Below are 144,179 nucleotides of genomic sequence, written 5' to 3'. Positions count from 1 at the left end.
GAACAGGCCCATCTGACCATAAAGGCAAACAAATGTCAAATTGGCCAGAGTTCATTGGTCTGCCTTGGGCATGAGGTAGGAGAAGGTGAAATAAGGCCATTGGCTAGTAAAGTACATGTTGTACAAAACTGGGCCACCCCTACTACTCAGACCCAAGTAAGAGCCTTCCTAGATCTTACTGGGTACTATAAGAACTTCATAGAGAACTATGGGACCATAGCTTCTCCCTTGAATGTCATCTCCTCTCCCAAATTTCCTAAAAAGTTCAGGTGGAATGAGGAGTGCAATCAAGCATTTGAGGATCTGAAGAAAGCCTGTTGTCAAGCTCCAGTCCTAAGAGCTCCTGACTATCACCAACCCTTCATTGTACAAACTGACACTTCTAATGTAGTTATAGGTGCAATCCTTAGTCAACTGGACGAGAAAGGTAGGGAACACCCCTTTTGTTTCATCAGCAGGAAGTTAAAGGATCCTGAGACAAGGTGGGCAACAATAGAAAGAGAATGCATTGCTATTGTGTGGTCACTGAAGAGGTTTAGACCATACTTGTATGGATCTAGCTTCATCATTCAGACTGACCACCAACCCTTGAGATGGCTGATGCAAATGAAAGTGCAAAACCCAAAGTTACTCAGATGGTCAATCTGCCTGCAAGGATTTGATTTTTCCAATGAGCACAGAGCAGGAAGTCACCACCAAAATGCTGATGGTCTCTCTAGGATGTTTGTAACCGACTAGAGGTATGAGATCCATCCAGGAGTGGATTTAATCCTCCTGTCCCTTAGTCTGGGGGGGCAAGTATTAGGGAGAATTCTCCTTCTAGGGCTAATTTCCCTCACATAGTGAGTCCCCCTGCAGCTTTGCTGGATTTCTGGAGTTTATTTTTTCCACCTGGTAAGAGTGTACATCTTTTTCCATTCTTACATGTGTTTTGTCCTATGTGTTTTTACTCATTGTGTGATCTTGGGCACTGGACCACACCACTCCAGGTGCCCCTGTTCTTTTATGGGTTACACCGCACTTTTAGTGTAGTAACCCAGGGTTGTCTTTCTGACTCCATTTCACTGAGGCTGACTACTGTCCCCCAGAGAAAGGTAAAGTTGCCATTTACTTTACTTTGTCATTTTTACCATAGACCCAATACACCCCATCTTACATGGAGTACTGGAAAGGGCTAATCTGTACCCCTTTTCTGTCTGTATCTCCCTGAGCATTGTTTTGCTCTTTTACATTTAGACTTGGCTAGTGGCAGTGGCATCTACCCTAACTTTTCTACAGAAATTATATCAGATAAACGTGGTACTGTTCTTGGCTATTATGTTCGCCTCGAACATAAACCCGCTTGACCAAATCGTCTTTCTTTTGGCTCCGGTTGGGTTTATTCACCATTTCTTTGTGTTAAAGTCCTTCTTGTGTTTTACTTTGCGCTGCAAACTAGGTTCGCCTTCTTTGTTCACCGTCTTTTTGGCGGGCTTCTGCAGAGAAGCCCTCCTCAAGGCACCTGGATGTCTAGGTGGGCTGAATGTGAGGGAGGGGTGTAGTCACCCCCTGCACAGGGTATCCTAGGAAACCCAAGTCGCACTTTGCCATGATTGGCTGCGGTGGTTGTCCCGGCCGGACAACCCCCCTCCTGCATGATTGACAGCCAGGATGTGTGAATGGGGGTTTTGTGCATAAAAGGCAGGTCTCTTGGGCTAGAAGTCAGAGTCGCCTCTGGAACTACAAGGAACCAAAGAGAAGCGGAGAGAACGATGGCTGCCGCAACTACCCCATCCCGGTGAAGTCCTGCTGCTGTCCTGAGCTATCTACCCTTCGACGACTAAGAGAAGATCCAGTCCGGAGTCTTCTTCCCTTGAGCCTGGTGGGGATAACCAGTTCATCTTCTTCAGCCAGAGATCTCCGCCGTGGTCAAAATCGCTGCACACTGCTGTTGTGGTCCGGATAGCCAACTGCTGAGCCTCTCCTGTTTTTAAGGAGCACACCTTTTCGTTGTCGCTGCTGCCGGCTTCATCTCTGTGTGGTGCAGACCCCCTTCAGATATCCTCCTTCACAACGAAGCTCCAGGAATCGTGGGTCTGCGGGAAACCAACAGGAACAACTGCCAGGGCACCAGCTGCAATGTGGAAATAAGGTACTGTGTTCTACTCGAGGAAACTGGGTGAACCCCTTTTCTCCATCCTCAAGGCTTGTCCATGTCTTCCCTCCTACTTATAACTTTTGCTTCTGAACATTGACAATATTCAAGTACTCTTGGGCTATACAGAAACATGAACTGTCTAACGGTGTGATCTTCGGCACCGGCCTCCGGTGTCACCTAAACCTGGCTCCGACCCTTTGACTTTTGAACTCCTGTTTCTGAGTGTTTCTCGATACTGTCTGCATATTGCCTGTGATTTATGCCCCCACTCCCTCTGGGTATCTCAGGTGCTAAGTGTGTTTTTGCCCCGGTAGCATTTCATGTCACGAATACGCGTTTATTTAGTAGACCGATCTGTCAAAAAGTGATCGCAACCGTATCCGCGGTATCGTGTTTTGTTCATAACACCGGTTCATTCAAACACAGGGTACTTACCTTCAGACTTACTGTACAAAGTGAATTGGTTAGTTGTAGTATATTTAACGTGTGGTTTTGTTTAAAGTTTAATAGAGGTGTTGTGTTTATAACTGATGGTTTAAAAATAAATGTACTTATATTTTTTACCTGAAACCTTGAGTCAGTGTTTGCTTGAATCACAGTAATTGTGGTACCTTTGTGTAAACTCTGCTACTGCTCATATACTCTTGAGATAATAGCAAAACAAAAGAGGTGATGGCTGGAAGGTTTAGAATGAATCTTAACCTCTGGCATCGCTCTGGGCAACCCTCCAGACCATCGTTCTTCGCCTGCCAAGCCATTACAAAAGGGGAAAGACCATATGCAATTCAGGCTTGGTCCCACCCGCAAAGGGGTAGTCCGGCCTGAACTGCTAGGTCACATCCCTTCTGCACGAGACCACAAGCATCCCCAGACATGTTTCAGCCTTGTTGGGCGTCATCAGTGAGGAGTAGCTTGGGTCTCTAGGCCCAGCAGGCACGGGACCCACGTCTGGGCATACCCGTCCCACTCGGGGTGACAATAGCAAAACAAAAGAGGTGATGGCTGGAAGGTTTAGAATTAATCTTAACCTCTGGCATCGCTCTGGGCAACCCTCCAGACCATCGTTCTTCGCCTGCCAAGCCATTACAAAAGGGGAAAGACCATATGCAATTCAGGCTTGGTCCCACCCCCAAAGGGGTAGTCCGGCCCGAACTGCTAGGTCACATCCCTTCTGCACGAGACCACAAGCATCCCCAGACATGTTTCAGCCTTGTTGGGCGTCATCAGTGAGGAGTAGCTTGGGTCTCTAGGCCCAGCAGGCACGGGACCCACGTCTGGGTATACCCGTCCCACTCGGGGTGACAATAGCAAAACAAAAGAGGTGATGGCTGGAAGGTTTAGAATGAATCCTAACCTCTGGCATCGCTCTGGGCAACCCTCCAGACCATCGTTCTTCGCCTGCCAAGCTATTACAAAAGGGGAAAGACCATATGCAATTCAGGCTTGGTCCCACCCCCAAAGGGGTAGTCCGGCCCGAACTGCTAGGTCACATCCCTTCTGCACGAGACCGCAAGCATCCCCAGACATGTTTCAGCCTTGTTGGGCGTCATCAGTGAGGAGTAGCTTGGGTCTCTAGGCCCAGTAGGCACTGGACCCACGTCTGGGCATACCCGTCCCACTCGGGGTGACAATAGCAAAACAAAAGAGGTGATGGCTGGAAGGTTTAGAATGAATCTTAACCTCTGGCATCGCTCTGGGCAACCCTCCAGACCATCGTTCTTCGCCTGCCAAGCCATTACAAAAGGGGAAAGACCATATGCAATTCAGGCTTGGTCCCACCCCCAAAGGGGTAGTCCGGCCTGAACTGCTAGGTCACATCCCTTCTGCACGAGACCACAAGCATCCCCAGACATGTTTCAGCCTTGTTGGGCGTCATCAGTGAGGAGTAGCTTGGGTCTCTAGGCCCAGCAGGCACGGGACCCACGTCTGGGCATACCCGTCCCACTCGGGGTGACAATAGCAAAACAAAAGAGGTGATGGCTGGAAGGTTTAGAATGAATCTTAACCTCTGGCATCGCTCTGGGCAACCCTCCAGACCATTGTTCTTCGCCTGCCAAGCCATTACAAAAGGGGAAAGACCATATGCAATTCAGGCTTGGTCCCACCCCCAAAGGGGTAGTCCGGCCCGAACTGCTAGGTCACATCCCTTCTGCACGAGACCACAAGCATCCCCAGGCATGTGAAGAGTAGCTTGGGTCTCTAGGCCCAGCAGGCACGGGACCCACGTCTGGGCATACCCGTCCCACTCGGGGTGACAATAGCAAAACAAAAGAGGTGATGGCTGGAAGGTTTAGAATGAATCTTAACCTCTGGCATCGCTCTGGGCAACCCTCCAGACCATCGTTCTTCGCCTGCCAAGCCATTACAAAAGGGGAAAGACCATATGCAATTCAGGCTTGGTCCCACCCCCAAAGGGGTAGTCCGGCCCGAACTGCTAAGTCACATCCCTTCTGCACGAGACCACAAGCATCCCCAGACATGTTTCAGCCTTGTTGGGCGTCATCAGTGAGGAGTAGCTTGGGTCTCTAGGACCAGCAGGCACGGGACCCACGTCTGGGCATACCCGTCCCACTCGAGGTGACAATAGCAAAACAAAAGAGGTGATGGCTGGAAGGTTTAGAATGAATCTTAACCTCTGGCATCGCTCTGGGCAACCCTCCAGACCATCGTTCCTCGCCTGCCAAGCCATTACAAAAGGGGAAAGACCATATGCAATTCAGGCTTGGTCCCACCCCCAAAGGGGTAGTCCGGCCCGAACTGCTAGGTCACATCCCTTCTGCACGAGACCACAAGCATCCCCAGACATGTTTCAGCCTTGTTGGGCGTCATCAGTGAGGAGTAGCTTGGGTCTCTAGGCCCAGCAGGCACGGGACCCACGTCTGGGCATACCCGTCCCACTCGGGGTGACAATAGCAAAACAAAAGAGGTGATGGCTGGAAGGTTTAGAATGAATCTTAACCTCTGGCATCGCTCTGGGCAACCCTCCAGACCATCGTTCTTCGCCTGCCAAGCCATTACAAAAGGGGAAAGACCATATGCAATTCAGGCTTGGTCCCACCCCCAAAGGGGTAGTCCGGCCCGAACTGCTAGGTCACATCCCTTCTGCACGAGACCACAAGCATCCCCAGACATGTTTCAGCCTTGTTGGGCGTCATCAGTGAGGAGTAGCTTGGGTCTCTAGGCCCAGCAGGCAAGGGACCCATGTCTGGGCATACCCTTCCCACGCGGGGTGACAATAGCAAAACAAAAGAGTTGATGGCTGGAAGGTTTAGAATGAATCTTAACCTCTGGCATCGCTCTGGGCAACCCTCCAGACCATCGTTCTTCGCCTGCCAAGCCATTACAAAAGGGGAAAGACCATATGCAATTCAGAGCAATGCCAGAGGTCAAGATTTATTCTAAACCTTCCAGCCATCAACTCTTTTGTTTTGCTATTGTCACCCCGAGTGGGAAGGGTATGCCCAGACGTGGGTCCCTTGCCTGCTGGGCCTAGAGACCCAAGCTACTCCTCACTGATGACGCCCAACAAGGCTGAAACATGTCTGGGGATGCTTGTGGTCTCGTGCAAAAGGGATGTGACCTAGCAGTTCGGGCTGGACTACCCCTTTGGGGGTGGGACCAAGCCTGATTTGCATATGGTTTTTCCCCTTTTGTAATGGCTTGGCAGGCGAAGAACGATGGTCTGGAGGGTTGCCCAGAGCAATGCCAGAGGTCAAGATTTATTCTAAACCTTCCAGCCATCAACTCTTTTGTTTTGCTATTGTCACCCCGAGTGGGAAGGGTATGCCCAGACGTGGGTCCCTTGCCTGCTGGGCCTAGAGACCCAAGCTACTCCTCACTGATGACGCCCAACAAGGCTGAAACATGTCTGGGGATGCTTGTGGTCTCGTGCAAAAGGGATGTGACCTAGCAGTTCGGGCTGGACTACCCCTTTGGGGGTGGGACCAAGCCTGATTTGCATATGGTTTTTCCCCCTTTGTAATGGCTTGGCAGGCGAAGAACGATGGTCTGGAGGGTTGCCCAGAGCAATGCCAGAGGTCAAGATTTATTCTAAACCTTCCAGCCATCAACTCTTTTGTTTTGCTATTGTCACCCCGAGTGGGAAGGGTATGCCCAGACGTGGGTCCCTTGCCTGCTGGGCCTAGAGACCCAAGCTACTCCTCACTGATGACGCCCAACAAGGCTGAAACATGTCTGGGGATGCTTGTGGTCTCGTGCAAAAGGGATGTGACCTAGCAGTTCGGGCTGGACTACCCCTTTGGGGGTGGGACCAAGCCTGATTTGCATATGGTTTTTCCCCTTTTGTAATGGCTTGGCAGGCTAAGAACGATGGTCTGGAGGGTTGCCCAGAGCAATGCCAGAGGTCAAGATTTATTCTAAACCTTCCAGCCATCAACTCTTTTGTTTTGCTATTGTCACCCCGAGTGGGAAGGGTATGCCCAGACGTGGGTCCCTTGCCTGCTGGGCCTAGAGACCCAAGCTACTCCTCATTGATGATGCCCAACAAGGCTGAAACATGTCTGGGGATGCTTGTGGTCTCGTGCAAAAGGGATGTAACATAGCAGTTCGGGCTGGACTACCCCTTTGGGGGTGGGACCAAGCCTGATTTGCATATGGTTTTTCCCCTTTTGTAATGGCTTGGCAGGCGAAGAACGATGGTCTGGAGGGTTGCCCAGAGCAATGCCAGAGGTCAAGATTTATTCTAAACCTTCCAGCCATCAACTCTTTTGTTTTGCTATTGTCACCCCGAGTGGGAAGGGTATGCCCAGACGTGGGTCCCTTGCCTGCTGGGCCTAGAGACCCAAGCTACTCCTCACTGATGACGCCCAACAAGGCTGAAACATGTCTGGGGATGCTTGTGGTCTCGTGCAAAAGGGATGTGACCTAGCAGTTCGGGCTGGACTACCCCTTTGGGGGTGGGACCAAGCCTGATTTGCATATGGTTTTTCCCCTTTTGTAATGGCTTGGCAGGCTAAGAACGATGGGCTGGAGGGTTGCCCAGAGCAATGCCAGAGGTCAAGATTTATTCTAAACCTTCCAGCCATCAACTCTTTTGTTTTGCTATTGTCACCCCGAGTGGGAAGGGTATGCCCAGACGTGGGTCCCTTGCCTGCTGGGCCTAGAGACCCAAGCTACTCCTCACTGATGACGCCCAACAAGGCTGAAACATGTCTGGGGATGCTTGTGGTCTCGTGCAAAAGGGATGTGACCTAGCAGTTCGGGCTGGACTACCCCTTTGGGGGTGGGACCAAGCCTGATTTGCATATGGTTTTTCCCCTTTTGTAATGGCTTGGCAGGCGAAGAACGATGGTCTGGAGGGTTGCCCAGAGCAATGCCAGAGGTCAAGATTTATTCTAAACCTTCCAGCCATCAACTCTTTTGTTTTGCTACTCTTGAGATAAGACTGGCTGCTCTGCTACTTCTACCACTATAACTTAGTAGTACAGGCTTGCACCAAAGGTAAAACTTGTATTGCCACCTGTAGTCTTAATTGTGTGTAGTGGTCCCTAAGGGCACTTCACAGGATTCTGCCTAACACCCCCCATCACGAGTCTGTTGTCCTACTGCGATTACTGTCACATCTGGAATGTGGTTGTCCTGGAAGTGAAATTCTACTTGGCCAGATTTTTGTTCCACCATGTGGCATGTGCCGTTTAAACTAACATGGTTGACACTCTGTTTCAATTTTATGGGTCAGCTAGTCTGGGTCCAGAGGACCTTGTTTACACAGTCTATTAGGGGTGACAACCTTCTCAGGAGGTCATTCCCTAGTAAACAAGGGGTGCCCACTGAAGTCACTACTATGACCGGGTGTTTCACCTTATGTCGCCCAATTTTAATGTCCAAATCTGCAGTCCCCTCGACAGGAATTTCCTTCACGTTGTCCAGGAAGGGAGGTGAGAGGAATTTGGTATTTATCCCCCCTAGCTGAATTTAGTTCATCAAAGGCCTTTTTGGACAGAAGGGTAGCTTGGGATCCAGTGTACACCAGTGCCAAAATTGTACCCTGCCCCTGTACTTGAACGGGGGCATAGTATCTTCCCTCCTTCTCTGCAAGGGGGCACAGATAATGCACATTTTTGGACATTGGTGTACTAATTTTCTGGTTTTGGACATTGAGAGAGAAGAGATTTGGGCAAATTTCTGTGGGGAATATTGGGAATCTGGAAGAAAAGTTGGAAACTGGGGATAGGAGAAGTTTTGAGTTCCACTGGTTCTGGTTCTGGGCCGCTCCCCCTTTTTGGAGGCAGTCACCACAATGGGTTTGAACCAGGGGATTTTGATGCGGTTGGTTCTGGGATGGGATGATGGGCGGCGCTAGCTCAGTCCCCACATCTACCCAGTCTGGATCTGAATCCCTTGGGACCCATTTTTCTTTGGGAGGAGTTCCCCCATCTCTGAAGGAGAAGATCCTTTTCCCAGGATCCTCTGAGGATCCCTCTCCTTCAAATTGGAAGATCTGTACCTCCTCCTCAAAATGGGTCTGTTTGGGTCCTTTGTTTCTCCTACCCCCACTCTGCTCCTTGGTTGCAGGCTTTCAGGGGCAGGAGATTTTGTTTCCGGTTCCTGGGTTTTCAGGGGCTGTTTACAAGTGGGGAATGGAGCTTCCTCCAAGGCTTTACACCCCCCTTCCCCTTGTGCCTCCTCCCTGGGAACCGGTGAGTTATTGGGGTGCAGCCCCGGTCATTGTTCTGGAGCACCAGGTCCAGAGTTTGGGACATTCTGGGCCGGCATGCTCATCTGAGGGTTCTGCTGAGCCCTCAGCATGCGACCCAGATTGTGTGCCATATTTTGGACCTTGCGCTCAAGCTGTGGAACCCGCTCAGGCTGATACGGGGTTCTGTTTTCTCCCCTGGGCTGATCCCGGGAAGGGTAGCTATCCCTTCTCTGGTAGTACCCCGGGTTGGGAACATTTGGGTACCCCTCCACCTTTGGCCTCCCCTCTCCCGGATTAGGTGGTCTGGGCTCAGGGAAGTGGGGAAAGAAGGATGGATGATTTTGGGGTTGGAAATGTTGTGGATACCTGGGGAAAAAGTTCTGCCCAGGATTTGGTGAATTTCTGCTCTCCTGGGGGGAGTTAGGAGGGAAGTTCCCTGGGTTGGGTGCTTGGGTGGATCTCCCCCCTTGGGCTGGAGGAGTCCACACATAACCCAGGATGGGTCAGTTTCCCTTGTAGCGGGGACTTACATTGTCAGGGGAGTGGAGTGAAGGACCCCATTTGTGGGACTACCTCCTTAACTCCCTGTCTGTGACTGGCCCGAGGGCCTTTTGGGCTTGGAATTATTCTGTGCAGGCAGGTTTTTAGGCCCCCCCATCTCCAAATCTAAAATGGGGGCAACCTTTACCTCTGCCACCTTAGCAGCGGCAGCGGTGCTGGTCGGTTTGGGGCTTTTCTGAACATTATTTTTATTTTCTATGGGCTTCTGCACCTCATAGATTCGGGTGGCCTGTTCAATGACCCAGTCTAGTGACCTTTTCACATGAAAGCCTCTAGCTAGCTGGGTCATTATGTATTAAGGTAAGGCATGGAAAAATGTATTAACAAATTCTTTACTGTCCGTGCGCACCCTTTTGGTAGTCTGTGCAAAGGCACGCTTCAACTCCTGAACAAATTCTTGTGGGGCCTGATCCTCCCCACATTGCAAATTGTAGGCTGCCTTGTGAACCTCTTGGGGATTTCTATGAACAGAAAAGTGCTTTAAGATGGCCACCCTATATGTGGACCATCTTGAATGATTTTGATCCTCCAGCCCCGCAAAGAAACTTGAGTATTCCAGGGGAGAATGTCCATTGTATGTACTGAATGCAGCTACTGCTGTCTTTCAAATAGAAAGTCTCCATCATTTGCTCAAAGAGCTCTAAGTGTTCCCACACAGAATACTTGGCATTCTTGTGATAAGGGGTGATGACACTCCTTATTGCCTTAATATGTTTTAAGGGGTCCTTAAGCAAAGCCCTTTTTGCCTTACTGGCCTTCTTGGTTCGGGTCACCCTGGTCCATTCATCCTCTGACTCAGAGGCACTGCTCCCAGAGGTGCCCGTCTGATCTTCCAGGTTTTCCCGGATTATACGAGCCTGGGAATGGCTGGCAGAATGTGGGGACCTACTCTCTTGTGTCCTGGGACACTCAGAGGAGTCTTCTGATTCCTCCTTGCTCCCAGGATTTGATGGGTACCCCCCCACTGTCCAAACTGGGCAGAGGTTTTCAGGATGCCATTAGTGGGCCTACTCTCCTGGGGTTCCCCACTAAATTGCACTGTACTTGTGTGCCCATACCCAGATGCCCGCCCATCCTTTCCTGGGAGGTACTGGCCTATGAGCCCCATACTTCTGACTGGATAGTAATCTGCCATCCCCGTGGCCCTGGGCTCATGTGCACCAGGGGACATGGGGGTGGCAGAGTCCAGGGACTGAGAGAGATGCAGGCCCCTGGTACTAGGGCTCCTGAGGTTATGCTCAGGTGTTTCCCTTTCCCAGCGGACCTCATCTCTATCAGCCCCTGCTCCCTGTTGCCATGCAAGAGCCTGTGCTTTCAGTTCCTCAATCAAGGCCTTACTAGATTCTATCAGTCTCTCTTGCATGGCTACCGGTCGCTGGAGCCTATCATTGTGCTGACACAGAGCCTCATTCTCTCTCTGTGCATCCTGGTTTGTCCTGGAGTACTGGGACAGTCTTCACTGCAGGAGGGTTAACTCTTGAGTCCCGTCCTTACTGGCCTGTTCCTTTCTTGCCAGAGCATCTTCCACCCTCCTGGTGTGCTCTAACAAGTTTTGATGCTCTATTTGGAGGTCACCCAGTCCCTGGAGGGCCAGGTGATTTTCTTTCAGCCACCCGTTTAAGTTACAGACTTCCTGGTCTAAGGTATCCCTTTTCTGAGCAAGAGCCTGCCTCTGTGCCGCCAGGTCATAACTCTGCCTTTGAAGGGCACCAGCTTTCTGGCGCTCTTCCTCAAATTCTGCCTGGGTGTCCAGGTCTTTCAGAAATAATTTGTTGCACTCTGCCTTCTCTCTACCCAGGTGGCTTTGCAGGGTGACTACCTGCTCTGCGCATGCCCTATTGAAATCCAGTTGTTTCTCCAGCTTTTTCTGGCTCTGCAGTAGGGAGTCCAAACCTTCTTGATACTCCTTCTGCAAGGCCAGAATTCTGGTATCCTGGTCTGCCTTTTCCTGTTGCAGGATACCCATGTCCTCTTTTATTTTAATTATATACTGCCTACTTTCGTTTTCTGACTCCTGGCTCCTCTGCAGCCTCTGCTCAGAATAGTCCAGAAAAGATTAGGCCTTCTCTAATGCCATCAGTTGCCTACTTTCCAGATCTTGGCCTTCAGCACATTTGTCCTGTATGGCTCCCATAGATAAATATAAATATGCCGCTACCCTGGCAATCTTGTTGTGCTCATCCTTGGCCTTAGGGGCCATATATAGTTCACTCAGGGCCACATGTAAGGGACCCTGATCTCTCCAGATATCTAACCCAGTTACAGTGACCTGTTGTGTGATTGCCTGCAATCACGTATTCTGGTCCTGATCAGTCCACTTACTTTTCACAAATAGCTAATGTACAAAGTGCTCTTCAGCTATCTTAATGATTACCAATGTCGCCATTCTAGAAATTGATTTCCTTCCTGATTTACAGAAGTTTATTATTTTATTTTACAAAACAGACCGTTTCCTGAGAGCCTTCCCTTTTGAGGGGTGTTTTTACAGTGTAACACAGCGTGGTAGCCCAACAGGATTTATGTATCCTGTCAGTTAGCACACTAAATTAAGCTGCACAAGTGATAGATCTAATCCATAAGTCCCGGCTACCGAGCCCCAGTCTGTAAGTGACTTCAATCAGCACTCCAACTAAGTCAATGCTTATTATGGGATGCCCAATTGAAGCCCTTATTTATATATTTTTATGTCAAAGTTCTTTAAATCTGGATGATGAACCCTTATATAACCCCCTCTCTTTGAATCTCCCCAACCTCACTGAGCCAAGAAGTAGGTTTGTTTTGCAAATTAAAAGGTTTATTTGAAGAATTGAACAATATATATATATCACACTTTTATTAATAGAAACAATATCTGAATAGCACACTTATGAATATGAACAGTAATCAGTAATGGGTAATATCACAATATCAACAATCTCTTTAATAACTTAGGAGTAGGAATAGAAAGGATAAGGTAGCAGAGAATACTTTTATGGTTCAAGGAAATGCAAGATGGGAAAGAATGCAGCATAGAAATAAACTAGATATGGTTTCAATCAAAAGACAATATGATCACTTTTTCCCCTGTGACTACTCACTCCCCGCACTATGCAATATGAAGAGATGGGAATGAGGGCACACATTGGGCTACCCACAATGCAGTTCAATTCCAGTTCCCCCAGCAAGCTTAGAGCAGACAGGTATGATTTTAAAACAGGCAAAAATAATTTTGAATGTGATAGCAATGAATGGGAAAAAATGCTAAAATGATTTTTTTATGCACTAAAGGAGATTCAGGATAAGTGGGAGTTCTTTGAATTGGTTCCGTCAACACTAGCAATGATTCATAAAGGATAATCATATTGAAAACGTATTTCAGCAGTTGCAAACAAGAAACAGCTATTCTGACATGTGGTGAAATGGAGCTAAATTGCAATTTGCGGCAATTTTTCTGCATGCGTGAAACGCGATTACGGAACAACTATAATGAATTGGAATGTCGTTTAGGTTCTTTCGAAAGCTTAGGATCTTAGCTTCAAAATGACAGTTAAATTTCAGTTCTAGTACGGTTCTAAAGTTACAGAGGTTTTTGTGAAGGTAGATTTTCAGAAATAAAGTCAAGATTTCAAAATGACAGATTGCGCTTTACAGGTTCGGAATCAACAGGATGGACACAATATTCTATAATGCAGTTCTGGACAGGTTGAAATGGATGGAATAAGATTACTTTAAACTAAGAGATTGGTTATGGACAGTTCTAGACTAAATACTCACTCCTAGGCTTTGGACTGGAATGGGCATTGTCAAAGATCTGGTCAAGGGTTTGGCTACACTCTCGCCAACAGACAGGTCTCAGGCACTCTGGGTTCTGCTCTCAGCACTGGACTGTGGTCTAGATGGCCTCTTGGACTGGATCTGACGGGTTCTGGTTACAGTGCTGCTTTCTGGGTCTGGACCTTGGTTCTAGCACAGGGTTCTTAGCTAGAAGCAAAACAGCTTGGCCAGGCTGTTGAATGGTTTAGTTAGGACCAGTGGAAGTTTAGGGGTTTGAATCAGGTTGCTAGGTTCTGAAGGCCTGCTTCAAAGAGTTCAGTTTTGAATTAGGCCTCTGCTTCAGGGTTCTAGAGTTTGGTTCTAGAGTTTCTGTCTAGATCTGGAGTCTGGAGTCTGGAGTCTGGAGTCTTCCTGCAGGTTGCTACGCCAAGAAGTCAGTTGAGTAGTGGAAAAATGTGTGTCCTATCTGTCCCCACGGTCCCTATTTATGCATTTCCAAAGTGGGTGGGGAGGCTGAATCTCTATGCCCAACCCTCTAAGGATTTGATAGGTTAGAGGATTCCCTGTCCCCTGATTTGAGAAGGGAGTAGTGTGTCATCCTGTGTCATCAGGTGTCATGTTTATGGTTTAGGGAAAGAACACTCCCCTTTGTGTCTGTACAGCATATCCTATTTTCCATAAAACACATATTTCCAATATACACAACTTGTTAATACTACATAAATCACATGACAGATTAACTAAGGTATATTTCTGTTCAAATCTTCTCTTCCTAAGAGCTTTGGTTCAGAAATGACAACATTTTGCACTTTTCGAGGGTTTCTCAATATTCATTCTGCACCAAATTAGATACATGCATGCATATCCTCTCTGGGCATATTACTGTAATTTCTTATGTTCATAGCAAAAACACTGCAGCTACAATATGCATAAATTCCAGGGTTTAGTCTCAGAACATCGCAGAGAGTCCAGCTTAGTCTTGAACAGTGAGTGAATTTTTCTTTTTCACACTCTCAAAATTTTACAGTTTGTCAGCTCGGTACAATTTGTTTAAGCATTTTTATAAAACATACATTTGCTTTCAATTCAATTCACATCTCGGTCTGGTCCGCCTCCTAGAGCTGGGCTGACACAGAGGGTCACATGTCTTGTTTCCTTCCAGCAGTTTGTTTTCAGTTACACCCGAATTTAGCATATTCCTATTCATCCCAAATAATCCATTGTCTTGACTGAGAGCAACAGGCCAGGGTGCCTCTGCTAGTTCCTTTTCACACCAGCCTGCCAATCTCTTGGCCAAGGGCAGTGGAAGCTTCCTTTGTCCTGGGAAAAGGTGTGAAATTCGTTTGAAGCACAGTGTGGGAAACTTACTTCTTAAACGCAATGTCTACAAATTGTCCTTTCTTATAATATAACCCACATTTTTAACACATACATTAAACAATTTCTTCCTGCAAGCCTTTTCAGAATATAGTTTTAAATTGTATCCACCTCTTAGGCTTCTGATAGCAAGTCTTTCTTGGGCATAGTTTGGGTTTCAATTGGTCAACTTTACAAAAAATGGTTTTAAAATGCCGGCTTTGTGGTAGAGGTGAGCAACGGTATTACACCCATTTTGGACAGCTGTCTTTCCATCAAGGATCTTTAAAAGAGGATTTTGTTCTGAGAACATATGATTTTTGCTGACATTGTATCGATGTGGATTCTTGCAATAATGATGTGGATCACCCAACAAAGAGGTTGGATCTTTTAGGTGCTTTGTGGGCCATGATTTTATCATTTTTTGACAATCAAGAAAACGGATTTTCAAACAGCTCTGTGTTTCCTTTTCAATCAGCATTGCTATTTCCAAGTGGTTTCAGGCTACTTTGTTGGTAGCCCAATTGTGGTTGTTGGTTGTGGTTGTTGGCAGTGATCTCCTGTGCTCACTAAGATAGGCAAAAGTGGATGGTGGCCTATTTTTCAGGTTTTCACTGCGCAATTTCTGGTGATTTCTAGCGAGCACCATGCTTTCCGGCGGCCATTATGATGTTTCTGCTGCCAGCAATGCACAGCAATGCAATGCCCCCATAGGGCTCAATGGAAAAGGGGAAGACGGTAGTTACGGTACCGCAAATTATATATACACATATCTATTCAGAGAATGATATCTGTACGTTTGAACAGATTTTAGAATGTGCATGAATACCTCCAAGGTCCCTTTGCGGGTCCAATCCTTAATCGCTGGTAAAACCAGCCATTAAGGTCGGGACCCGCAAAGTGACCTTGTAATTAGGTGGTAAGGGATAATTGGCGCCACCACCTTTTACTGCGCTGTTAACCCAATACCGCCTGGGTCATAATGAGGCCCATTGAGTTAAGAATTAAAGGTTCCCACACTGTGCTTCAAATGAATTTCACACCTTTTCCCTGGACAAAGGAAGCTTACCCTGCCCTTGGCCAAGAGATTGACAGGCTGGTGTAAACAGGAACTAGCAGAGGCACTGTGGCTCTCAGTCAAGACAATAGATTCCTTGGACTGAATAGGAATATGCTAAATTTGGGTGTAACTGACAACAAACTGCTGGAAGGAAACAAGACAGGTGACCCTCTGAGTTAGCCCAGCTCAGACTTAGATGTGAATTGAATTGAAAGCAAATGTATGTTTTATAAAAATGCTTGTAACAAATTGTACCGAGTTGACAAAAATGGAAAATCTTGAGAGTGTGAAAAAGAAAAATTCACTCACAGTTCAAGACTAAGCTGGACACCGTGCAATGTTCTGAGACTAAACCCTGGAATTTATTCATATTGTAGCTGCAGTGTTCTTACTATGAACATAAGAAATTACAGTAATATGCTCAGAGAGGATATGCATGCATGTATCCAATTTGGTGCAGAATGAATATTGAGAAACCCTCCAAAAGCGCAGAAATGTTGTCATTTCTGAACCAAAGCTCTTAGGAAGAGAAGAGTTGAACAGAAATATACCTTAGTTAATCTGTCATGTGATTTATGTAGTATTAACAAGTTGTGTATATTGTAAATATGTGTTTTATAGAAAATAAGATATGCTGTACAGACACAAAGGGGAGTGTTCTTTCCCTAAACCATAAACATGACACCTGATGACACAGGATGACACACTACTCCCTTCTCAAATCAGGGGACAGGGAATCCTCTAACCTATCAAATCCTTAGAGGGTTGGGCATAGAGATTCAGCCTCCCCACCCACTTTGGAAATGCATAAATAGGGACCGTGGGGACAGATAGGACACACACCTTTTTCCACTACCCAACTGATTTCTTGGCGTAGCACCCTGCAGGAAGACTCCAGACTCCAGACTCCAGATCTAGAACCAACTCTAGAAGCAAACTCTAGAACCCTGATGCAGAGGCCTAATCCAAAACTGAACTCTTTGCAGCAACCCTTCAGAATCTTTTGCAACCTGATTCTAACCCCTAAACTTCCACAGGGCCTAACTAAACCATTCAACAGCCTGGCTGAGCTGTTTTGCTGTTCTAGTCAATAACCCTGTGCTAGAACCCAGATCCAGAAACAGAGAGCAGAGCTGTATCCAGAACCCGTCAGATCCATTCAAGAGGCCACCCCGACCATAGTGCCGTGCGGAGAGCAGAACCCAGTGCCTGATCCTGTCCGGTGGTGAGAGTGAAGGCAGACCCTTGACCAGATCTTTGACGAGGCCCATTCCAGTCCAAAGCCTAGGAGTGAGTATTTAGTCTAGAACTGTGCATAGTCATTTCTAAGTTTAAAGTAATCCTCTTCCATCCATTTCAACCGGTCCAGAACTGCATTATAGAATCTTGTGTCCATCCTGTTGATTCCAAATCTGTAAAGCGCAATCTGTCATTTTTGAAATCTTGACTTTATTTCTGAAAAATCTACCTTCACAAAAACCTCTGTAACTTTTGAACCGCACGTCCTAGAACCGAAATTCAACTGTCATTTTGAAACTAAGATCCTATAGTTTTTCCGTAATCACGTTTCATGCACGCAGAAAAATTGCCACAAATTGCAATTTAGCTCCATTTCACTGCAGGTCAAAATAGCTGTTTCTTGTTTTCAACTGCTGAAAATTTGTTTTCAATCTGATAATTCTTCATGAATCATTGCTAGTGTTGACCTGTACCAATCCAAAGTAATTCTCACTAGTGCTGAATCTCCTTTAGTGAATTAACATCATTCTAGCATATTTTCCCATTCCTTTCAATCACTTTCAAAAGTATTTTTGACCTTTTTTAAAATCATACCTGTTTTCTCCATGCTTGCTAGGGGAACTGGGATTGAACTGCAGTATTTATTATATTCCTGAAACCTGTGTGCCCTCATTTCCGTCTCTTCATATTGCATAGTGGGGGGAGTGAGTAGTCACAGGGGAAAGAGTGATCATATTGTCTTTTGATTGAAACAATATCAAGTTTATTTCTGCGTTGCATGTTCCCATCATTGCTTTCCTGGAACCCATACCAAGTATTCTTTGCTACCTTATCCTTTCTATTCCTACTGATTAAAGAGATTGTTGATAATGTGATATTACCGATTAGTGATTACTGTTCATATTCATAAGTGTGCTATTCAGATATTATTTTATTCATAAAAGTGTGAGATATATATTGTTCAATTCTTCAAATAAACCTTTTAATTTGCCAAACAAACCTACTTCTTGGCTCAGTAAGGTCGAGAAGATTCAAAGAGAGGGGCGTTATATAAGGGTTCATCATCCAGATTTAAAGAACTTTGACATAAAAATATATAAATAAGGGCTTCCATTGGGCATCCCAGACTAGGCATTGACTTAGTTGAGTGCTGGATTGAAGTCACTTACAGTACACTATATTCAAACATGCATGCATAATTTAATTAAGGTTCTTCATGTGTTATCTGACTTTGTGATTCTCAATTTAAACTATGAAAACGTGGTTGTTCAAGCTACACAACCCAGTGGTCTTTATACACATACACACCTTCACTTTTGCTTTGTGCCCCACTCAGTTGCATGGATTCACATTGCAAATAAGTTACATGTGTATAGAGCTGCATCAATCAAACATAAAGAAGGACTGTACACTGAGAGTCTTCAATCAAATGTAAAGACAGACTGTACACTGGACTGTGTATTAGCTAGCACTGTATTGGGCATTCATGGGGGCATACACATATCTATTCAGAGAATGATATCTGTACGTTTGAACAGATTTTAGAATGTGAATTGACAATGAGCCATCCTGCAGCTATTTTAGCTTGTTTTCTGTAATAGGATACTTCCTGCATGTATATAGCTCCTTGTGTTCACCTGCACAGTATGTGACATTGACAGGAATTGAGTGCTTTCATAAATAGCTCTAGATGCCTTCAACCATTTGCAGTTATTGGCATACATTTCTATACATATGTGGACATATCCCATTATTAGGATGCTGGGGTCAGTTCTGTAAAGATACCCCCTTTCTGTAAGGACAATGGGCCTCATTAGGAGTTTGGAGGTAGCCATGCTGTTTTTTGCGGGCCCAGTAATTCCCATTCTCGGCACCCGGACCTGGTATATCCCCTTTCCCATTTGAGCCCCCATAGGGCTCAATGGGAATGGGGAGGATGCTAACAACGGGCCCGTTAATGACAGGCAGTTGTTAGCATCCTGGACTGCTAGCGGGTCCCTCGCTGCACGTCTGGTCTGGCCAGGCGTCCAGCGCGGGACCCGCTGCAGACCTCGTAATGTGGCGGCCCAAAATGAACGGTGCGGGTCCTATGCTGGCACCGTTCAATCCGCTACCGCCCTCGTTGTAATGAGGCCGAATGACTGAAGGGCATAGTAAATAATGCACAAAATGCTCTCAGCTCCCCACTCCTTTTTTCTCTGCTTCCCTCACTGTGTTCTTCCCCCATCGTTGTAAAGTGCTCTGTTGCTTCCCGAATCTATGTCTGCACTTAATGAATACCATAACATTTATCTACCCTATATATGTAAAATCATAAGTGACGGTTTTGTGTAATTATTTCATGTAACACATTTTGTAACACTTCAAATTGGGGTAATTGTATATTCCTAAAGATATGGGTTTGGTGTCCTTCCTTTCTTCATTTATCCAACTTTAATGGAATACTGTTCGAATTTCATATTCTTACTGTGTTTTGAAATGATCAACTAATGAAGTTGTGTTCCTTCCACATATTAAACTGGATACAGGGGATACTAATGCAAGCATGTTATCATTTGTGTTACACAAACGACAATTTCCTATAGTTTTAGTATTTGCTATAACTATTAAAAAGTGTCAAGGGCAGAGTTTTCAGTGTGTTGGAATACACGTCGATAGACCCTTATTCAGCCATGGACAATTATATGTTGCATTGGCAAGATGTCTCTCAAAAACAAGTATAAAAATTGAAAGTTCTGAAACAATTAAAGACATTGTTTGGAAATAAGTGCTGTAAATAAAGATGTCCCCTAGTAGATTCTGTGTTTTCTATTTTTCAAGTTCTGTTAGTTAACAAATAAACCCTGTAAACAAGTAAATAAAGGGGAGGGGGTGTGAACAGAGTGGGTGCCGAGGGGCAAGCAAAGAAAGCCCTGGGTGGAGTAGCTGTACGAGTCAAACAAGCTGCTGACTTCAACGTGCAGTAGTTGCGGGGGGCACCGAAGACGCCAGGGGGGATGGAGAACCACTAGTAATAATAAAAATAATAATATAATAATAAAAATAAAAACAATAAGCAGATGTATGTGCCTTTCATCTTTCTCTTTTGTTACAAATAATGACACTATTTGACAGACAACTGTCCCTGTCGCATATTGCAAATATAATCCTGGAATTCAACATTTTACAAGCTAAGGTAAGCTATATACACAAGTAAACCTATGTACAACTATGCCCATTGATTTTGACAAGCTTTGGCAAACACAAAGAGAGACGCATAACCAAATATGTGCATTGAAACCTATAGGCTTTGACATATATTACTTGCAAACACAAGTGACATATAAAACAACATGATTTAACCTCTTTTCAACTTCATTTGATCCTTTTTGAAGAAAAATAGCATCTTCTGCAAGTGACATTGGAAGTGCTGATAAAGCCAGGACACTGTGTTCACATTGAATATGATCCAGGTAAGCATGAATTTGGGAATCCTGCCATCTTGAAAAAGCTAACAGCATGCAAGGTAAGAATGCATAGTCATGAATGTCAGTTATGCAAAGTAGATGCTAATTATCTGCAATTTTAATGAGCAGGGTGCATACATTCTAATCTGGTTGTCTGTTTGCATCTGTTTGATGTGATATTTGCGGCCTTTGGGCATGTTGTACTATATAAATATTAAATAATACATAATAATACATTTGAAAAATAAATATTTTGCACATCTTTATGTTGTGCCACAAGCCTCATGTTTAGGTTCAACTGATCAAGGACCTTTGATTGCAGCTGGAAAAGGGATGGCACTGTTCTTGAGAGGCCTTTCCGAGATGGAAAATATTTGAAATGTAAACATATTGTAATCTAATATTATTCCAAAAGGACATAGACCACATAATGAATTCCAGCTGATTGAAACTATTGATACATTAATGACACTCGACTAGTTGGAATAGCTAGCAAGGAAACAGATGAGTCTGAGGGGTACAGCATTCAGCCTATAAAACTAGCTGCTCAGAACAGCAGTTGTGGACAGACTATTGAAGCATCTGGATGCCAGATCCCCAGGGAAGCCAGATGGGGGCAGAGTTTAGAGATCCACTATTTTCAGAGCCTGCTGTTGGGTACAGAATGATTCTCCATTGCAAAACCGGTCAGTGCCCTAGGTGAATATTTAGAGCACCTTTGCGGCGGAGGGTAGGCTTTTGCAAGCAGGGTATGATAAATGTCATCACAGTCGCAATTGCAAGAAAACATTTTACCACTGTTTAAATAATATTAGTACCCGGCAAGGGCGCAATTAGAATGAAAGAACCATTCTGATTGGTCCTCGCCGAGGAATTACCCGGCCGGGAATCCCTCGGTCGGGATTCCACTGCCATTGTCCCTGGCGAGGGAGTGGCAGCCCCTCAGCCAATGAGGAGGCACGAAGCGGGGCCATCCCTGTTCCGAGCCTCCGCACGGCTGAGAGGCTGCCTTCGCTCCCCGCCGGGGACTCAGATGAGGCTTTTTATTTTCCTTCCCCTTTCCTCACTCCTCCCTGACCTCCCCACCCCAATTACCTTCTTGCTGTTTTGTCCCCGGTGGGGGATGATGGCAGCCTACAGCCGTGTGGAGATTCAGAGCGGGGCCATCCCCGCTTCGCGCCTCCACATGGCTGGAGGCTTCAATCGTCCCCCGCCGGGGACCCAGGTATGTTTTTTTCTTTTCCTTTATTTTTTCCCCTCTCTTCCTCCCAACCCCACTTACCTTCTTCCCTGTCTTCTTTCAGGAAGGGATGCGCTGGGAACACTTCTGTTCCCAGCGCGTCCGCTCCTGATGACCGCCATGGAAAGGGATCCATTTTCCCTTTCCCAGCGGCCATTTTCTAGGTTGTTTTTTATTATTAATGCTTTTAATGCTTTTAGTGCCCTGGTATTGCGGCCTGGGGTACTAATATCTATATGCCCCTCGCGGCGGGAGCATTACCGATGCTGGTAATTCGTTAAGGCCGGCGTTTCACTTGGGCCTATAACTATGGGCCCGGGGCATTACCTGAGTCGGTAATGCCCCCGCTGCTCGGGGCATATTGCTTAAATAACACATGTAAGGCATAAAATGGTAGTTAACAGAAAAAAGATGTCAGACAGAAATACATCAAAGATTGCAATATCTTACAATAATATTGTTTATTTTTGAGAATCAATTTTGCAGTACATTGACAATGCATCAACATGTCTATCATTCTCGTCAATGTAAGGAATGTAAAATCATTTGTGTACTTGAAACAGGCTCTCAATTAAAACAGTGAACATGAACAGAAAAAACAAACTCAATGTGATAGCATCTATACATAAACATTGTATGTTAAATTTGGAGTTGCTGTTGAAAGCTTTCCTTGAGTAAACACTCTAAATATATAGGTATGTTACCTCGGTGGGCATCGTACAGTAATACATGTCAATATCATCATAAATTTCTTTTTAATTCTTACTTCAACAGAACTCATTTGGTTCCATCTTCCATGCTCACTTTACTCAGGAGAGTACATACTACTGAAGTATAAGACCATGGGCCTCATTACGAGTTTGCCAGTGTGATAAACACATTATGGTAATGCAGTGGTAACAATGTTACCACTGCATTACCACACCGCCGAACTACAGGTTTGGAGGTAAGGCAGAGGAAACTGGTGGTAATACTGCTGGTCCATGTGGTGGTAATGGTATCTCGGTGGTATTAACGCAGAGATACCACCAAACTCGTAATGAGTGTTTGTTATTTTGTGGCAGATTAGGACCGATATTGATTTGTAGCTTCTGCAAATTTGTGTAGTCGTTGTATCCTTTTAAAACTCACAGTTAAATATGTCTACCTCTATTATAATATTATTATTTTCTAATAAATACAAGTTTGGAAATATTTGGTTTATAATGCTCTTTCAGACAAAAAGAGAAAAACACATTAGTGTGCCTTGTAAATTCATGCATTACGACGTATGTGCTTGTTTGCGAAATAAATATACATACATGAAAAGATTCTAAAATATCATCTTCAAATGCATGGGAAACTAAACATTCAACTCAGACTGAAAGTGTTAAGACAGAGGACTCTACACAAAAGTATACATTATCTTAATCAGGCTGGATAACAGTACAATTTAACTGAACAATTTCTTTGGATCCTGTCTGTAAAACCCTGCATAGATTACTCTGGGGTGCGTCCTCAGTTAGGTGATGCTAAGGGCTGTTGCTTTTCAAAATTATGCATTTGATGAGCTAGAGACAGGTGGGTTGATAGTACCATGAAAACATGTGTAGGGATATAACGTTGTGTTTATATCTGCTGACCTAGTTTTGGCCAATCAACACAACCAAACAGTGATGAGACATAGAATAAAATACTGAAAAGGATGAAATAAGCAAATAAACAATGTATGTATATCTGAATAGAAATATGGCCTAAACCTATGCAGTATATTAATTTCATAGGGGATTTATTGAGGGTTGTTCAGGTGCATTTTTGAGTAGTCATTTTAATATAAATTAACCAACTCTCTGCCTATTTCCAGGAACTCCCAATTTTGAGGAAAAGTGAGACAGCTTAATATGCCCAGAATCATACGATACGGAAACCAGTGAAGTTGCCTTTAGTTTTCACAGTAATTAAATACATATAATATACCACATATCTCCATACAATCTGCGCCGATAACGCATCAACGTCCAAAGGAGTTTACCAAATCAGCTGCGCAGTTAGGCGCTACTTGTTGTAGACATCCAAACAAGCTAATCCTGAGGAAAAGAAATACGAATGGTACATGTAAAGATGCACACCATGCGGAAAAGAAATGTGAATGGGACTTCAATACATGCACATCCTGGGGAAAAGAAATCAGCACCCGGGGTGGGGGAACAGCCAATCAGGTTCCATGAAACACGAGCTCAAACCGCTGCGGTATGCCATCTTCCCCGACCCTCCTTTTAAAAAGAACTTTTCTCAACCTCCCTCCCCAGTCCCACTTATCTGATTGTTGCGGCGGTGGCAGCCACTTCCCTCCTCACTTCTCTGGCCGCCATGGTAATAGAAGCGGGTCTCTGTTTGGAGCCCAGCCTCCTACATCCATGTTGGCCACTTTGGATAAATATTTTCATACATTGAACGGGACCCTAGGTTACCGCTTTGGTAACCCGGGATGCCTCGGTAACCGTCCTTGCTTTGCTTGGGCAGTTCACTCGGGCTGCTAGGTCATTACCTCTGTTCCAGCCCTTGGAACAGGGTGCCAACGCCAAATTGGGATATGAAGGACTATACAAACACATCAACTTGTTACCAATGCACATGAAATAAGAAATATGTCCATTCACACACAGTTTTAGAGGGAGGGTAATCAGAATTGCAAGAATGCAACAGATAGAGACTTAAGGAAACACGCATAATCAATCTCTACTTAGAGCCCGGAAAAAGAAGTGGAGCAATAGTGAGGCTCAATTGTACCATCTATATCTTATTCTACAACATGGATTTAATAATATTTGAAAAAAATGATATTTCTGCCAAAATAGTACAGTACTTTTCACTGACAAGGAGGTAACAAGGCTAAATAGAGTAGCTCATGTTATCCAGGCCACAACATTAAAAGCAAAGACATCCTATATGCAACTATTTGCAGGTTTAGTTGCAAAGCAAAATACATCATATGTTACGATAAAGGCCTGACATTGAAAGATAATGTATCATTGCAGCAAGGTATACTACCATTTAATATGTAATGTGCTTGATGAACATGGACATACATGATTGTATCCAGTAGCAAAGAATAGGAAAGATTGTCAAAGAAGGAAGACCAACTCACTTACCTAAGGATATTACTTACAAATAAAATCATTTTGAGATTATTCGGATTTGTGAAATGTATTACAGATGTACAAGAAATCATACCGGTATTAATTCAAACCACTTTCTTTATGCCCTACCGAGCAGTTATGCAAGTCTTATATATCTTATTTACTTGAGGCTATATTGTAAATATTGTGCTGTACACTGAACCGTAAATTAAAAACTACTGTAATTCACGTGCCCCAACCAGAAAGGTAATGAGTAGCATTGGGAAATGCTGTGCAACAACAGAATGCAACAATGGTGACTTCGGAGTTTAGTCATAACCTCAATTAAAATTCACAATAGTTTTCATGACATCAAATGACAAAGAAATTAAAACTGCAGCACACTCTCAGAGCAACAGGTTTAAACTGAGTGAAAAGACACGATTTGTTCTTCAGATAGGGAATGCAATTGCATTTCTGAAGCATATGAAGGAAGAAATAAGGGCAATGTTCTTCATGAAAGAGAATTTGCTTATTTGAAAGTTTTCCTTCTGATATTCAAAAAGAAAAAAAAAAATATATCAAATTATTGGCAGTCAGTAAATGCCCATTTTGTCTCCTCCAAGATTTCAAGTTGTGTAGTTTCTCGATGGACATTTTCAATGCACGGTTACATTTTCAATACACGGTTGTCCGTCTCATCTTCTTTCACTCAAATCATTACTTTATCTGGAACATGGAACACCCAGGGAGCTTCTTCAAATTCCTGCTTTGTGAGCATGTCATTCCCTTAAAAAAACAGATAAAGCTTCATTAGCTGGCCAGTGCATTACCCAGAGTCTGAGATGTTTTCATGTGTTTACCAAGCACAAATAATATAAAGGATTAAAGTGTTGTGCACTTAGATTCTACTAGCAAATGATTCCACATGTAGCATAACTTTCATTCATGCTCACTAGTGTGCACTATATTACAGTGACAACAAATGTGTCAATATCTGTAAAATACATTCTGGGGCAAGTTTACAGAAACATCGCACTGGTGCAAGTGCAGCAATTGCACGATATAAGCACTAGGGCAACGTCTACCCTATTTCTTCAAACACTGGAACATATTAGAAAACTATTACAGCATGAGGAGTGCAGCTTGGGATGGTATAAGCATTAGGGCAAAAATGGCCATAGTGCAATAAAGATACATTGTCAAAGAGTTTTTTCACCAAGGCAGAGTTTGCCCTAGTGCTAACACCATTCCGTATTAGCACTAGGGCAAACATTGCCCTGTTGCAGTAATGCAGTGAAAATGTACATTTTGTGCCGAAGGGCAATGTGTGCCCTTGTGCTTATACCATGCCAAAATTCACTTTTCATGGTGCAATAGTTTTCTAATATGTCCTATTGTTTTCAAACATAGGGCAATCTTTGACCTAGTGCTAATACCGAGAACCTTTGCACTTGCACTGGTGCAAGGTTTCTGTAATCTGGCCCTTGAAAGTAATCCTTCATTGTTTTACTAATGTCCATAGCCAATTGCCAGTGTCAACACTACATACCTGGTGGCAGCAACTTCAATTTCCATTTAATTTTCATACCTTGAGGGAACCCTGGTTCCCCTAAAGAAAGATTGAAATCACTTTTAGTGCACTCCCTGGAATTCATTAACAGATTGATGATATCAGCTGTTGCAAAGTAAGTAAATGGGTGCCATCTAGAGTGATTCAACTCTAGTGGGGAAAAGAAATAGGCACATTTAAGCCCTTATAAGCAGGTGTACTAGAGAGGCAGAAGTGGATGGTGAACACTCTCTTTTTGGGCTTGGACCTCACTAAATAGAATCCCCAGTCAGGAATACCTATTTAACACCAGGAATAATACAAAGTAGCAGGTGGTGCCGCCATGCCCAAGACATACCCATATTGCTTCTTTGATTCATGAACTCCACTTAAACTAGACCAGTGTGGCAGATTGACATGGTTTCAAGAAAAGAGCTATGAGTGGGTACATCCCTATCAGTAAGAACAGGTTATATAAAAATAATGCAAGATAATCGAAGTACGAGGAGCACTGCAGTACCAAAATAGGCACAATTGGGTATGTACAAAGACATAAAATAATACAGTCTGGGATCCTCTAATAATATAACCAGTATACACCTTTAAATGTAACATATAGTATACAACATAAAACGCTACCTGCCTCTCATGAAACGTTAAATCCGCTACTAAGATTTTTTTTTATAGACAAACAAAATAATTCCCCAATACTGTCCCATGTATGGCGACAATGTTAATAACAAAAAACAAAAAAAAAATATGAATGGCAGTAGAATAAAGGTAAAAGGAAATACCTGTTACAGGCGTGATCAGAGTTGTGAAATGATGTAGAAACAGAACAAATCAAAAGTTAAATACCTGTATAAACAAGATAAGAAGCTATGAAAAGATGGCTAGAAATAGAAAAAGGGGCATAGGGCAGAAAGTAAGCCTCTACATGGACAAGAATGATATACAGTGGAGGAGAGTTGAGAAAAATACCTTCCTGTTGCAGCACCGAATTGCGCTATAAGCCTCCTGCATATTAGCACCATCAATTTTAGCCTGCCCTCCCATCCTACTACATCATTGCCCTGTGCACCTAAAGGCTCAGCCAGCCATAAGACCACTAGCACGACCAACATCACCCTGCCTTTCATACCTGCCACATCAATCAATTGCACCCTGCTCAATTCCATATTCATCCAGCTAACCACTTGGACATCCAAGACCTCATTGTTGCCAACAATCTGGACCTCCTAGCCATTTCAGAAACATGGCTACATGATGCCTCTGGCCCCGCCCTCTCTATTGCAATCCCACTGGGATTCACTTCCCTTCACAGTGATATACTCAACTCCAGAGGAGGGGGAGTAGCACTGATTGTGCGAGATAACCTACCTGTCAAACTGTTCAGCACGGTCCATATACCCAACTGCAACATAGTCTAAATCAAACTGCCCCCCTCCCACACTTCCACCACCATGCATATCATTTATCACCCCCCAGGCCCACTTCTATCCTTCGACAAGGACTTCCAACACATTATCTGCTCTAACATAACAGCCACCTCGAAAAGTATCCTCCTGGGCGACCTCAACCCAGGTCTCAATGATAAGGAATGCTGCATCCATAGCCAACTCCCTAAACACCTTATAATGTATACAACGTATAATGGCACCCACTCAGGCCAAAGGCCCTATCCTACTGTTAGGCCTTGACTCTCTCCATCTGGCCCTGTCCATGGACTGACCACCATGTCATATCTTTCATTGTCCCTACCGGTAGCCTGCCCACATGCACCACAGTACCATTACCGTCCACCATTTCCCAGAGCTCCCGAAACCTAACCAAAGCCGTAATTCTGCCCCTGCTAGGTAATCTACAATCAGCACATCCAACCAACATCAACCAAGTCATTCTAGCCAATCTATACTTTGAAGCAATCACTAATACAGTTGACAACATCACCCCCCTCGAACCACAGAAAACCAAACCCACCACTGACCGAAAAGTGTGGTTCAACACAGACCTCCAAGCACTCTGCTGTAAAAAATGACAGGTTGAGGCCAAATGGTGGAGAACATCATCTGACACTCTCAAATCCCATTTCTCCACAGCTACCAAACAGTACAAACAGGCTATCCTACTTTGACCTACAACACTAGAATCACGAATGCCAAGTCTAAAACTCATGAGCTCTTCACCATTCTCAGAGAGCTGGAACCCCACTCCTCCCACCCACTTAACCTCACTAAAGATTACACTTGGTGTACTAATATCCAGAATGCCCCCCTAGACAAAATGTCTACTTTACATTACAAAAAACCAACTAAATCAAGTCACCATCAGCACTAAAACACAACTCCCCCTCAACGACCTGACGCCCACTGCCCTACAAGACTTACCGGCATTTAGATTTGACCCTCTCTCGAAGCCAACGTCACTTCCATCCTGAAAAGCCTGAAACCGCCTAGATGAAAAGGAGACGCCTTCCCAGCAGTAATCATCAAGGACTGATTCCATTCATCGCAATGTTCATCAATGCCTCCTTCTTCTTATGCCTGGTCCCCACTAGCCTCAAGGAAGCTTAGGTTCTTCCGCTACTCAATAAACCTTCCCTGGAACCCACTGTTTCCACCAACTACTGGCCCATAACAAGCCCCTTTCTCCTAAAGATTCTGAATTGAGCAGTCTACCTCCAAATCCAACAATAACTGGAGTCCAACTGCATCCTAGGAATCCATCAGTCAGGCTTCCGCCCTGCTGATTGCACTGATTGGGCTCTGCTGCACCTAAAGAACCAGCTTGATGAGCTCAAAGACGCCGGAAAGCCTGCACTCATACTACTCCTAGATCTCTCGGCAGTCTAAAATCTGGTGGACCCCAAGATCCTCTGCCAGCACCTCACCTCTGCAGCTAATTTCTCACCTGAAGCAGTCAGCTGGATCACTTCCTTCCTGGCCGACAAAACCATCAGATTCTTCGCTGAAAATGCAAGTGCCCCACCAAGGTCAATTTCCTGCAGCATCCTCAAGGCTCTTGCAACTCCCCAACCCTTGGTAACATTTTCACGAAACCGTTATTCGATCTCCTAGAAACTCGTGGCATCTCCAATACGAACTATGCTGCTGACACTCAAATCCTCCTTCCCCTCTCAGATGACCATGCAGATGACTCCTCTACTTTACTCGTTGTCTTCCAGATATTCCAGGCTTGGGTGGCATCCCACTTGCTTTGCCTTAATGATGAAAAAAACTGAAATTCTCTTTGTGGGATCTCCAGCTGTGCTCAAAAACCTTAACCAACTATATTGCTCTTTCACCATTGACGGAATCTCAATCCCTGTATCCCTGACAGTGAAAACATTGTGAGTTCATCTTGATGACTCCCTCTCCCTAAATCATCATTTCAATACTACTGCATTCTCCCAAGCCCTCAGCACCAAACTTATGAATGCCTCCATAGCCATTCTTATCTGTTGACAGCTGCCTCACCATCACCGAGCTGTGATCAGCTCCGGACTAGACTATTGCAATGCACTTTTTGGAGGCACCTCAATGCAGAATATCCATAAACTGCAAGTCATCCAGAACAATGCACTCCGAGCTGCCCCCAACATTCCCTGGTGAGAACACATCTCAGCCGCAAGAAGGGCTGCTCCCTGGCTCCCATACAAGAATGTATCACCTTTAAAATGCTGTCAATCACCCTCAGTTGCCTCTCAAATTCAAACCACCCCATTTCTCACAGAAATGTACAAAAGCCCAGTCAATGAGACCACCCAGATCTGCATACGCTCACTAACACATCTCACTGAGATTTAGACAGACCAGAGGTTCTAGCTTCCCGTTCATTACAGCAAAACTTTAGAACACACTCAGTCCTGAGATATGAGCAGTTTTACTGATAATTCTGCAAACATCTGAAAACCTGACTCTTCACCTAGGGAACTCTACTACCTCCTACTTTCTCTTTCGACATTTTTACTGGAGTTTATTATGGCATTAATTGTAACTTGTTCTGCAACCAGTGCCTTGATGCCCATGGGTTTAGAGTGCTTTATAAATGTAAAAATGAATAAATAAATACATTAATAATTTCTGTATGTACTTACAATTGTATATGACGTGTTACATTTAAAGAATACATTGTAGTGTGTAAGGAGGAAATATGTAGATATATGCCATATTTGTCATATTTTGTCATATTTCAAAATGTAATTCATAAAACCGGTGACATCAGTGATGTCAAGTATGATGTAATTAGTGATGTCAACAGCAATGTCATCAGTGATGTGATCTGTGATGTCATCATTGTGGTCATACACTGCGCAACAGGGGTGGCATAGTTAATTTGATTGTTGAATGTAATGGGTTTTGATTTCTTACATCTGATCACTTAATTCTCCCTTAACCAATTTATTTTCACTGAATTTCAACGGTTTTGTTGCTATTATTTTTTTTTTAAATTAAATCTGTTATACTTAACTATCCCCAACTAAAAAATGTTCACTAAATTTCAAGAGTTTTATTGTACTACATTGGAGCACATGTTGCACCAGTAGGTTTCTTTGGGGCCCACTAGCCATTCCCTTTGGCTGCGGACACTGTACATATCACACCAACAGGTTTCTTCTGAGCCCACTAGCCATGGTCTTTGGCTATGACTCCTGTACATGTTACACCAATAGGTTTCATTGGGGCCCACTAGCCAAGACCTTTGGCATAGAGACCCATTACCCCTTGCCTAGAAGATGTGATCACTGCAGCTGTAAAACTTATTTTTTTCACTCTCTCCCTCTTCCCGTGGGATTCCCCTAATAATGGCAATAAAGTACATATACAGCAGCATTAACGGGATTCCAATGATATGCGCCCGATAACGCGCGAAAAAACTCACAGTCACTCACCAAGTGCCCACCTCATCTTTCCATGGTGTCCCCATTCTACTCAATTGCATATTTCCTCCATGCCCCTCTCCTCGTCATTACCCTCTATCACAGTTTTGTCCATGTGATGCATTTTCTTCTATGAGGTTGACTTGATTGAAATGTGAGTGCTGAATTTAAGGAGTTTTGGTGCATTAAATCTGTTCACCATATCTATCTCTTCATGAATGGCTTTCACTGAGCTTCAAGGGTTTAGCTATAACTTAGTTTCCTCAAGGGCTACTAGCCATGGCATTCTGCCGTGGCCACTGAACATGGTGTACCAATAGTTTGCCAGCAGCCACGGCTGAACATGTTGCATAGTTTCTTGAGGTCTCCCCAGCTATGGCCTTCGGTCATGGGCCCTTTATGTGTTTGACCAATATCTTTCTTTTGGGCCTGATAGTCATGCCCACTGGCCATGTGTGGGATGTATTTACCCATGCATCCGGGCCCTACCTCAAAACTGTGCAGTACTGGCATTGAAAACATCATAATGGCCAGAGCTCCCCAGAAAATGCACAGGAAAATCCCATTTCGCCTATATGGTGAGTTCAGAGAGGCCATGCTGATTGCCAAATGCAACCTAGAATTGTGGGGAATTCATTTGTTAAATCCCAAGGATGGGTGCAGTACCAGTACTCACCACTATCCAAAAGCCGGCGCTTTAAAACCACTCTGTGTTTCCCTGAAGGCAAGTCAAAATGCCTATTTTCAAACATTGCAATATGTGCAAAATATTTACTGAACACCAGCAGACATTTGGCAGAATGGAGTTTTGTGTGCCTACAAAATCTGGGAAATGAAGATCATAAGACAAGGTTTATAACAAGACTGGCTGAGCTGTGGATTGCAGCAGTTTAAGTTGCACTGGATTTAAAGACACTTAAATCGAAAATGTTTAGATTAAATGAGTGACCTATGTTTGGTGTCACATGCCTTTGTAACTGTTGAAATGTCATAGTTTTGCACTTAGAATCAGCATTCTAGCTGCATGTGTAAAATTGCAAGTTAAGTTAAAAAGCAACAAAAAACCTGCCAGTTAGCTGAAGGTCTGGCTTAAGGAACTGAATTCTGCCTGGCAACTACCCCCATCAGGAGTGAAACTTGAGTCACAGCTGTGTTCCCAGGCCTAGCTGCCCTTTTGCTGCTCACACTAAGGATATGCCATCTATCTGATAATTGAATTACCTGTGCTCTGCAGGAAAGTGAACAAAGCCCTGTCCTGGCTCAGGCAAAGGTTTTATTGGCAGGAGTCGTAAATGGTCTTAAAAAGTGGCTTCCTCCTGAGGAAAGGGGAGGGGCACTGCCTGTGAGAGCAAGCTGGCTTGGCAGAACTGGATTAACCAGTATTTCTACCTTGTGCTGAGAGAAAACCACACCCCTTTGTAGCCAGAATATTGTTTAGAAAAAGATTAATAACTCATGGTGCGGACATGTGAAAATTTTATAAATGATACCATAATTCTTGTGATTTTTCTGCCCACAGTTTAAGAGGTTTTTAGAACCGGTGGTATGTACAGGGGGGTGTCAGCGGAAAAGTGGATATTACTCTAAATGTGTGCATGTTAAAAATCTGAAACTTCATCAGTTAATGTCCCTACTCCCTGCGCACATGTATGTAAAGTTGGGTCCATGTCAGAAATTGAAAAATCAGTTAAAAAGTCCATTATGTGCCATCTCTGAATGCAAGCTCCTAGAAAGAGCAGATTTGGACAGAGACATGGCTAAATTCAGCCACACCATGTATATGTAATTTCAAGCAACTGTGTAACTGTGAAATATGTCTTTTATTATCAAATATAGAATGTGTGCAATCTGACAAGGGAGTGCCCTCTTGGCAAGCCATAAAATGACATCACTCTGACTCACAGTTCATTCCCCAATCAAGGGGAGGAATGAAAGCTGGACCAATGACAAGTGAGAGGGGCAAGTCTAGTGATGCAACACACACACCCACTCTCAAAAACACATAAAAGCAGAGAGTCAGGACAGATAGGGACCTTCAATTCCATTTGCTGCAACGCGCTCTGCCGGACCATACAACATCCAGAGATCCAGACTTTACCTCCATCAAACCTCCAGAGAGCCAAACTAGAGTCTTCAATCTATCCAGAACTAGAGACCAGACCAGAGGGAGAAAGCAGTGCTGTACCCAGAGAGAAAGCAGTGCTGTGCCCAGAGAGAGACCCGAGCCCAGTCCAAAACCCTGACCAGATCCATGGCGAGGCCCATTTCACTCAAGAATATAGTGTGAGTACCTAGAAAACTGTGCAGAACCAATCTCTTAGTTAAAATAATATAATTCAATCTATTTTAATCTAAGTAGAACTGTCTCCTAACTGTCACCTGTCATTTGTAAAGCTGTCACTTGTTCTTTCCTAGTTGCAAGCTGCACTTGTCTTTTCGAATTTTAAAATTTCAAATCTGAAAAACGACCTTTATTCAATCGCTCATATCTCCGCAACCGTTTGTGCTAGAGACGTGCAGTAACTTTCATTTTGAAGCTGAGATCCTAGGCTTTCCTAGGACCCCAAAAAGATAGAGATAGTCCTTGTGGTTCCTCTGTAATAGCGCTCGGCGCATCCGCGAATTTTGCCGCGATTTGCAAATTTCTTCACGTGTAAAAAGACAGCAGTTTTGCCTTCCATTTGCCAGAAATTCGTTTAACCTGCTAACTATCCCTGCCCCATTGCTAGTGTGAGCCTGGACTAATATTAACTAGATACCACTCACCCTGAACCTCTGAAAGGGAATTAAAAAGCATTTCCAGCATATTTCTCATCCATTGCTAGCACATATCAAAGCATTTGGGCCTGTGTTTTCAAAACTCCTATCTGTGTTTTAAACTTCTGTTGTCTAAGCTTGGGGGGGATTGAACTGATTACATTGATTGCATTTCTGAGAACTGCGTGCTTTCCTCCCATTCCCTTGCATTGCATAAAGAGGGGGGGAGTGAATAGCCAGAGAAAAGTGATTACATTGTTTTGTTGAAATCATATTGAGTATTTTCTATACTGCATTTCATTCATTCAACCTTGCATTTCCTTGAACCCTATAAAGCATTTTCTACCACATTATACTTCTGTACCTATTTACCAGTGTGCTACCTTATCCATTTCATCTCAACTCCTTAGTAATTATAAAGAAGTGTGCTAGTGCCAGATTCTCCGTTGTTGATCTTTATCATATCAGATTAAGTGTGCTATTCAATTATTAACTTATTATAAAGTGTGATATATATATATTTTAAATTATCAAATAAACCTTTTAAACTTGCAAAACAGAACTACTTCTTGGCTCAGTGGGGTCAGGGGGGATTCCAAGAGAGGGGTGTTATATAGGGGTAGTCATCCAGAACGCATGAACTGGACCTAAAGATATATCAATAAGGGTTTTCATTCAGTATTCTAGACTAGGCGTTAACTTAGCTGTAGTGCTGAATTGAATCCTCTTACAAATTGGGGGCTCGAGCCGAGACGTTGGGTTAGATTTACCGCTTGTGCAGCTTAATACAGTGTGCTAACTGACGGGATACATACATCCGGTCGGATCACCACACTGCATTACGCTGTGAAGCATTCCTCAAAAGGGACACTCCAAGAAAAGTTCTGTTCTGCAAAAATAAAATACAAACTTCTGTAAGTCAGGACAGAGACCAATCTCTAGAATGACAACCTTAGTAGACATGAAAATAGCCAGAGAGCACCTCTTGCATAAGCTATTTGTGAGAGGTGAATGGACCGAACAGGGCCAGGATGCCTGGTTGCAGGCCATCACGCGACAGGTCACTGAAACAGGGTCAGACTTATGGAGAGATCAGGGTCCATTACATGTGGCCCTGAGTGAACTATATATGGCTCCTAAGGCCAAAGATGAACACAACAAGATTGTTAGGATAGCGGCATACCTGTAGCTATATATGGGAGACATGCAGGATAGATGTGCTGAAAGCCAAAATCTGGCAAATAGGCAACAGATGGCGTTAGAGAAGGTCCAATCTGACCTGGTCTCTTCTGAGCAGAGGCTGCAGAGGAGCCAGGAGTCAGAAGATGATAGTAGGCAGCACATCATTAAAATAAAGAAGGATATGGATGTGCTGCAACAGGAAAAGGTAGAACAGGATACCAGATTTCTGGCCTTGCAGAAGGAATACCAAGAAGGTTTGGACTCCCTACTGCAAAACCAGAAAAAGCTGGAGCAACAACTGGACTTCAACAGGGTATGTGCTGAGCAGGTAGTCACCCTGCAAAGCCACCTAGATAGAGAGAAGGCAGAGAGCAACAAACTAATTCTGAAAGACCTGCATACCCAGGCAGAGTTTGATGAGGAGCGCCAAAAAGCTGGTGCCCTTCAACGGCAAAGGGACGACCTGGCAGCACAGATGCAGGCTCTCAGTCAGGAAAGGGATACCTCAGGCCAGGAAGTCTGCCATTTAAAAAGAAAAATGGAAGAAAATCACCTGACCCACCAGGGACTGGGTGACCTCCAAAAAGAACACCAGAACTTGCTAGAGCACACCAGGAGGGTGGAGGATGCTCTAGCAAGAAAGGAGCAGGCCAATAGGGACACAGCTCAGGAGGTAACCCTCCTGCAGCAAAGACTGGCCCAGTTCTCCAGGACCAACCAGGAAGTACAGAGGGAAAATGAGGCTCTCTGCCAGCACAATGAGAGGCTCCAGCAACAGGTAGCGATGCAGGAGAAACTGATAGAGTCGAGTAAGGCCTTAACAGAGGAACTGAAAGCACAAATGCAGGCTCTTGCATTGCAACAGGGAGCAGGGGCGGATAGAGATGAGGTCCGCTGGGAAAGAGAGACTCCTGACCATAACCGCAGGAGCCCTAACACCAGGGGCCTTCATCTCCCCCAGTCCCTGGACTCTACCACCCCCATGTCCCCTGGCGCACATGAGCACAGGGCCGCAGGGATGGCAGATCATTATCCAGCTAAGAGTATGGGGCTCATAGGCCAGTACCACTCAGGAATGGAGGGCTGGGCATCCGGGTATGGGCACCCAAGCACAGTACAGTTCAATGGGGAACCCCAGGAGAGTAGGCCCATTAAGGGCATCCTGAAAACCTCTGCCCAGTTAGGTCAGTGGAGGGGGTACCCATCAAATCCTGGCAGCAAGGAGGAATCTGAAGACTCCTCTGAACTGCGCAGGACACAGGAGACCAGGTCCCCACATTCTGCCAGCCATTCCCAGGCTCGCAGAATCCGGGAAAACCTGGAAGGACAGACGGGAACCTCTGGGAGCAGTGCCTCTGAGTCCGAGGACGATTGGACCAGGGTTACCCGGACCAAAAGGGCCAATAAGACAAAAAGGGCCTTGCTTAAGGAGCCTTTAAAGCAGATTAAGGCGATCAGGAGCGTCATCACGCCTTACCATAAGAACGCTAAGTATTCTGTTTGGGAGCACTTAGAGTTGTTTGAGCAAATGATGGAGACTTTCCATATGAAGGACAGCCAAAGCTGTATTCAATATGTAAAGTGGACCTTCTCCCCGGAATACTCCAGTTTCTTTGCGGGGCTGGAGGACCAAAATCATTTAAGATGGTCCACCTATAAGGCGGCCATCTTGAAACATTTTTCTGTTCACAGAAATCCTCAAGAGGCTCGCAAGGTGGCCTACAATTTGCAATGTGGGGAGGATCAGGCCCCACAAGAATTTGTGCAGGAGTTAAAGCGTGCTTTTGCGCAAACCACCAGAAGGGTGCGCACGGATAGCAGGGAATTTATTAATACGTTTTTCCATGCCTTGCCCAAATATATCATGACCCAGCTCGTGAGGGATTTTCACGAGAAAAGATCTTTAGACTGGGTCATTGAACAGGCTACCCGGATCTATGAGGTGCAGAAACCGGTAGATAGCAAAAGTAATGCCCAGAAAAACCCCAAAGCCAACAGCACCCCTGCTGCTGCCAAGGTGGCAGAGGTAAAGGTCACCCCCGTTTTGGATTTGGAGATGGGGGGGCCTAAAAACCTACCTACACCTAATAATGCTAGGCCCAGAAGGTCCTCGGGCCAGTCACAGACAGGGAGCCAGGGAGGCAGCCCCACAAATGGGGTCCCTCGCTCTCCTGATTATGTAAGTCCCCGTTACAAGGGAAATCGACCCATCCTGGGTTATGTGTGGACTCCTCCAGCCCAAGGGGGGGGATCCAGCCAAGCACCTAACCCAGGGAACTTCCCTCCAAACTTCCCACAGGAGGGCAGAAATTCTCTAAACCCTGGGCAGAACTTTTTCCCCAGATATCCACCCGACTTTCAGCCCCAAAACCATCCATCCTTCTTTCCCCAATTCCCTGAGCCCAGACCACTGAATCCGGGAGAGGGGAGGCCAAGGGTGGAGGGGTACCCAAATCTTCCCAACCCGGGGTATTACCAGAGGAGGGACAGCTACCCTTCCCGGGATCAGCCCAGGGGAGAAAACAGGGCCCCGTATCAGCCTGAGCGGGTTTCCCAGTTAGAGCGCCAGGTTCAAAACATGGCGCGGGATCTGGGTCACATACTAAGGGCTCAGCAGAACCCTCAGATGGGCGTGCCGGCGCAGAACGCACCCAACTCTGGACCTGGTGCTCCAGAACAATGACGGGGGCAGCACCCCGATAACTCACCGGTTCGCAGGGAGGAGGCACAAAGGGAAGGGGGGTGTAAAGCCTTGGAGGAAGCTTCCTTCCTCACTTGTAAACAGCCCCTGGAAACCCAGGAACCGGAAACGAAATCTCTTGCCCCTGAAAGTCTGCCTCCTAAGGAGCAGAGGGGGGGTAGGAGAAACAAAAGACCCAAACAGACTCAGTTTGAGGAGGAGGTACAGATCTTCCAATTTGAGGGAGAGGGATCCTCAGAGGATCCTGGGAAAAGGATCTTCTCCTTCAGAGAGGGGGGAACTCCTCCCAAAGAAAAATGGGTTCCTAGGGATGCAAATCCAGACTGGGGAGATGTGGAGACTGAGCTACCGCCACCCACCCTCTCATCCCAGAACCAACAGCAAGAAAACCCCCTGGTTCAAACCCATCCTGGTGACTGCCTCCAAAAAGGGGGGGGCGGCCCAGAACCGGAGCCAGGGGAACCCACAATGGCTCTGATCTCCAGTTGCCAACTTTTTCTTTCAGATTCCCAAGGCTCTCCACAGAATTCTGCCCAAAATTCTTCTCTCGCGATGTCCAAAACCAGAAAGTTAGCCCACCAGTTGTCCAAAAATGTACATTATCTGTGCCCCCTTGAGGAGAAGGAGGGAAGATATTATGCCCCGGTACAAGTACAGGGGCAGGGTACAATCTCGGCACTGGTGGACACTGGATCTCAAGCTACCCTTCTGTCCAGAAGGGCCTTTGATGAACTGAATGCAGGAAGGGGAGAGGATTACCAAATTCCTCTCACCTCTCTTCCTGGACAACTGCAGAACTTTGACGGGAAGGAAATTCCCGTTGAGGGGACTGCAGACTTGGACATTAAGATCGGGCGACACAAGTTGAAACACCCGGTCATAGTTGTGACCCCAGAGGGCACCCCTTGTTTACTAGGGAATGACCTCCTGAGAAGGTTGTCACCCCTAATAGATTGTGTAAACGAGGTCCTCTGGACCCAGACTAGCCGACCAATAAAATTAAAACAGAGTGTCAACCATGTTAGTTTAAACGGCACCTGCCACATGGTTGAACAAAAATCTGACCAAGTAGAATTTCACTTCCAGAATAGCCAAATTCCAGACATGACAGTAATAGCAGTAGGACAACAGACTGGTGATGGGGGGTCCTCTCTATTTCTGAAAATCAACCTTCCTTCCAGTCTAAAGTGGTACTCCACGCTGGAAGGAAACACTCTGAGATTCTATACTAATCCACAATCAGAAACTCCCACTCCTATAGTCCAGAAAGATGTGAAATCAGCTCAAAGCCTGGCTGATATTCAGCAAATTGGAGAGCAGTTGTTCATCCCTGTTCAGTTAAATGATGGGAAGGACTCTGTTCTCGCTCGAGTGTGTGTGAACAACGGTAAGAGCTTCATCAGCGAAGCCATGTTTCGCCAACTCCCAAAAGATCCAGCCATTCCCACCTTCAAACTGATAGACAAGTGGGAAATGGACCTGGAAGCACCTAATTCCAAACATCTCCTGCCAAGCAGGTGTATGCTCAAAATCTCCATTGGCAACAAGAGCATAGTCCACAATTGTTGGGTCGTGCGAGACGTCCCTGCCGCCTTTTACTTAGGCAGTGACATTCTCAATCGCTTTGCCATTAGTTTGGACCTAATAAACTTCAAAGCTTGGTCCCGATTAGCGGATAATCCCATGGGCTTTGATGATCCAGAAAAAGCATTTAGGTCAGCTCAATTGCTACCTTATGCAGTTGAAATTCAGGTTAAAGAGGAAGTCACCATCCCAGAAAGGACCCGACAATTCTCCCTGGAAGTGAAAGTTAAAAGGGGACAAGAGTTGAAAAACCCTGATGCTTACATACATCTAAATGCTTCCCTCCAACAGCAAGGGTTGGGGGTAAACCCAACTCCATTAGTCAACATAGAACATGACACCATTCTAATAGAGGTGGATAACAGCGACTTAAAGAGTATTACTCTAGCCGCAGGCACCATTATTGGAATGGCGGTTGATGACCGACATTTCTCCATTGATCTTGTAAATGAACTGTTAGGGCCAATCCCCAAGGACTGCGTTGACAGTGACAGTGATGACAATACAACACCAGACAGGATTTTTACCCGGCATGGGGGGAACTTCCTGGTGTACACTTCCTGCCCCTATGGTAAGGAAGATGTGACGTGTGACTTCAGGAGGGATGAGGTGATTTTCCAGGTACATGAGGGCTGCCTTTCCCACCTGAAGCCTCCGGTCCAAATCAGCACTCTGACCAGGGACTTCTCCACCCAGCTGGAGGAGGCCGCGGAGATAGCCAAACCAGAAGTCTTTCCAGGCTTCAGGCAGATGGTGGAAGAGAGAGTCAATCTAGCTGATGCCTGTGTGACTCTGGAACAAAAGCAAAAGTTGAAACAAGTTTTCTTGGATTTCCAAGATCTCTTTGCGGTAGACTCATATGACTGTGGTCGCACTGACATCCACACAACAACAATCCCCACGGACCCTGGCATGACTCCTGTGTTTGTGAAGCAATATCGCTTGCCTCTCGCATCAATGGAGTCCCTTACTGAAATAATTAAGAACCTTGAGTCCCGGGGAATAATCCGTCCAGTCCACAGCACCTTCAATAATCCGGTGCTGGGGATATTGAAGCCAAACGGCCAGTGGAGACTCTGCGCCGACCTTAGGGAGCTCAACAAACGGGTCCATACTTCCCGATGGCCTCTGCCCTACATTGACCAAGGGCTGGCCCAGATCCAGGGGTCACAGGTATTCACTGCAATAGACCTGACCAATGGATACTGGACTGTGCCTGTCAGTAGGGAGGACCAATATAAGCTGGCTTTTACCTTTGGGGGCCAGCAGTACACCTGGACCCGGACTCCCTTCGGATACCTCAACTCCGGCAATGAATTCAACATTTTTCTACACAAGGCCATGCCTGACTTGGGTGCAAGGGGTAACCTGGCTTATGTAGATGATGTCCTCATCAAAAGTTCATCTGTGGAGGAACACATAGCGGAGATCCGTTATGTTCTGACACAGTTGAGGGCCGCCGGAGCAAAACTTTCCTTTCAGAAAGCACAGTGGTGTAGAACCCGTGTTAATTTCTTGGGGCATGAGATTACTCCTCAGGGTCTCTGTCCCCAGGAAAAGAAAGTGGAAGCACTTCAGAAACTGAAAGACCCCACAACTCTGCGGGAACTAAGGAGCCTCCTTGGACTGACTAATTACAGCAGAAAGTTCATTGAGGGCTACGCAGAGATCACCAGACCCCTGATTCATCTCCTAAAGGGGGGGGTCAAGTGGGAATGGGGTCCAGAACAATCCGAGGCAGTAAGACAACTCAAAAGAAGCCTCTCACAAGCGCCTTGCCTAGCTTACCCTGTCAGAAACAAGGAGTTCTTCCTGGAGACGGGGTTCTCTGATACGTGCTTGACGGCAGTATTATACCAAAAGCATGACAAGGTCAATAAAGTAATCTCCTATGCGAGCAAAACTTTATCCTCTGTGGAGGAAAAATTCAACGATTGTGAGAAGGCACTCCTGGCAACGGTGTGGGCATTGAAGAATTACCGCCCGTTTATCCAGGGGGAACACATCATAGTGGAGACTCCACACCAGCCTCTGCAATATCTCCAAAGTGACAGAATCCGGGCCGGAAATGTGAGTAATTCCCGAATTACTTCCTGGATTCTGTCAATGCAAGGTTTTCCAGTGGAGGTCCGATATGGCCAAAACAAGAAGAGTCCCCTCGCGCAAGGTCTGGCTGACTTGCATGATTGTGCCAGAGAAAACTGTCTCGAGGACGAAAGTCTAAAAATAAAGGACAACACGGAGGCATACCTTAATTCCCCACACAAAGTCTTTGAAGAGGACAAGTGTGAGGGAATGCCCACTGTCTATGTGGATGGATGCTCTTACCATGTTGACAACAACGGGGAGAAAGAACTGGTGGCCGGCGTAGGGAATGCATGGGTGAATGAGTCCCCAGAACCTTCCGCTGGATACAAAATTGGTCCCCGAAGTAGTCAGGTGGCAGAATTGATGGCTGTGCATCAGGCCATCCTCACTGCTGTCCAGCATCAACTCCACGAACTGGTCATAATCACAGATTCGGATTATGTACGGAACGGGTTCGTGGAGCACCTGGTTAATTGGAAAACCAGAGGCATGTTATGTGCTAACAACAAACCCTTGAAACATGGGAAGTTGATCCAAAACATTGATGATCTGGTCACCTCGAATGAGATGACCATCTATTGGAAAAAGATCAAGGGTCATTCCAAAGTAGAGGGACCAGACAAAACTGGAAATGACTTAGCTGATCAGCTGGCCAAAACCGGGGCCATCCAAGGGGATCTAATTGAGATTGAGTCCCTGTTGGGGGAAATCCAGGTCACTGCCATCACTAGGTCCCAAACAAATGCTCACAACGACCTTTCAATTGCACAATGGAGTAAGGAGACCCCTGATGCTGATTTGATTACTGCTCAGAAGGGGGATCCAATAATTGGTAAATTTTACCAGCACCTTGAGGACCCTGAGAACTTTCCCCTGACGGATACCGATTACATTGGGAAAGAGGACCTAAGAGTGTTGATGAAATGTCCAAAAATGTTCCGAATCCAAGACGGTTTGCTGGTAAGGAAATCCAAAGCTGGCCACGATCAGTGGGTGGTTCCTACCTCATTCCGAAGCCTGATGTTAAGTCACGCCCATGATGCGCCCACTGCCGGTCACAGGGGGTTTCACACAACATTGGAAATCTTAAGAGAGGTTGCATACTGGCCACACATGGGGCAGGACCTCGACCAATACTTGAAGGGGTGTCTTGTGTGTGCAGAATTTCAGCCATCATCCCTCACGCACCGTGCGCCTCTCCAAAAGAGGGGGATGACACTGCCATGGTCAGATTTACAAATCGACTTTGTAGGCCCTGTGATTCGCTCGGCTAGGGGGAATAAGTACATGTTGACTGTGACATGCTTGTTTACCAAGTGGGTGGAATGTCTCCCAGCCCCAAATTGCAAGGCAGAAACTGCAGCTGCCTTGATGATTAACCACATCTTTTCCCGTTTTGGTCTACCTCAAAGGATTGAGTCAGACAGAGGTAGCCACTTCACCAGTGAAGTAATGACAAAGATGTGGGAGATACTGGGGGTCAAGAGAAAGCTGCATATTGCTTATAGACCAGCTTCTTCTGGGGCAGTAGAGAGATATAACCGGACAATTGTGAGCATATTAAAGAAGTTTGTGGCAGATTCTGGGCCAAGTTGGGATATCCGATTACCTCTGGTCCTAATGGCCATCAGATCTACCCCTTCATCTGCAACCAAAATGTCACCATTTGAGTTGATGACTGGACGCAAGATGGTGCTTCCTCAGCATTTGCTCTACAGGACCCAAGAGCAGACACTGATAAATGCCTCCACTACTCATGAGTATGTAGAGAATTTAAGGAAACACCTCCAACATGCTTTTGCTTATGCTCAGCGGAATCTAGAAAGATCGGCTGATAGCATGAAGACCCATTATGACCTGAAAACTTCCAGGAAGGAATATCAGGTGGGAGACCGGGTCTATCTATACAACTTCCAAAGGAACCAGGCCAAGCAGCACAAATTTTTGCCTACATGGAAGGGACCCTTTGAGATCGTCGATAAGATCTCCCCTGTGGCCTACAAGATCCGCATCCCCAAAGGCGGTTCGGCAGAGGGGGAAGACAAGTGGGTACACATAAACCAGTTGAAATGTTGCCATCCCAGGCACACTCTGCAACAACTGGAGGAATCCTCTGGAATCCTAGCGGGTACGATATCAGACTAATTCAGTTCCAATCATAAAACATACCACATCTAGTCTCTAACATACTGTGATTTGTATGAAACTGTCTCTTAGTTATACTGTTTTTTTTTCTTCTCTTTTCAAAATAAGAATGTAATGTTTCGTTATGATAAAATGCATATGCTGCCCCACTATCTCAACAGTGGTGGAAAAACGTCTATGAGTAGGTATTGCCGCTCTTCCTTTGTCGTTCTAGGAGAAAGAAAACCTGAAGACGGGCCAAGAAGGACGATCCGGAGACCGGGAACGAAGATCCAATGGGCCCAGTGGACCGCCCAATACTCCCATCAGGACCGGCGAGGAGAACCGATCGATCCGACCGGATGGAGGAAAAGATGCTGAACTGTGCCATTTATCGGAAGAAGAGGAGAACTACATCCCAGATCTTGCGGGTCCCATTAGTGAAGGATCAGATGGCCACCGCAAGAAGGGGGGCTTGTGGGATGTATTTACCCATGCATCCGGGCCCTACCTCAAAACTGTGCAGTACTGGCATTGAAAACATCATAATGGCCAGAGCTCCCCAGAAAATGCACAGGAAAATCCCATTTCGCCTATATGGTGAGTTCAGAGAGGCCATGCTGATTGCCAAATGCAACCTAGAATTGTGGGGAATTCATTTGTTAAATCCCAAGGATGGGTGCAGTACCAGTACTCACCACTATCCAAAAGCCGGCGCTTTAAAACCACTCTGTGTTTCCCTGAAGGCAAGTCAAAATGCCTATTTTCAAACATTGCAATATGTGCAAAATATTTACTGAACACCAGCAGACATTTGGCAGAATGGAGTTTTGTGTGCCTACAAAATCTGGGAAATGAAGATCATAAGACAAGGTTTATAACAAGACTGGCTGAGCTGTGGATTGCAGCAGTTTAAGTTGCACTGGATTTAAAGACACTAAAATCGAAAATGTTTAGATTAAATGAGTGACCTATGTTTGGTGTCACATGCCTTTGTAACTGTTGAAATGTCATAGTTTTGCACTTAGAATCAGCATTCTAGCTGCATGTGTAAAATTGCAAGTTAAGTTAAAAAGCAACAAAAAACCTGCCAGTTAGCTGAAGGTCTGGCTTAAGGAACTGAATTCTGCCTGGCAACTACCCCCATCAGGAGTGAAACTTGAGTCACAGCTGTGTTCCCAGGCCTAGCTGCCCTTTTGCGGCTCACACTAAGGATATGCCATCTATCTGATAATTGAATTACCTGTGCTCTGCAGGAAAGTGAACAAAGCCCTGTCCTGGCTCAGGCAAAGGTTTTATAGGCAGGAGTCGTAAATGGTCGTAAAAAGTGGCTTCCTCCTGAGGAAAGGGGAGGGGCACTGCCTGTGAGAGCAAGCTGGCTTGGCAGAACTGGATTAACCAGTATTTCTACCTTGTGCTGAGAGAAAACCACACCCCTTTGTAGCCAGAATATTGTTTAGAAAAAGATTAATAACTCATGGTGCGGACATGTGAAAATTTTATAAATGATACCATAATTCTTGTGATTTTTCTGCCCACAGTTTAAGAGGTTTTTAGAACCGGTGGTATGTACAGGGGGGTGTCAGCGGAAAAGTGGATATTACTCTAAATGTGTGCATGTTAAAAATCTGAAACTTCATCAGTTAATGTCCCTACTCCCTGCGCACATGTATGTAAAGTTGGGTCCATGTCAGAAATTGAAAAATCAGTTAAAAAGTCCATTATGTGCCATCTCTGAATGCAAGCTCCTAGAAAGAGCAGATTTGGACAGAGACATGGCTAAATTCAGCCACACCATGTATATGTAATTTCAAGCAACTGTGTAACTGTGAAATATGTCTTTTATTATCAAATATAGAATGTGTGCAATCTGACAAGGGAGTGCCCTCTTGGCAAGCCATAAAATGACATCACTCTGACTCACAGTTCATTCCCCAATCAAGGGGAGGAATGAAAGCTGGACCAATGACAAGTGAGAGGGGCAAGTCTAGTGATGCAACACACACACCCACTCTCAAAAACACATAAAAGCAGAGAGTCAGGACAGATAGGGACCTTCAATTCCATTTGCTGCAAGGCGCTCTGCCGGACCATACAACATCCAGAGATCCAGACTTTACCTCCATCAAACCTCCAGAGAGCCAAACTAGAGACTTCAATCTATCCAGAACTAGAGACCAGACCAGAGGGAGAAAGCAGTGCTGTACCCAGAGAGAAAGCAGTGCTGTGCCCAGAGAGAGACCCGAGCCCAGTCCAAAACCCTGACCAGATCCATGGCGAGGCCCATTTCACTCAAGAATATAGTGTGAGTACCTAGAAAACTGTGCAGAACCAATCTCTTAGTTAAAATAATATAATTCAATCTATTTTAATCTAAGTAGAACTGTCTCCTAACTGTCACCTGTCATTTGTAAAGCTGTCACTTGTTCTTTCCTAGTTGCAAGCTGCACTTGTCTTTTCGAATTTTAAAATTTCAAATCTGAAAAACGACCTTTATTCAATCGCTCATATCTCCGCAACCGTTTGTGCTAGAGACTTGCAGTAACTTTCATTTTGAAGCTGAGATCCTAGGCGTTCCTAGGACCCCAAAACGATAGAGATAGTCCTTGTGGTTCCTCTGTAATAGCGCTCGGCGCATCCGCAAATTTTGCCGCGATTTGCAAATTTCTTCACGTGTAAAAAGACAGCAGTTTTGCCTTCCATTTGCCAGAAATTCGTTTAACCTGCTAACTATCCCTGCCCCATTGCTAGTGTGACCCTGGACTAATATTAACTAGATACCACTCACCCTGAACCTCTGAAAGGGAATTAAAAAGCATTTCCAGCATATTTCTCATCCATTGCTAGCACATATCAAAGCATTTGGGCCTGTGTTTTCAAAACTCCTATCTGTGTTTTAAACTTCTGTTGTCTAAGCTTGGGGGGGATTGAACTGATTACATTGATTGCATTTCTGAGAACTGCGTGCTTTCCTCCCATTCCCTTGCATTGCATAAAGAGGGGGGGAGTGAATAGCCAGAGAAAAGTGATTACATTGTTTTGTTGAAATCATATTGAGTATTTTCTATACTGCATTTCATTCATTCAACCTTGCATTTCCTTGAACCCTATAAAGCATTTTCTACCACATTATACTTCTGTACCTATTTACCAGTGTGCTACCTTATCCATTTCATCTCAACTCCTTAGTAATTATAAAGAAGTGTGCTAGTGCCAGATTCTCCGTTGTTGATCTTTATCATATCAGATTAAGTGTGCTATTCAATTATTAACTTATTATAAAGTGTGATATATATATATTTTAAATTATCAAATAAACCTTTTAAACTTGCAAAACAGAACTACTTCTTGGCTCAGTGGGGTCAGGGGGATTCCAAGAGAGGGGTGTTATATAGGGGTAGTCATCCAGAACGCATGAACTGGACCTAAAGATATATCAATAAGGGTTTTCATTCAGTATTCTAGACTAGGCGTTAACTTAGCTGTAGTGCTGAATTGAATCCTCTTACACATGTCACATCAGTCATGTATTACCAAGCATTCATTGCTCCCTGCCCAGTAGATGTAGGTACTGCAGATGCTACATCTTCACCACAGTAATAATTTCCAATTACAGAAATTCATGCAGTAGAGTTGCGGTTTGCCAACTCACGCGATAACAGGAAAAACTGCTCATATTTAAAAAATCATTCACTTCCTCACAGGCACTCAACATGTGTCCCCCTTTGTTTTTCTAGGTCCCCTAACTGCACTCAATTGCTTTTCCCCTACCTAACTCTCTCCCATTACCGCCTATCACTCATTGCTTCTTGGGACACACATTTTCTTCTGAGCGTGTCTTGCAGTGTTACTGCTGTAATCATGTGAGATTTACGCATTCTTCCACTGATAAACCGAAATTGTTCTACCGTAACTGGCTCTCCAACCCACCCCAAATCCCCAACTTCACATGTATAGGTCATCCACTGTGTGCTGGTATTATAATCCCTGTCGCCAGCCCGAAGGATTCATAAGGTAGGCTACCGCATTTCAAGTACTCCTGAAGACTACGTGGGTGGCCCTGCAAACCTACCAATGTGTGGCTAATACACGCCTGAGTGTATGATGCCCACTGGTAAACAAGTAACAGCAACCTGCAGTGTAACATGGGCGTGGTAAATGTTGCATTAATTTGATTGATGTCCTGCTTGCCTTTCCATGACCCGTGAAACAGACTCATCGTGTCTCCACTGAGCAGTGTCACTGAAAGTGTCAAGAGGTCACCTACGGGTCTTACAGTTGAAGAAAACATGTAACTGCAGGTGGGACAGTTTTTTAGTGAGTCTGAAAAATGGCAAAGCTGGTGTGGCTTTGTCACACACATACTAGTGCATGTAAAGGCAAGTAAGCAAATAGCAGAATGTGCAGAGCGCAAACAATGGTAGTGGTGGTTAGAAAGGTACTGTAGCTGCATGGTTCACACAAAATAAATGGCTTCCTGCTCCACGTAATGACGCTGTGTTTCGCGTTGTTGTAAACATTCTTGTATTCCAGAATGTATGCATCTCTGTAAATGCTACTCCTAAGACTAATGGCATAGCATGAAGTGTTTGTACTGCATGTGACGACAACTGAAATGAAAGCACTAGGGACCAGTGGGCAGTCTACCGCCTTTCCAACAATTACGTAATTTGTTGGAAATCAGACATGCGCATTACATCTCAGGAATCTGAGGTTAGGTCCCAGATTTCCCCACATAACTAGGCTCTCTCACACCCTCTCTACCACAGCTAAATTTATAAATACCCTTGACTATAGCTCACTAAGCCTTAAGTCGATAACCACTAAAAACACCCATCCTAAAGTCGCTTTGAACAACAGTAACCCCACAAAGCACAATATCCCTTCAATTAAGGGTGCCCGTAACAATGCCAGGTCCTACCTTGCCCACGTGTTGGACAATGCTGATTTCATTAGAGTCTGAGACTTAGGGCCTCATTACAAGTGAGGCAGAATGGGTTAACGGGACCCGCTAAAGGAGGCGGACCCGTTAAACCCGTTCCGCCTCATTACAAGCTCCTCTAGTGGGACCTTGTAAGTAACGCCTGGTCAAACCAGGCGTGCTTACCGGGTCCCGTGAGGGGAAGCGGGAGAAAACAATGGGCCGCTCGTAATCGGCCCGTTGTTTGCTCCCTCCCCCATTCCCATTCAGCCCTCTGGGGGCTCTGGGGGCTGAAATGGGACTGGGGAAGGCCTGGGCCCGGGTTCCTGGAGGGAGGAATTACCGGGCCCTCCAAACTCGGAATGGCCACGTAATTCCCCCTTCTGGGAACCCGGACCCAGACCCGATTTTGGCGACAACCATGCCGCCAATAGCGGCATGGCTACCGCCAAGATCGTAATGAGGCCCTTAGACTTTTTAGCCATTGCCGAGACTTGGCTACACGCAGCAGCTGGTCCCTTACTTTCTCTGGTTATCCCTGATGGCTACTCCTTCCTGAGATGCGACTGCAATACCAACCAATCTAAAGGCAGAGGCATCACCTTCATATTCAGAAGTTCCATTGCCATGAGACCCATACCTAATCAACATGTCCCCTCAGCAGAGCTACTCTCTGTCAAAATGCCCATATCTCTCTACCGAACCGCCACAATACACCTTATCTACAGGCCCCCAGGTCTGGTCATCTCCTTCATTGACAACATTACAACCTTAGTAGCAGTTAACACTAAGCCAAACTCGCACATTCTCCTACTGGGTGATCTCAATCTGGGTTTCCAAGACCTCAATGACCTTAATGCCTTGGACTTAGCCAGCACTTTCACAGATCAAGGATTCTCACACCACATTCATGAACCTACTCACAAGAAAGGGAGAACTCTTGACTCGTTGGTGAACCTGAACTGCAGCATTAACTTAGTGCCCAACACACCCTGCACATGGTCTGACCACCATATTATAACATTCAAAATCAAGGCTAACAACAAATGACCCAAACAGAATATAGCACCTGCATTTTAGCACCAGGAATAAAAGAGATATAACTAGGGAGAAACTACTCCAAATAATCCTTCATATACTTAACAATGCCTTCGAGGACTTGTGCCAACCCTACAGTATTAATTGATACCTACAATCAGGTTATCCTGAAAGCCCTCAATACTATAGCTCCACTCAAACAGTGGAAACCTAAACCCTGTGCCCATTTCAATTCCTGGTTCAAGCCTCACTTAAGAGCACTGCGCAAGGAAAAGAGAAACACTGAGGCCCGCTGGAAAAGCCTTCGTTCAGATGCCAATAAGAACAGCCTCTTTCTAGCATCACTCAACTACAAAGTGGCAATCTTCGATGCCAAAAAAGACACTTACAACAAATGCATATTGCTAGCAGAATCAAACACCAAAGAAAGAACTTGAATCTCCTGCAGTCATACCTGACACCTGTAGGAATGACAGTACATGGTGCTCAAACATTCAAAAATCTCTTCTCAACAAAATATCATCTCTTCAAATCAAAATCAATGCAAAAAAATGTAGTCTACAGTCTGACTCACATTTAGGTAACCCTTACATTAGCACCTTCCCACCTCCACACACATTGAAACGGTTTAGCTTCTCTCCCCTCTCCATCAAAGAAGTCGAAAACATTATCTGTAAACTAAAACTTTCCAACTGCCAGGGTGACACATGCCCAGCCCTTATCATTAAGCAGGCTACTCACAAATTGGCATCATTCATCACCGCCCTCATTAATTCCTTTTTCAGCTCAGGGATAGTACTAGACAACCTTAAAGATGAATGGGTTATCCCACTACTCAAAAAACCATCATTAGATCCTAGCAATCCGGCAAACTACAGACCTATCATGACTGTCCCAGTCTTACTTAAAATACTCGACAGAGCTGCCTATTTGCAGATCCAGTAATATCTTGGATCCAATAAACTCCTTGGTCTCTGACAATCAGGCTTCAGTCCCAGGCACAGAACTGAAACTGCCCTGATCGATTAAAAAACCCAAATTGAAGGCCTCAAAGACAATGGCAAATTGGCACTCCTACTACTGCTTGATTTACCAGCAGGATTTGACCTTGTCAATCACCAAATTCTCTGTCAGCATCTTAAATCTGCAGCTCATTTTTCTGACAAAGCCACATCCTGGATCAGATCCTTCCTGGCCAACAGATCCATGAGGGTCTTCATCCCGCCAGCGGCTGCGGATCCCTCAACTGTCCTGTGTGGGGTCATGCAGGGATCTTGTTTTTCCCCCACACTCTACAACATGTTTACGACGCCACTCTTTGATATTCTTGACTGTCTGAGTGTCACCTATACTAATTATGCCAATGACACCCAGATACTCATACCTATCACAGGCAATCACACAGTGGAAACCAAAGCGCTAAATGATGTCTATCAGGTCATTTAGACTTGGATGACACAACATGGGTTGTGCCTGAAAGACGAGAAGACCGAGCTTCTCATCCTCGGCTCCCACTTCAGACTCAATAGACTTGACCCTGCATTTAAATCCTTCATTATTGATGGCAAAACCATCAAGGTATCTAATGACACAAAAACCTTAGGGATTTATCTTGACTCGACCTTGTCTCTCACCCGAAAAATCCAACGCTGTTATCTCTGTGTCTGCCTACACTTGAAAACTTATCACAGCATGTTGACCATTCCTTACCACCTCCAACTGCACCATCCTTGCTAGAACCCTGATTATGTCTAAACTGGATTACAGTAATGCACTTTACTTAGGAACCAGTCAAAGGTACATTAGCAAGCTTCAGGTAACCTAGAACAATGCCATCAGGGCAGCTCTAATATTCCAAGGAACCAGCACATCTCGGACACTAGACGGAGCCTCCACTGGCTCTTGGTCTCACAAAGAGTTTCCCTCAAAACTTTCGCACTCACACATAAATGCTGAGCTAATCAGGCCCCAGAATATCTGGCTACCTGCTTCTCCCCCCCTCACTTCCACCCGTCCACAGCGATCAGCACGGGCTCATTGCCTATCCTTGCCTAGATACAAGCTCAGGAAAGGTGGCGGATCCAGTTTCCCAATCCTTGCTACCAAATTGTGGAACTCACTGCCTAACCCACTCCGATCTGAACCTTCTTTCCACTTGTTCAAGTGCAAAGTCAAACTGTGGCTCCAGTCACAAGAATCGTAAATTTCCTGTGTTGCTTCAATGCCAATCCTTTTTGCTTTGGGTCGTTTAACTTGATGTTGGCCCACATGCCTGTATGTTGTAATTTATCATGTCATTTCTTTGTAAATCTCTGTACTTATACCCTCATGTAATCTGTTTTATATACATTTTTTTTGGCCTGTATATTATGTCTCTGTAACCACATAAAATGCACCCAGATGCCCTCGGGCCAGGTGCGCTTTATAAATAAATAAAATACAAAAAATAAAATACAAATACTTAGGGTTATTTCATGTACAGCATTTGCCACATCTGCTGCGGGCACAAGAGGGGCACTCCTATAGGGCAGTGGAGCTCTAAAACACCCTTGCAGACCATAAGCCGCGCTACAGACCCTTACCCGGCAAAGGGCATTGTATTGTGCACCTTCTGTAGCGCGCTACTCTACAGAGGGAAGGTACTTGGAAGTGTGTGGGAAGGATCTATGTAGGTGAGGGCCACCTAATAATTCTGTCTCTCGGCACGTCTCCTATGGTATCCATATAGGTGCTGCCCCTTCTGTACCGGGCCTTTCCTGCCGTTACTTCTGTGGCGTGTGACAGAAGACCGTAATAAATGGAAATGAACTGGAAAGGGAAAAAAGGGAAATAAAAAAAGCACCTTTTAGAGATGAACAATGGAATTACCAATGAACAGATGTAGGGCAGGCGGCGTGGCACTGTGCAAAACACTGTAGTTGAATCAGTTGGAAAGGGGGTCGCTGTAGAAAGAGGTTTCTTTACGTGTTGCACAGTGTTTTGAAGAGTGTCAGTGCACAACACTTACTACAAAAATGTTTCACTACTTTCAAGAAGAGCACCAAGGCAATTTGGTTGGGGTGTGGAGAAATCGGGATGGCAGGCATAGTAAGATGAGCGTTATAGCTGGGGTAAACTGTTCGTGCTGTGAAACGTCATATTGCCATCTGTGAAGTATGCCATTGGCACATGTCGTACAAAGGCACAAATACACTTCTTCGCATTGTACTACGCTTTGTCCATTTGCGGATCAAATAAAAAATGACACAGTCACATCAGTGTCTGCATAATGCGCTAAAAAGTTATGCAAGAGATCAGAAACAAACGCATGACCTGGACGAATGCCTGCTTCATCGCAAACGGCACTGAAACTCGTGTAACATGCTGTGCAATTTTCCCTCCACAATGAACAACAATAAAATCGGCATGATTGCATGGCACCAAAGTGTCACACAGACAAACCAAAATCAGTCACTTCATTGTAGTTACTCATAGAACTACACATCCACATCATAGATTCCAAAATGAGCAGCCACTGCACAGTGATTTCCATTCAATTTCAGTCAATGTATTTCAAACTCCCCTAAAACCAGCATGCTGTGCCTCGTGAAACACACAGCAATAACCGCACCCTCTGCATTTCTGTCGACAAATACACTGTGTACCACAGTCTGTGCGTACACACCACACCCATAAACCTATTGACCAATCACGTAGCCGCTACAGGCCCATTTCCATGGCCGGCATCTGTAAAAGTGGTGTATCTAACATGTGCCACTGTGCAACTATCGGGATATTCACAGACTTTCCATGCTGTGCACGTGCAGGAGTGGGGGAATAACTTTCAACCAGGGTAGGGGACGTCGTTAGTTGTGGCGGCTCTTAAAAGAGCCTTTTACTTTTAAGGTGCTTTCATAGAAACAGAGTGTTTGCATTTTTTATAAGTAATGTTGTGCTTTCAACGTCAGCTCACATTCTTACAATAGGGTCTTCAGTGCAGCCTGTAGATTGGGAAACAAAATGTCATTGCCACTGTTCGACAAAGACATGCCATTTCCTTTGAAAAGGTGTATATATCGAGTACCAATATTCTCATTCTCACAGGAGAACATCCCAGCAGCAGTCAAGAAGTCACACATGCTTCTGTTGATGAGACCCCTTCTGACCTCTGGCTGTCGACAGGAATCATTGTAATACTTCCACACTATTTTCCAGGTATACTGAGAAAAGCACCCTGCCAGTGGGAAAAATGCACTGCACTGCTTTCATCATCTTCTTCAGTTGATGGTACACACAGGAACAACGCATGGAACCCAAAAAGAAGGCTCCAAAGTGCATGACCACAACATGTACAGTTGCCAAAGAGGCCATGCGTGGACATCCTACAAGCACTCCGCCGAAACAGCATGCTTCGACACTGCACCAAAAAGCGTCCACTCCCTCCAAACCGAAATTGCCACAAAAGCTTTCTTGGAGGGCATACGCAAACAGATCTTCCACAAAGGTATCACCCACGAAGAAAACTGTGCATCTTGCTATGTTTGCCAGCTACACTGGACAACGTAATGGAAAAAATGATTGCCGCCCTTTCCGGTGACGCACACCCTGCACACCTGATTGGACATACCCCACAGTCCCATTTCTATTGGCCACCATGGTGAGAAGCGGCGAATGTGGCATGTGCCTTTCCCCAAGTTCCGCGAGGGTCATGCCACAGTGGAGCAGGAGGAGTCCTTCTCCCTATTGGTGCTCTTGCCTGTGATGCACACCCTGAGCACCTGATTGGTTCAAAGGCCATAGTCCCATTCCCATTGGCCAGCATGGTGAGAAGGGCAGAATGTGGCATGTGCCTTTCCCCAAGTACAGCGAGGGCCACACCCCAGTGAAGCAGGAGGAGTCCTTCTCCCTATTGGTGCTTTTACCTGTGACGCACACCCTGAACACCTGATTGGACAAAGGCCATACTCCCATTTCCATTGGCCAGAATGGTGAGAAATGCAGAATGTGGCACGTACGCCTCTGCACAGTAAAGCAAGAGGACACCTTTTTTCGCTTTCCACTCCAGCCATGCATGCAAGGCGCTAGGCCCTCCCAACAAAAAACACACCATAGTACAAGCTATGGGTTAATGCTCATGTCATGTGCACTGCACTCCCCATCTGCAATTCAGTCTGCCAGCTTTTACCACGGGCACATATTTGCAAGCATGGCTTCATAACGTTGCATTGAGTGTGCTGAACGGAATGTAGGAGCCTGTGTACATTAGCCATTGTTACATGTGTGCTGCTGACCACTGCCTTTCTTGCTGCAATATCTCACAGCACTCTCGAAATCAAGGGGATTATAAGGGCCAAACCATAGGAAATGCACATGGTGGCATGAGGGTTCCTATTGTTCAGCAGGGGCAATGATGTACAATGTATACCAATGTATGCATTGCAGCTCTCTTCTGCTGCTGTACCAAGTCTACAAAGTCCTCCACAACCATTGTGTAAAAGTCACCAACTGCAAACAAACGCATGCAGACACCATTGTACACGCTATGTTTAACTGCTCATGCCATGTGCACTGCACTCCCCATCTTCAATTGAGCCTGCGGCTTTCACCCTGGGCACATATTTGCATCCATGGCTGCATAACAGTCTGTTGGGTGTGCTGAACGGTATGTAGGAGGCTGTGTATATTAGCCATAGTTTACATGTGTGCTGCTGAACACATCCTTTCATGATGCAATATCTTAAAGCAATCCGTAAAGCAAGGGGTTTATAAGGGGCAAACCATATGGAATGCACATGGTGGCATGTGGTGCCCTATTGTACAACAAGGGCAATGATGTACACCATATGCTATTTTACTCATAGCAGCTCTCTTCTGCTGGTCGACCAAGTGCCCAATGTCCTCCACAACCATTGTGTAAAAGTCACCAACTTCAAATGCATGCAGAGTGACAACTGCATGGCTGCAATAGGTTGTGGTGGCGGTTATAAGGCCTAGGCTGTTAGGTGCAGGTGTGGTGAATGGTATGTAGGAGGCTGTGTGCATTGGCCATGTTTTACAGGTGTGCTGCTGAGAATGTCCTTTCATGCTGCCATATCTTATAGCACTTCCTAAAGCAAAGGTCTTCTAAGGCCCTAACCATAGCAAACGCAAAAGGTGACATGTGCTCCCTATTGTGTAACTGGGGCAATGATGTGCACTGTATCCTAATGTATGCATAACAGCACACTTCTGCTCCTCTACCAGTCTACAATGCCCTCCACAACCATTGCGTACAAGTCACAAACCTGACATGCTTGCAGACTGACAAGTGCATGACTGCATTACGTTGTGGTGGCTGTCATGAAGGCCTAGCCTGCTGGGTGCATGGCCTACTGCCTACAGCCTTCGGCCATGCAACCAACAGTCTAGGCCTTGCCCACACCCACCACAACATAATAAAGACATGCAGGCGAACATGTAGGCATGTGCCACAAATCAGAAAGGCAGCATAAGCACCAGCAATTCTACCCAACCTCTGCACCCTAAAGCAGGAATGCATGCACACATGTTCCACTTACAGTAATTTACAAACATACCACATGGTTTTGCGCCGCTACCCACTTCCATTCAGAAACCATTGTAATAATGCCTACCAAACAACACAATCATTGCAACATTGGTCCTGCTATCCACACTGTACTACGTGCACACAAACAGTATTGCATAGTGCACTTCAACACTTACTAATCTGCGCAATGCACACTATGAAAGCACATGTAAAATCCATTTGCACCGTAACCTCTTCCATATTTACACTATTGCATTAGTGCACCCAGTGGCCACAGTACACGACTGGTCACTGCAGCATCGCCACCCATACACTGGTAACTGTACGATATTCTACCATTCACCACATCCATGCAACCAACAATGTGTGCAATGCAGCCAAAACCCACACACAAAGCGACAACGTGGCACCGACTTTCAACCAGTCGACATACCTTTTCAACCTGTGGACATACTTTTCTGTGCAAGGGCTGCAGCCATGTATTAAAGGGGCTACGGACTTACCACACACAGCACACCATAGTACACCCTATCTGTAAATGTGCATGCCTTGTGGAATGCACTCCCCTTCTACAAATGTGCCTGCCACAACCCATCACAGAAATACATCACTGCTGCAGCTGTCATGCCATAATGAAGGCAGCCTGCAATGACCACACAAGATTGTTCCCTGTTCACAAAACCGCGAATTGGCATGGTATGCACGGATACCGCTGGCACACCACTGTCTTCTTCTAATGAGATGTATCACTTGGAGTATTTCTCACTCGCCCACCCTTTCCATCCCTTCTTCCCACCACCAGATTCCGTACACTATGTTTTATAGGCCCATTCGCCACCGCACGCACTCCCCCTCAGAAACAACATGCCAGCGTTTTCAAAAACTAATCACGCACAGCACGTCACCTTACACTGCAGTGCAATCACATTTTCCACTGCGCAGTGAACAGGGAAAAGGGACGCCAGAGCGGAGAAAGATATGAGTACTTTTAGTGGCCACACAGTTAGATACAAGAGGCCAAGCCATGAACACAATCCATTACAGGCTTGGCACACACACCACAACACTGTCCACTGATACACCATGGCAGCGTTTCCCAAAACCTTTAACGCACAGCATGCTTCCCTGCAGCCAACCACCGGCCACGTCTAATGTTTGCCGACAGCACGGCGTACTGCAGGCCAATGAGACTTCGGTCCGTGGAGCGAACAGGGAAATTGGACCCAGATATCACAAATCTTTTGGGATGTACATTTCAGCCCTGTGCAACAAACATACTGCTCCAATTTCCAACAAACACACAAAAGCACACTTTCTGACCTAAGCCCCCGCTCCTGCCACAAATTTGGTGAAAATCCGTCCAGCCATTCAGGCTACAGCCATGTACAAAGTCTTTCCCCATTCAGTCTATGGAAAAACAAAATATTTTGGGACCCCCCTCTATAACTAAACTAAGGAGGGTCGGTCCCAGTTACTGCATGGATGGGAGTCCTGAATGCTGTGTGTTTTCTTAGTTTCCAATATATCATAACACACAGCATCCACATTATTTTTTTTAAACAGTGCTACTGTCATACCTTGAATGTTTTGAACTCATAGACCTTTATTTGCCTTTTGCTGAATTGCATTCTGGTAGTTGTATTCTCACAGTCAAGATAGGGAGAATAATGCCACAATTGTACACTTTTTACCTAACATAGTTCTACAAGGTTTTATCTAGTAGAGTGACACTATGGTATGTGTACTTTTCAAGTTAGCTTTATGAAGCAGAGTATTGTTGAAATGGTGGTAAGGAGGGATAATGATGAGAGGGCAAGTAATTCATGAGTATTTGCCCACAATGTGGCAAGGGATTTTGCACACTGGTGCAGTTATTTTCCCCTGATTGTGGCTGCTTTTCAGGGCACCAGTAAAGAACACATCTAGGTAGACATCTTTTTCAGAGGGCAAACAAACCCCTTGTTTTTCTTGAGGTTGGCAAGTTTGCTCAAGTATTTGGCTACCAGGATTTTAGTCAGGCTGCCAGGTTCCGAGTGCAGACGCTTACCCGCAAAACCACAAGCACTTGTTTTTCGTATTGGGATTTAGTTTTCCAGGAAATATTACAAGACAGATTGCTGGGTTTAAAAGGTGAGCACATTTTATACTATGCCAGCATTTCTGTTGGAACATTTCTTCTTTTGGGTTATTTTTCTGGTGTTCAGTAGTTTTTTAAAAAGTCCAATGCTATTTAGTCTTGCGCACTTTCGTGTAAGGAATAGCTCCATTGAACTACATTTGTATATTTAACTAAGATATATGTTCACTTACTGTCCATATATTCATTTTGGTTGCCAGCTTTTGATTTTCGCTATGGGTGCAAAAGGTATCTTGGCATATGTTATTCTGGCAGCTGGTCATTTTTTCCTGCTTAATTGCGGTGAGTTGGGGTTGTGCGATGTATCACAACAGTCACCTAGAGACCGGCCATAAAACAAGGGGCTTCGAACACGGGACACAATGTTTTGGCATGGCCAGTTAGACTCACAACGTTATGGCGTGACCGTTTCGCTGCAGGTCCCGTTTGGGTGCTCACAGTTAGATGCAGCGAGTTGACCTCAGGGACCTCTCGGCGCAAGAATGTTTTGCCGCAAGCGGTCGCAATTGGCTCAGCATTAATCTACAGGCGCTTTGCATTTTGTACCTCTCAGCGTAAGAATGTTTTGTCAAGAGAGGTCGGATTTGGCATGACCCAGCAGGCACGTGTTAGAGGTAGTGTCTCGTGTTAGAATATTTAGTCCTCTAATGCAATCAATATGCTTTTTACAGACCTCAAACAGAACTTGTTGTTCTATCCATTGATGTTATCCTGATTAATTAAGGAAACCTCCTCAACGACTAGACACACCTGCAGAAGCAGGTAATATACGGACCAGCTTACTAGCATTGCCAACTACAATTTGTCACCAGGAATCTGAGCAACTACAGCTTATCCTTTGTTCTATTTTTTATCAAACGTTTCTCCAATCAAAATGAGAAATATACTTCATTCGCCAAGACAAGGTGTTTTTATTTTAATTGTAGCCTAACTGACACATCTCCTGACAAATGTCCCAAATTAATGCAGAGGACAGAAACATGTTGAGTTCGAAGGTCTAGTGATAATACACCTAGAACTGTTTATTAATACAAATGAAGTTTGTTTAACAACAGGAAGACCATAATCAATGCAGATGTTGTTGCATAACTAACTGAGTGAATCTAATACGCAGCTTCCACCACGAAGAAGCCTCTTATCACAAAGACTATTGTGTTGTTTTATAATAGTTTTATTTTTCCATGATATACTATCCGTGTACATTTAAATAAATGTATATGTTCTTAAGAACCTGTTTTTCTTGGTAGGCCTGTTAATAATATCCAACTACCTCCTGTGTCTATATAGTGTTATCCTCCCTTAAATAAGGTAGGGAATTCACTAGATAGTGACATTTCTGGGATTCCCCATTTTTATCTAGAGTATATGTTTTGAAATCCAGACTGGGATTTCGTGCACCTGGCCTACCCTCTGTCTTCGGGCCCAGGCACCTGCTCACCCTGCCACCCACTCGCACTGTTTTGGGCAATCCCTACACTTGGGTCTGTATCTGTAACCATACAGTGCCCCCCACCCTTTTTTTCCTGCACTTTTCAGACATAGGGCCTCATTACGACCCAGACGCTAATGGGTTAATGGCACCCTAAAAGGCTGCGGCGCCGTTAACCTACTAGCGCCTAATTACGAGGTCCCTTTGCGGGACCCGACCTTAACGGCTGGTGTAGACCAGCCGTTAAAGTAGGGACCCTCAAAGGGACCTTGGTGCTAATTACGGTGCCGCAATTTGGGGTGGTAATTCCCCCTTTCTCCAGGGCAGAGTCGCTAACTTACCGGCATGGACCATGGTGCTAACAGCACCATGGTCTTCCGCCAGGGACGTAATGAGGCCCATACCCTCTCTGCTGCCTCAACCTAGCACTTGCCACATGCTGGCTGTACTTACACTGTTTTGCTGCCTTTATTATTTATTTAGTTTATTATTTATCTGTTTTCCTTTACTCCGCACAATCCTCTTCTCCCCCCTCCCATGCACTTTTCTCCTTTCCTTATCCCATGCACTTGCATGTCCTCAATGTCACTGGGCCTAGTAAGATCTATGTTTTTTGTTCTCCCTTATTCCCCTCCCTTGCCTTGTCATGCTCTGAAACACTTGTGTACGAGCGTGATACAAATAAAATATCATATCATCCACTATTTGATGAAAGCAGACTTGCTCTCATGCTAAATACAACTGTACATTTCCATGTTTAAATTACATGAACAACATGTAAATATGATATTAACATATATACTTGGTTAAGGTAATTACTAAGTTAACCATGTTTAATTTATCTGTAATAGAATTTCACTTAACCATTCATGTGGAAATGGAACTTACCATCTTTGTCAGCATTGTGGAAAGGCAGATTTGCGTCATCACTTTGAGTTTCAGTTATATCTGATAGTTCATTCAAGGTAATTGAACCATCCTTGTTCATATCGTAAGTGTTGAATTCTGATGGTAGTTCTATAAGATGAGGTCAGAAGAAAGATACATAGTTTGGTAAATGCATTGTTTCATCAAAGGATGTGTGGAATAATTCATACTTTTAGAGTTTAAGGTGCATTACTGTTAGCATGCTGCTACTACTACTTCTTTGAATAATCATAATAATAATAGGAATAGTAATAATAGTAATAATAATTACAATAATATATTCTAACAAGGAAAAAGCATAACATTGTTATTTTTGTTATGAGAATGCTGAATATAATAACATCATTACTTTTCTGTGTTGTTTTTGTTTGTTTATTTATAATGTGCCCAAATGCCTGAAGGCACCAGGTCAGACAAAGAGACTAAAGACAGTGAAGCACGGGACAAAGCAGAAGGAAGAAGTGGAATAGGGTAGTGATGTTTATATCAGCAAGAACGTCTTCAAACGTTTGCAAGATTGGAGTGAGTTGAATTCCATGCTTTTGGGGCCAGAGTGAAAAAGGATCTTCCGTTGCCCAAGGCGCGGCTTGCTTTGGGAAACGCAAGCAGACAGGTACCTGAGGATCTTAAAGTTCTACTTGGTGCATGTTTATCGAGTCTGTCTGACAAGTAGGTAGGTGAAATACCATGAACACACTTATGAGCCAGGGTAAGTACCTTGAACTGTACACAAGCTGATACGGGCAGCCTGACACAAGCTGATACAGGCAGCCTGACACAAGCTGATACAGGCAGCCTGACACAAGCTGATACGGGCAGCCTGTTCAGTTCCTTGCATATTTAAGAGATCTGAGTATTATGAGGAAGGTTTTTTGTGATGTGAATGACATCATTTTTTTTTACTTGACTTGCAGTTCCGACTGCTGCTCTTGCTCACTCTCCCCACCAGAGCTTTACAATAATCGATTCTGGGAAGAATAATGGCTCAAGCAAGAGAAATAACGTTTTTTTGTGAGAGAAAAGGACTTATTTGTTTCAGCAACTTAAGATGACAGTGTGACCATTTCGAGGTGTGGTTCACCTGAGCATCAGCACCTAACAATGCTTCTATTTAGACGCCCAAAGTTTTTACTTTGTTGTGAACCGGAATCAAGCAGTCCTCAATCGTAAAACTAGAGAAGTTTACAGGGAGCTTTGATCTGGATTGATGAGAGCCTAATATTAACAACTCTGTTTTATTGCGAGGCACATCAAATTGGTTGACATCCACTGCTTAATAATGCTGTAAATGGACTGTAAACTAGCCACATCTGTTTTGTGTCTCCCCTAAAGCTCAAGCAATAGCTGGGTATCAACGGCATAGTTTGTAAAAGTCACACCCATGTCAGCCAGTGGTTTAATGTAGATATTAAATACTGCAGGTGACAAACTCGCACCCGAGAGACACCGTAAGCTATTGGAGCTGAAGCGGAGGAAGTATTATCCCATCACACAGCAAACGACTGAACCCAGCAGATGGCATTCTCTGAGCAATGACCCACAGTGCATAAAAGGCGATCATGATCCAGGAGGTCGAAAGCCGCCGAGAGGTCCAGCTGAACCAATAATCTTGCTCTCTCTCTCTATCTATGATGTTGAGCATGTTGGATTGCAGGTCTAGCAGTGCACTCTCTGTCCCATAATGCGGCCAGAAGCCGGACTGCTTAAGATGTAAAAGAGCATCCTCTTCCAGGTGTTTTTGAAGTTGTATACAGGCAATCTTGTCTATTACCTCAATTAGAAGGTGTGAATTTGTAATATGCCTAAGGAGTACAGCATCCCTTGGACGGAGTCCTGGTTTCTTTACCAAAGGAGACACTTTGACTTGCTTGATATCATCAGGTACGCGTTATGTGAGAAGAATGAATTAGCAAATCTTGTAAAAAATTGAGATATTTTAATGTTGTCCAGAATTAATCTTGTCAGTGTGACGTCCCCAAAACATGAGGTGGGTGTAGTTTTCTCAGAATATCTTCCATCTCAAGCACCATAATTGAATGAAATGAAAATGTAGTGTGGTGAGATAAATGCTTAGCACCTGGGAAGATTTTACTCAAGTCAACAATTGGCTCATCTATCTATGAAACTGAGCTAAAGGATTGATCCTTCTTAATATTTTCTCGAGCATTGCTTACTTTATCGGCAAAGGCTTTGTGCTTCTCTACTGATCTAATTTCAAAGTGGTTCTTTGAATTGTTCTCCACATTCATTATTTGGGTATTAAAGTTTTCTATTGCTTTATATGTGACTAGTTTGCAGGTTTTCGCAAGGCCCCTCCACAATAATTTATTAGCCTGAGTTTTTGATTTCAGCCGGAACCTTACGGCCTGCCGTTTCGCTTTTCTAAGAACCCCTGGATACAGTGTAAGCCAACTTTTATGGCAGAATACTACTACTACTAATAATAGTAATAATGATACAGGCACATAAATCCACTATGTACATTTCATGTGCTGAACATGCATAAGGGATATCCAGCAGGCTTTGAACATATAACATCAATGGTAAAGAATACATCATATGTGAATACTGAATGAAGGTTTGGGTTTGCCCTGATTAACCTTCACCAGCTTCTTTAATCAGGGAAAGTGAGACATATACCAATGATTGTATGTATTTATTTATTTTGATTTATTTGACTTGTATAATGTGCTAACACGTGGAGGTGCCACTTCAAAGCAACTGGGAAAATCAAAACAGGACTTGGGGGAGAATAGAAAGGTGTGACATATATACAAGGAATGGGAAACATGGCACGAGGTTACATGCCCAAGTAGTGTGCTTAGTTACAGGGAGTGACAGAGATTTGAGTTGCATCGTCTGGTTGATGCTTTTTAATGCACCACTTGTAGAAAGTCTAGTGCTTGTAGATGATTCATTTTCTCAACAAGTGGACTCAGGAGCAAGTCAGGTGACCTTTCAAGGGACAAAGCAGGCACATTTGAGGTCATTAGGTGATTACTTTTTTTTCTTCTTTTATCTTATTGTAAATTTAAAAAGCACTAACACCAGTGAGTGGTTTCTAAGTGCAAGATCGTGATTTAAACCTGTGTTGCGCTACGTTATCTTGCTCCCAACACAAACGCATTGCCCCTGAGCTATCCTTCCTCCCTTTAACATGGCCATGAGGTGGATGTGCCAGCAATAAGGTATAAGTCATGTAGCATTAAGCATTTTTTTTAATTTTTGTATCATACAAATAACTTTTGACACATAACATCTTAGCTAAAAGAAAGAATAATACGGCTCTTGTACAAATCAAGCTCATAAAAATAAAAATACAATCACCTTCAATCAGAGATTCGTAATATACCATAGATCTTTCTCCACATCTGAGTTAGAACGTCAATCAGTCCCTCAAGAGGCCCCATAGAGCAGCTGAGGGGTAATGGTGATCCAATCCTGATTCCCAAAAGGCCCTTCTATGCAGCACAGTCAGTGAGGCACAGGTTGTCAGGAGATACTGTGCAGTCTGCCCCTCAAAATTGCCACAGAGCCGGCAACATCTATCCCCCTGGGAATCTAAGACCACCGACCTACAATTTCAAAGGTGCTTGCTGCATTAAATTTATAACGGAGATAGTCCCACACAACGAAATTCCCCTCACAATGACTTATGTAAGTAGGCCGGAGTTGTCTTTCGAGCATATATGGGAAAAACCAGCTGCGGTGGACTTAGCAGCCAGGGTTAACAACCATTTGCTCACATTTAAGAGAGACCAATTTCCTTCTCATTACATTTTTTAATTGGTTTGCACTTTTAAATTGGTTTGCACGTAGCATCAGCATACCCTCCCGGTTGCTCCTAACCCACTGATCCACCATGCTCAACATCCTGCTCAATATTGATTTCTTCATGTGAACCACCTTTGTAACCAGAGCATCAAACAAAATCCCCATCAGGGTGTTTGCTTGAGCATGTGCAAGCTTCCAGTATAGCAGGTGGCTGAGTACAATGTATTCATGGGTCATAGTGAGATCAAATTCCAGTGCGATCATCTCAGCTGGAACGTAAGATGGTAGTCTCACCAAACATTTTAGAAGCCTTGCCTCAATCCTGGCAATTACATCCAAGATACCCATACCCCAGAGATCTGAGGCATAGCAAAGTATTGGCAGAACCTTTGCGGAAAACAACTTAAGCAATATCCCCACTGAGTAGCCATCACCCTGTGATGCAAAGGAGTATATAGCCCCTACAATTTGCGCTGTGCACACCTCAAAACCACACAGATGGGACATGCCTCTAGGGCTAGCTTAAAAGACAACACCCAGGTGGACATACTGGGGAACAACCTCAATTGCCACACCGTTCATCTTCCACCCCATTCTGGCACTTGTCTATAAGATGTTTCGAAGACCATGATCTTAGTTTTCATTGATATTAACCCTTAAAGAGCTCATGGCCGAATAGCTATTGAGGTAATCCAATGAAGATTGCAGGCCACCAGGTGTCAAGTTCAGGACTACAATGTCATCCGCATAACCCATCCATAGTACCATTGTGTCACATAGCTTGGGTGGAAGAGCTTTAGGGTTGGCGAAGGCAAGGCCCATATCAGAGAAGTAGAGATTGAAGAGGATGAGGCCAGGAGACAACCCTGCTTCAAGACGACTTCCGTTGGGATCCAGGCAGATATCCCACTATCTCCCTCCAGCCTTTTTGTAACATGAGTGTTAGTATGGAGAAATACAATCATTTTTAATAGGCCTGGCAGGATCCCCACCCCACCAGCTTCCCAATAACCTGGCTCAGTCCACTGTGTCAAAGGCAGTGCTATAGTCCACAAATGCTGCATAAATTTGGCGATTGTGGATCAGCTGTGCCTGTTCCACAATGGTGGAAAGTGCAAGTATTAAGTATATGAGTCACTGATCAATGTACACAGAATTTTATTTAGCTAAAAATTCAGTTCATTGACCCACATTTTCATATTCATTTTCAAACTCTTGAGGGTATATTCAGTTGCAGGGAGGTTGTTCCAGAACTTCTGACATAACACTGTGAGGGATCTTCATTAGTGTTTTAGTCTTTTGAACCTGGATGTAGTTAGGTTGTTAACCTCTGAGGATCTTATCAGTCATGTAGGTGCATAATTGTTTATGCAAGAGCTCAGATATTTAGGCGAAACTATGGAAAATTTGTGAAGTAATACAATTGATTTTGCATGCCATTCTCTTTTCAACAGGGGGTCAGTTAAGGCAAGTTAGACCTGGTGAGATATGATCAGAGGAATTGACACCCAAAATAAGTCTGTCTGCTTTATTTTGGATAGGTTACAGTTGGTTTAGTTGTTTTTTGTTTAATCCTGAACAATAGAGGAGAGGACAAGGGCTATGGCCACCTCCATACTCTGTGTAGTTTTCAGGTGGGGGACAATTCCCCTAAGGATGCCAAGCTAGAAGTGTGTTTTGTGAGCATGGCAAGTCTATTTTTGGTTGTAGTGTGAGTTTGTCATTGAAAATAGTACTTAGATTCTTTACCTGTTCTGATGGGATGGGTGCCTTAGCCACGAAGGATGGCCATTCAAAGGGTGGTGTTGCTGGGATTGCTGTCCCAAAGAGGATAATCTCTGTTTTAAAGGCATGATTGTAAATATTATTATCTAGGTTCCAATCATGGAGTCTCTAGAGGAGTTACATGCTGATTGTTGTTACCAGGTTCAACGTACATTGGTGCTTGAAAATCCACTGTTTATAATTGGAGGGATTTTCAGAAGAGTTTGATAATCTCTGCTAGTGGTTTAATTTAAACATTAAATAGCCATGGCATAGGTTGGAGCCCTTAGAGACTCCAAACTTTAAAGGCAACATTGTTGAGTTGAAGTCTTCCATTGTATGTATTAGTCACAGATGGTTGAGTGTTTCATAGGCAGCCAATATATCTATGAGCAATAGTTTTGGTGTATTGCTGCTAAATGCTTTCAGAAATCCCTCTTTCAGGAAAGGGAGACTAGTTCCCATACTCTTCTTTAAACTAAAACAGATTGGATTTCGTGAAACTTGAGGCATAGGCCCATTTAGCAATGAAAACAATGTTACATTTGGATTTATAGTTTTTTGGTATCTTGGGACTGCACTTAACATTATAGAATGGATGTTATTGTGACAGCCTTTAAGTGATGGTGGGATACGGTCTAATGTTAGTGATGCAATACAAAATGCGATCAGTGTTTGAACCAGTTTAGCTATGTTTTCCTTAATCATGTCTGGGCATAGGTCAGATTTTTCATCTCAGGTGTTTAGTTTCTTAGTGATATTAATCAGGTCTCCAGTTGTAATGGAGTTGAATTCCATAAACGTAGGCAGATGGCCCTGGTTTATGGTAGCTGCTCCATCTTATTGTTGCGTAAATGCAGTTGTTTGTTCCATCCGTTTGTTTGCTGTTATCAATGCTGGCTTGAAATTTTACAATTTCATTCTGAAAGACCCTAACAAGAGAGTTGGCAAGTTCATCTGAGTGTTTGGTTTGATATTGGAGGGTGGACTAGTACTTTGTACATTTTTAATGGTACTATTTAGGTTTGAATTTCTGACATGTGCGTTCTAGAGTGTTGCCTGTCTTTTTAAGGGTGGCCAATTGATTATCAACCCATTTGTGGTTGATTTTGGTTATTGAGTTTATTCTACTTAGTTTCTTTATTTGAATGATCTCCATAGTCTTAGTGATTTCTATGTTCAGTTATTCTAGTAATAGAGAGTCATTGTTTCTGGCATTATTGTCGTTCTTCAGCGGTGTGAAATGTTCTTCAATCTTTTGTTTGTTGACTTTGTTCATTTGTCTGATAAAGATGTGTTTTTTTCAGTTGTCTTTTTTAAAATTAGTTTCTTTATGGAATTGTTGTGGATATCCCATTCATTCAAGTGGCAAGCGTAGAAAAGAACATGACAGCTCCATGTGTGCAATCTTTTTGACGTCTATCTCAAATGGGTAGATGATGTCATGGGTATGCCTAACTTTTTGTGTAGGTTTGGTAATCCAGAGATTGAAACTCAGATTATTCATGATTTGGGTGAATAGTTTTGGAATTATGATTTTATTGGTCAAGCCACAGGTTAATATTCTCAAATACAAGTATTTCGATTTAAAATGGCATGCATACTAACAAGTAGCAATGACCATTTCTGGGAAAAGGAGGGGTTGGCACTTGGAGAGTGGAAGACTACAATAACTTTCATGAACATGTTTTTTTCCCATTGAGAAAGGCTTTGTAAATCAGGCCCATAGTTGGGTAAAGATAGATGTCGAACAAACAAGCTAGGAAGAGAAGAAATAGAGAGAGAGAGCTAGAGAGAGAGGGGCAGAGAGTTATAGTAGTTAAGAGAAAAGTTTTCTGAGAGAGAGAGAGACTCGCAATCATAAAAACAAGCACCGAGAGGGAGGACCACATAGAGACAGGGCACAGACAGGGTTCACATAGCGACATTGAGAACAGAGAAAAGGTGCACAGGGATCTAGGCTGCACAGAAAGAGAGATAATGTTGCATATTGAAAGAGGCAAAACAAGACAGAGGTGTGGCACTCGACACAGACATGTATGTGATCTTTCATGTGGCCTTCTTGTACAAGTGATGCTATTACTAGAAAATAATGGCAGTTTTCTCTGAAGACAGTGGCCCTCATTACGACCTTGGCGGAGGACCATGGTGCTATTAGCACCATGGTCCATGGCGCTAAGGGTGCAATTCCGCCATGGTGGTTGGCGGACTTACCGCCCCATTCCGACCTTGGCGGGGCGGTAAGTCCCCAATCCCCATTTTGCCCTTCCCCATTCCCATTCTTGCCCCATAGGGCATAATGGGAGTGGGGAAGGCGTTAATTATGCCACCGTAAATTACGGTGGCGTAATTAACATCAAGGTCCCTTAGCGCCATGGATTTTAACGCCTGCAAAAAGCAGGCGTTAAACTCACCATGGCGCTAAGGGACCTCGTACTCAGGCGGTAAGGGTCGGCGATGTTTACGCTGGCGTAAACCCCTTACCGCCTGGGTCGTAATGAGGGCCAGTGACTCATTTGGGGGGGTTGAAGAGTAAGATATTCTGTGATGCAGGAATGTGGATGGTTGCATTTTCCTGAGGTGATATTAATCTCGGCGGTGGGCCGACTGCATGTTTAAGGAAACAAACTCAAATGATGTCTGCAATCACTTTGTAAATCACTACAGCATGGCGTGCTCTGTTGGCGGCATCTTGCACTCGTGTGACTCTCTTATAATGTGTAATTTGTCTTGGCTGTGGAAATTCGAGCAATTACCATGTATAGCTATCAATACAACCTCAGGACACTAATACAACGAGAATATTTCAATGTACATTTCTATTCTTTACTCCATGACTCCGTTTGTCAGCATACCTGACTGACATTTCAAAGAGATTACCTTGTAAAATGAAAGATTTTACTATCCGCTGAAAGCAATTGCTTCAAAACACTGACTTGAGCTACACTGAACCGAGATGTGGTTCTTTCGATGTGAAGCAATTACATGGCCCACTTAAGGAGTTTTGGTAATATGTCAGCATCATATTAATACTCTAGATATTTGGCAGTTGACTTTTGTAACTGAATTAATGCATGTAATTGAAGAAGGAATGAAGTTTTTGCTTTTTGGTATACAGCCAACCCATTACCTTATTTGATAATGTATTAACTACCATACAAAGCAGTGTTTTTATTAAGGACATGGGATTTCATATTACCAGTGTCATTAGAATAAACTGTATAGTAATGGCCCTGTTTGCAAATTTGTGGGGGCGCGTCTACTTAGAACAAACATTGTCAAAACATGTTCTACGGGATGTCTCCCACTCAGAAGAGTCTACAAAAACGTTTAGCTCACTGTCCATTACCAGAGGAGGAATACCAATTTGCATATCAGACAGGTTCCACCCACAAGGGCAGACCAGCAGCGAAATGCTAGGCCCTTCTCCTCTGAACAAGAGTACCCCCAGCAACCACATGCAAGTGTTTCAGCCTTGTTGGCTGTCACCAGTGAGGTGAAGATGAACCTCTCAAGCTCTAAGCACAGGACAGCCATTGCTCTCTTCCACTTCAATATAAGAGCGGTTTTCCATGGTTCAAAGGGGTGAAACGTGCTATCTGCTCTGCACGTGTTATAAGAATTAGAAAAGAACACAGCCCATGAAAGATTTTATTAGAATTCCAATTAATGAATACAGCCTAAATACTGGAAAGTAAGCAGGGTATTACTTACCCTGCATACTGCTTGTTTAGGGTAAAGTGCATTAAAGAGATGTGGAGCAATTAACCATGCCATACATTTGTGAATTACGCATATAATTTGAAAGTTGTCTCAAAGATTCCAATTAAAGTTATTTCATTTCGAATGAGATGAATCATTTTATAGTGTGTGTGCATGTTTAATAAAGTTCCCATATTTAAAAGCCAGTAAGGGACATTAGCACCGCATTTAAAGACATTGTTTGAATGGTGTTATGAACAATTATAACTTCATTCATACATGTGTTGCCATGCATGTACTCTGAAAGTGAAGAATATCAACAATCCTTAATGTATTTCGCGTTGTAAGCCAACAAAATGGTGGACATAAATCGGAGAATAGATGGTGCAGCATGACAGTGTTGCATTTTAATACTACAGATCTGCTGAAAATAGTGTAAGGGAATCAGGGAAAATATCTAATATGTTGGTGTTGTTATTCAATTGAAACAAACACTGAGCAGCTAGAAAGTCACTTTTAGATCGCTCTATAGAGAGCTTTAGCTCTATGCCAGAGCTCCTGAAGATACATTTTGGAGAGGGGCACAGGTTTCAGTCATCTGCTCGGGGATGCCATACAAGGGCATCTCTGTGGAAGCTCTGTTATAGAGGTGACTATTTGGTCGGAGTGAGTGGAGCTAATTAGGGGAGATGCCCAAAAATGATGCTTTTAAAAGTGAATTTGGTGTCACTTCCTCTTGGTACATTGAGGGGTTTTTCACTTTTGTGCTGCATGCCATTGTTATTTGCATTGTTCGTTTTATGAAGAGTTCCCTACACCGCAGCACAAAGAAAGTTTACATTTATGAATCTAGTGCTATTGGCTTTGCCCATTCTTGTTTTTACTTTGGATCACATTATCTGCCTGTATGTCACTTGATGACACAAGTTACTTCACAAATCTCTACTTTTAGGGCAGATATATAGAAAACATTATCAGCCCAGATGTGTAACAGGTGGAGCAGACACATGCTGCTCCAACCCAAAGCAGGAGCCTGCTCCCCGTTATAAAAATACAATCTATTCCAAAGCACAGCCAATGAATCAGAGCAAGGCAACAGATTTTGGTCATGCATTGAGTTTAACTAATATAGAGCTTGTACAACAGCATAAGATTGACAGCAGAGCCTGGATTAACCTGATAATGTTAGCACATGTGCATGTGTGGAACATTTGGAAGAGGGGCAAAGGCCCCAAAGTGGTGTATGTAGTCGAAAACTGCACCTCCCTAATGAGATCTCCAAGGGACCCTGGTATGTTCCTTTCCCCTTTCTAAATTACAGTCTATTGGTACGCTCCATATGTATGGCCCTCCTGCATGGGGTATATGCAGAACACAACTCCTTTTGTAAATACAATACATGAATGGTGTCAATAGGGATTAGCTCATTTTCTTGAGGCTCATTCCATGCCAAAGTGGAAACAATCCTTTCTAAATTCACACTGCCTGATTTTGTGGGGGCACAATGGACATTGAAAAGGCAACTCTTTAGCCCACTCTGTAAAACTAATAGGGCAGAGGAAATAACACTCTTTGCCATATGCACAGAGGGCTCATGTTACATAATCAAGTTCCTGTTCCTGGTTGATTATGTTCCTGGTTGATAGGAACTTAAAAAAGCTTAAACCGATAGTTTCCTTTTGGATCCATGTCAATCCCCGTATTGCGTTTCACCCTTTTATAAATGGTTGTGCTATCCCTGTTACATACTTCCTCTATTCGTTCTTCTCACAAACTAGCTCTCGACATCCACAATCTGGCATGTTATTGATAACAAGCTTGACTTCACAGGTAACTAAACTTGGGCACTGTGGGCTTAGCCTTTTCGAAAACATTACCCTCTTCCTCACCACAAACTTTAAAATCGCACTTCCTAATATTTCCACAAACCTACACCAGACCTTCCAACCCCTACTCTAGGGGAATTCAGTAAAAAAGGTTCCCTTCCAAAGGACATCTTCCAAACAACGTAGATGGTCTTCCATGACATGATCGTGCCACCTCCTGCAAGATTTAAGCCTATTTAGCAAAGCTTTTATGACAGTGATACACACAAATTACATATTTAAAAAAAAATTGATGTATGCTATACACTCATAAATATAATCTTAATCAATTACTTTGAAATTAAGGAACATTTCAACAATAACCTTAAGAACAAACGTGATGACAAAGATTTTTAAAAAACAGTAACGTTTCATGAATCTCTGCTCGGCCCATCTAACACTTGGGAAGCTATCTCGCCATTTGGATAGTCCTAACATGCCAAGCAAATACATAATTCATAACTGTGAACTGAACAGATGGATGTTTACAAAACAGGCGAAATGGCGCTGCTGATCTCAAATCTCAGAGTTGTACCAAAGGAGGGCAAGCAGCAACCTTTTCTGTCTGCTGAGTTGCAAGCACAGAATAGTAGAAGGTGGAGAAGCAACTGCAGTGATATTTTCCACATATGTGAGACGTCTCATTCTTGACAACTTCTATCAAACACTACGTCTTAAAACATCTGTAAATTATAGCTGCATAATCATATGGAAAATATAATGTAGATTGAATGCCAAAATTAGGAGACAGTAGATTCGGAGATTACAATTCTATTTTTTTCAATTTTAATTTGTTTATTGATGAGTACATAGAGCTCTTACATTTTTATATGATTTAATCACTTTATTTTACGTGAATGTCTTATTTATGGAAATTCCGAATCATTCCTGGTAACATGCTGAAACACAGTTACTTCACAGCCTTGTCATGAACAGAAATGTATTTATGGATGCCCAGACTTTAATTCTAACTCCACAAGCATCAAATAATGGTCTCTGTAAACATTTCATTGCGTGTCGTTTCCATATTTAAGCCAGTTACTGCTCTAAGCAGCCAAGGTTGAAAGGCTAAATATGGGTGCAGACCTGCATGTATCCTCTGCTCTCCGTGAGACATAAAATAACTGAGAATTTCACACAAATTAGAACGACACGGGGAACATGTTTATGGATAATTGCAATGTTAGTGAAAGCTTTTTTTAATTTCTTATTTCCCTTAGTGAAATATAAATTGGTATAGCTATTACTTCTGGAGTTATTTTTGTTATAAAGTCTAGCTTTTATGTGCTGAGTATGAACAGACATTATACTTTTGTTTGAAGATAAAAACAACAAACATCATGCCAACAGCAAAAATATGGATACCCCACAACACAATGCTCGATCAACGTCGACAGGATAACTAGGTAAACTACCTGAATTCACCACTACCAAAAAAGTAGGAGGTGTTGACAATTGCACATATTCAAGAAAATATCACTGTTTATTTTATTTTATTTTATTACACACTGAAAACCCGACAGGCATCAGGGCATGAACAAGAACACAAAAGACAGAACATAGAGCACAAGACACAACTGCTACTGGGCCCAGAGAGAGGAAGTTATCATTAATATATTCAAACAAGTGCGTTTTCAGACTCTTCCGGAATGACAGTAGATTACTTTCAATGTGCAGGCCTGGGTGGAGAGCATTCCAAGCAATAGATACAGTATATGGGAATGATTTACCATTAGCTCTCAACCTCTTAGGGCGTGGGCTATTCAGTGGCATTGTGTTGCTAGAGCACATTGTTTTATTCAGCTGGTAAACAGTTATTCTCTTTTTCAAATAATGTGGTTTTGCACCATAGATCACTTTGTTGACTTGGACAGTGTGGGATATATTGACCCACTCAATGGCATTGCCCCACATCACTAATCTGCATTTGCGCAGAAACAACCACAAAAGGGTTGTGCTGGCTCCTGTGAGTGTTTTTGGCTCAAAACTGCATTTTGCAACAACAACAAAAATGGCTGCACCGTCCTGCCAAGCACACATCGGGCAGGATAGAACCAGCGGGCCCATTAAAGGAGATTGCCAGTGGGTTCCCACATAAACAAAAGGAAGAAAGTGGAAAAAGCAGTGTTGTTCTGCTGCCAAAGCCAAAATCTCCATTGAAAAGAAACCCTTGTTCACCTTTAAAAAAATGTGGTTTTGGCGCTAATACCCCTTGTTCATTAAAGCTGCTGTGATTAAAAAACCCTACCAAGCCCTGTCTGTCTCACTGCGCCTCAGCAAACTCAGGCATGATTCTGAATTGACAAGCCCCGTCAAGCCAACTCTAAAAAATAAAAAAAAAATCAACCAGGGGCTTTCCTTTTACTTACTTAGGAACACGCGTTTATTTCTTTCCAAAAGTATCCAGGCTCAGCAGTTCAAAGAGACTTTAACTCTCCTAGCCAGGTCAGTGTCAATGTATCTATGCTTCAGATAAAACTCCTTCTTTCAAGTAAACGACTATAGCTGCAAAGACAGTGTGCGCATCTGAGGGAGCTGCCAAACCGAATTTAAAGGAAGAAATGCTAGCAGTTTTCAACACGTGTACAAATGGGCTTTGATGACTGAAGAAAAAAATGAACTATTTAAAAAGTAAACTGTTGAAGGAAAGCCCGCCATTACCTAGAAATGTGAAGGGGTTAGTGGCTGGTGAGAATACACACACAGGCCATTTTTTTTATTCCACAGGTTTGTTTTAATTCAAGACTCAAAATAAGAAAATAAAGTTTAAAAAACATGGGCTGAGTTTGCAAGTTCAAAAAAAATAACAGCTATTCCAGTGCCAGCCCTGAAACTTCACCCTAGGAAAGGAGGCACACCATAAACTTCCAGGACACGAAAGTGATAATTGCCAGATTGAAACACTTTGAATGGGTCAGTGCAAAGAAAGTTCACATGCTCGTTAGACATTCGTCTGTGCTCCATGCTGGGACAACAGAAGTTCTGGGACACTAACCTGTCAAGTGAAGGGACAATAGAACCTTCAATTAAGCTGAGAAACCCCCACCTTGATTTGAAGGAAATGACAGTTGGGGGCAGCTGAAATGGTCCAGGGCAAGACAAAGGACTGCCATTTGCTTCTGAAGACTTTTTCATAAATTAACTTTAAAGACTTTTATCTCTTTAGCTGGACATTGGAAACATTTAAATATTTCACTGTTTAGAAGTAATTTTATGGCCTTTCTTTTAAGATGTCATAGGTTTCATTGCTGTATAGGGAACAGAAGTAACAAAATATTCCAGATTACCAGAAAAGTATACATGTCTCAAATGTACATTTTTATACTTACATACCTTATGATCAACCCCACATATGTATAAAGTTATGGAATTTTAGGCTGAACTTTTCATGCTTAAAATGATAAAAAAAGTAGTAACGTCCAAAATAATGTCTCACAGATTGCAGGATTGGACGGCTGTCTTTTACATAAAATATGTGACCTGATTATGCAATTTATTAAGGTGCGACCATTGTACAAAAGTGTACATACTGATATGACAGATTATTGGCAAAAAGGTCTGTGGAAATCTTTTTCCATCATAAAATACAACGTCATAAACTGGGTACAACCCAGGGGAGGCAACCAACATTGATTGTCCAATCCAGTTGTTTAAAGGTGTGCTTAGCTAAGCTGGCCCAGCAATATAGTCAATGTTGTCACTATGCTCTATATAAAGGGACCCTGACAGGACTCCAGATAGAGTCTCTTCCTGATTTCCTGCATGGCGTCCTGTTCCTGTTTCCTTCATCTTGCACTGATCCAGATTCCAGATCCAACTACTAGGCCAAGCATTGCTGACCCTTCCAGCAAGGCCTCAAATTCTAAAATCCCAATACCCAAAGAGAGAAGCGGTGGTATTTTTGTGGGAAGCCTCCTGAGACCAGCCTGGCTTGCGGCCCACCAATTGCTGCCCAATAACTGCATCCAGCGGTATCTGTGCCATCCTATGACCAGAACTATCATTTGGCATCCAGTCCCTGCCCAGCTGATCTGGTCACACTGATTTTGTCTGGCTTTCCTTTGTTAGACCAGATCTGTGTGATGACCAGAACGCTGACGGTCCAAAAATCCTAAACTAAAGTGGACTGTGAGTATCAATAGAAACCCATCTAAACGCATAGCCTATCTTGTATTTGTCCTTCTCACTCTCTAAGTCATCCTATTATTATCCTGATAACTTGTTCAAATTGTCAGAATCATTCTTGCAACCCTGCCTTTGATTTCTAATGCTAACGCCATCTCTTTAGTAATTTTGCCTTGTGTAGTCCTAAACCATTATTCCTATTTCGAGTGATCGGACTGGTTCTGTCAGGGTTGGGCACTGGGGTGGCGGGGTTGAAATCGCGAATCAACCCTGACTCTACTGTGTCCGTCTTTGGTGGCCTAGCCTGAATACTATAGTGTATAGTAAAACTGTTCTTGCCACAACTGATTTCCTTTCCTATTTTCGCGCTTTCATTTGACTCAAAGTGCACCTTTCTAGATCTTGCAGAACTCACTCATTTTACCAGCTAGAGACTTAATTTCACTTCTATAATATACCTGTGATATATATGTATATCCCTACCTTGCAATATTAAACCCGTTTTTCAAAGAAACCGTTTTAGTAATTTTACATGGAAAATGGAAATATTTGCAAAGTTTCCAACGTGTTATTTTGATTGCAAACTGTTTTAAATCTTCCACTCATTTTTCGAACTGTGTGATCTTTCTAATCCATTGCTTGTGATTGTTTGTACCTTTACATTGTTGCTTTAGTGAAGAATTGTATCTGCTTCAAGGTTTTTACAAACATTCATTATTTTATTCATCCATTTCCAAGTGTCATTTTTAACATTGCAAGGGTTTCAAATCCATTTTTCACTCTTATTTGAGGAGGGAAGGTCAGACTTGAATTTCGTTTTCAGCTTTTTATTCCTGATTACCTGATGCTTCTTCATAACCATTCAGAATTGATTATTTGTGGGTTGAGGGAACATTGCAGGGGGAAATCCTAACTTGAGTGCTATCTTTCCTAAAATCAAAAAGTGTGTTTATCCCTGGTGTTTTGTAAATGTGTCAATAGAAGTCGAGTGCATTGCTTACATTCTGTTGTTATTATCACCCCATTGGTGATTGCTGTCCCATATTAAAAAGTGTATGAATTCTTTTGATTTTAAAATAAACAAATAAATAAATAAATAAATATTGCATTTGACCAACTAACCTGGTTCATGGTCCATTGTGGCCCAGGGTATTTGAAAAGGGGGTGTCATAGAGTGGTGTACCATCTCAATATTGAATCTAACATAAAAATAAGCATTTCAGTTGTGCGCTGCATAATAGGCCAAGACTAAGGTGTGCATCGCCTGATTGAAATCCTTAACAACAGCCATCTTGAAATGTATTCTGGCCCTGATTGTAAGCCAATGGAGAGATTCTGCTAGCCACCACTGAGTCCACCATTCACTGTTCTGATACACATGTGTATCCAGGGTTGGAGATAAAGCTTTAATTAGCAGGAGTTAAAATCAGCAACTTTGGAATAGGCTGCTAGTAGACATACTGTGATTTCCACATTTGATGAAATCTATAACTTTGTACACTTTATATTTAGCCCATTGTGCTCTAAATGTATTATAGATGTTTCCTAATGCTCCTTTATACTCAATCACAGAGGGTTAATTTCTCATAGGGGTGTTTGTTTGACAAAGGTTTGCATAGGGTTGTCAAGAGGAGTTGTGGTAGCTGTTGGTGTTATGCTAACCAGGCTCTTCTTGGCTGCAATAAGGAGCCCAGGTCCAAGGTATTACAATCACTGACCCTCTACTGGAGCTGTGTATCAAAACAAATGTCACTCGGTCAAGCTGAGCACTTCTCTATCTCAACCACTGAAAACGACCAGTGGAGTTACTCAAAACATATTTAGAAACAAAGACAACACATTTTTTTCCAGAAATCCTAGACATGAAAAATGTCAAAGATGAAACAAATCTCAGTAAGGAAATAGTTAACCAACATGAAGGAGGAAGAAACAAGAGCAGACAGAGAAGCTCTACAGACAATTCACAATGATACCATCATAGTAATTTTATATCACAGTAGTGTCTGATATGACTGTCTCCACTACTGCCATGTGAAACAATTGCCTGAATGCTTCCTCTTTGATTCCCCAGAAGAATGCCAACAACTGGGCACAGGAACTTCTCTGATTAGTTCTCCTGGGAACCAGTGCATCAAAGGAAGCACTGACATAACAAACGTCACTCTCACTCCAGGGTGCTGAAGTCAACAGTCATTTGAAGGAGGAGGAATTAGAGTATCCAGGAGGGGACAGTGGCTGTGAGAGGAGTTCCACCATCTTGGTTTCCATTAGGGCTCTCTACTTCTTCTTGTCCCCTCCATTTCCTGGAGGCAAAGAACTCTGGGTATGATATAATTTGGCAAAGGACACTTGTAATGACAGCCTGGATTTAACCCTTTACAGCAGGGATTCTTTAGCCCAATCCCCTATGACATGGTACTTTTATAAGGAGAGGAATTCCTCTCATTCTTTGATTTCTCTTTGTCCTTTTAAGAAGAACACGAACAATGCATCTCAATGTCTGTTGGGAATATGGTCTATACCAAGGTCCTCTGCTTTGGGTCTGAAGACAGAAGGCATCCAAGGCAGAGAGGTGCTCTGTCCCTTAACTGTAACCAGGGAACAGTGGGGGTGAGCTGTTCTTGAATCAAGGCCACTCCACTGGATACAATGGAACCATACTTCTTTTCACTGGAGCGGAAGGATCCCCTGGAGTTTCCAGCCAAGCTTCTTGGTTTAGGAGTGCAGAACAATGGGACCCACTTTGTCCTGAAGCCCCTTGATTGGGACTCCCACCAGCCATGATGACCAGACCAGAAGCAGGTGAAATCATGTTTCTGTAACTGGAGACATCTTAGAGCTGGGTTGATCATGCTTGATGCCTCTGAAACACCACAGGACCCAAGTTGCTGCTTTTGGCACTATATGCCAACTTCAAACAACTTGCTGTGCCTCATGACATCCAGATGCCAGCTCGATTCATTGGAGTGGACCGACTCATCTGGACTCATTTAAGGGATCAACATCATGGGAGCAACTGACTTGAGTGCCTACTTGACTGTTGGAATCTAACAAATTCACCCATCTTGAACACCGATTTGATCCAGCATAGCTATTTTTTCAATGCTGACTTGACCACTGCCCTAAACCAATTGGAAGCAATCATCTTGACATCTTGCAGACTCGCTGAATGCAGACTTGACCCATCAGGAGTCGCCGGCCTTCGAACCGACTGTTGCTGACCACTGATGGGATTACATTGACTCGAATGTTGCAAAGCTGGCTTCACTGCAGCAATAGGGCCTAGAAGCCCATCTTGACACTGTCGAGTTTCAAAGAAAACAAATAAAGCAACTGTGAAGAGGCCCTGACCTGTCACTTTTGGGGCCATAGTGACTTTTAAGCTACTCTGTCTCTGTTGTTGTCTTCAAGAACATAACCTCAAGCATTGCCCAATCTGAAAACCCTGCTCATATAGCCTGAGTTCATTTTCAAAAAAACTGCATTCTCTGTGTTCCTTTACAGGGGTAGTTTTCAGTAGTGTTTTCTAATTTATTATCTGCTTTAGTCTATGGGCCCATTATGAGTATGGTGGTGTGCTGTAAAAGTGGTGGCAACGGAACGACCACCACTTTTACCACTCTACTGAATTTCTGAAAATGGGTGATAATTCCTCCTGAGCTAAATCCGCTGGTGGAATTACCGCTTAGAAGTACAAATACTGCCTTGATACTTTCCAAAGATCGCTGTAATTCCACCAAAACCACAGAGTAGTTTAGTTACATCCACGCAAAAGGTGCATGCACATGCTAACATGTGAAGGAAATGAAGCCACAGGTGCAAGGGTATATGAGGCCCACCCCTTCCTCAAACAAACCTCCCGACACCATGCTGCCACTAGCAGTTGCAAACCTGTACATTCAGCCCCTCATGCTCTATAATTAAGGTACAAAGGCTGGTACAGCACCAAAGAGCACAGGCAGCAGAGAGGCAGAGGAGACCCAATGCAAGGTGTGTGCCCATTCCCCAGGTCAGGGCATCACCCTGGACTTACAGATGGACAGCTCATCACTCTCTACTGGCTGAACAGGGAGACCATCACAGAACTAGTATGCCTGAACGTAATCCAGAGCTGAATAAACATCTGAACGGCCCTATAATTGTGCTGAAGCTTGTGTCAGTGCCGCATTTCCTTGCCGCAGGCACATACCAGTGCACATTGGGCATGCTGCATGGTATGTCGTAGCTCACATTTTCCATTGTGCTTGTGCAGGTGCTGGATGCGCTGTTGCTGCATGTACCCCAGCACTTATCCCTGCCCAGCACCCAGGCACAGATCACAAAAGCACAGATTGCAAAGGCAATATTCTTCACCATTGCTCAACTGCCCATTGTAATATCAGTCATAGACTGCATCCATGTGGCCCTGGTGGCCACTCAGGCAGCAAAAGAGGTATACCACAACAGGAATCAGTATCATTCAATGAATGTACAGGTGAACAATGATGCAGACCTCATCATCACACAGTGCTGCACCCATTTTCTTTTGTCCACCCACAATGTCATGGTCCTGTAGAACAGCACACTGCGTGGGTAAAAGCAAGTGGCATCACACATTCCAAACTTTGCATGACAAGGTAAATGGCACCTGAAAGTAGGGACATAATTCAATGTAAACACAATGCATGCCCTGTGACAGCCCTGTGTATGAAGGACCCACCCTCTCACCCCACACATCACAGACACCAACCCACATGACTATGGCCTACATAAAAATGCTGTAGCATGTCACTAAAGCACAATGCCATAGCATGTGAGTAATGCACCAAGATAGAACTACATGCACCACAATGCATAGGTAAACCATACATACACACACAATAGCACAGTGTACCACACCACAATGATCCGGCAACACTGACATACACTGATGGCACGTACACTGCAAACCATGAATGGCATTATACAATAGCAGGAACACACAAACTATAAAAATGCACAATAACAAGTTGACGCACCAAAGGGAACATTTAGAATGACACACCATTGGAACAACATAGTCAGCATGTACCTTGCTAATCCTGCCACAGTGTATGAGTGACAGAACTGGTGGATGAGAGATGTGTGAAAGGGGTGTCCCAAAGTGTTATTTCATATGTACCCCTGTAAAGCCTGACACTGCAAGTTATTATAGTAATACACAACCATGTTGTGCAAGAAAGCGCCCTAATGCCATATAGACATTGTAGATGAACGTGCCATGTACAAATGAAACACCTCCTCATTTTACTGTTACGGACACCTGTGCCCTTCATCCTTGCAGGTGACTCTGGATAATCATAGCTCCCATGGCTCATCATACCTGTGCGCACTCCATACATGCCACAGAGGTGGGCTACAATGACGCACACATCCGAACCAGGCCATGAATCGAGAGGACCTTTGGCATATTGAAGGGATGTTTCAGGTGTCTTCACCGGACTGGATGGGTGTTCAAAAATATTTCTCTAGATGCAACTTTTCCTCTATAGGCCTTGGACCTCCAAACCTTTTGAATTTGTTTCTGTATCCTAACCTGACTTTTTACAGTGGAGCACAGCCTTCAGCTGTACTCCACTGGGTTTAGCTCATTGTTACAGGGAAACTGACACATCCTTCACGCTGTAGTACTGAGAAACTTTGATTCTCTTAGTTTTTTCGACTTTTATGCCACTTGTTGGTAACTTTTTATCAATGCACAAAGTACCTTACAGTTACCACGCAGTGGGGTTATTGTGTCGTATGGCCCCAGACACCCTCAAATGATTTTTTAGTGATTGTACAATGTGCCTTGGAACAGACTGGTGGCAGCAGTAGCTTTTTCATATAATTGTGTTACATTTTACCGAGCCTTGCCACCTTTACTGTGTTTGGCTCATGATTGTGGCTAGTGTCTAACATGGCCATGCCACGAGGTCTCTGTCTGTCCCTTTGGCCATTTTGTCCCTTGGCCTCCCACCTGTTCTTCCCGGGCTAGTATTTCCTTATTTGGGCATGCAGTTGCCCGTGAAAGCTGCTTCTTTCATGGGTCTATGCAGGTCATGTGTGTAAGTACTCAGAAAGTGGAATGGGACTGTCTGGTCCCAATTCACATACAGGTGGCAGGGTGTCTGCGGTGCATTGGAGCATGATAACCCCAGTGGTCCCTGAATGGACCACTGCTGGTGTGCATTCATGGAGCAGATCTTGCCATTCGTGGGCTGCAACAGATTCAAATGGATCTGACAAAGGAACAAAGCATCCGGAGGAGCTGATAAGAACAAAGAAGGATCCTGAGACACTTGAAGGGGACTTGGACCCAAATCCTGCTGTTGTCCCGGTTGAGCCCTGCTTTGCACTTGATCTTAGAAGACCTGTGAAGGTGCTTCAAACCTGTGGAGTGGTGGGAACAATCACTCTCGGTGTCTCCTGGACCATCCAGTGGGCTGACCAGCTGAATACTTGGTTGCCGTACAAGAGAGTCACTGTTTTTAGTTTTGACATGAGACTTTGGGGAGTTCCAGCTCATCCAACAAAGCACCTTTCTGCTGAGTTTTGTCATCCCAGCACCTCTGGCTCACGAGGTAGGAGGCTGCGTGAAATTGCAAGAGTTGGGCTCCCCTGCGTCACCCGGTCCCCTGTGCCTCACGCTCCATCCAGTGCTCCGAGGCCTGCTGCATCAGTGTTTTCTTCATTCTTCATCTGAATCAATACTAGCAGCTTCTGTCCCATACCCGACGTGTGTCCGCACCGGCAGTGCCTGTGCATCTGGAAACCAAACCAAGGTAGGGAAATCATACCTCTGATGACCACCTCTATACCTGCCAACTCTGGACCAAAACCAAGCTAAGGGCAGTTTGTAGTGAAGTCACTTACCAGTGGCTCTTTTTTCATCAAAAAACATTTATGCATTAATGGTTCTTTTTGGCCTTCCTGTTGGCTTGGGTAGTATTCACTTCCTAAATCCCTCCAAAAGTCAGAAACAGCTTTGTTCATTGTAGCAGAGCCTCTCATAACTTTTGAAATCCATTTCACCCTTTCAGAATTCTCCCACTAACTTTTCCCAGCTCTCTAAGAAGTGAACTTTATGCACAACCATGTACATTTATGTACGCATTGAACATTGAGCACAAGGCTCCATTCATCTAAGGTCTGGACTGGGTCACCATCCGTGAAGATTGCTTGTGCTACTAAAGTTATTCACCCTTTTCCTTTGCGGGAATTGGTGGAGTTATTAACTTTCTCGCACTGACTCCAGTGACTGTATATATATTATAAAGTGTGCTTGTGTGGTATTTTACTATGGAATTTCATGATTCATGTGTGTTGTTATCGGGTTGTCTAATTGTAATTCTTGGTGTTTCACTGTGTGTGCTCATTGGAGACCCCTGATCACCCTCACTCCTCCTAAGATTTAGCCTTGACTGTTCTCCAAGCTACCATGAATTAGTCTGGCTATCTTCCCAGAAGTGTTCCTCTGTTCATCCAGCAAATGTGGCCTCTTAAACATCTGTCTACCAGGGCAGAGTTTAGAAATCCATTCTAACAGGGGCCCTAATGTACATACCAGAGAAGGTGGGAAGATTGTCATTTTCTGTGTCATTCTGCACAACATGTGCCTCATAGACAAATTATTTCTATTCACATTTCGTAGCACCTACTTCACTCTTTTGTGCATAGCCACAAATTAAATTGTACACTGTCAAAAACAATAAACATTGTCCTTGCTTAAGTAAAGGTTAACTAGTGGTTTATACTGTAAATTTCAAAACACCCATAAACTTCCCATACCCTCATCCCCAACACCATGACTCTCCCGCACCCTTGATCTGCAGTCTGTCACATAAATGTGTCCACTACTTCCTCCCCTGGTCACCTTTACTTGGTGGTATGGTAGCGTGACTGGTGCAGTGGTGTGAGCGCCTTGGTGATGTGCTCACCACAGATCCCTCAGTTGGGGTAGCCAACACTGAACTGCTTGTTGGTTCATTGTTCTCTGAATGTGCTGCATGGCGAGTGTAATGGCGCTGGAGATGGTCTCAGTGGTTGCACACACATGCTCTGCCAACTCCCACACCTTTTGGATAATGAGGGTGTTGCCTGCAGTGTTGTGAGCAGCACAGTGACACAGATGGTACAGGGCAGTGGCCCCCCACCTGGAGCCACCCTGCACCACATCCCGCATAGCCTGTGATTGGCCAAGTTGCTCCTGAGCAATCCGCTGCATTGCCTCCTTGCACTGCTAAATCTGGGAGAGTGTCTCCCAGATTGCATTGGAACTGTGATGTTGCACTGGCCTGAGAGACAGATGGAGATGCCTTCCTTCGATTCCAGCCACCTGGTCTCCGTGCACCTCATCATCCTCAGGTGGGGATTCTGTGTCCTCTGGATGGTGCCAATAGAGGACATTGTGAGATTACGAAGGGGAGGGTGTAGAGCGCCTGGGTGAGATGCTGCCTTGGGGGATGATTCTGGGTATATCAGCCTCATAGGAGAAGCTGAAGAGGTGGTGCCAGTGGTGCCGGAGTCAGGTGCTGCTGTGTCAGTGGGTGAGGTGCCTGTGTCCACCACAGTGGCCTGGTCCACTGCCTGTATTGTGTCTCCACTTGGGTGAGTCAGTTGCACGCCAAACTCACCAACAGTGCTGGCAGGATGCTCAGTGGTAGATGGTCCTGCAGGCTCTGTCATGGCTGGAGTTGGGGCAATGCCCATGTCTGGTGTGTCTGTGCCCCCAGAGGTACCCGCAGCACTGCCCTTGGACGGGGGAGGGGAACAGAAGGTCTTTTTCTGGACCCTTTCCTTCCTTGGTGTAACAAATCTTGATTACCTTCTTGCTACTTCCAGGGGCAGGTGTGCTGGATCTGCTGGTGCCTTCCATGGGGTCTTGGGTGTCTTAATGCCTGTTGGAAGACAGGAAACAGTGTAGTATTAACTATGTTAGAATGTTTTGGGGTGTGCTCTCATGAAGTGTACTATGAACAATGGTGCCCCAGGGTCCTATGTCTCCACGAGGGCCTACCTCATGTGGCAGACAGTTTGATGGATTAGTGGCTTGATGGTTGGGTGTGCATCTGAACTGTTAGGAATGTGGTATCATGTACTACACGGTTATGCAAGGTAATGGGTGTCCATGTAGGGCTGGGCCAATGTTGTATATGTTGTATATGTATGTTGTATATGTATCCTGTACTACTGTCAGCTGAGCAGTGCCCTGCTAGTTATGATTATGTGAGTGGGACACACTCTTAATCGAGGCCTCACTGCTACTGATCCGTTGCACTTGTTGACAGTTTGAGCCAGACATCTACAGCTGTTAAATATGTGCCATACAGTACATGTGTGGTAGCTATTTGCCTGATATGTTTATACATGGGTGCTTAGCATGCTGGCAAGAGGTGGCAGCAATGTATTATGTGATTGGGTGTCTCTCCATGAAACTTGCTGCATCATGGTATGAGAGGGCTTACCCTGTCTCCATTTTGAGTATTTTAGGGGAACCACACCTACCACTGCTTGTGCATTATCTGGGTAAATATCTGCCTGGTGACTGCAAGCATGTATGTTGACATTCTATTGGGGGTGTTGTGAAATGGGCCCAGGATTCACTCTTGCACTCACTGTGGTCTTCCTAGCTGCTGGCTCTGACCGCTGCTGTTCCAATGGGCTCCAAGCCTGGCATGTGGGGGATGCTGCTCAATGTCTCCTCCCAGAATGTGAGCAGCAGCAGGGCAACAGTTCCTCCACCAGTGGCTGATGTCTCCTGACGATGTTTTGCGATGAGGGTGCAGATTCTGGCTTTGAGGTCATTCCACCTCTTCTGTATGTCCTTGCAGGCCCGTGGAACATGTCCTACAACCACTACCTTGTCTAGAATTTCAGCCTAAACGGCATTCTTCCGCTGTGAGGCTGTCTTCCTATTGTGTGCCGCATACAGCTCCTCTGCATGGGCCACCACCTGCTCTGCAAGTACACTGAGTTCCTGCTCAGTGAATTTGTGCTTTCATAGCTACATTTCAGACCCCTTGGATTTGTCTTTCCCTCCAGACATTATTGTGATGTGTTGTAGGGTTGAATGGCATTTTTTATATGTAGCTTATGAGTGGATTGAGTTTTTAAAGATGGCCGCTGCTGAATATCCTTTTCTTATCAAGGCGGCTTCCCGGTTGGAGGTAATTCAGCTGGCGTATTTACCGTTTGGTAATTCCAATTTAAGGTGGTAAGGGTAATTCTGCCAAATATTGGCAGCTGTACCATTGGTTTATTTTTTTTCAGCAGTAATTCTGTTGGCGGAATTACCGCTACCGCCAATGGTTGGTCCACTAACCCGTTTAATCATGATTCAGTGGTAATTCTGCTGGCATGCTCGGCAGTAACATTCATTCCAGCAGACGTAGTTACTGCCGTACTCATCGCCTTACTCGTAATATGGGCCTCATCTGTTGATTTACAACCAAATTCACTTACTAGTGTGTGAAGAATTGCCTTATGCTCCAAAGGAGTACAATACCTACTCAACTCTCACACTTACACTAACCAAGAGCGAACACAATCCTAAAGGTAAAAGCGGCACAGTCAAGAGATTTACCTCCTTCTCCTTTTGTTATAACATGGGCCGAGGGAAGTCTATATTCTCAAGAAGGGTATAAATGCACTAGCAACCCAAACAGTGAAGTACAACAGTCCAAAATAAAGGAATCTCCAATGAAGGTTCGATAAAAATATACTTACTTTAATTAAACACACCATATGCACTGGAAAAACACACCCCTGTAGAAAGAGCACAGGCTATGCAAGATAGCAAGATGCAGTACTATGGTTAATGAGACATGGGGACATAAGGCAATAAAAGCCATAATGTTCAAAAAGAATATGTTCTTGAGTTGATATGGGATTAATATGACCTAGCCAATCTCTAGAGCTCAAAATGGACTAGGGGGGGCAGTTATCAGGCAATAATGCATTGTCTTGGTGATGAGACAACAGTGTACCCGGCTTCTCTGCGCTGAATGCACTTCAGTGGCAGGCTTAAATAAATGACATGTGTGTTTTGTGAATGTGATTTCAGGACTCACAATGAAATGTAATGTGTGAAAAGGTAATTTGGTCGATTTTCTTTGTCTGGCAAAGGCAGTTTTCATATAGTCTGTGAGGAAAATGTGGCATTCTACAAAAAGAAAGAAAAATAACATGTTTTGGTGCTCCAAATCAGAAGACATGAAAATAAGGCAGACTTTTTCAAAAAATTAATTGAGTTAGAAAAAGGCATGGATTTGGCTAGGTAACTAGTGCTATGGCTTCAGAATAAAAAATCTTCATCACTGAGCATCTAAATATTCCACCAAAACAAAGTGAGTGATAAGTATTAAAGTATTTATGAGGCCTCAATGGGGAATATTTGTCTCCTCAGTGCGGTGTGGGAGGAGACTGCACGGCCTTACACGGACAGGCAGAAAAAAAGAGGACACTGCCTGAATTCAGCCCAGCCCCTCTAGAATACAACCCATGTTCCTTGGCATACACATGGCGGCTGGTTGCTGCAGGAGCTTCCATGCGTGTGGGGCCCTAACCCACGGCATAACAGCACAGACTGTCTATGCCTAGGGCCAGCCTTGGCCACAGTGTAGGCAAAGGGTTTGGGTATACATGTCTAAGTGCAGTCTTTTACAATGCAATCCAATCTCTGCCATCATTCAGGATGAGGTTGCTGGCTGGGCGATTTGATATCAAGGGTCCCATGGTAACTGATCTGATGTCATGAAATGTATTCTTTCAAATCGCGCAAAGGTGAGATCTGACAGCAACACCTGACCTCTGGGAATGCTGTCATTTTCTAAACATACCTTACCCTAGACCAACTGGTAACAGGCAGTGAATGGGTAATGGGATGTATTGCGGGACCGAAACCCCCTTTCCAACGTTTACCCTTGTTCTTTGTAAAGAACATCCCTTCCAGTCCAAGGGTGTGTTTGTGACTAGAGCAGTAATATAAGGGGTGCCCCATTCAAAGCTTCCTGCCGTGCGATCAATGACATTTTTGCTCCATCTGTTTTGCTCACTCCTTTAATTTGCAGCTGTTTTGTCGTTCAAGGTCGGCCCAGCAGGCAACAATTACTGGGAAGTGGGTCATAAGGTAAAGTTCACATTCTTGCCCCGTTTGTTTGTAAAGTTCCACCAGCTATATTTCAAAACCATTCCGCAGCTGATTGCGTAATTTGTAAAAGAACATTTTAACATAAAGGTTTTTCATATAGACAAAACGTCTGCTCCTTTGTCGAGCATATACAAGTTAGCTGCTCTTTAGTGGAACCATTGTATTACAAATTGTCATATCGGCACGCTGCATCCTTGTTTATACCAATAGGTGACTATTTCATACAAATCTTAGGAGAGTTTACAGACATCTCAAGGCTTCATGTCACATTTAAATACTGCATCCAACTATGTTTCCTTTCCTGCAAACTGTCATTTGCAGGACAGCCTTTTGAAAAAGCAAAACCACAAGTACCAGAATGCTGAGTAACATACTGTGCACAGTGCTTCACTTAAAAGACTCCTTGAAATTCAGGAACAGTCTTACAACCTAGCTCTTCATGCTTAACAGAACGAAAGTGTAAAGTATGTTTGACTCCACTTGACACCACTTCTCAATAGTTCGACTTTTATGTCCAGACGCAACATAAGGGAACACCATACTAGCCCCCGACCTGCTGCCTAGAGCACATCCCATGGCAGTCAGCAAACTAAAATTACTTGAAGACATCACATCAAGGCACTGTAAAATACCATCCCTCTCCCCAGAATATCTAACCCTAAATAAATTGACATCTTCATGCATCAATTACAAAAGCAAAACCCCCTCTCACCCAAATGAAACCGGCAGCAAGACCAATAATTTGGGTGGTTTGCATATGTATCTATACTACTCTATCTAGTCTGGTGTTATTATATGTCTCCCACATTAACTGGCTCTCTTTGCTTTTCCCTCATAGCATCTCCTTTTTCTGGATATGCATTTCACTTTCCTTAGTGTACTTTGTTGTACCCCCCCCCCCCCGCATGCCTTCTGTTACTCTAGATCACAATGTCCAAAACTCCAAATAATATGCCTATTTCCTGGTTTAACTTCTAAACCTGTAGTTGGCTTAACCCATTGTCTCACTCTATGATCGTGGCTTACCTTCCTGTCTACAGTTCTTACTGTGCCGTGGAGAACTTTTATAACTTTGGATGGCCTACCCATCTTTGTGCTTGTCCTTTCCATGAATTAGGCTTTTTTATACAAACCTACGTGCCTGTTTTTGTTATTTTGTGAAAAGCAGTTTTTTGTCTATCCTACAATAGTATGTCATTGCATTGTTTGTCCATGTTCTTCTTCCCAACTTCACTCCACTTGAACAATTTATTTTTGCCTGCCATCGCCATCCATCATGGACATACTTTGGCATTAGGTTGTCTGCCTCTAAGCAACTCAAACAGTAACACTCCCTTAATGGAATATGGAGTGAAAATACATGCTTCAATAGTGTAGACTACTGCTTGCTTCCAATCACCCCAAATGAAAATGGCCGTCTGCATACTATCTTTTATTACCAGTTAAATTGTTGAACCGTTAAATTAAGTTTGGGATGATATGCAAAGCTGGTATGGTGTTCTATGCCATTTCTCTTGTGGAAGGGCTCTATCTCATCTAAAACCAATTGAACCCCACTGTCTGCAATAATAACTGCTTGGTCAACTGCCTTAACCTCAGTTCTAGGTATGACAGAGGAAACCACGTCTTCCCCTTCTTTAGATTCAGTACTCCCTTAGTCTTGGGGTTCCCCTTTGGCTTAGGCTGGCTCTCAGGCTTGGCTAAGGCAGTCTTCTTGGCATGAGACCTAGTGGATGGAAGTTCTGCAGTGTCCCCCACAAGACCTAAATCACAGATGTCATTCCCTACCAGACCTTTACCAGGAACTTTCCTCTGAACATTTACAGGTATTTTGACCACTCCTCCATTGATTGGCTACAGATCCTTCTGTCTTGATGGTTCCTTTTTCACCTTAAGTTGAGGGCTTTGGACAGTGCAACTGTTCCAAATGAAGTCCGGGGGGAACATTCAGAACGTCTCTTCGGCCTTTAAGGATCCTTGAGGAACTGAGGGAATTCTACTGAAGGGGTGCAAGACTCCTCCTTTTAAAGGCACAAGTCCTCAGGTGACTGGTCAAAAGCTAGCCTGCTTTAGGGAAACAATCCATGCTTCTGGCCATAGTGCACTTTGTCCTCTTGATCCAGAATTGGAGTTGTAAGCAAGTCCAAACCCACCAATGGAAAGGACCTGCCACATTCTCACTGCCAGTAATTGACCAATCAGGGACAACTACTGGTTTCACACCCACCCAGTAGCAGATTCTCTGGCAACAAAAGATGTGGACTGCGTCCAGAAAGTCCCAGCCCTCTTCCTTTGGCTCACACACACACAAGCAGCAGTTTTTCCAGGTAAGTGCATGAACTTATATTGGATTCTCTGACCTGAGGGGGTAGGAAGAAGGCCAAACTACAATGTGCCCAAAGAACAAGCCAGAATCCTCATGGCAGATCCATCTTTGGGTGTTAGCCACCTTTAGTAGCCATTTGCGGTAAACGCAAATGTGCACGGGTAACATAATGCAAAAAGTGTAAAAATGTTAGTGCTGCCGGCAGCTTGTCTTAGGCACATATGCATAGTAACCTCAAAAACATAATGACAAACGTTAATGTTAATGTTAAAGGACATTTGTACCTTGCACTATCACGACGGACTGGTCCCCTGGCGCTCTGGCGCCTCTGAAAGAGGAGAGGGCAGGGGTTGAGTTAGTGGGAGGAAGCAGGAAAAGTGCAAGAGAGCAGTGATGTGCTGTTGGCGGCCTCAGCTCCGTGGGTCCGTTGGCTGGGCCTGGGGTGTTTGCGGCCGGTAGTCCTCGTGTACTGTTGTGTGAGTCTATGTGTGTTTTTTTTGTTTTGTTGTTGCAATGTAGTGAAGTTTGTGCGGTTTGTTGTGCTGTAGGTTTTGGTTGTGTTTGGTTTGGAGTTTGAGAGGTGTATGCAGAAAGAGAAATTGTTAGTGGGGTTGGTTAGTTTGCATCTCAGTCCTGAATTGAGGTGCTCTGCTTGCGTGGTCTCCCCTGATGCGCCTCTTTCCTGATCTGGGTCCCACTGGCATACAAGGTTCCTTACTCCTCTGGCCCCCACCTCTATCATGCTCTCTCATAGCCCTCCCTTAAATGGTTAAGGGGATAATTGCACTGCACTGGAAGGTGCTTTGTGCAATATATAGGAATTCCAAGAGAGAAACAACATTTCTCAGTACTGACAGTCTTAGGGACCAGTCACTTTCCCCACATCAATGAGCAAAAGGCAAGGGAGGTGAAGCTGGAGGATTTATTTCCCTTCAAAACATCAAGACAGGTTCAAAAACAAGCAAACAGAGGGGGTCCCATTGAAATCAATGGATGACAAGGTGCAAAAGGGAACATCTTTCCCAACATCTGTCTGTTTATCAGATTGAGATTGGTTTGTCATGATGTACCAATATTTCGTTGTGATCGCGAATCCCGGCGATGCCACTTGTCTGTGGTGTTTTATCCATGTCAAACCCACTTATCTTCCTGTGCCTTATCAGCCAAAATTATAAATCTTGAGAAGGCATTTTATGTTTCGTTATGTCCTTCGCTGCACATGATCTTACAAATATTTGAACCAGCCCTCCACCAAACTATCACACAAATCCTCTGATTGCAGTTTGTCTCAGGACTCATCTGGCACATTCCTAGCATGGTTTTATGAGATTTCAAAGACTTTCGTTTAACCTTGTTTGACTATGGGCCCTTTCACATTCCTCCTCCCTACCTCAGGCCACCACCTATAACCCCTACCTACACATATACATATTTATGTATATGTATATATTTGTTTGAATTGACCAAAGCTGCATGACCAAACTGAGGACATTCAAATGAAAGGCTTTTAAACAACGGTATACCACATAATGATTCTAGCACCCTTGCCTCACTATCACTGTGAAACACCTGTCCTCTTTTGATTGTCTCCTCCCCACCCAGTTGTGTCACTCCCTCTTAATATGGCTTTATGCCTGCACTCACTCTCAAAGTGGCACCACCATTGGGTTTCTTTTAGGGCCTTTTATTGGGGCTTCTCTTTTGTAGAAGGCTGGAAAGACAACAGGAATGTTGATCCACACGGATGCCCTTGATCCATTGTGGGCCCATTTCCTATCTGCTCTGACGCCATTCTTCTCGAGCCACATTTCGTCACCACTGATACCAAAGAAACAGTGTTTTAGAGGCAGAGCAATTTTATAAGCATTAATTATAATACAATTAAAATCATGCACGTAACAAGAGCAGGGTTGAACACGCGGCGGAGGTGGTGGTCAACAATATAAAATACTTATGCCAGAATGTTACAGCAAGGCCTTATCAAGGTTTTGTATTACCAAAAAATTTGGGAAATTCTCCAATTTTCCAGCCATTAAAATACACGAGTGTAAAGTCATCCCTGCCCTTATTTATGGTTTGGAATGCCACCATCTCCTATTCGATTTGGACCTTTCATCTCTTGAGGTTTGTATTTGGAGAAATGTTCTTGCGTTACCCATGAGACTTACATTGAAATAACTTTCAATGTGTAAGAAACAAACGCATCCACCTCTGAACTCCCTATTTGAAAGCTTTAAGGGGAATTTAAAGTGGGGGGAACTGGTATGTGGAAAAATGTGAACTACTTAGTTCTGCCAAGGGCATCCCTTTTGAGAAAAATAGTATCAACTAATTAGAAGTGCAAAAAAATATTTTTTTTATTTGAAAAGAAACACATAAAATGCTAGGAGTAGTACCATACCACACTATGGGCCTCATTACACGGTATGCGGTAACCATGGCGCTATTAGCCATGGTTGCCACCGGTATTTTACTGTGTCCGCCAAGGTGAGCGGGGGCGGTAATTCCCCATTCACCAAGGCACTTCCACATTCCCATTTTTGCCCCCATAGGGCTCAATGGGAATGGGGAAGGAGCTAATTACGGTAACGCAAATTGCGGTACCGTAATTAGCACCAAGGTCCCTTTGCGGGCCTGTTCCTTAACGGCTGCTAAAACCAGCCGTTGAGGTCGGGTCCAGCAAAGGGACCTCATAGTAAGGCGGTAAGGGTTTACCAGTAGCGGTGCCCTTACCGGTACCGGTAAACCCTTACCGCATTCCGTGTAATGAGGCTCTATGTCATGAAATGTCCCTAATCTCTCATGAGAAATGCAATAATGAGGTTTAGATTTAACCTATTAAAGATCAAAACGAAGATTACTAGATGGTAATGACCGGACCCTGTTAATGCTACCTACCACTTTTTTTTACTTCGGGAAATATCTTAAAACATCTAGTGCTGGAGATTCTATGCAATTTTGTCAAATATTAAAGAGCTCACACAAAAAAGCCTTCATTGTTTTGTCTGATTTGGTACAGGCTTTAATATTTGCCAAATATCACTTTTCAACCTTCCACCGTCCACCCTCACCTCTTAAATCAGGGGGTTTCACCCCCGAGCCCTCAAATGAATCCTGCGCCCTCTCTCCCATAACCGTCCCTAAGCCGCCCCCCACTAACACAAACACAAATACACACATCCCTTCTCCCCATCCTCTCCCTACACTCCCCAAACACCACGCCTCAACATACACACAGACACGCAATCACACACTTGTGTGTGACAGGAGCATGACAGTTAGATTTAGAACGACTGTTCTGTGCTGCAAATGAGCAGTCTTTCTAAATCAGGCTTTGAAAATGAAGTTTTGTGGGCATTTGATTAATTTTCATCTGTGTATATTTGGACAATTTGTAGACTACCCTAAACACGTTTTTAGAGACTCGATGTGGGAGTGTATTAATCAGTGCAAATCATTGGCCTTCCATTTGAGATATCTACATAGAGTTAATCTTATAATTCGTTTTAACATGTCTGTACCCAAATCAAAGATGGATGTTGCATCTTTTCTTGGTCTAATTGAACATTATGCAAAGTTCATCAAAGGTCTTTCGAGCAAAACCACTTACATGTGGAAACTCACCAGGAAGGGTGAGAAGTTGTTATGGACTAATGAGTGTGATGAGGAATTTCGCAAGATAAAAGAGGACATAGTTCAAGCTCCCACACTTACAGGCTTTAGTTAAAATCTCAAGAATGTTGTCTATACTGATGCTTGTGAGTTAGGATTGGAGCTGTGCTGATACAAGAGTGCCATGATGGGGGTGAAAACACTGTGGAATTTGCCTCTAGGACACTTAGAGATGTGGAAAGAAGTTATTCCATGACAGAACAAGTGGCTTTAGATGTGATGTAATATGGGTCATCACAAAATGTAAGGTTTATCTCTATTGAAGGCTTTTCACTGTAAAGACAGATCATAAACCATTATTCAGCATCTTTAATAGAAGAGGATTAGATGGTTTGTCCAGGACAATACAGGTTTTAGAGTTCACTGCAGTGCATGTACCAGGTAAAAGGAATGTGGTGGTGGATGGCTTTTCAAATAATGCAGTAGCTGATGAGAATGCAGAGCAGTGCATGAAGTTGAGCGAGGATATCAGAGATATTTTTCAGGTGGAGAATTGTCTTAAAGAAGATGACTGGAACAAGGCTTGTGAGCAGGATGTATTGTATCAGGAAGTAAAGAAAGATATTCTTGACAAGTGTTGTCTAGGTGACAAAAATGAGATTTGAACCAAAAACATAAAAAGATTCAAACGAGTTAAAGATGAGTTAAGTATGCAAGGTGGGTAAGTGCTTAGAGGTGAGCGCTATTTGGTACCAGAAGGAATGAGAGAGGTAGGTGGTCATGCTAGGTCATGAAGATCACATGTGTGTTTACAGGAACAAGTGCATAATCAGAACTGATTTTTGGTTGGCCAATATGGATAGTTTTATTGAGCAACAAGTGAGGGATTGCAATTTTTGTTGAGATAGTGATATGGTCTTGAAAATTAGGATGCCACCAGTGGAGATTCCTAAGGCACCTAAAATGCCATGGGAAGTAATTGCTGTGGATATATTAGGACTACTTAATTGTTCTGGGGTGAGGGACAATTGTGTGATTGTGGCAATAGATCTGCTGTCCAAGGGGCCTGAGGTGGGGATTCTTCAAGAGATCACTGTGGCCAATGTGATAACATTTTAAAAGGGAATATTTTGGAGGGAAGGTTTGCCCTCTGTAATTGTTAGCGACAATGGTCCTCAATGTATATATAGGGAGTTTCAGGAGTGGCTGTTGAGTATTGATATTGTTATTTTATTTGTATAGTGCTCGTACACAAGTGTTTCAGAGTGTGATGAGGCAAGGGTGGGGAACAAGGAAGAACAAAACAACGATTTTACTAGGCCCAGTGACATTGAGAATGCTCACGTGCATGGGAGAGGGAGAGGGGTAAGTGCAAGGGAGGGGGGAAGAGGTGAAACGTGCTGAGCAAAATAAAAATAAGTAAATACAACATGAATACATAAATAAATAAATACATAAATAAAAAAAGGCAACAAACAGTGGCAGTGCAGCCAGCAGGTGGTAAGTGCTAAGAATAAGGCAACAGACAATTGTGTCTGAATAAGTGCAGAAGAAGAAAAAAGGGAGGGGACTGTAGGGTTACAGATACAGACCCCAGTGCAAGGGATTGCCCGGAGGCAGTGCAGGTGCGTGGCAGGGAGAGAAGGTACCTGGGTGCTAAAGACAGAGGAAGACCAGGTGCACGATGCCAATGCAGAACAGATCAACAGGAGAGAAGGAGGAGAGAATGCAGAAGCAGAGAGGAAGGTCTTGAGGTGCTTTCGGAACTGGAGGTGGTTCTCCTCAAGTTGTAGAGTGGCAGGGAGGCTGTTCCAGAGGGAGGCCCAAGCCAAAGACAGATATCTACCCCCAGCTTGTTTCTTAGAAAAATGGCTGACCCTGAGGGAGTTAAAGGTGGAGGAGCAAAGGCTCAAGATAGAAGGTATGTATGGAGGGACAGCTGAAGGTATTTTGGACCCAGGCCCCAGAAAGCCTTGTGGACAATGGTGAGGGTCTTGAATGTAATCCTTGCAGCCACTGGGAGCGGTGAAGAGATTTCAGTGCTGGAGAGATACGATCCCAGGGTTTGAGGCCAAGGACAAGTCTTGCAATTGTATTATGGATAAGTTGCAAAGGGTGTATGCGGATTGAGCAGAAAAGAATTACTCGCTAGCATCCCCAGAGTAATGGGCACTTTGAGAGCTTCAATTGCACTTTGATGGATGGGATTCGGATGTCAGTTGAACTACATGAAGAATGGAAGAGTGCACTCAAAACGTCAGTGTTTCATACAGCATTACCTCTCATTGTACGACTGGTATGTCTCCATTTGAGGTGTTTGAAGGGTAAAAACCAAACACTTAACTGACTCCAGGTTGGCTTGGTAAGTCGAAGATGGTATCCTATGATGGCACCCAGGTCAGGGATCACATTAGGCATCATAGAGAGGATTCAAAGATGCATTACGATTTCAAACATGGATGCAAGGATCAAGCCCTGGGATAGTATCTTTCACTTGGTGAAAGGGTTAAGATTTTGTTGTCAAGGACAGGAAGGAATGGGTTTGTGGGGGTGCAGTATGGAATAAAGAGAGAGTTGCACGTGTGAATTAACTCAATACAAGACTATACTCATAAGCAGCCTTAAATGTTTGTAGGCACCATCTGTTCGTCATTCAGTTTGTGTGAATAGTGTTATAACATTTTTCATCCAAGTGTGTAAATAGTTTCTGTTTCAAGTGTGTTAATCATTTTTGTTGTTCTCTCTCTAAATCTATAACTTCACTGTGATTAAACAGGTACATAGTTCACCTGTTTTCATGCCCAATTTGTTCAGACAGAAGGAGATGTGTTGTAAAATGCACTGTTCTCATGTTCATTTATATGCATGATGAATCTGTTCTCACTTGCTTTGTACTGCTGATTTCCTAATTGGAAAATGTTCCTTAACAATAGAATTGTGATGATTGGAGTGTTCCCTTTATAATACTGGTGACAAGGGCCAGTGCTATCCTGACTGCAGTGGAGAGGAGACAGCAGACTGGCCACAAATCCACTTTTTGGCTTGTACAATAGGATTTGGATGTTTAAACGGTCTTTTGCACAAAATCAAACTCAAGAAAGGGGGTTTCCAGTTGCAGCAAAGGTTAGAACAGTACCTTTAGCACTAAAGAAAGAGGTAGATGCTGAACTCAATCACATGCTATGTGAAGGGGTAATAGTACCCACCGATGCCTAGGAGTGGGTCAGACCCATAGTTATTGTAAGGAAGGTCAATGGTACTGTAAGGATTTGCATAGACTTGAGGGAAGTTAACAAATATATAGTTTTTGATCGGTTTCCATTACCACAAATTGATGAACACATTACAGATTTCTCTGGAGCCACAGTTCTTTCCCTACTTGCCCTCAAATCTGCATACCATCAAATCAGTTTGCATCTGGAGCCGTCCAAGGGTGTGACATTTATAAAACAAATGGGGATGTTCAAGTGTGTAAGGATGCCATTTGGTTTGAACTCGGCTTCCAGTGTATGTACACATAATACACAGTATTCTCTGGGAGAATTGCTGGTGTCAAATGTTATCAGGATGATATTTTTATTGCATGGGGTTGATCAGTCTGAGAGTACTCCACACCATAGACACCAATTTGATATACAAATTCTGGAGAAAAAAAAGAGAAGAAAACTTTTGAGAGCCCCAAAGAAAGTTAAGACTAATATATAACAGCGAAATGATGAAGTCAGATTGATTTATAACTCTTATAGAAATTGGATGAAGTCTCATAGATTCTTGAGGCTCCATAAAGGTGGTGAAGAAATGCTGAAGGCGATATGTCTTAAAAACTCACGTAATTTTTGGTCCATGATAAATACGAAAGTAAATCGTAAATCAAGCTCAAGATGTGATTATCCAAGAGCAGACCTGGGTTGATCCTTTTGCCAAGGTTTATGGCCCGCCGGAGATTGCTGAACCTAGGATTGAGTGAAATACAACCTGGGCTCTTAGTTGTTAGAGGAGATTGATGGTTTAATTATAAAATCATCAGCGTCCCGAGCAACAGGGCCAAATGGCCTCCCTAATGCAATCTTGAAATTTAATCCAAGCACATAGGCGAGGGTGTTAAAATCCCTTTTTGATAAATTAATAGAGACTAGAAAACTTCCAGATCCTTGGAGAAGTGCCATAATTATCCCCATATATAAGCGAGGTGATCGCCTAGCCGCGTCTAATTACCGTCCAATTTCTCTTTAGGTTGCGGATGGCAAAATATCTACAGGTCTAGTCTTGAGGGATCTGGAAAGTTGGGCCACTGGCAAGGGGATCATTTCAAAGTTTCAAACTGGTTTCAGGAGAGGATTATCAACATCAATGAATGGATTGGTTCTTAGCAGTGCTAGTTCAGGTTGCTTTGTGAAGGGTGGTAGACCTCTCTTCAGAGCCTGGGTGGATTTATCCCAGGCCTTCCATACCATCAATAGAGATTGTCTCTGGGGCAAATTGAAGAGCTGGGGCTTGCCCGATAATTTGCTAGCAATCTTGATTGAATTGCATCATAACTCAACCTTATGTATTAACCATCAAGATCGGGTGACCTATCGCAATCAATTGACATAGAGAGAGGGGTTCTTCAAGGTTGCTTGGTCTCACTGTTTCTCTTCAATTTGTACCTCTCAGACTTGTTTCAGTGGTTTCAAAAATTAATTCTGTCAAGCCCTAAAATTGGAACAACAAGGATATCCTGGTTGGCAGACACAATGATATCGCTATTCTAGATGATACACAAATTGGCCTACAACGACTCCTTAATGCTTTATCCGAGTATGCAAAATTAAACCATCTGACAATAAACAGCTACAGCAGAAGACGAAACCTTTTACTTGGCAGATTGACAATCAAGCCGTCCCCATTGTAAATTAGATCATATACCTGGACTCAAAGATTAGAGCCTTTCCGGCCAGAAGGGACCTACTATCTACCTTAGATCTCAAGATTCTAAATTTAGGATCTGAAATTATTAAAATTCATAATACATTTCGTAAAGTCTCAATTCTCCCATTAATAGCATACTACATAGGGAAGGTAGTTCTACTCTGCTCTTTGGTCTTGAGTGTAATCTTCAAAGTTTTGAAATTGATTGGGATAAAATAGAGGCAAAACTTTGGAAAAGAACCTTGAATCTCGCAAATTCCATCCCTATGGTCTCTATATTTTATGAACTAGGTTTGAGATCACTCTAGGCCTGGGTTGAATGGAAATGGGTCTCACTCTACAGATTAATCATTGTGCCTTCTCTCTTGTCACTTTACGAAGATGTGGCCTTACAGTTGCAGAAGGGAGATAATAGATTTCTGAATAAACTCAGGGATAGAAGTAATGAGATCCTAGCGAAAGCAGATTCTGGCCTATAAATCCTGATTCAAAATCTGTTAAAAACTAAAGAAATTATAAAAGATAGGATTCGATCAGAACGATTGATAGGATGAGAGCAGCTAAATGATCATCTTCATTGAAAATTTGTGATAAACCTCAATCCTTTTTGCCTTCTTATCTAAGGAAGTCCCGGGATCCAACAACTAGGGCTGACTTCCTTAGATTTAGATTAAACATTCTACCCACCTTAGAAATCTTACACATCAGAGATAAGGGAGCCGTTCTTAATAATATTTGTCATGAGTGTGAGCTGAATGCAAAGCATACCACCCAACATCAATTAATGATCTGCCCAGGGACCCGGGACCTAAGGACTCTTAGATTAAAAAAGATTTGTTCATAATGCTGAGTCTCTGGATACTTTCATCTTTTGGGAAAGAATGTAATCGGGAAACAAATTGTTCTTGACAGCCGAAGTGGTAAAGGTCCTGATTGTTTTAAATCTCACTAATAGGAAGATAATTTGTTAGAGGATACAAAGAAGGAAAAATGTCTGCACTTACATCTTTCAGTTGGTATATTGTGTTTATACATGTTTATAATTGCTTTTTCTGGGGTTATATTGATCTTTTGAAGTTGAATTTTAACATCTTTACTCTTGATGTCTGTTCAATTTAGGAATGTTTATACCTGGAGCTACATGTGATATATATTTTTTCTAGTTTTCTTTTCTTACAATTGTTTTGTTTGCATTTCCTTGAGAACTTTGAATTTTCCGTTTGGTTTGATGTTTCTTAAAAAAATTGATGTGTAAAAAGTCGAAGATTCTGTTATTTTTGGCTAATGCACAATAAAAAAAATAAAAAATAAATAAAAATAATGATCAGAGATTACGCCTAGTTTTGATTAAGCTTGGAAAAGCTGGTCTTACTTTGACCTCAGAAAAGTGCACCTTTCGCAAGTCTAAGGTGGATTATCTTGGGTATACTTAGTCTGCAACAGGTGTCTAACGAAATATGAGTACAGTCAAAGCCATTGTTGACATGTCTGCACCCAAATCAAAGATTGATGTTGCATATTTTCTTGGTCTCATTCAATATTATGCAAAGTTTGTCAATAGTCTGTCGAGCAAAACCTCTTTCATGAGGAAACTCACCAGGAAGGATGTGATGTGTTTGTGGACTAGTAAGTGTTGATCAAAGATTAATCAGTCTGAGCATTATCAGAGATTAATTCTAGTTTTGATTAAGCTAGGAGAAGCTGTTCTTACTTTGACCTTAGAAAAATGCAAATTTTGCAAGTGTGGGGATTCTGAACAGGCTGAGAGAAAGAAGGACTTGGAGAGGAATTGCAGTCATTACTTTATGCTTAAACTACAATAGAGAACTCTCTACTTACCCTATTCTGGGTGTTAACTTTATAATACCCCTATCCCAAGGGAAGAAGTAGATGTGGGAATTGCCTATTTATCAACCAACAAAGTCCATAGCCGGGTACATCTCCCCCTGTTGTACAAGACCTTTAGCAGCAAGACTCATTTATAAAATGTTATTTTCCAGAGTATGATTTGTGTTCGCTAACAATGGTGGAGTTAACAATGACTCTGAAGCCTCAAAAGGTTGGTACTAATGGCGGGGCCTACCAACCAATTGCTCTTTAAAACATGTACACCATAACTGTTTTCATTGTCAACTGTAACACTCATGACAACATCAGTGGAATCAATTACCTTATTGAGTGTTGGTGATGCTATGTGGGACTTATGCACTGCTTAATCTGGATGCCAACAAAGCATTTGACATGTTTGAATGGGGCTTTATCAGAGTAGTCATCAGTACTATAGAAATTGATCTAAAGTTTACTAAATGTGTCTTGCCAATGTTCGATTCCCTCACAGCAGGTTAGAATTCTGCAAAGCTCTTACTGATCCCTTTTGGATATCCAGAAGCACGTGCTTGGGTTCCCTCATTCTCCTTTACCTTTTGTCCTCTCTATGGAGCCTTTTGCCTGGAAATTCTGAGCCAGTGCAAGGATATAGAGAATGAGGTATGGTAGGACAATCTCTAACATTGCATTCATCATGGATGATGTTCTTGTATACCTACAAAATACTGCTGCCTCTCTCGCAGCCTTGATTACGGATGTGTAAGACTTTAAGTGAGTCTCAGATTTCTCCACAAACTATGCAAAAGTAAAGTGATTAAATAGTAATGTGACTTCATCAATGTAGCTATCTGTGAGGGAGAATTGCCTTTTCCATCAGGACGACTCCTGTACATAGTATCTGGGAGTTCAAATCAAACCCAATTTTTTAGACACATTTAAAGCAAACATTCCAGCAGTGTTTAGGGGACTTACACAAGACCTCGGTAGATGGAAGAATCAGGAGATCTATTGGCTAGATATGGGTAGTGCCATAAGGAGTAATTTAATATCTAGCATGTTATATTTCTTCCTGAAAACAATCTGCATGAATTGCAGGAAATGATGTTCACATTTTCCTGTGCTGCAACCCTCCATGCATTTCCAGCAAAATACTAATCTGCTACAGTTGGGTTTAGAATCTCTAGCCTTAAGTGGTACCTATTGGCTGCACATATTTCTCTTGCGTTGATTGGTTAAATCTTGAATGGCATGGAGGTGTGTTGTTATACTCTGTGCAAATGGGACTCTGTGAGATTTCTTGAAGCAGGAATCTCTGATGTCATTTGAGAATGTAAAAATAAAATTTTCAGGGGTGAAAACAGAAAGGTTACATTACACACAGCTGCTACATTTCATTTTCAATACAGGAATACAAGTGCCAGAGACCAGACAGCACACACACACATGCAACTGTTGGGGGTGGAGGCTTTTGTTGGAGGTAGATTTTCCAAGCTTTATTATCTCCTTAATATGAGTGATACACAGGTAAACTGACTTATATATGTAGATGGGAGAGAGAGTTTGAAGTGAAAATTGCCCAGAGTCATTGTCCCAGAGCACAGAAATCATCTATATACACAACCATAAAGAAATATGTGTATATGATCTGCTTCAGGTGATACATATCTCTATTCCATCTGCATACATGTCAGCCTTCATACTATCTGCTATGTGGGAGGGAATGTGAAGAGGAAGGGACATTGGAGAACATCTGGTGGTCCTGTGCAGACACGCAGTGTTATTGGAAAGAAATACTGGGATTATAGAGCTCTATAGGTTGCAGCTTTCCTTTGATCCTGGAGTTTAAGTCTAGGTGATGTTGGTTAGTCAGGCATGTATCCAATGTTGGAATCCCTGGCATTGCCTATCTCACACCTCATAAATGCAACCAGGTTTCTACAAGCTCAACAATGGAAGAATTGAGAAGGCCCTCAAACTGTGCATTGGTGGGGAAAGGTGTGTGAGACATGGGCTATGGAAGATATAAGCACATTGCTTTCTGCCTCATTGGTTAAGTTCTTTAAGATATGTGCCCAATTTCGTGGTCTGTGGAAGACTCAATAGTTTGACCAATGTGGAGCCAATGGCATGCATTGGGTCCTTAAGCACTATGCCACGTACACGCCCAGGGTTTTAGGTAAAAAAAAAAGTTGTATCAATGTCAATATTGAGGACTCCCTCCCCCAATATATCAAAGTTGTTTTAGGTTGCTTTTCAGGGAGCTGTTGCAAGAAATTAGCAAATTCGGCCATCTGACATAAAACTGCTCCAAAGCATTATAGGGGGGTTTAGGGAAGTAAGCAGAAGCGATTTGCCATCAGTGGTTCCTTCGTAGGGCTTCAACATGCTCATGCTTACAGGACACTGTGGAAGACTCAATAGTCTGACCAACGGGGATCCAATGGCATGCTTTGGGTGCTTAAACACTCTGGTCAGATGTTCTAGTCTAGGGTTTGGTCAAGTAAAATAAATAAATAAATACAAATAAAACGTAACTCCATTTATGGATGCTTGAAGTTGTTTCAAAGGCTGAGCCATCAGTCTCCCCACAGAAAAACACCCATATGTTCCACCCTCTGGCCAAGAGAGACAACACCTCTTAATCAAACACTCTCTGATGCTCTCCTTGCCCTATCTCCACCTGTGGCCTCCCCCATGGCTCCAACCTTTCTTCCTGGCTCTTAAACACCTCTCTTGCTCCGCTTGCACACCTCATTTCCACTTTCTCCCCTAACTTCCAGTTTTATGCAGATGACACACAACTCTTCTTCAATCTTCCCTCTGATACTCTCCTTACTTCCTCCATCATTCATGACGGCCTATCTCCCATCCAGTCCAGGTTTAGGACCAATGGTATTTGCCTCAATGCCAGCAAGACTGAGATCCTTCCCATTGGGACTCCTGCTCCCTCTTTCTTCCCTTCCCTCTGGCCACCTTCTATGGGCTCTCCCCCTTGTCATTCATCTGAAGCCAGACACCTTGGAGTCATCTTCGACTCCTCTCTTTCCTTCCACCCTCGCATTCAGGACCTTGCCAAGAAGGCCAAGTTTCAACTCCACTTCCTCAAAGGAATCCTTCCTTTCCTCACGTTCCCCTCAGAAGCTCATTGTCTCAAGAGCTCTGGTTCTCTCTAGGCAAGACTACTGCAATAGCCTCTTCCTTAATCTACCCTCTTCATCTCAACGACCCCTCCAGCTAATCCTGAACAGGGATGCAAGACTTATCCTTGGCTTCAAGCTCAGGGACCACATTTCTCCAGCCCTAAAATCTCTCTACTGGCTCTTGGTTGCTGCAATGATCAAATGCAAATCCCTCTTCATCATCCATAAGGCTGTCTTGGGGCGGGGACCACACTATCTACAACTGGCTCTCACTAAATACTCTCTCTCCAAATCTTTAAGTTCCTCTGGCTCCAACTCTCTGTGTATCAAGAACTTCCTTAAGCAGCGAGCTGATGGCCAATCTCTATCCTCAGCAGGCTTCCCCCTATGGACAGCTACCGCCTTCCTCTTCATCTTGAACCAGATTTCCTCAAATTCCAGAAGCTCCTCAAGACCTTCCTTTTCACCTCATTCTTCCCTTCCTCCCTCCTCTGCTAATCCCCACGGTCGCTGAGATTGATGGCCAGGGCCTGTATGTGTCCACCTGGGTCCTGACCTCCCACACCCATTGGCCTTCAGCCTCCGTCTGCTCCTAGCACTTGCCTTGGCACCCACTGGTCTGTGCCACCACAGGCCTACACACACTTACTTATTTATTGGCAGTTGACAGCTCTCACCGAGTCATTTAACAGCTGCTTACTCCATAGCACTTCCCCTGTTATACTCCTAGCAATTACCCCCACTCCCTCATTCCTTCCCTCTCTCTGCACTTGCACGTTCCCTCCCTGCTTTCCTATGTGCACCTTGAAACCCAATTTGCTTGATGTACAGGTGCCTTACAAATGCAAAATAAATAAATACATAAAGGAGGAATTGCACCTCTTAATGAAAGGAAACAACAATTGTCCCCAGAGTAGAGTGAAGGAAGGTGTCAAGAGTGGTGTCCCTTGACTTTGAAGGCCCAGGGCATTGGCCTACAAAATAGCAGCAATATTGAAATCAGTCAACGCAAGAGAGGCAGAATTCTGGAGGGGGGTGTGTGTGTGTGTGTGTGTGTGTGTGTGTGTGTGTGTGTGTGTGTGTGTGTGTGTGTGTGTGTGTGTGTGTGTGTGTGTGTGTGTGTGTGTGTGTGTGTGTGTGTGTGTGTGTGTGTGTGTGTGTGTGTGTGTGTGTGTGTGTGTGTGTGTGTGTGTGTGTGTGTGTGTGTGTGTGTGTGTGTGTGTGTGTGTGTGTGTGTGTGTGTGTGTGTGTGTGTGTGTGTGTGTGTGTGTGTGTGTGTGTACAATGTTTTATGTGCCTGTACTAAGCGATAATGTCTGTGCCCAACCCTGTTTAGAAGTCCTACACTGAATTAGGTTTGGTGTGCTACACTGTGTTATGTTATGCTATGCTATGTCATGTTTTAAGTTGTAGAAACATGTTTGTAATGTTTTGCTCTGACGGGATCAATATTAACTAAAATCTACCTGAGCGCTACTGTATGTACGTATTCACTCCTTTTGGGGAAGGGGGTGGGTAAATATGATGTAAGTTTCGTTTTGTACTAGCTGGTTAGGTCATATTGTATTATGTTGAGGTTTCATTATAATGTTTTGCTTTAAAGGTATATTTTACAACAGAAGGTATACCAGGATATCTAAGATGTTAACTAGACCACACACCCCTGTTTTGACCGAACATTTGCATGATGCCCTCTATTAACAGTACAGAGTAACTGCTGACCAGGGTGAGAAAGGCTAGTAAAAGTATGGATTAAGTAAATTAACTCCCATAATCACCCAGCCACCGCCTAAAAGGATTACTGCATCACACACAAATATAACCATTATCATAAAGGCCTTGGCGGGACGCACAAACCTCCATGGAGGCCGGACTGGGCTTCTGCTCCCAAGGTAGCCATGGTTTTAATTCCACCCTCAGTTAAATGTGTCCACATTTCCTCATACCTTTCCCATATATAGAACCATAGGGAAATAAAGAGGAGCTTTGCATGCTGTGTTTTCTTGGGCATGGTTTTCTACATATGTTGGATCAGCATGACACTGTGGAAGGCTCAAGGTCTTGCCATAAGCACTTTCAGCACAAGCCTAGTGTTTTGGTAACCATGGCATAAATGAGGAAATCAAACATATGTGAGGTTTCTTGCTCACTTTTCAGGGAGGTTTGGGAAACTTGGCAAATTTGGATTTCTGACATACAACCCCACTCAAATGTTATTGGGGCCCTAGGGTAGTATGGGGAGGGCATTGCCACATGTGTTTTCTTGGGCATAGCTTCAACATGCCCAGGCTCACCATGCAGTGAGTAATTTTCAGACATACCCCGCTTGTGCAGAGAGCACGCTATTTCTCCTCTTGGCACTGAACCCCCATGGAATAAACTTGAGTCCCATGATACATGTGGTGCAATTATACACATAGCTCCTCTACCTTTTCCTTCTCATGCCTTCCTGTGCACCTTATATAGCCCTCACCCTCATCCCAACTAGTTGCCCCACATTTCTACTCCCTACCACTACTTGATGTTCTATAATACTCTTCCTTTGCCTTTCTGGCAGGCAAAGAGCTTTGAAGTCATAAACTATGGCAGGAGCCACTATTTAAATGCAAGATTACATAATATAACTATTGTCTCGGGAGGATATTTCAGGGGCAACATGCTCGCCTTGGAAGCAAGACGACATGGGGCAACACAGGTTCGATCCTCAGTTCCGTGCTTAGAAACGTCTGGGTATTAAGCGCATTATAAATAACCTATCATATCATATCATTGTTCAGACAGGGAATTGTATTATAATGTAGACAATGAATTTAACCTCCCATCTCCATGCATAAGGAAACTAGCCAAAGGTCCAGCTGCAGACCCACATGCACCTGCCATCCTACACGACTTGAAGGTACTTTGCACAACACCTCTGCCATAAGAATGCAGCTATCATTCATGACAAAAATGCAATAAGTAACTGCACACATAAGTTCTCTCCCGCTCTTGAATAACCTCTAGACCACTTATTATCACCCATCCACTTGCCAGCTCGACATGGGTGGCTTGCAGGGACTTGGTCACCCCTCATATCATCATACAGGCCAATAGTCACACATGCATACTAGTACCTCCTAGAATGTCTTCCCATACCTGGACTCAGGTCCCCCCGACAGCTTTCAACCTAGAGCGCATTGTGGCCATACTATTGGTGAAAGACACTATACAAATGACGCATTACATAACTCTTTTAAAATATGCCCCCATGCATGTGATTGACTACATGGGGACAGGAACAGCTAACAGGAGATTTATCTATGTTTCGGAGTTTGTATAAATTGTCTTTTGGTGGGTTTACCCTAGTCAAATATTGATGTCACATGTCTTATTTTCTAATGGTTCCTCCTGGACCTGAGGATGTCTCATGCACCAGTCTCAATTGTTTCTATTCTTGGCTATTATTATAAATTGAAAAATAAAGTAATTTGATAGGGGATAGAGAGTAGAAGCAAGGGAACAGAAGAAATGGCCAGTCCAAGACATAAGATGCCAGATTAAAGATGTACTGGCAAAGATATAAAGATATTGAAAGCAAAGAAGGACTCTATGACATCTTCATATCTATCGTTTCTCTTACAGTACAGTTTCTCTCCTCTATCTGCTCCATACCTTACTGATTTCTGTTACTGATATGCATACCACAAAGGCCCACACAAGGTTAACTTCAATGAGAGGTATACATAATACACATATAGTCGTGTGGATCTTATACACTAAATGGAATACACATAAATGATATTTTAGATTATTTTTCGAAGCTGTGTCATAACCTCAGCGTGTCACTTATTTATAGGGCCACATCTGGATTTTGTGAACGGAAATAGCTAAATCTTCAGGTGTTTTTCATTTTGTAAATATTAAAGGCCTGATTCACAGAGTGTTTTCCTGTGGGATTGCACCATTATACAACGCTTCTGTGAATCAGGTGGCGCTATAACTGTGTTTTATCACAAACTTCTTGCCCGATTATTGCAACTTCTAACCACTGTAATAGTAGTTGTTGTTATTACCCTCTTTACCCGACTTAGGTTTCCACCTTGGCTCAGCTCAGCCAGGTGTCAACCCTATAAAGTGCATGTGGGCCCCATGTCAGCGGCAAGCTCGTGTGAGCTATTCTCCCGACTACCCTTAAAACAAACAATGAAATAAAATCTTCACACTATTTTTCGAATCTGGAAGACATAGTTCATCAGGTGTGCATGGGTCTTTGGAACATCCCAGTTAGTGAAGCTATAAGGAGACTTCCCTTAAAAAAAACTCTCTTTAATCGAAAATCAGTTTACGATCAAGAATGAATGAGGAGATATAAAAGGGTACATCTAGTTTGTCAATTTAAAACAGACTGGCTACCATCATGGACTGTCAAAATGTTATTTATTATTTTGCAGATATTTAAACCATGAAAGCAGGTTTTTGTATAAAAGTGCATGTGTGCATATATTGCATGTGTTACATATTTATTTTAATAAAGGGTTGTTATCGATTTCAGATGCGAGCTGAATGTGAAGAATGAATGTGAGGTTTTTTTGCACTATGCACCCAAGACAAGTCCTTATGTAAACATGGCTTTCCTTTTAAACATACGTTGCAATAACACATTAAATCAGGGATCATCCCTACTGCCACCTTCTTTCGAAGTCAGTGCCTGCTGTACGCCCTACTTGGAAGTTTTGAATGGTGGCTATTAGGTGGCATGGAAAGTGCTGCCTAAAAGCTGAAACTAGTGTCATAGGAAGTGAAGATAGGAGAGATACAATATGAGACAAGGGGTGGAACATACAGCATGAGGGTGTTGTTTGGATATCTGCCACACAATAACTGCTCCTGGCCATGCTAGGCCCCATAGCCATTATCACCCACTGCCTGACCCTCCCCACCCAAAACACATCCCTTTGAGCTAGCTGACTCAAGAAATAACGTCAAAATCTGCTCTGTGGCCATGCTAGGCCCCATAGCCATTATCACCCACTGCCTGACCCTCCCAACCCAAAACACATCCCTTTGAGCTAGCTGCCTCAAGAACTAACATCAAACTCTGTTCTGTGAAGGGCCTGTCAGTGTTATTTCAAAGCCATCTACGGGGAGTTAATGGCTTAAATGCAGCTTTATACGCACTACTTTGTATTAAAACATGTAATAACCAAGTGTGCCGTCAACCACCTGATTTATGAGCAGTATGTTTGTCCTCAAGTTGGATTTGAAGTCCTGTTGAAAAGAAGCATTGGCAAAGTTAACGGCTTTGGCTTGTGTATAAGTTTTAGATAAGCATTTGACAAACACAGCTATGGTATGCATGGGTATTTTAACTCGTGTCCTGCTCTTGCCGTTTTAAGGCCCAGTAGTGCCATTGTGTTAGTGCCTGGAAAGCAGCTACCCGCATGCTTGCATACAACCCAAACTTCGACAACTCTTGCTTGCTTAGTGCCTTTTTGAAATGATATTTCAAATTGTTGAATGGTTATTGTAATGTACTCACCCACAATCCGAAATTGAAGTGCGTCGCCTTGGCTTGGAGTAGTTTCTTGAAGCGCATATCCCATTTCTTGATCTTCTAGCATTGGCACTGGAGACGCATAAGACATCTGAGCAAGCGACATGATGATGAACAGAACGGCACCCTTCATTGTAAGCCTAAGTAAATGAAAACATTATATGAATCGTTACTAGGTGGTTTAGTTGCATTACACTTGGGGCACCTAACATTTTGATTTGTTGAAAGGTGAGTCCTCAATTCCTGTTTTGCAGTCCAGTAATTTTGCGACGTCTGAGCATCAATCAATGAGCAGATTGCAGGCTAAACCTATGATTATGTGTGTGTTTCTTCAAGTATTATCTGGCAGCCTAAGGCACTTTGCTACTCTGTGTGGGTGCAGCATGTTATATTGTGAATTACAACATATCAAACGTGTGTTGCTAGGTCCTGCTTCTTTATGAATGAGGAAAATCACATGAGTCCAGATATTGAGGACAAGGACATATTTAGAGAATTAGATATTTATGTTTTAATTATTTGCGTATATTTCTAGTTTTAGAGGGAAAATTAGTATTATCAGATTCACTGACATCTTGCATGAGTCCTTTAGCACTTATTGATGACACAGTAGATGTGGGTGTATGCATGAATGCCATAATCTGCATGTGCGGGGGGACAGCACGAGCGATAGCCACACAGTACACTCAACTACATTACAGCACCACACCCTTATGCTCAAGTCCCCTGACATTGAGGCACCATCAAACGTGAAACAAAAATTCACAATCTCCTGCTGACTGCCATGAACTCGCAGCTGAGAATGCCAACAGCGGCTGAATCTTGGCAATCGTAGAAGTCCTGGGTACACACTCAACAAAAGGTAAACAACGATCAAAAGGGAAATTCACACAGACAACATGCAAGGTGGTACTGTCTACTGATCACTTTGACCTCGGTGGCTCTTAATTCAAAGACAAAGGCCCCGCGTCACAAACGCTTTTTTACATTGAGGAAATCCCATTAAAACACATTTTGGAAATCAAGCCCAGAGACTTTAAAGTTCATTAAGACTGAGTCCTCTCCTCGTATTTTTTTTTCCACTGCATTGGCCCAAGAGGATCTATTTCATATTAACTGGCATGGTGCTATGATACTGCCTTCTACCATGCACTTGTGTCAGCCATTTTGTGATTATATTTTATACTGCCTTCAGGTCTGCTTGTGAAAGTTATTTGTTTTCATTAGACTCATAAAACATATATGGATCATTCTAAAATGGCCGAAGGGTTGAAGTGACGTCACTGCTGTTAAATTGATGTAAACCATATAATATGACGGAGAGGAGAGGTTGGTATTGCATTCGGCAGAGGGAATAGAGGGCACAGGTGAAGCTGAGTGCCATAGCCTACCCTTTAATAACTACCAGAAAGGGCCTAATTCATCCCCCAATACTACTATTGTGAACGGACAGTTTCCTGAGGATAACGCTTCATTAACAAGCATCTGCAAAAGAAGCAGGTACTGTTAATCTCTCGCTACTTCTCTGCAGGTGCAAGCATTGGTTACATTACTGACAGACCACCACAGAAAGCAAGAGCTTCCCAAGCTTTGATCCAAGTGGGAGCAGTGGACTTCCCCTGCAGGTGTGGGAATTAGCAGAGACCGGCACAGATCATTGATTATGAGTGTTTGGATGCTGTTGATTCCCAGTAACATTATTTCAACTTTGATTCCAAATGCTATGATGTCAATAGGTTGGAAACTGACTAATCCCCTAGGGCCGTGGCTGTGAAAACACTGCTGAAAAGTGGGTGAGGCGTCATCTTTTCTGGTACAAGGTGGGCACCTCCTAGATCTTTGTTGAGTGCACAATGGGAGCAAATAACATGATTCAACAAAAAGTAAAGATTCCCGCTAAGTGAATGTCTTTAAAATAATGGGACCCATTAGAAAACATATTTCTGTTAGACAGGCCCGTCAGTCTGTCTGTGTGTTTCTCGTGCTCTTTAGCTCTTGTTTTCTCGCTCATATTATTTATGAATCTCTCTGTCTGTCACCCCATCCCTTAATCTTTATCTGACTGTATATCTGTTTATCTTAATACATTCTTGAATGTGTGTCCACGTGCCTCTCTGCAGTTTGTGCACTGCAATCCATCCCTCGTTCTCTCTATCTCTTGCTCCCTCCATTAGCCCCTCTCTTTCTCGCACACACAATTTGGTGAACTAAAGGTCTGTCAGTGGTTGTCAGTTGGCCTGTCTGTGTGACTGCCCACGGTCATTGCATCCCTGTCTTCCGTACTCTTTCCTTCTGTGACTCCCTTTCACTTACTCTCTCTCTCTCTCTCTCTCTCTCTCTCTCTCTCTCTCTCTCTCTCTCTCACACAGACGGATTCATACTCTAAGGTGCTAAATGCGGACTGTTTTGCTCAGTGCCCTAGTCGTTGCAAACAGCTTTTCAGGGGGTTCCGCCCTTAGCACGGACTCCCACAAAACCCGGCACCAATGAAAAGGGGACGGGGCGCCTCCCCAATCATCTACTCTGGGCATTATGAGGGATTATGCACGGGGCAGATGATTGGAGCAGCCCCGCCCTTTTCTCTGGTGCCGGTCTTGTTGGGTGTCCCCGCTAAGTGTGGCACTCAGCGCAGGCACCGAACAAAATGCAAATAAATGTATTTTTTCTAACTAGGACTGTTTTGCATTTGCTGGTCTGACTTTCTTTCTGCCTACTGAATTTGTATCAGTGCCGGCCCCAGGTCTACCAATTTTTGGGCACTGCCCTCCAATGTTCTGTAAACTACAAACAAATCCCTTTCTCAGGACCGCGGGGGTCAACGTTTGCAGGGTGCTGCTGCATTTGAAAGGCATGCAGCGTGATTCTTAAATAGGCGCTGGCGCTGCACCTCTGTCACTGACTGTCATGTGAGGTGTCAGTCAATGACTTTCTAGAGACATTGGCCCTCATTACAACTCTGGCGGTAGCCGTGCCGTTAAAAACGGCACGGCTGCTGCCGGAGTTGCATTTTTCCCAGCAGCCGTGAATGGGAAAGAACCGGGTCATGCCGAATAAGGCGGACCCGGTAATAGCCCATTTTCGGGTGCCGGAATCAAAGGCCTCCTCATCCCCATTTTGCCCAATAGGGCTGAATGGGGATGGAGACGTTGGATGCACCGGCACAACTCTGAATGTCCTGGTGCATCCGACGTGCTCTGCTCGCGGGTGCCGTAACACCCGCCAGGAAAAACCTGACGAGTGAAACGGTTCCCACGAGCAGAGCCCGTAGTATGGCGGTCCAGGAAGTACAGTACCGGCATGCTTACCGGTACCGTACTACCCAGACCGACATGCTCGTAATGAGGCCATTGTTTGAGCTGGCCGGTGCCCTTTAACAGCAGCGCTGAAGTGACACGGCACCATTTGATTGACCCTTGACCGGGCTCTGATCTGTATTTGTGCTTGACTTTCTGTTTCAGGCCCTGGCTCTCTCTCTCCTGTTTCTCTCCCATTTCTCATTCAGTTCTCGCTCTTCGTCACACACACACCAAACACAGTCACTGGCTGTCAGTATGACTCTGGTGGTAGCCGGAAAAAAGAAAATCTGCATTCCCATTTAGTCCCTTTGGTCTCAATGGGAATGGGGAGGACGGATGTCTGTGTGCAACAGTGCCGGTGCCTCCGTCAAGGTCTGCGAGCGGGTGCTGTTCCGCCCACCAGGCAGAACTGGCAGGCTGAACGGCACCCGCTCATAGAACTCGTAGTTTGCCGTTCCGGAAACAACGGTACCGGCAAGCTTACCAGTACCGTTGTTTCGGACGACACACTTTTGCTCTCCCAAGCACACACACAAGACCACCGATGCTTTCCCTCTTATACATGCTGTTTCTTCCCATTTCTCCCCGTACATACATGCACACTCATAAACCGCCAGTGACTCTCTCGCTCTCTGTTTATCTAACTCCATCTCTAGCTCACGGCCTGATTTAACATGGGAAAGTCCCAGGGCTCAAGTCGAGGGTACACGTGGGGGGATGGAGTCCACCACTTTATTCAGAGGGTGGACTCAGTCCCCCCAGTTAAAAGAGAAACATTGGATGTTCTCTTTGAATTTATGAATTTAAGCCGACCTCGGGATCAAACTACAGTCAGCAGGTTTCTAGGCCGGACACTTCACCACTGCACTATATAACCTTAAGAAAAATAGCAAACAACTAAAGGTGAAATGTCCCATTTCGTTACTGCAAGTCCCAGGGAGACATTTGTATTGGTTCTTGGAGTTTAAAACATGCACAACTTTGAACGTTTTCAAAAACACGATTAGAAGAAAATATCCTGTCTTGGTTTTGTGTGTGTGTTGATTTTATGAAAGGCAAATGCCATTCGTTCTGTGCAATCTGGGTGGTTATGCAAAGCCAATTTAATGGAATGTGCATATTTCACCTTTATATGCTAATTTATGGTGACGTCACAGCCCATTGCGTTTGTTGATGAGTCCCCCCACTTTATTTTTTAGGACTTGACCCCTGGAAAGTCCCTTTGAAAACACGTTCGTAACTCAGGCCTTCTGTCTCCTAGTCTGGTTGACTACCTTTGAATGCCCGTGTTTTCGCCTCCCTGTGCGTGTACATCTCCATCTCTCTACCTCTCTGTTAATCGTTCGGTAATGCTTTCTGTTGGCGTTCTTTCCACCTACCTGCGCTCGTTGGTTGTCCCCTCTGTCTATCTATATGCGCGCCTATTTGCGTGTCTGCATCTCCTATCTGCGCGTGTTTGCTCATGAAGCAGCTCCTTATCTTATCCCTGCATGGATACATGCCTCCAATGTCTGCGCGCGCCTGTCTGGCGGCGTGCTTATCTTTGCGCCCCTCCCGCCACCCCTCTTCCCCGCATTCCACCCCCCGCCCCCTCCTAATGCGGGCAGCGCTGGAGGTATACTGTACATCATTTACATTTGTCCGGGGAAGAAGTGACTTTGCACACACTTGCCCACTATGCTTCTGAATGGGTATTACTGTACTACAGCTGCCGATCAAAAGGCCCTTTAGCAGCAGTTCACGTTCAACTTATGTCAGCCACAGTCCAGCTTTACCGAGCTGATGTATGCCCCCATTGTCCTGAGCAGAACTCTGCCGCACAGTATCCCTTTTACAGCTCCGCCACTGCCCACATATCATCTGGCCCAACACATTTCAGGAGGTAATTGAGGCACGACGTGAATAGCCCTCAGGAAGGCAGACAAGCGTGCCGTTATCCTGAGTGTGGGCGAAGCGAGCCTCTAGGAACACCGGAGTGGTGCTGCTTGTGAGCGTGGCATCACTTCCTGCCCGGTGCTGCCCTGGGAATGCCAGAGGTGGGAGGCCCTGTTCAGCGTCACCCACCAGGCCACGGGCAACCAGTGGACAGCTGGCCGCGAAATACCCAGCTCTCGAACAAGAAAAAACGTCCAAAATGTGCAAACAACCTTAACTAAAAGACATTATTGAGCGCAGGTATATCACCACTGACGACGAAGAATACTGATGGTCTAGTAGAGGTGATGCGAGCTACTTGGATATTCGAGGCATTTGGCTAATAGTGCAGTGTAGAGATTTCTAGGTTTGGTCTATTCTAATGCCCGCACTCTCTTCGATAGTTGCCCTAGCACCGAACCACGCTGCTCTGCGCTCGACGTCTGTCCCTACTTCCCCAGGCTCACAGCCACCTCACCCCCCCCCCTCCCACACACACACACATGCGTTAATGTATCCTGTGCCGAGTCCTGGCAACTCTGCCTCGCTGACTTACGGGATGGAGCGGTGGGCCGGGGTCTGAAGTTGTTCGGCAGAGTCTGTCCCTTGCTTCTCGTCAGCGTGTGAGGCGAGCAGTGCCAGGCGGTCGCTGCTGAGCAGGAGGAGGTTCCTACTGACCCTGCCTGGCTGTTTCTCTGGACTTGATTCCTGATGCCCTGGGAAGGAGGAGGCGGGGATGGGGAGGGGCCGGGGGATCCTACTCTGGACCTGGCTTTGAGCCATGGGATCCTTCCCCCGTGCAAGGCCATGGAAATGCTCCATGTGCAGCGGCCCCCCATTACCTGCAAGAGAATACAACATTCAACTACACATTTTTTGTAATGCTGCTTACACTTCACCGTACATCTAGCAATACAAGAGTCTCAAAATGGAAACTTTGAAAGTTTATAAGAGGGAAAAAAATGTTCTGGCAATTTTGAATCTTACCTTCACGGTGATTTTCAAAGTGATGTTGTTCCTCATAGTCCCATCAGTGAGAATGAAAATAGAAATGACCCTTGCGATTTTCTTACGAGGCAAAGGTAAGATCCACGCTACAACATTATTATTATTAATATGAAGTGATTCCGTTTTAGAATCAGCTGTAGAAAAATCGGTTAAAAACCGGCGGGTTGTGCGGGCGCGTAGAAAGAAATTGAAGCCAACAGTCTTGGAGGTTTTATGTTTCTTTAATCCATGTCTGCCAGCTTTTCCACCTACTGGCAGAGCCCCCATCCAAATAGTTGGAAGAGGGCAGTATGGGGAGGTGGTGCTATTGATCACATAATCACCCGTCGGAATGTCCGTAGACACCAGACTGACATGTTCAATGGAACAAATTCACATCATCTAATAGAGACCCCTTGATATGCCAGGGGCAACCATACATGCCAGTCAGCATATGCCAGGAATACCTTCATATGTGCATGTACAGTCATCGATTCCATCATACAGCCACCAATTGCCAGGAACAATTTCAGGTGCCCAAATGCAACCTTTCAAGCCTCTCTGCATAGCAGGGCTAATCCCCACTGAAGCACCCCCATTCTTAATGTGTTTCACCACAAATAATTTACACAGACAACAATTTCTCAAATTGCAAAAAACATGGCCACTTTCGGCATACAAAACACATCTCTGGTTGGCCCCTCCCCTTTCCTGGGGTTTCACAAACCGGTGTTCCTCCTCACTTTGGTTTGGCATATTTCCGGGTGACGCAGTCACTTCTGGTGTCAGTTCTAGAAAGTACACCCGCCTACGGTTAACCGTACTGCCAGGCCAGTCACTCCCATATTCTTGTATGGAGCGAGTTCGGGGCCACTGCAATCAGTTGCTGAGGAGCCCCAACTCTCCCTAATGGTGTCAGTACAGAAAGCCCATTGCTTCCAGCGGGTAATCCACATGCACTCCTAATGGACAAAGTCCTGCCAAGAAATCTTCACTGAATATTATAAATGGCAAATTAAAGATTTTAATTAAACTCTCACAAACAAAAGGGTTAATACAATTAAACAAAATACCAAATCCCTGTGCTTGTACTTTCTGTAATATGGACAGTTTTTTAGGAGCAATTTTGAACTCAAAGGCTAGTAACCAGACCTATAAGGACTTAAATCAACAGTACAGCTTAATCAAGCGAACGTAGAAAATGAAAAATCACATTCCAAGTCAAATGCCATCATGTTTCGGTTATTCCATTCTATCCATCTTCAGGGCTATAAGCTGTTTTTTCATAGTTGTTTACAAATCTTTTACATTCATCTGTAAACTACAACAGGTCATATTGTCATATTTCATAAGCCTTTCAAAGGTAACATGCTGATAAGGTAAAACTAAATCACATAGAACTGACCTTGGATTTGATTCGCAGAGATAGATTCTAACCTGTAATGAAGTACACACTATTACTGGGAGCCATACTTAACATGATTTATATGCCCATTCTATCCTTGCTAAAGCAATAAAGCACACTTACACAGCTTATTTCTTTGCCAATGTGCTGGGTGTCATAAAAAAAGTTCCTTCTGATTCTCAACGAAAAACTACTTTTGTTCTTAACTTAGTGTCAAAGAACGAACAACACATTAGCTGTCATTCCGGTGGACTGAATATCAGCACCACACCTATGTATACATAGCTATCCCACAGAGGTCTGTAGGGGACTTCAACCCTCCTCCCGGTTGGTGCCTAGTTTTCTCCCCTGTTAGGGAGAATTCTCCAGAATGGTTAATTTCCCTTATTTTGTGAATCCCTCAGCATCTTTGTTGCGTTTCTAGGGTTTCATTTTTTTTACCTGGTAAGAGTGTGAGCCCTTTTTTCCCACTCTTACATGTGTTTTGCTGTGTGTTGTACATTTTGTGCTCATGGACTATGGAGTCTCACCCACCCCATAGGCATCATCTTTTTACTGTGTGTCAACCAGCACCTTTAGTGCAGTGACACAGGGTTGTCTTTTCAGACTTCCCACTTTAAACTCCATTTCTGGGACTGGCTACTGTCTCCGAGAACATGTAAAGTCATCATTGTTCTTTCACCATATCTTTTTGTAAAGGTCTTTCTAGTGTTTTACTCTGCACACCAAACTAGGTTTGGTTCCTTTGTTTGCCGTCCTTTGGCGGGCTTCTTCGCAGAAGCCCTCCTTAGGTGCCTGAGTGTCTGGGTGGGCAGGATGTGAGGGAGGGGTTTGAGGCCCCCTGCACTGGGTCTCCAGGGAGACCCAAGTTGCACTCTTGTTTGATTGGCTAGGTGGCTGCCCTGCCAGGACAGCCACCCTGCTATGTCATTGACAGCCAGGCTGTGTGAATGGGGGATTTGGTGCATAAAATGCCAGTCTCTGGAACTGGAAGGCAGAGTCGCCACTGGAATGTGAGAACCAACAAGTAGCTGAAGGAAGACAACTGCTGCAACTACTGGACACCATGCTGCAGGTTTGAATCACCTGAAACCTTGACAACAGAGGAGATCTGCAAGGAATCTTCTTCCCTTGAGCTTGGTGGGAACAACCAGCTCGCCTAACCCCAGACACCAGTCCTCATCCTGGTTGAATTTACTGTGCATCACTGCAGTAGATTGGATAGCCAGTGGGAAGAGAACCCGTTTGGGCTTCAAGGAGCACACCTTATATTCATCGTTTTGCTTCGCTGCTGGCTTCTTCCCTGGGAAGTGCAGGACCCTCCAGCCATCCTCCTTGTCACCACGACTGAAGCTTCAGGAACCACAAGCCTTCAGGAACTGCCAGGAAAACTGCCTCAGCTACAGCATTCTTCTTCTTTAATGATACTGTGCAAATTCAGTCGCTTGTATTGTCCGACCGCAGTGAAAGAGCAGGAAATCTTTCACCTCTCTAAAGGCTTGTCCTTCTCTTCTCCTTTAAATAACTTTTGATCCGACCAAATTGAATTTGAACTCTTGGCAAAGACTTAACCACAAACTACTTTGAACTGTGTGATCCTCTGCAAAGACTCTGAACCATTAACATTGGCCCAGACCTCGTGACTTGAATCCTAGTTGTAGTAGCCTTTTCTGGATTGCCCTACCTATAACTTGTTGGTGTTATTGATTTTCAATAACCTTGTCTTTCCTCCCTTTTAAATTGCTGCAGTGCCATTTTGCTCACACTTAATTTTGAGCTTAACATGTCCAGAATTGATGGGGGGTTGTTGTAGTATATTAAGACTGTGATTTTCTGCTGCTTTATGATATTGAACTGTTTTATAAATGATGGTGTACATAAATGTGTATTCTTTTACTCAGAAACCTTGAATCAGTGTTTGTTGGTACCATAGTAATTGTTGTCCTTTGTGTAAACTCTGGTACTGCTCGCTTTACTCTTGAGATAAGTCTGGCTGCTCGGCCATCGCTTGTAAAGCAGGAGACCAAGTGAGATACTGGGTCCACAGCCGCTCTATATAGAACCCAGTCTGGGTATGTGTTTAATCAAAACTATTAAAAGTTCGCTTGAAGGTGAAAGGGGATGCCTTTAGTTGAAAAAATGACAAAAACATTAAACTCCAGTAGTTTTTCAAAACAATTTTATACAAAATAATCTCAAGAGTGAGAAGTCACTAATGTTTTCTTAGTGAGGAAGGATTTGCCACAAACATTTTCATCAATCAGACCAAACTGCCAATGCATTTCGGAAATAAGTTTCCTTCGTCAGGGCCAGTGTAAAGATAATACATACATGGTCACAAATAGCAAGAACGATTTGTGTAAAGCAACATATTAGTGTCATGAAATATTGAAATAAAGTCAAAAACATACCATTCAGTTGTGGTTTCCAAAAGTAGGAGAGTGAGGAGGGAACAAGGGAAAAGAATAAATTAATTAATTGATAATGAAACCATGTTTGTCGATATTAAAAACGAAACCAAATCAGGAAAACATTAACCTGAAATATGTAGTTGCATGCAGAGTTTGTGGCACGATATACTCATTAAGGTCATGTAGAAATCACAAGTTGTCTTTCCTTAGTGACAGAAATCATCGCTGAACAACAGCCTGCAATGAATTGCCTGTAACCAGAGAAAATACGTTGTAGTGGAGTGTTTGAAATCCGTGTATGTGATTGAAAAAATAGAGTTGGGAAGAAAGCTTACCGTGCATAACACGGGAGTGGAGAGGTTCTCCTGTTGCCGGCTCGAGGGAGTATGCGGCTGTTGCATCGAAGCGCTGCCTAGGCAATGCTTCCTTTATGTGACACATGACCGCAATGCGACCCGAGTGGACGTGCAGTCGTAATGTGCCTCTGCAATCAAGCCATAGGTCTTGATTTAGATAGATTTAATTATTTATCTGCCCTCATGTGGCCTAAAGGGAAATTGTGATGTAATAAAAAAGAACAAACGGAAAAATAAATGGAAATAAAAGAAATACTATGTCGGGGTAGAATAACAATAGTGAGTGATGACATGTAAAAGTAGATATACGTATATAGTGACAAATAACAACATATGCAGTGAGATAAATCACAATATTAACTCTGCTGTCGTTGGTGACATCATTAAACGGTACCTGCGGTCATGGAGCAAAGGGCCAAGATACGCAGCAGTAACATTGGGTGTCCATGATGTGCAGTAATTCCATAAAAAGTAAACATTCATGTCTAGCTTACGCATTAGTGTATACCACTGCTGTGTGTGGTGTCGTAAAAAGACGGCACCTTGGGTCCCAGACCTAGTGTCCAGGAATTACAGCAGGGTGGTACATGGGTACATCATTACATGATACAAGGGCTACATGTAAGAAGCTAAAGTTGTGTTGACAATGGTAGCAAGGAACAATCAAAGCAGGCGAAATGCAAGGTTATAAGAAACAATGATAATTAATTTCTTCATTGATTCCATTGGGGGTTAGACTACTCAGTTTGTCAATCCAAAAGGTCTCTCTGCGGTTGAGCCGCTGGCTCAAATCCTCATGTGGATATTTTTTTGTGAGTACTTCCAGAATCACAAATCTTATCTGTGTTAGGTTATGTCCATTTTCAACCCAGTGGCGTGCTACCGCCGAGTTCATGTTTGTGTTCTGGATGCAAGAGCGGTGTTCATTCCACCTTGTTTTAGCCGCTCTTGTAGATTGGCCCACATAGAATTTTCCACACGGGCACTTGATGCCATAAATAGTGTTGGTGCTATCGCAGGTTCCATAGGTTTTGAGGAGAATCTTCTTCCCTGTCCTGGGATGGTTAATGACATTACCCTTAATTATTGAATTACAATTAGTACAATGGAGACAGGGGAACGTTCCAGTTTGTTGGGTTATGGGCTCTTTGAGGGGCGGTCTTGTGTGTACTAATTTGTCTCTGAGATTCCTACTGCACTGGTAGGCAAATACAGGTAGCTCACTAAAAAGATTTTGTACCCTGATGTCATTTTTGAAAATTCCCCAGTGTTTTTTGATGTTTTTTTTTATCCTGTTGCTTTGGATCAAGAATTTGGATACATAGACTGGTGATTTGAGTTCCCTCTTGGTTTTAGAATTCTGTGTAGAAAGTAGGGTCTCACGTGTCAGGGTGCTAACCCTAGTGGATGCTGTGTCAAGTTCTCCTTGTTTGTAACCTCGTGCTAGAAATTTTTCTTTCATTGCAAGTTGTTGTGCTACACAATCCTCTGGATCACTCACAATCTTTTTGACCCATTACATTTGGCTATATGGGAGATTTTTAAGCAGACTAGGCTGGTGGAAGCTTAGACGGTATAAAAGGTTATTGCGATCAGTAGGCTTGCGGAACAATGAAGTACTGTACCCAGTTGTATGCTTTTTGATTTGAACGTCCAGAAAAGTGATTGTGTCATACGAAAATTCTCTTGTAAACTGGATACGTTGGTCTATGTTATTAAGGTATTCAAAGAAGGCATCAAAAGCTCCCATGGTGCCTCTACATACCCCAAAAATGTCATCAATATAGCGCGTCCATAAATGTATGTCTTTGTTCCATTCCTGATTGTTTAGTACATTATCCATCTCAAACTTGTACATAAAACAGTTGGCACATGTGGGTGCCATAGTGGCCCCCATTGATGTTCCTGAGGTCTGTAAGTAGAACTGGTTGTGGTATTGGAAGTAAGAGTTTTCTGCAATGAACTGTAATAGGCAAGTATGAATTATTTCTGTGCACGGATTTCAGATGTTTGTAGTAGTAGCCATTCAACCGATTCAATCCAAAGGTCATGTGGTATAGAAGTATAAAGACTTCTGACATCAATAGTAAACATAAGGTCATCCTGTTGAAGAGTTGTGGAATTAAGTTTTTGCAGGAAATGAGTGGTATCACAAGTGTATGTGGGGGTTTTCTGAATTAGAGGTTGCAGGAAGAAATCAATGTAGATGCCTAACGGTTAGTTAATACTCTCCATACCTGCAACTACCGGTCTTCCTGGTGGTTTAATCATGTCTTTATGGATCTTTGGTAATGTATAGAAGTTCGGAATCCTGGGGTGGCTGTTGGACAGGAACTTCTGTGTGTGTTCGTTGATCCATTCTAGCTCAAAAGCTTTATCCAATAGACTCTTTAGATTCTGTTTTATTGTGATAGTTGGGTCATGGTCCAGAGTGGCATATATTGTTCTGTCTTGGAGTTGTCTAGTACATTCCATATCATAATCAATCGTGTTCTGAATGACTAACGCGCCCCCTTTGTCAGCAGGGCGGATAGTTATACTTTTATCCATGTACAGATCCTTGATAAGTCTCATTTCATGGGGTTTCAGATTCCTGTGTGGTGGAGTTGTGTAACTAATTTGTTCTAGGTCACGGGTTACTAGCTTCTGAAATATATCAATAGATGGGACTGTGATGGGTGGTACAAACCCACTCTTTGCTCTGAATTCCTGATAATCGGGGGCCCTAGTTGGATTATCTTGAGCTTCTAATTCTTTAAAGAAGACCTTAAGCTTAAGTTTTCTGACAAACTAGTATAGTTCAATTTTTGTATGAAACAGAGTAGTTCCCTAGGTGGGTACGAAGCTCAGGCTTTTCTGTAGATGTCCTCCTCGGACTTGCTCAGTGTCCGATTAGATATGTTGATAACTAAGTTTTCCTTAGCTGAAGTCTCGTTTGAGGTTTGTTCCTTTGGTTTCCTCCTCCCCCTAAGGGTTCTTTTGGGCGAGCGCCTAAAAAAGCCGAAGATTAAGGTGCTTGTGCTAAAGGACCAGTTGTTTGGTTTGGATTATCTGTTGTCTGTTCTGTTGGTGTTTCGGAGTCTCTCTGGATGTCTGATTCAGAGCTGCTGGTGTTATCAGATGTATATTTGAAAAACTTTTTGGGTGCTACTGGACCATACCTCTCCATCCATGTGTAAACTTCATCATTAATATAATCATAAGTATAACATTTGAATTTTTTGACCTTCTTTTGTTCAAGCTCTGTTTTATACTCTTCAAGTTTAGCATTAATGTCTGTTAGAATGACATCATATTCCTCTTTTCCTAATGAGCTAACCAGTTCTTTCTCTATGTCCTGAATTTCTGCATTTAGCGTTGACACGTTTTTTGAGAGTTCCTGAATAGTTAACAAAATAAGGTCTAGGGAACACTTGCTCAGAATTGCCTCCCACTTGCAAACAAACTCCTTGCTTTCTTTGCAAATGGTTGGTCGGAGTTGTATACGTAGACCTCTAGGAATCCGTTGGTTCTTGAAATAGCGAGCAAGGGTTATCGCATGTAGCTTTCTGTTGATCTCTTTGCGTATCAGGAATTCTAACTGCTTGATCCGTTTAGCTGGATCCTTGAGCATAGTACCATGTGTACCAATAGATGTTTCACTAATGAGTTCAAGAATGGCAGTAGCTTCCTCAGTCGAAAACCATAGGGTTGCCGCACATTTGGTTGATAGTCCTTTGATATCCTCAAACGACATATTAGTTCATATGTTTAAAGATGCTTCAAAGTTGTGTGCCAGTATCTCACTTGGTCTCCTGCTTTACATGTATTTTGAGTTTGGGTGTCTCCGAACTCATCACAGCCAGCTCCTTTATACATTTTTGAATACAAATTGTTTGAACAAGTCATTTTTTTGTCTACAATTTTTCAACATTTGAGAAACGTGGATTAACTACCAAATGGTGCCCACTCACTTACCTTCTTGCTTAGCCATCGCTACGACTTTACCGTGTAGTACAGGCTTGTACCAAAGGTGAAATTGCACTTACGCTTATAGGCTTAATTGTGTGTAGGTTTCCCAAACGGTACTGCATATGATTCTGCCTAACATCCCCCATGCTGTAAGGCATGAGGGTTACCATAACTGCCTCCTTGTTGCTAAACTGTGGGAGTGCTCATGTCCACTTTCTAAACTAACATAAGGGTATTGTGTGTCGTGCATACAGTATGCACTCCAGCTAATTTGATCCTGCTGTTACATACAGAAGCACTCGCAAGCATGCAGGCCACAAGTACTTATCAAAGGTATTCTAAGGCAGACGTACCACGGGGCAGCAGACCAGCAACACCGGTTGGGTGCACCGCGATGTCCATAAATCATTCTAGTGCTCATGACAATTGCCTGCTGGCTGACGTTTTCACGTTACCCTGGCATGGTGGCCATTTTGAATTGGGAATCTCACTGTTTCATATATCCCTCACTGAGGGGAAAAGATAAGCTAACCGCAAGTTCTGCAAAGTCTTCAGGTAAGTAATATAACTAATGTGCATCAGATTTGCATACGTAATGGCTACAGGGCTCCAACTAGGCCAGACAAATACACTCTGCGCTGGACTAATCTTTTTATGGGTATATTTCTCAGGTCTGTAATAAGGCTTGTCTGTGTTAGGACTGATTTTCTACACTCTGGCATGGTGGACAGATGTATAGAAGGCCAACCTATATCGTGACAGGGACAACTCTGTGAAGCTGTAGCCAAACCAGTTTTGGTAGCAGTTACAGACGTTCTAGGCTATGTTCTTCAGATGTGGTGAGCTTGTAAGGTGTCCAGAATGAGGTCACACAATGGGAATCACAGATGACACTTAGACAGGATGTATACAAATACAATATTTATTTATAGCCGAAACACACTATGAAAAATGACTGCTAGCAAGTAGAGTTGTCACACAAGACTATTAAACTAAATACATATATACATTCACTTTGTTATAGGGCATAATACACATCAGAAACTCCTGCAAAGGAATGGTTAGAATAGTATTATGCACACAAGGTCCACAGAGATTATCCCTAACTAAAATTGTCCAGCCCTAAATTGTCTGGGGCCTTTTGCCCAAAAGTTCAGGTAAAAGTTCCACAGAAGATATGAAGCCGGAAAACATACAGGTTCCAGTGAAGGGTTCTTAGGGTTAGGATATAAGTAAGAGTAATGCCCAAAGGTAGCCCTAATAGTCAACTGCCTTCTGCAAGAAAGCAATGACAAAACCAATATTGTTAGAATTGAGGTTTATGATTAGCCCCTTGACTTCTAATGGGACTATACGGGTAGGTTAGAAGCTCTGTAACTTATCCCCCGTACTCTGATTCTTCCCAGACTTGTCAGGACAAACGAAAATGGTCCAAGATTGCTTTTACCACCAAAAGTCGCAGTCCTTCATTCCCAGGGTTTGCAGGTTCAAGCTGATCGCTGGTTGGTGTCTTTCACTGTGGTAAGGATTGAAGAATGTAGCAAAACTCGATGCAGGACCCCTCTCAGGACTCAGGTAAGCAATCTCGGATGGTGGTCAATGCAGCACGGCGATGCAAAGGATCTCAGCTGCCGCGGTCGGACTTTCCCTCCTATCTCAGGTTCCCTTAAAGATAGTGCGCCTTCTAGGGTTAGCTGAGGAGCCTCCAAGTTTCAGGCCGAAACTCGGAAAGGTAACGTCGGCAGCATGGTAGCCCAAAATCGAAGCTGGTCAGCCACAGGACTGTTCCAGGCACTTCTGAAGGCTTCCTTTGGAAGGGCACCGAGCAGACTTAAGGAATGAATGATCCCTCCACTCCAAGAGTCGCAGCTCCATCGCAGGACTGCTCAAGATCACAAGCAAGACAGGGCTCCTCCAGGGCAGTAGCAGAAGTTGGTTGGCCTGCCTCCTTCAGTCATGTCTCAGGTTTCTTCATGGGTCTCACAGCTGGACAGGATACTTGGCTCCTTCAGGTTTCTCCAGGATCTCTGATGAATGGGTGCAGAGGTCCTCATGTTATCCTAAAAGCCAGGTAAGAGCTGAAATTCCCACTAGCCAATAGCAGGACTAGCCCACACACACCCACCCTAGCAGTGGTCCAATCAGGACCACTGGCGGGAACATTCATGCATACTAGTCAGACTAACTGAAACCAGTTTGTAAATTGAGAGCAGACAGTCCCAGCCCACATCCTAATCAAACACAAAGGGGTTACCTGCACTATAATCCCTGGTGCCTCAGGTAAATAAACAGTAGGGATAATAGGGTGGACCAGTGAATAAAGGATGACAAGCCTTTCCTAACTCAATACATTATATGCAAATTTTAATCAATCAATACAAAATGTATATATGCTATGTGCATCATAATAGTAATACATATCCAATTATATAAAATCAATGTTGCAATCACAGTTATCCACAATCAAGCTAACCATTAAATAATCTCTGTTATTCATTCACATTCACACTCATATATCAGCAATGGCTTTCCATCTTTCTGTATAAACAAAACTTCAAATTATACATTTGTTTAACAAGTACTTAAACAACATATTATGACTCTATCCTTGATACTGAGTTGTTTTTCAGTTTGCTACTATTCCAAACAGTTCATATAGTCAAGACATGTTTTGGTCATGGGACTAACAATACTGTTCCTTTCTTTTCAGACCTTCATCAGGACGTGTAGCCAGGATCAAATTATGTCTTGCTTTCACAGACTATAGTGAACCTCATTATCTCCGCATTTCATGTTCGGAGCTGTGGAAGATATGACGGAATCAATCCCTCACTGGTACCTTTGAGTAACCTATTTAGTCAGGTCAAGGTTACAGTAAGCAGCCGTCTGTATGTCACATAGGCTGTTCTTCTCCAGATCTGTATAATTTCACCGAATAAGCAACAGATATACACTGCCTGCCTTCACATCCCCTTTAGGGCAGAAGAACTGGTGCATTTTTGTCTTTCACTCTTATTTCACTCTTATTTCTGTTTTAGTTGTGTATCATTTTTTTCAGTTAGTTTTTCTTTTCCATTTGTATATCCTGCTCAGCCTCCAACCTTGTTCCACTCAGCGAACAGCCTGGAACAATGTCGGAGGCTGAGCAAGCCCGAAACACATGTCGACTATATGAACTGTTTGGAATAGTAACAAACTGCAAAACAACACCAGTATCAAGGATAAGGTCAAAATATGTTGTTTAAGTACTTGTCAAATGTATAATTTGAAGTTTTGTTTATGCAGAAAGATGGAAAGCCATTGCTGATATATGAGTGTGAATGTGAATGAATAACAGAGATTATTTGATGGTGAGCTTATTGTGGATAACTGTGTTTGCAAAATTGATTTTATGTGATTTGATATGTATAACTATTATGATGCACATAGCATATATACATTTTGTATTATTTGAATAAAATGTGCATATAATGTATTGAGTTAGGAAAGCCTAGACATCCTTTATTCATTGGTCCACCCTATTATCCCAGCCTACATCCTGTCAGCAAACAAACACGGCCCTCTAGTATTCCAACAAAAGCTTCTGCTTTCCCAGGCACTGAAAGTCTTTATAAGGATTTTCATGGCCTCTCAGACCAGAAAGAAAGTTAAAGAACAAGATGGCAAAAGGACAAGCGAAAAGCTTGTGGCACGGTCTTGTTTGACCAGTAGCCACAGTTGGTAGCCAAACATGGTAAACGCGGTAAGGCTAAAATTCAAATTCCCAAAAAGTGGGAAAAAGTCACTGCTGCCACCAGATTATCATTTTAGCACACCTAGAGTAACCAACAATCCTCTGATTGTTAGTCTAGGGAAAAGCAAATATGCACCCCATTGTACCACAAGTGATGCAAAAGTAACCCTAAGTAGTAACACAGTAACACCCCTAAGGGAAACAATGTTTCCCAGTACCGACCACCCAAAGTACATGTCAGTTTCCCCATGACGTATGAGCAAAAGCCAGTGCAGTGAAGCTTAAGGCGCTGTAAAAAGTACAGGTCAGATTAAAACATAAAAGCAACATGTTTGGGGTTCCATAAAGATGTAAGAAAAGGTGCAGTAAAGACAAATCTTTCCTAACCCCTCCCCCCCTGGCATCCTAAAGGACAGGGGGAACTAATCCACCCCTGATGGGTCCTCTGTTCCAGTCGGTTATCCTTGTTGGACAGCCAATCAAAATTGCTATATATGGGATCTCGCCTATGTCCAATAGTGAAGTTCAAGGCCTGCAGACTTGTGAACCACCTGAGCCACTTTGGATTCTCTCCCTTAACATCTATCAACCACTTCAAAGTTTTAGGGTTAGCATATACAGTGAAGTGAGTCCCATGGAGGTAGGATCTCAACTTCCTAAGGCACCTTGCAATGGAAACATAACTCTTCTCCACCTGGGGCCAACTGAGTTCTCCACTCCTAAACTGGTAGCTGATTAGACAAATAGGATGTTCACCAACTTTGTCATTAAGCTGCAAACGCTTTCCAACTTCCCAGTGTCATGGGCATCTGTCTGCACTAAGAAAGGTCTCTTCTAATCAGATTGAAGTGGGAAAAGTGAACAAAAGGCTCCCACCAATCCCCTCTCAACCATGGCCTAGAGGATCACGGCCCAGACACCCGCCACGAGAGGAGTTTGCCCATCTCCCAGACGACCAAATACCCTGGTACAAGAATATACGGATGTGCCCACTCGCAAGCCCACCCGCATGCCCACCTGCCTGCCCTGCATATGCCGACACCTGCGGCATGGATGAACTCGACTAAACCATCCAGCACCAAATCAACACATCGTTAGAGATGCCATGACGACCTAGCTAACGGTCAGCACACTCGTGCAACATACACACCGGACACTCCCACACCAATCCACACGAAGAACATACTCAGTGCTATGAGGTAGGCGACGGACACACCAACAGACGTGCATCTTTATTATTTTTAAGATAGGCTTCTCAAATGCAGAAACGCAAGACGCATAATGAACTTATCTAAAAAGGCTTGCTCACGCTTCTTCTAAAACCATGTACCATAATGAGGAATATAACGGAGACACGATACTGGGGATAGAGCAATATGATACCGTAACCTAAAGCGCTCTGCATCAAATGGTTCCACCCATGCACCAGGCCCAAGTAGGCCGCAAGCAAAAGCTTCCACGAACATTAAATGAGCAAGGGTTCAGTTGCTGACCCTGCAGAATGATCCCAGTGAAAGCAGACAGTCAAGGGCACAACGTTGCAAACTCTCATTCCGCAAGCCGACGCCAAGGTCGCACCTGCAAGATAAGCAAGGCACACAGTGAGAAATATGATATTAATTGTGCAGAATTCTGCCTCAACCACGGTCCCCACCTCACGTGACCAAGCCGAACTTGATAGGGTGCCAAGCCCAGGAGGAAGAAGGCGTCTGAATCCCCCCGTCTCAAGACACAGGCAGATACAATTAAGCGACTCAACGGACATCTGCGGCGGTGGGAGTAGTCGGCCTTCCTGCTTATGAATAAATCCTCACATTGTCTGCACATACCCATAGAGAAACATTGTTGCAAATGACAGGTGCACCGCGAGCTGGGAACAGCGATGGTCCCAGACTGGGGGGCTCGCGGGTGAACCAATCAGAACATGGGACCCTTATCACTGACGCCATTAACATTGACCAATCCTCAGGGGTCTTCATGTAACAATTTTTATGTATCAAACTGAAGGGACAACCCAAGTATACCACCTGACTGACCCTTAACCAATAACCCCGTCCTCTATATGTATGCTATACTAACCCTACCACTCGGGGAACCAATCCAGAGTGGCAATAGGTTTTTTGCTAATTTTGTAAGGTGACGCAAGTAGCGCGTCATGCTAAGGTAAAAAGGGCCTGCGAGCCCCACGCTGCTGAGAGAGTGTCCGGACGGACGCGTACGATCCTTGGCCATCCCTGCCGTTTTGTTTAATAAACAGCAGAATCACCTTGCTTCTTGCGTGTGTCTCATACTCTATCTCTTTGGGATATACGGGAGGAGTTGGGGCCTCCCTGCCCGGAGGTCCGCGGACGGCCCAGCCGGCCCCGGGAGAATTCCCCCCCGACAAGTTGGAGGCACTGCTGAGATCTGTTTAAGGTCCGCTTTTATTTTTATTTTTCCAAGTACTCCCGTTGAGAGGAGGCCCGGCGGCGCGGCCCCCTCTGCCGCTGCCCCCTTTTGAGGACTACAGGACCATCGTGGAACTGCGAAAAGACCAGACGGCGCAATCCGGATAGTGGCCCTCGGGAGCCAGTTGAGAAGTATCCCGCCCGCGGTTGGCGAGTGTCCAGACGTAGTCCAGACGAGGGGAGGTGGCGACCCGCTTGGAGGGGTGCACGCAGTCGAGCGGCCCCGCATCAAGAGAACTTGGTGAGTATGCCACGCCCAACAAGCAATGTGAAATTGTGAGGGAGGGGGGAGGAATTGAATACGGGAGGTGGGAGGTGTTGCACAGGTGCGCGGCGAAGGTTTGATAATTTAGTGTTGGCAATGAAATGAATGGTAGCCGGACGAGTGCGAGAGCAGTCCGCTAAGTTACGGGAGAGAAGGGGGGCGGAGCAGGAAAACATCACTTGCGGCCGCTCATAGACACTGATTGGCCTAAGTCGCGACCACGTGTAAGGGTGTGTGCGTGCGGTTTCCTACGATTTGGCAATTATTTATCAATGAGTAGATGAGGATCCCTATTGTTCGAGCAGGAAACTCGATAGATAGATGACGTTTCCCTGTAGGCGGTAGCTAGCTAGTTGCCCAATACGGAAGATAATTGGCTGGTTAAGCCCTCCTGTCGAGGGGCGTATCACACGCGAGGCGACGCAGCGTGCGCAGTCCGATTATATTATTGATTACCTTGTTCCAGGAGTGACAGGAAGACAGCTGTGGGGTTAACGGGGGTAGATTGCGAGTGTATTTTGGACTTAAAGAATATATGAAGAACTTACCAGTAGTCTGAAGAGATCGGTGACGTCACCAGCAAGGCTTACATAGGACATCTCGAGAACCAGGCATCTTTTATTTTTGAGTGGCGGGGAGGAGAGCTGTGTTAAGGGCGTGGAAACGGAGGTAAACGGTAATGAGTTGATCGGGGGAAGGCGAAAGGAGGTACGTGTCTGCGCACGGAGAACGCCGGCCACGGCAAGTGCAGAGGAGGGAGGAGGAGCGAGTGAAAGTAGGACGGCGGTATAAGAACATCACAAGGGGCACGCAGCCGCAGGGGGCTACGTGCGCCTCGGCCGCACGGGGCCGTAAGGGTGTTGTATAAAGGAAGAAAGGAAAGAAAAGAATATACAAATGTAAATACTATATTTTACTAATTTTTCCTTAGCGGACTATCGCAAGTCCCCAAACTTACGGGGCCAGGTAAAGATACACGGCTGTATATTGTAAACTGCTAGTGAGATAACCGCTACCAAATAGGGGAAGGGTGACAAGTGGAGCGCTACTATGTCATACGGGACAGGATCGGGGGGGTGGGGGAACACCCTCACTACCCCGCTGCAACACATATGTAAAACATTATCACCCCATAGGGAGAAATTGATCAAGTACAGCATAGAATGGACACAGGGGACGGACAACAAAATGACGACACCATGGCCGCCTAATGGTAGCTTCGATCCATATACCCAACACTCATTATTAAACCATCTGCACAATACATACAAGGGGAAGAAGTTAACGCACCAGGTGGAGGTGTTCAACTTATGGAGAATGTTCCAAGGGTCCCGACCAGGACCGAACGGAATGTTCATTGTAGGGGAAACAACGGGAGATAAGGAGATTAAGGAGGAGGGAGAGAATGGGGAAAAGGAAAGTGAAGGAACACAGAACACGGGGAAAGGACAAGGGGGAGGAGAAAAGAGTGACAACTCAACCGGAAATGAAATAAAACAGGAACAGAGCAACGATATACCTCTAGCGAAGGTAGTGAAAACAGAGGGAGGGGGGTTGTATCCTTTAAGAGAACTAGGGGAAATAGCAAGAGAACAATTAAGGGCGGCTGAGGGGTACTCGAACCCGGCATACAGCCCTCCTCCTTATACAGTCACAGGTGGCCACACGGGAGGGGAGCAGAGTAGTAGAACGGGATCAGCCCATGGGAAGATAATAGTAGGGGAGGGGAGGACTGAAGAAGAGCAGACTACGGACATAGGAAATGATGAGTGGGTAGCTGCGCAGATACTATTAAAATTACGAGGTTCATTAACAGGAGAAGAGAAGGAGGTGGTGAGGAAAATGGAGGAGGATAATGGCAGGGAGAGTGAAATGGAAGGGGAAGAGGGGAAAGGAAAGGGGGAAGAGCAGTTAAGACAAAAGGAAGAGACCTTGGAGGAACGATTAGCAGAATTAAGGGATGAACAGAATGAACTGATCAAGCAGCTCGAGAGGGGGGAAAGAGAGAGAGCACGGGAAAGGAAAGAAGGTAAGAATGAGTTGGGAAAAATGAGAGAACGAGCTGAGGAACAAAGGAGAGAAGCCGAAAGGTTAAAGGCAGCGGCAGAAAGGGTATCAAGAGCAGCACTGCGCGACAGGAAAAAAGAGGAAGAGGAGAAAGAAAAAGAAATGGCAATATGGAAGAGGAGATTACTGTCAGAAACGACAAGGAAATACGAAGAAGGGAGGATGATAGAGAGTATAATAGAAAGGGAGAGGGAGAGATGGGAAAGGAAGAAAGAAGATGAAAAGATATTGGAAAAAATGAGTTGTGAAGTAATGGAAGAATTAAAAAAGAAAAGAGAGGAAATTGGTAGGGGAATAGTGGAGAGACAAGGAGGGGAAAGAGAAGATAGGAGGGGGGGAGAGTGAAGTAAGGAGGAATGTATATAGAGGCACAGAAGTAGCAACAACATCGGCACAAAGAGGAGCGAGTAGTAAAGAAGAAAAGGGAGGAACGGATCTAATAAACTTAAGAACAGTAACGATTGGGGGGAAAAAGACAGTTTGGGGGTTGCCATTTATGAATGACTTTTGTAGTGAGGAAGAGGAAGAAATGGGGAAGGAAGGAAGAAATAGTGAAAGGGAGAGCCTAGATAAACTATACACCACCAGGACAAATAAAGACTCACCATGGATCTGCGGGAGAAAGGAAGAACTGCAGGGAAGTGAGGAGGGGGAGCATGGAATGGCGGAGGGGCAGACACGTGAAGCCACGCCGTCACTGTCCCGTCATGCATGCTCCACCACCCCACGCCCATTGCGTGCAACATGCCCATCTAAACTCGCGCCCTTCACAAACGAACTGACACCCTATGCAGGAAGGCTTAGAGACCTCCCTGGACGCAGGCAGGGAGAATGAATACAGACGCCCACAATAAATAAAGGAAATGATGAAAGAAGGGGTAGTGGTGGAGGAGAAAGAGTAAAGACTAGGAGAAATATGGACGAAGTTGACGATGTAGAAGAGACGGAAGAAGAAGAGGGGTGTGAGGACTCGATTTTGTGGAACCCAGGGGGTAAAACGGGACACAACTTAATGCCTCTTCTAGAGAGGGGAGGGGTTAGACCACAATACGTCCCTTGGAAGCATGCAGACAAGGAAAATATAAAATGCAGACTCCCATCATTAAGTGGAGGTGCGGGTAAATGGATATATGAAATGGAAAAACACACCGCAGGACAGAAGTTGGCAGTGGGAGATGTAAAGGACCTTCTCATATCAATATTAGGTGATGCTGCGGATGACATCTGGAAGAGAGCGGGCTTCCCCAGGGTAACAATAACAAACACATCTCACGATGGGGCACCATTCGCAAACTGCAGACATGCATTATGGCAGGCACTGAGGGTACAGTATCCGGACACATCGGACATAGGAGCTATTACCTCGCGCAAGATGCGTGAGAACGAAGATCCTGTTGATTATATCCAGGAAATTCAAGAGAAGTGGCGTATGGAAACTAGAGAATAATGGGACAAAACGCCAGCAATATTCTATCATATACTAGTACAGGGGCTCCCAGAAGCAGTCCAGAAACAACTGAAGAAAGTAGTGGGGATGGAAGCAAAGGCATGGCCAGAAATACAACTGACTATAGTGCATCATTGCAGGACATGGCAAGAAAAAATGAAAAAAAAGGAAGAGGATAAGAAAACGGAAGAGGCTAAACTAGTACAGAAGAAACTCACTAACTACACGATGGAAGGCGCACTAATAACTACACCTGCCACAATAACTCAAAGCCCCACACAAGTAGTGGCTGCACAAGACCACTCCCAAATACAATCATCGCAGACTGTAACACAACAGATGCCGCCACTCCAACCATACACGACTAACATGGGAGGAGGATACTCAACGCCAGGAGCGGGGTATTATAATTACAACAGGGGAAGGGGAGGAGTAATGAGAGGGAGAGGATACGGATCTAACACACAACAACAGGTGGGGGGACTTAGAAATTCCTACCCCACCGGGTACCCAGTATACCAGGACAACACAGGAAGCTTTCCATGGCAGAACAGGGAACCATCGGTGTGTTGGATTTGTGGATTGGTGGGCCACATGTCACGTACGTGTAGAGTGAGACCAGGCACACCGTTGTGGAATGAACAGGGACAACAAGAGCTCCCACAGGAACAGCAGGGCATCCAGCAACAGCAGACATTGCAACAGGGAAACGGACAGCAACAACTAGTAACACAACAACAGCCACGGACATACCCACCGCCTCAACAACAGGTAGCGTTTACACAACAACCCCTAGCACAGCAAGTACAGCCACCTGCACATGTCCAAGACCACAACATAACCTCAACCAATACCCAACTACAGCAAACACAACTGGGTAGGGTGACAGTGCTGGGACACAACCCTTACACGGGAAGTGGTCAATCATTATACCCCCAATAGGACAGCCCACAGACGACCTTGGTGTGTCCCATCCTGTCGGTAACACCTAATAGTGCGGAGGAACCACGCATAGAGGTAACGATAGGTGACAAAAAATTATCATTCCTTGTTGACACCGGGGCGACCCGGTCTTGCATAAGGGAAGGTAAATTTAAGATATCAGGTGAAGCCATGAACACCCAAGGATTCTCTGGGGCTAGGGGGTTGGTTCCCTTTACTGATAACATTCCCTTATCAATAGGGGATTATGACATGTCAGTCCCACTTTTATATTCTAGGGCCTCACCAGTAAATATAATGGGGAGAGACATAATGAGCAGGTTGAATATGACGATCTCCTTTACGGAGGACGGCATAATTTGCTCCACTCCAGGAATTAACATGCTCACTGCACGACAGATCATGCAGGCATACTGTGGACAGACAGTGATTAGGGCTGAGCCAGTAGATGGTGAACTGTTCCAGTACGGGACGGACATGGCATTTGCATGGGTGCCAGGGATAGAGGGAAAGATCTGGAGGAGGCCACCAGCCTACTTGTTTAGACCAGAAACGCCAGCCAACGAACCAGAAGGAAAGGTGATTTCAGTGGACATAGAGAGCATTATAGCAACCGCTGATTACATTGCAGTGCATGCCCAAGACAGAGAAGGAAGAGCGTGGAGGGCAGTGATAGCACTAGCAGAGGGATGTAGACTCACCCAGGTGTCAGATGAGGAGCTCTTCTCAGGAGTAAAGGAAGAAGGTGAAATGGTATTTATGATGAGTGTGGAAATATGGCTAGAGGTGACATACAAACAAGTGGCACAGAAAATTGCAATGGCACTTGAGGCACCCACGTCCACCCCAGTTCCCTTTTTTGAGGAAGACATGGCAAAAGTACCCACATCATTATGGACTACTAGCCCCTATGACGTGGGGTGCATAAAAAGCATAGGGGGGGTAAGAATAAAATTAAAAAAGGGTGCAATACTCCCCAGAGTAAAACAGTACCCACTATCAAAAGAGGCAGATGAGGGCATATATGAAACAATAACGGCCCTTATAAATAATGGCATACTGGTCCCATCAGAATCTTCATGCAACACGGCTGTATACCCAGTGCGCAAGGCTAAAGGGGGATCTTGGCGCTTCATACAGGACCTCAGGCCTTTGAACAACATAGTGGAAGCAGAATACCCCATAGCAGCAAACCCGGCCACAATATTGTGCGGCATTCCGGCAGAGGCATCACGGTTTACAGTGATCGACCTTAAAAATGCCTTTTTCTCAATACCACTGCACCCAGACTCACAAGATCTGACAAGCTTCACTTACAGGAACACAAAGTGGAAACACACCAGATTGCCACAAGGGTACTGCGAGTCACCCTCAATATTCAACAGAGTAATACAGATGGATTTGGGTAACATTGAGGTAGAAAGCACAGTGTTACAGTATGTTGACGACATAATCATTTGCAGCACAAACGAAAATAGATGCAGAGAGGACTCATTAAAGATGCTGACAATATTGGCTGAAAAAGGTTACAAGGTGGACAAGGAAAAGCTACAATACTGTCAGGAACAAGTACTTTACATTGGACAGCTCATATCCCAATATGGAAGACAGATTGCACCACAAAGAGCACAGGCAATTTTAAAAACACCATTGCCACAAACAGTGAGAGAATTACAGCAGTTTCTTGGCCTGTGCAACTACTGCAGAGCATGGGTATTTGATTACAGCTCATACATAGGACCCCTACTTGAGGGGTTAAAAGAAGCTAACAAAGGGGAGAAAAAGTTGGGGTGGACAATGGAAATGAAAGAGGCTTTTGATGAACTGAAAGATGCAATATCAACCGCTCCAGTACTGGCCACCCCAGATTATGAACGACAATTTTTCATATTTTCACATTGCGACTCAACAGTAATGAAAGCAGTGTTGGCTCAAAAAACAAGCATGGGCTACAAACCAGTAGCATTTTACAGCGGCCACTTGATGCTAGGTCATTTCCCTTGCGAACAAGGTCTCTCCGCAGCTGCCTTTGCGGTAGAGAAAGCATCAGCAATCACCATGGTGTGCCCAACCACACTATTTGTGGAACATGCACTATTTGCAATATTGAACAAGCCTAAGTCCACACTAACAACGCAGAGGGCGTCAGGTTATGAGATAATATTATCTAGAGCTGAACTATCAATTGTTAGATGTAGCACGGTCAACCCTGCAAGGTTTATAGCAGAAGCAATTGAGGAAGGAGACTATGCACACGATTGTACAAAGGTTACTGAAATGTATTCATGCACTAGAAGGGTTGAAGAGAATGCACTAGACGGAGGTGATCTCTTGTTCATTGATGGGTCATCAACAATTGACCAAAGTGACGGGATTAGGAGAACTGGGGCAGCAGTGGTAAAAATGACAGAGGTACCGGTGTGTGTGGCGATGAAATGCGTACAATTACCACAGCATTACTCTGCCCAAGCAGCGGAATTGGTCGCACTGATCTTGGCGTTGAAGGAAAGCTTTGACAAGCGAGTGACCATATATTCCGACAGTGCATATGTCACATCTACTGTCCATTCCGGGTTGTCCAAGTGGAGGAGAAGAGGGTTTAGGAGAGCTGACGGCACCCCAGTGCAACATGCCCTCTTATTAGCTGAACTAATTGAAGTAATAAATGACCCCCAAGAATTGGCCTTGGTCAAATGCACCGCACACACTAATGGAGAAGATCATATTTCAAAAGGGAATGCAGCAGCAGACGCATATGCGAAGTATGCTGCATATTTTGGCGAGCTATGGAACCCCCCAGAGTCAGAGAGAGGGAGGGGAATAGCTAAGAAGCTGTTAATAAGAGAAGGGTACACCCATCTCCCAGCCACACAGATTATGGATCTTCAAGCGGCTGCACCAATGACAGAAAAAGAAATATGGGTAAAAAGAGGATGTACAATGTCGCCAACTGACGCACTATGGCGCCAGGGTAGCACTGGAAAGATGGTAATGCCACTGGCACTATTGAACATCGCCCTGAGCCAACTACACCACCCAGCCCACACAGGCAAGGAAGTCATCGCAGCACGAATTAGGGAAGATTGGTTCTGCCCCGAGTTAAATCCCCATGTGTCAAATTTTGTCAGCAATTGTCTCACATGTCAGCAGTTCACGGCCGGTCACACGCTGAAGGTGATAAAAGGTACTATACCCCGGCCAGAGGGACCCTTCCGACACATCCATATTGACTATGTTGATATGATCAACGTATGTCAAGGAAATAGGTATATGATTGTAGTTGTGTGCCCATTCTCGAGGTGGATCGAGCCAGGGCCCTGCTCACACCCAGATGCATTCCGAGCAGCTAAATTCCTAGTGAGGGAGGTCTTCCCCAGGTGGGGGGTGTGCGAAATACTGCGGTCAGACAATGGACCGCATTTCGCCAATGAAATGTTCCAGCATATCACGTCCTTACTCAACATCAAGCATAAATTTGCATGTGCATATCACCAGCAGGCCAACGGTATATGCGAACGCCTGAATGGCCTATTAAAAGAGGCAATTGCAAAAATACAGCAAACAACAAAGAAGAGTTGGCTGTATTGCCTTCCGCTAGCCCTATTTGAGTTAAGGAATAGACCAGGCTCCGACCACCACCTCACCCCTCACGAGGTGGTGACCGGACACCAAATGCGCCTTCCTCTGACGCCAACATCAAGAGCATTTACCGACCATGCGAGTACTGCAAGTGTCCTTGGTGATGAAATGTACCAATATGTGTCTTCTTTGATTACTAGTGTAGTGTTTGTGTCTCAACAGCTCGAGCGCACGCGGGGCGGGTCTAAGAGTGATCAACAAGCAGACGCGGATGAAGAATTGGAAAAGGGAAAACTGTGCAAAATTGCCAAAGGTGACCACGTACTACTCCGCAATTTCAACAGAAAGTGGAACAGCCCACGCTTCACTGGCCCCCACCTTGTAGAGGAGGTATCAACGAGAGCAGTAAAGCTACAGGACAAACGTGCTTGGAACCACCTACACGACGTAAAGATCTGCAAACTCCAGACCCGCCCTAGCGTCACCGACAGGGCCATTGGAAGAGCAGCAACAGCGTCGCCAACGGAGGAAGGGACTTCTACCGCAACTAACGGCCAAAGTGTCCCCATACCCTGCCACCCCCCTGATTCCCCAGAGACAACTACTGAAATAGAAAGGGGTAATTACCATACCGCCCACCCCATGGTCACACGATCAAAGAGTAAAGAAACCTCTACCAATTGAACTCCAACCCTCTGCCCATTGACCCCCTACCCACTGCTATAATAACCCAACTGAAGGACATTGTTTTGCACATACACATGTACACACTTGAATGTTCTCTTTTTTTCTCTCGCACATGCAGGTACGGTGTATTATTGTACTGTTAAGAAAACAGATAACTAACAAAGTTCGCTGCCCAGGAGGAGTAGATGATACCCTCAGACAATAACTACCCTGAAGAATTATCGCACCAATTTGTCTATTACATAAAAAGGCCAAAGTACCTGAAAAGGAGGAGGGTACGTGTCTACTACACAGCACTTCTCTTGGCCATAGAACAATTAATGCCCCACATCCAACCATACTTGCCTGTCCTAAGAGACAGATCGCTTAGATTGGCGTGGGAACAGCTCTTGGCCTGGGCACTGAACGACTACTTGATAGGGAGATCTTGAAAACAACAACTAACACTAATAACAAGCATATTGAGAATTTTCAGGCGGGCAACTTTAACGTCGCAAGAATTAGCTGCCGGACTGCAGCAAGGTAAGAGCAAAATGCCGGTGAAACTAGCCTCTGTAATAAAGATGATAGGGATTTTGATGATCACCGGGTTTGTGGCTGCCTCTGTATGGCGGAACAGTTATGCTTTCAATATTTTTGTTGTACCCAAACCTAATATACCCCCACCCCCAGCTGCAACAGGTGTTACGTCAGGTGGTACTAGCAAAATTCCACACAAGGGAAATAGAGTTAAACGCAGCACATACTCAGAGAATAAAGATATTGACAACTACATACAAAATTCAGCACACGTCTCTAACAACATGTGGTACCAACACATGACCAAAATAAGCAAACAAACAACAGAAGACAGCTGCTACGTCTGCTCATTGATCCCATACGCCATGAGTGCTTCCCAAACTTTTGTTGCCACGGAAATAGATGAAAAAACAGCACGGTGTATAATATACCTGGCACTGTTCCAAACAAAAGGGAGATTTCAAGGGAACACGGTGCACCTGGTATGGAAATCACGAGACACATACCCGTACGAAAATAACTTCCTTAAGAGTTATTTGAGCTACCACAAGGCCAGTTTACATGCCGAAGCATTCAGATACATAACAAGTGGCCCTGAAAAAGGAGAAACGAAGAAAGTTACACTACAGTACCTACCATGTGATTGGTACGCCACTGAAGCTCCTGGTAAACAAGGATGTTGGGAAAGACCACTGATAATAATAACAGGGAAGGTGTACCTGGGTGACAAATGGGACATAGGAGTGGTTGGCAGCAACATGATAACGAGAGAAGATACTACAACTATTGCAGAGCACAACAACAGATGTTGGATGACTTGGGTCAAGTACGTACCCATGATAACGTGGATAGAGAAGGATGAAGACCCAATAACAATACTGCCGATGACTGCACCTAAGGTATGCTACCAACACAAAGGAGAAGTGGACGTAGGATACAACACCAACTGTGCAAGCGTGACAGAGCTACCTGAGGGGGGATCAGGAACAGCAGTAGTAATGGACCATTACTGGGCCTGTGGAGACAAGGCATACCACACACTGCCCCCTCTGTGTAATGGTGTATGCACAATAGTACACGTTAATGTACCATCACTAGTGGTGCCCCAGAAACATGTGAATGTGGCGAACTTCCCCAAAATGGATGAAGGAGACAAAAGGAAGAAGAGATCTGTACAGCTTCAGAAAGGGCCAGAGAACCGAAACAACGGCAACAACACCGTCCTGAACAGAAGGAAAAGACAAGGAGAACCTCTGACAGGAAATTACCTGTGGGGAAGGTCGGAAACAGCACTAACTTCAATCCTGCCAGAACACAGACTATTCAGCAGAGCAGCTATGTTCTTCTCCTCAATAATACATCCTGGACTACAGGCCTACGCAAACGCAAAATGGCTCCAGATAACTAGGTGGGAACTAATGATGACAATTAACTCTACAGTAAATGGATTCAACGCAATAAAAGAGGAATTGCGAGCAGTAAGGATGGTAGCACTACAGAACAGATATGTACTGGACCTCCTCACAGCAATGGAAGGAGGAGTTTGCGCGAAGATAGGACAATCATGCTGCACATTCATTCCTGCTACCGATGCTGACAATGGTACACTGACAGAAGCAGTATCACAATTGGCCCAGATGCACTCCAAAATGATGGATGAAAGTAAAGGTGTAAAAAAGGATGAGAGCAGGTTTTCGACGCTATGGTCATGGATGCCATCTTGGCTGTCAGATGGACTGAAGATCATAGTTGGATGCATTATTTTGGCTGGAGCTGCACTTATCATAGTAAGATTTTGGAAGGCCCGGAAGGCACGCACCACAGACGAGATGATCGAAATGGTCGGTATGCACCCCTTGATGCCAGCAGATGACGGCCAACACGCAGGCACAATAATAAAAGAGAGAGAGAGGTTGCGCAACCAGATCATCACTAACCACCTGGACCCACCATCTGTGAAGCTCGAAAACCCAAGAAACCCAAGGAGCTACATAGTGAAATGGGTATACTGCACACCTGGAGGAACTTGTGTATATATGTACTGGTCGTTTGAGGACCATGTGAACCACTATGGACATTTGGGAGGAGTAACTAAAATATGGAGAGTGAGAGGAGATAAGGAAAAGGATATGTTTGTGATCGACAAGTCGACCAGAGGGGGGACTGAAGTGGGAAAAGTGAACAAAAGGCTCCCACCAATCCCCTCTCAACCATGGCCTAGAGGATCACGGCCCAGACACCCACCACGAGAGGAGTTTGCCCATCTCCCAGACGACCAAATACCCTGGTACAAGAACATACGGATGTGCCCACTCGCATGCCCACCCGCATGCCCACCTGCCTGCCCTGCACATGCCGACACCTGCGGCATGGATGAACTCGACTAAACCATCCAGCACCAAATCAACACATCGTTAGAGATGCCATGACGACCTAGCTAACGGTCAGCACACTCGTGCAACATACACACCGGACACTCCCACACCAATCCACACGAAGAACATACTCAGTGCTATGACGTAGGCGACGGACACACCGACAGACATGCATCTTTATTATTTTTAACATAGGCTTCTCAAATGCAGAAACGCAAGACGCATAATGAACTTATCTAAAAAGGCTTGCTCACGCTTCTTCTAAAACCATGTACCATAATGAGGAATATAACGGAGACACGATACTGGGGATAGAGCAATATGATACCGTAACCTAAAGCGCTCTGCATCAAATGGTTCCACCCATGCACCAGGCCCAAGTAGGCCGCAAGCAAAAGCTTCCATGAACATTAAATGAGCAAGGGTTCGGTTGCTGACCCTGCAGAATGAGCCCAGTGAAAGCAGACAGTCAAGGGCACAACGTTGCAAACTCTCATTCCGCAAGCCGACGCCAAGGTCGCACCTGCAAGATAAGCCAGGCACACAGTGAGAAATATAATATTAATTGTGCAGAATTCTGCCTCAACCACGGTCCCCACCTCACGTGACCAAGCCGAACTTGATAGGGTGCCAAGCCCAGGAGGAAGAAGGCGTCTGAATCCCCCCGTCTCAAGACACAGGCAGATACAATTAAGCGACTCAACGGACATCTGCGGTGGTGGGAGTAGTTGGCCTTCCTGCTTATGAATAAATCCTCACATTGTCTGCACATACCCATAGAGAAACATTGTTGCAAATGACAGGTGCACCGCGAGCTGGGAACAGCGATGGTCCCAGACTGGGGGGCTCGCGGGTGAACCAATCAGAACATGGGACCCTTATCACTGACGCCATTAACATTGACCAATCCTCAGGGGTCTTCATGTAACAATTTTTATGTATCAAACTGAAGGGACAACCCAAGTATACCACCTGACTGACCCTTAACCAATAACCCCGTCCTCTATATGTATGCTATACTAACCCTACCACTCGGGGAACCAATCCAGATTGGCGGTAGGTTTTTTGCTAATTTTGTAAGGTGACGCAAGTAGCGCGTCATGCTAAGGTAAAAAGGGCCTGCGAGCCCCACGCTGCTGAGAGAGTGTCAGGAGGGACGCGTACGATCCTTGGCCATCCCTGCCGTTTTGTTTAATAAACAGCAGAATCACCTTGCTTCTTGCGTGTGTCTCATACTCTATCTCTTTGGGATATACGGGAGGAGTTGGGGCCTCCCTGCCCGGAGGTCCGCGGACGGCCCAGCCGGCCCCGGGAGAATTCCCCCCCGACAAGTTGTCCTTAAACCAGGGTCCTGACCTAGGGATTCTTTCAAGCAAGTGAAGGCCTTCACACAGTCAGGGGTCCATAAGAACTCTTTAGATGCCCTATGAGTAGTGAGGGCAGTCAGGTGGACAGCTATATTACTATAGGCTGCCACCTTGCTTCTGTATTTCCCAGTGAGGGCCAGGAAAGTCGTCACTTGGACATGGGTAGGGGCAGTTGCCCTGTTCTGCACACGGAGTACCTCAATGACAAGAGGTTGCATTGTGTTCCTACATACACCAACTTCATGCATGAGGAAGGCGAATGGCCCCTGTTCAGTTTGACACTTGGTTGTCTCCCTGAACAAGTTGGCCTAATGAAGGTCCTGACACCCAGTCTCTTGAGTCAGACCCAGCTCCTTCCAAGTGGGGGTTGAATCTGCCATGGAATCCAGACATGTATTGCTGAGATACATTTTCCCATTTAGAACAGGGGCTAATTTCATTTTATAGGTGTCAGATGCAGCCACCAATCCAGAAGTCCATACACTGAAGTAAGGCTCCGAAAAGACCGAAACTGATGACTCCTCCTCAGCATAGACTGCAAGGGATATGTTGCCATACCCTTCAGAGAGATCATAACAGCAGCTGCACATTTCAGTACAGAGCTAAGCCACTAAGGGATTATCTCTTAGTGAAGAGTGTGTCTCTGTCTTGGGGACAGAATACCGAGATCTAGTGTCCATACAGAATCCAAAACTGGGTTTACCTGTATACCTCTCCACATCCTCAGATCTGGACTCTGGACAGCTCGAATGCTTAAACACTCTTCGTTACAACAGAGGGTAGATCTCACACCAACTTTCAGAACTTTCTCTTTGTTCTGAGTCACTACAATACCTAAACCTGATGGTTTCACTGACTTTCAGAATACACTCTTGATTATACCAACCTGTTATAAGGGATGTCAGTGACAACAAGGGAGGAGATTGTTTTGGCAAACTCTCCAGCTCACCTTGCTGATGTGGGGTCATGTAAGGAGACACTAGGTCACTCTCCCCAAATCCATAAGAAGGGCTGGTTTGTCATAGGGCAGGGAGACACACAGATTACACTGGCTACCACCCTATAGTCATAAGCAGGGCTCCCATTTTTATCCCTGAAGACACAGTCCTCCACACTATTCCTAGAAAACTGCATGGCAACCTGTCCAGGTTTACCAAAGCCTTGAGAATAGTTTACCTTGTCAAGCTGTGAAACATGGCAAGGCCAGGACCACTGACAGGTGGTCGTGGATTTACAGAACCAGCTTGACAGGAGAAGGTCCCACCTCCTTTTCTGTGGCTCACTGAAGGCTCCAATCAAACTTAGGAGAGA

At 44.3% G+C, this 144,179-nt stretch overlaps 1 protein-coding gene across 1 annotated transcript; it reads right to left on the bottom strand.

The window, feature by feature from the left end:
- Nucleotides 1-24,227: 24,227 nt before the first annotated feature.
- On the bottom strand, nucleotides 24,228-122,063 carry LOC138567754 (uncharacterized). The gene is made up of 5 exons (XM_069646236.1): nucleotides 121,727-122,063; nucleotides 114,887-115,172; nucleotides 109,106-109,260; nucleotides 60,355-60,483; nucleotides 24,228-25,337 (listed from the first exon to the last, which is right to left on the bottom strand). Exons 1-5 carry the CDS (start codon nucleotides 122,061-122,063, stop codon nucleotides 25,261-25,263), a joined length of 984 nt encoding a protein of 327 aa, XP_069502337.1. The 3' UTR covers nucleotides 24,228-25,260.
- Nucleotides 122,064-144,179: the final 22,116 nt, after the last annotated feature.

The sequence above is a fragment of the Ambystoma mexicanum genome, chromosome 2p (genome assembly GCF_040938575.1).
Source record: "Ambystoma mexicanum isolate Mex_15411 chromosome 2p, UKY_AmexF1_1, whole genome shotgun sequence".
In the NCBI taxonomy this organism is placed as follows: domain Eukaryota; kingdom Metazoa; phylum Chordata; class Amphibia; order Caudata; family Ambystomatidae; genus Ambystoma; species Ambystoma mexicanum.
The sequence above is the reverse complement of the archived record's forward strand: the minus strand, read 5'-3'. Positions and strand labels throughout refer to the sequence as shown.

What these genes read in the sequence shown, in the direction of transcription:
- LOC138567754 (XM_069646236.1), bottom strand. Translation starts at nt 122,063, where the DNA reads ATGAGACTTATCAAGGATCTGTACATGGATAAAAGTATAACTATCCGC. An exon ending in CCGGCCCACCGCTCCATCCC is followed by an intron (nt 109,261 to 114,886) that starts GTAAGTCAGCGA and finishes TCATTTACTTAG; the next exon opens with GCTTACAATGAAGGGTGCCG. An exon ending in ACTTCAATTTCGGATTGTGG is followed by an intron (nt 60,484 to 109,105) that starts GTGAGTACATTA and finishes CTCATCTTATAG; the next exon opens with AACTACCATCAGAATTCAAC.